Below are 121,896 nucleotides of genomic sequence, written 5' to 3'. Positions count from 1 at the left end.
CATAAAAATGACTTTAATGCAGAAGAGATCGACTCATTTTGACAAAAATAAAGATGGATAAATCAAACTAGGAAAAATGTTGGCAATGTGGCAATGAATACCTCACAAATTCAAATTTAAGACTATTATATGACTTTTAAGGTCTTATATTTATAAAATTGAATTTAAGACATTAAGACCTTTTAAAGGACCTGCAGACGTCCTGTGTGATTTATGTATCTGCAGACATGCACATGGGAAACTGCTGTACATAAACATTTTAAGGACTGCATTTTAATGTATTCTGACTTGTTTTTTTCCCTTACTTTAAGATTGTTGTTGATGCCATTTTTATTTCTCGATCTTTATCATTATAATTAATGCAACTCTGGACAAATGTATTCTGAATTTAATCATCTTCTGTAAAATATCTGCATGTGAAATATGTGATATACACACCTTCATCAAAACTCTCCAAAAAAAGATTTGAGGGATTACTGCCAAACATATTGGATTGTGTGGTGGTGAAGTGGTTGTGTAAATAAATGTATCTTCCAATATGATTTGAAGATTTTCCACAAATATCAACATCTGTATTGGCATCAAAAATCCCATCTCAATCTGCTTGTCCACACTCTACTCGCTGAGATAAAACCAAATCTTCCCTTTATATGTACACACCTGAAGAAACACATCACTGTAATGAAAAACACATGAATTCAGAGAATGGAAAATAACAGAAGCACTGCCAGAGCCTCTTCATGAATGCACCTTGCTGCATTATTTACAGCACTATTTTATTTGATCTTGATATGACGGGCAGACATCTTAAGCTGAAGACGCCAAACACTCTTTCTCTGGGGCATTGCGTTGCAGAAAAGACCAAGTGCTGTTGGTTGATCATGAGTCAAAAAAAAAAAGAAAAGCTAATTAGTTATGATTTTCTGGATTAGAAAAAATAAACATAAGAGACTAACATGTAAAAACATTTTCTATGACCAGAAAATACCTCAAGAATGACAACATATCAGCTATTTACAAAAACATCAATAATATATTTATATATATATATTTATATATTTTTTTTAATCTTCTATACCCACTAAAATATACCAAAGAAGCAGCTATTGGTCAATCTGAGGAACTCGTTCACCAACATGTTTTTGAAAAACGGTTTAAATATCCTTCAGCTGTAGATGTGAAAACTCAAAAAAAGGAAAAAAAAGAAAAAGAAAAAGAAAAGAAAAGACACGTAAATAACTTTAAAAAATATAACCCGACAGAAGTCATGTGTTCATCCTGTGTGCCATTTTGGAATACTGCAGAGTGTGAGGAGGTAAGCAACTTCAACCAGCTTCTCCAGTGGATCAGAGTTTGTTCGAGGATGGACTGTCTTTCACCGTCCATGACAAAGAGTTCCCAAAGTCTTTCATTTTCAGTTTGTCATCCACCTGCGTACAAAGATTCAGACATAGTTCCTTGACGACTGATGTAGGCCACAGACAAAATAGAAGGGCACTTTTTTTTCAAAACATAGCAACCTGGGGATGAACCCTTGTGTTGAATTAGAGGGAGGGGGACACAGTCTGGACTCGGGAGGGGACAGAGGGTTTAGCAGCCTTCTTGTTTGTCAAGAGTTTGTTTCACAGTTGAATCCATTTTCCACCCAGTCTAGCATAAACTTGGCAATAATATTTACAGTATATAAACTACAATCATGAACAAGAGAGACACGGGAGGTTCATCCTTAAATACAAAAAAGTGTCTTCTGGCGTCCATGTGTGGACGTACTGTAGTGTGTTTGTGGCATCTGAGGAGAAAAATAAGGTCCTGAGATATGCACTGATGGGCGTCTGAAGAGAGAGTGATAAAAGTGTGATCTATATAAAATGACAACGAAAAACAAAAATATATTTAAATCTATAGCAGACATATTTGCTGGGGATGTGTACAGTATGTTAGGAGGGGCTGGACCGCGGTAGGGCCAGTATTCGTCCGTTGGTCTTTCCCCCGTTCATGTGTGTGAAGGGGATGTGGTGCTCCTCGTAACTGCCCCTCAGGCCCATGGAGGAAGCCTCGTCCCTGTCCAAACACTGCTCCCTCTGGCAGTAGGACGACGGGTCCAACGGGATGCTCTCCATGTTCTCCATGTCCAGGTCAAAGTCTTCGCTCTCGGGTGGCTTGTTCTCCTCGCTGTAGAAGAAGGAGACCTCCTGGAAGGTGGGATGCAGGTCCTCGCGCAGCATCTCGATAATCTCCTGGAAGGTGGGACGCATCTTGGGGTTGTACTGCCAGCACATCTGCATCAGGTTGTGTCTGGGTGAGAAGAGAGGGACAGTGAGATCACTGTTCAAAGATACTGAATTCTAGTTGTTCAACATAGTTGTTCATTTCTCATAATGTACTTATGTCTTGTTAACATAGTTGTCTGTTCAGCGTGGATAAAAATAGGGCTGCAGATTATTTTTTAATGTTGATTATTTTCTTGATTGAACTATTAGTTGGTCTATAAAATGTCATAATTGGTGAAAAATACTGTTGTACTCACAGTCTGTCAGCGCAGTTGTCTGGCCGGTCCAGGAAGCCTCCGTCCATGACGAACTTGAGGACCTGCTCGTTGGACAGGCCCTGGTATGGCTGCTCCGCCAGCGTGCTGATCTCCCACAGAACAACCCCAAACGACCTGGCAAACAGGCAGACAAAGACAACAACAGTGAGACAGGGAGAATGAGGACAGGCCAATTAGACACCCGACAGAGTAAATCTGTCTGTAAACACTTGAAGCAGTGAACAGGACGACTGAGGGCAGAGGCTGGTAAACAGCGTTGGATGAAAACAGGTTAGCTCGATACACAGGTCCTGATCTCATATTTTAATATTTGTAATGTGTTTACTGTTTGTTATTCTGGTCTGGTTTTATGACCCCTGTTGCTCTAAAAATGAACGCGACAGGAGATGATTATTCTTTGGAGGACAGAGAAAACATTTTTAAAGAAGCATTACACAATTATGTAAAATGGTGTATTTGTAATGCAAAAAAAAAAATTTTATCCAGAGTAAAAGTTGATTTTGAATATGCTGTTTTATAAAACGTCCTCCACAAACCCTGATTTCTTAACAAATCGTTCTAAAGCAGCTCCATCCTCAATTTCTCCTCTTAAACATACTGTGTAACTGTCACTCAACATTGCATTATGCTGTAGACAGCACCAACACACAAAGAGGTGTCACTGACCAGCAATCTGAATGTGCAGTGAAGACTCCGTCCTTCAGAGACTCAGGAGCCATCCACCTGACGGGCAGCAGACCCTTCCCTCCCTTCCTGTAGTAGTCGGTCTCATAGATGTCTCTGGTCATACCAAAGTCTGTGGAAAAAAAGATGTTTTTTATTAGTCGAACTGAGTTTATTTTTTACAAAGTGTTTGTGTTATGTTAAAGGAGCTTATTAAATTCGAATGTGTCATTTAAGACCTCCTGATGATTTGTCTTGAGTTTTTTTTAACTCAGGTTGTAATCTATTGCAATATCGTTTATCCTTGTGTTATATATAAAGTGTTATATGATTAAGTTACTGATTAATGCACCTAGTTCTTTTGTTTGTTCTGTATAGAGTTATGTAATGTACTTACTTTTTTATGTAATGTACTTACTATTTACTTAGTAAATATATGGGTTATCATGGCTGTGTCCAAAATTAAAAGGCTATAGAGGGGCTGCAAAGACGGGATAGTAAATAATGCACTCAGCGTACCATACGTCTGGTGTAATACACAGTTCAAACTGAACTTCTTATTTACAAGCAACGTCAATTATTGATGCAGGAATCCATTACAGCCATCCACAGATTTCTACAAAAAGCCTTTTTGTTTGCAAACAAATACTCCTGTGTTTAGTGACAACACGGTCAAAAACAGTCTGCTCTTTTATCTTGCATCACCTGAGATTGACCAAGTGAACAAACTACAGTAACAATATCATTTTATTTTCTATGTTGAAGTTTTAAAACAAGCATAAAGGAAATCACTAACATCAGACATCTAAATACAGGACAACACCAAAATGTGCTTCAACGTACCTCCTATTTTGACGGTGAGATCGTGAGCTACCATGCAGTTCCTGGCTGCCAGGTCTCTGTGGACAAACTTCTTGGCGTTAAGGTAAGCCATGCCGTCTGCGATCTCAGCGGCCATTTGGATCATCTCCTTCAGAGTGGGTGGCGGACGCCCAGGATTGTTCTGTGGGACGTGAGACAGATTTTAATTTTCTGATCTGCTAACACAGAGATACACATTTATTTCATGTCAACAACTCATGATTTAGTGTTGATTTTGATACTTAAACATAGTTGTTTCCAACAATAAGAAAAATAATCATGTTTATTATTCACAAAAGTTGTTCATCACACTTCACTTGAACAGTTTAGCAACAACAGTTTTCCCAGTCAGTTTGGAGGCCTGGTGTTCATCTCCAAACACGACTGTTTTCAGCTGACTTTAGTGCTGACTGCTCAAGTCCTCTGTCAACATTCGTCCTCCTTTTCCAATCCATGCCCCATCTGTATATTTACACACTTCAGAGGATGACACACTAAAAGTGTACACGCAATGGTAACTGAAACACCACACAGAGAGATCCAGATAAGTCCTCACAGTCCCTCAAATAATTAAATCAGATTTGGTAAATGTGATTTAGTTCAGACTTCAATCTGGCTGGTGAGAAAACAGCAGAGGGAGTCGGAATTTGTCAGAAAAGTCACTCTGCTTAATGTGATAACTACTGGTTGGTTTAAACATTGAAGGATTCAAATTGTTGTGTATTTGTACATCTCATCATGGTCTTAGATAAAAATTAAGGAACCACTGTGCTTCATCATGAAAAGTAAAGTGTATTCATATAACACCTTTAAAGATGCCTAAGTAGATCCTAACTTTGTTAATAAGAGCAGTAGGAGGAATGAGTTTAAGACAGATTATGTCTCGAACCAAAAAAGACATTTCGACATTTTGTACGTTCCTTACAGATGAACCAAACGGATGACTAAACACAACAGATGTAAAGATGTGTGTCATGTTTACATTCTAAGCTAGGCTGCTACTTGAGGTTTGGCAAAGACAGTTGAGCATGAGCAAACATAATGCAAGGCTATGCTTTAAAAGTAACAAGTAGTCACACAGGGAGAGAAACAAATAATGTATAGAAATCAATTTTGATCGATTTTGATGCAGTAATTATCAGTTTATAATCACATCATAGCTCTAAGAATCAGAATCTGAATCAAGTTGTGAGAGATTTCTACCCGTTATAAAATATGTGTGCAAACTACTGATAGTTCTGCAGTTCTGCTTGTTATCTCCTTCATTGTCAGTATAATTTGCACGCAGAGGTAAAAAGAAACCAACACAAATTTGCATACTGAAAAACGCTACAAAGGATTACTGTACTGTATTTATCTAGATGAAATGCAGAAGTGGAAAGTTCACCAAACCTAAAATTCAGTCCAACTCAAAAGTATGAGCACTTCAAATACTCATATTCAGTGTTTGATTCTGAGGTCATTGTTGTGATCTCATTACCTCAGCATCAGGTCGCAGAGAGCGCAGGAAACTCTTCAGGTCTCCGTGGGTCATCAGCTCCATCACCACCAGGGTGGGCTGGCCTTTAGACACAACGCCCAGCAGACGCACCTGAGAGACAAATACGGAGGGGGATTTATTTCCATAAAGTCTGGACTGATGACATTATGACAACTGGTAACAGCAAGGTGATACTGCTGCCCTTCACACAGCTAAATGTAGGCGAGGTCTGGCATTAACACATGATGGGACATTTAATCCTTACTATTCTACATTAGGACTGTGTCTCATTATTGAGAGTTAAAACATACCAGTGCCGTCAATTGAGTCACACTCTACCTCACACTTACACACAATACTCCAATAACTTCTGTTTATGTACGAGTTTGTCTCTCTCCTTACCACATGGTGGCAGCTGAAGGCCTTCATGACAGACGCCTCATTCAGGAACTCGATTCTCTCTCTCAGGCTCGCCGACTCATTCACCGTCTTCACTGCTACGTGCGAGTCCCCTTCGCCCTTGATGATGTCCTTGGCAATGCCCTCGTAGACCATACCGAAGGAGCCCTGACCCAGTTCCCTCAAAATGTTGATCTTGTCTCTGGGCACCTCCCACTCGTCCTCCTCATACACTGCAGGAACATTTCCAGGAACATGTTACAAATGCAGCTGTATATGTTCAGATGTACACAAGACAGCAGGTTGGATGATCTGTATATGAAGTTTGTCAGTAGTCAGATTTCTCCAGTTTCTTTCTAAGACTGGTGTTATTTTTATTTTATTTAAGTCTTAAATTCTCAAAGAAACCTGGTAAGTGTTTTACAAAGCTGTAGCTTAAAGGGATTGTGGGCATGTGTCTTTGCTTTGGAGCATTTTAAGTAAATAAACAAGGAAAGACAGAGGTGAGCAAAGTTTTTCTGTTCTGTCCCAATATATTATATGTATATATATATTCGCAGAAATCCAATCAGACTTTATCATGTACACATGCACAAATCAAATAATAAGGCTTTTCCCAAGAAAAACCTACCTGTCTAAATAGGATTTCTTTGTGCCGAAACGTTGTTATTAGAATTAATTCTTGATTGCAAGTGAGGTGAACAGTGTGTGGGAGTTTTTGTCCTGATTGATAAAGTTTCAGAAGCCAGGTTTCTTCTGAAATCTGCAATAATCTGATTTTCAGCTGCCAATATTAATCGATTAGTTGTCAACTATTAAATTAATCGCCAGCTATTTTGATGATTGATTTAATGGTTTTTTTTAGGGTGAAACAAAGTGAAAATGTTCTGATTCCAGCATCTTAAATGTGAATATTTTCTGGTTTCTTTCCTCCTCTATGCCAGCAAACTGAATATCTTTGGGTTGTGGACAAAATAAGACATTTGAGGGCATTGGGGAACACTGATCGACATTTTTCGCCTTTTTCTTACAATTTTTTAACCAAACAACTAATTGATTGAGTAGAAAATCAACAGATTATTCAACAATGAAAACAATAGTATTAGTTGCAGCCCTGTTCGGAGTCCCTAAGTAAACGTCAAAACATTAAAAGCAGACATTTAAGAGCGGTAACAAGAAACCTATTATAATTACAAGTGTTAAAATGTAATTGTGTGAGATTCAAAACAATTTATAATCTTTGCATTTGTATGTAGTTTTAAAAAGAACTAATATGAAACAAATAAAAAATAATAAATTGAATTTAAATGTGACCTTTTTCCTCCTTAAAATCCAGAATCTATAAATATTTTCATTTAAAAAGTTTAACTCCTGGACCTGATGCCTAGTTGTTCCCCAAACTAGTGATGTCGCCTTGTCTTGTTATTGGAGACAACTGCTGTGAAAGCCATGTTTATGTAGATGTCTTTGCTCAGTGAATATCATTTAAAAAAGGGCAGATAACTGGGCTTTTCATAAACTGTCATCACTCTCAGAAATATCTACCGGCATCAGAAACATAAGCAGCCCAAGCATCTGAAGCTCCAATGTGTGGTTGCACTTTTGAGACGCCATAATCCCTTAAATCAAAACTACAAATCCAGCTCAAGGTTAAAACAAACCTCAGCTTCTGTATCGTTAAAACGGTTTAAACTGTTTGCTCACCGTCATTAGCGCTGAGATACTCTGGGTTTGAAGAGGCATAGATGGGACCACTGGGTCCTTGAGTTTGACTGAAAGGAAAAAGAGAAAAGCATTAAGTAATAACACAAACAAAATATGAAATACTAAGAAAATGAGTGACAGTTTTGAACGGGACGTACTTCTTCTTGAACATGACGAATCCGGCCACAGACACAAACAGCAGCAGGACAAAGCAGATGACTGGTCCAATGACGATCTTTACAATGTAGAGAGGGTCGCCTGTTGAAAACATCCGCTCAGACAGTGAGTCACATTTCAGGTGAAGAACAAAAACAAGCTCTTATTAAACCCACTCATTACACCGCAGCTAGGATCAATACACTGCTCAGTAAACATCATCTGCTACGAGTAGCATCTTTTGATCCTGTGATTATGGTGAGGAGGAATGAGTCATATGTGGCTCCTGCATGTTTTTTCATGATAATGTTCTGCTTTAGATAGATTAACATTCCTTTCTTGGGGGATTTAAAGGTTTTTGACGGCAGCTCATTGGATTAGATAGAAGATAAGAAGACATTAAGTATTACAGTATAAGGTTAAATGATAGCAGACCCACTCCTATTCAAGAGCTTTTAGTAATTCATAAACATGTCTCAACTAACACAGAGTTACAGATCCATATTACTGATTCTATGAAGGTCTTGAGTAGTTAATGGAGAAAGAAAAAAACACTTTAAATTCTTCATTTTCAAATTGACATATTAACTGATTAACTAAATAAACTTGATACAAGGTTTGACACTAGACCTATATTACTTCCAAATCAGATATTTTACTGAATTTAATAGCTGCAACTGCATTTGAGTTGCTTAACGCTAGTTAGATTTGAGAGTTTATACAACATTAAACATGGCTGTAACTTCTTCCATCATGCACTCAAATGATGGAATGACTCAAATCCAACCAACCAAAAACAGAATGAAGAGCAAATTTAAGCAAAAAAAACATTTATGGGATCAGGATTATCCCCACTTCTGCGTTACTTTTGCTCCTCGTCTTTCCTGGCACTACACTTTGCACTTTGCACAGGCTGAAAGGCCATCCAAGCATCATCCTACATCACTAACAGTCTGATTTACTGTCATACAAAACATTATTCAACATTCAATAATTGGCATAAACAAGCAAAAAAGTGTGAGTGGTTTGCGAATTAGAAAATAGTCAGTGGGCCAACTGACACCGTATATGGGCCAGATTTGGCCATCAGGCCATAAGTTGAGTATCAGTGTTGTAGTGTCTCCACACTAGAAAAGTGACAAAATAAAGTGCACTTAAATCTGGCAGTATACACATAAAGTACTTTCAACTTTTGAGTGTGCTGTTGATGGAAACCATTTAGACAAAACTGCAATGTTCAAAGGAAATGAAGGAGCTGCTCACAGCTGGAAAAAAGCCCTTTCATGCATGGTGTCCACTACAGCAGACAGAGAGGTGGAAGCCATGTTTAACCATTTAATTTCGAGTGCCATGTCCCAACAACCAAGTGGTGGACCCCGAAAGGCTTGTCCACAATTCCAATATACTTCATACTTGAATCATTTTTATAAAAACAGCAATTTTAAATAGCCTAGTTTTTAGTAGCTCCAAAGTTGCAGTGTGATACACATCTAAAGTCGCGTATCTCTTTCTTGTGTAAAATCTTGAAGTATGTTAATATCTTTGTGCACTATGAGAATTAGTATGTAGTAAATACTGTATAGATTAGTATGTTGTATGGATTTGGGACACAGCTTCAGTCTGGACTCTGTTTGTCTTCATGGCAGATGGACTTACTTGGGTCCTGGACATAGAAGTACGTGGGCTCGGTCCAGGATCCGTTGCCAGCCAGCGAGGTGGCCCGGATCCTCACTGTGTAGTTCCCAGGATGCATCACTTTCAGTTTGCAGCCACGGGTCACTTTGTACATGTTCCTCGACACACAGTAGTGCAGCTCCTGCAGAGGAACAACACTGAGGTTCAGGCAGGGGACAACAAACACCGTCGTATGACAAACAGCTGCATCATAATCTCCAAGTTTAAAATAATGACTCATCTATAGGATACACTGTTTCCTCCCCCACTGTTTCATGTTTTTATGTTTCCACTGCGGAAACATCTGAGTTATTTTTTATTGTTTTCCACCACAAATAATAGTCTGCAGATGTTTTGTAGATCCGTCTCCATAGTGACTAAAACATGGTGCGATGCTGAAATTACATCTCCATTAAGTTTATCAACCAAATGTCATTAGTGAAACCACAGGACCGAATTTCAACATACAAGTCAGAGTAATAAGTACTGCCTCTCTTATTTGTCTGTGCCGCATGGCTTGTTTTAAGATGGATACATTTAATTCGACTCTTAGTTAGATTTTCTTTCATTAGCAGCCTGAGCCATTATGTTTAATGAGCAAGGGGATTATAAAAAGTGCTTTCTGAATAAGTCCGTATTTACATGCTGTAGTGAACTTCCAGTGAACTCATGTACTCGGTGACCCAGCGGCTCAAATCAAACACTAAAGCAATAAAAGGCATGACAGCTGTGTGTGCAGATGTGTGTCTTTACCTCTGTGTCTCCCAGTCTCTTGTAGTTGACCTCGTACAGGATGATCATACCATTAGGGGCCACCGGTTCCTGCCATGTGATGTGCACTGTAGTTTCTGTCACCTCGTAAATGATGTGACCCACGATGTCATCAGCTTTATCTGCGGAAAACAAAATCATGTTGTTTCACTTGTATTAAAACTGGTTTGTTTGGAGTAAATAGAAGATAGAGATGCAGGGTGTCCTAATGTCTGTTTTTACACTGACCTCTGTCAAAAATGATGCAAAAATGTCAGAAAGCAACAGACATTATCATTCAAAGTCCCATGAAATCTCCATAATATAGTGCAATTCTTGTTGAAACAGGATAGGACACTGAGACATTTGCAATAAGGATGACGGTTAGGGATCAATTTTAAGGTTAAACCGTGATTCAAATCCCCAGTTTTGGGGAGTCTGTTGTTGCTTCAGAGGGAGCAGCACAGAGTCTGATACAACTGGAGCTCAAGAATTTCAAGAAGTTTGAAAGTGTGTGGAGCTAGAAAGAAATGAGTTTACCAGATCCTGTAGCTCACTTTTCATCTCTGCTCCAGGCTACACGAGAAACTACTATTGTTTATTCATTTATATATATATTATGTTTAGTATTATGTGTTTCATTTATTTATCTAATTTTGTTTCCTTTATTTTTTCTTTCTGCATTCTTCCTGTTGTGTTGCTGTGCCTTTTATTCTTTTCTCTTGGTTTGTTTGAGTCTGGTGTCCTTCTTGTCCTGCGCTGTGTCATATGTGTTTTCATGTTGGTCACTTGTATAGCACTGTCGCTGCATCCAGACAACTCAGAACTCAAAAATGAAAAAGTACTCTGGAACGCCTTTTTTTGTAGACGGCAGTATTTGTACAAAGCTAGTAAAAGTGTCGAAAAATAAGATGTATAATGCCGTCTGTTATTGTGTGTTGTTATTGTGTGTTGTTTTTCCTCTACTATTTAATTTTTTATATTCAAGGAGGCTTCACTACTGACGGTTCAACTGTATATAGACTTGCCAAAGAGATCTTATTTTGTTACAATGAGCCAAGTTTTTGTTTGGCATCGTGCACCTGGAACGCTTTGAGGTCTGGCTTTGGAAATTTGAACTCTGAAATTCCCACCTCTGACTTCAACTGGAACGCAGTGTTAAAACCAAACAACCAAACAAACAAAAGGACGCTACTAACATAACACACCCAAAACCTAACCTTTCTACCTAACTGTCAGTGGTTGAGCTGCTCTGTGGCTAATGTCGGTGCCAGGTTTTGACGAGGAAGGGGAGGAATATGTGGAAGAAAAAAAGATGATGTCTCTGCTTGTGCTGCGTCAGACCAGTATTATAATTTATATATTGGCGGACTACTCTTTTAAAAATGATTTTAAACTAATGGTCCCTTATTTATGGCAAGAAAGGTCATTTAATTTAATAGGATGAGTAGAAAGAAGAAATTGATCAAAAATTTGAAATGTCTTTATTAGTTGGACTTTTTGGTTCGGCCTACTAGTGAAATAAGCCATGGCCTCTAAGAAATGAACTGTTTTCAAGGAAATTCAAGTGCCCATTTCCATGATTTATTGTGACCTATTAAATGAAGTCACAGTACTCGCAGATAAATATGTAACACTTCTCATGATGCAAAATAGCAGAAAGAAACAGATACTTCAGCCGAGCCTTTCCTCAGTGTTACTGAGACATTTGTGGGTAGAATTTGCTTGAGGAGTAACAACCCACAGTAACAAAAACTTTGGTGAGAGGTGATGAGAAGCCAAAAAGTTTGAGAGCAACAGTAGCTTCCTTAGTAATAGTTATAAAAGACCTATCTGGCCTCCTCACCTTCAGGCATTGTGCGGGCACTGACATACGCTGCCATGCTGCAGCGGGCGGGGTCGTTCGGGTGGTTGCAGGCATGGACCTCGATCTGGTAGCTGGTGAAGTGGCGCAGGCTGGAGATGACAGTGGATTCCTTGGCGTGGACAGTGACGACAGTCTTTGTGCTTTCAAAAGTCTCCTCGTCTTCGTCCACTGGGATGTTTGTGCCCCGTGGCGGGCTCGGGGCAGTGGTGAGGAAGGGGTGCGTTCGGTTGGCGATTCCCATCACAGAGCGTCGCTGCCTCGAGCGTCTAGACAAGGAAAGTTTGAAGTGATAAAGTTTAAATTTTTGTGTTTTTCTGTCTGTTCTTGCACCTGTTAGGTGGATGGGCTTGAAATAAAGCTGAGTACTCCAGGAACATAAAAAAAAAACATGACTGGGCAGAATGTAAGACCATTTGATGGTGCATGAGACTTTAATTTGTCGTATGGGAACTGAAGCCATTTTAAACTGGATTGACTTTGACAACATGTAGACAAAGATTTAGTCCAACTTGACCCAAACTAACATTTAATTCTTGATAAGACAACTCTGTTGTCAGCTGTCTTACTTGATCTCAAAGACTTCATTGTGGAGGTAATTCTCAAAGGTTTTGCGGTACTCTGAGTCCTCTTTCTCCTTCTTGAGCTCCTTGTCTGTTTTGGGGCAGGCACAGCATCGCGTGCCCGGGCCCTGCTCCTCCGTCTGGTTCCACTTCTGCTCCTCGTCACTGTCCACCTGAGTGGGCACCCGTGACGGCAGCTTCATACCTGGTGAAATCCAACCAGAGAAAATAAAAACAATCAGACAGAGTGGGATGACAAGTGCATTAAACACAGACACACAACACAGTCTTATGCACAAATATTCACATACACACTCTCCCACACACATGCCTGACGGGCATGTCTGTCATTGTCATCCCCAGGTCCTCACCCTCTCTAGTGGAGATAAATTACCAGTGACATGACCTCCCTGCAGACTCCCATCTCGCTGGATGTGTGGGAGTTATGGGAGTTCAGAAGAGGAACGTTTGGGCTCAGATGTGTGCTAACATGGAAGGGCACTGATGGCACAGACGCAGGTCAGGCTGTGACGGGAATAATCCAACCAAGATAGATGCCTGAACTTTTCCTGAACCCCAGTCTGAGTAAGAGGAAGATCCAGACTGTCTCAGTGTCAGACCTCACATAGTTTCTGCAACATAACGCCACCCGGATAAAAGATTCATCTTTACTGGAATTGATTTTCTTGCTCAGTTGACCCAGAGTAGCATTTTCCCTGTAAGGGGCAACGGTTCAGTTTGCAAAGGGGTCACCATGCTTAAAATGCACTCAAAGATGAAACCGTTCTACAAATGGCTTTTCTGTTGCACTTTCTGTCCACAGTCTCATTCTACTGAGAGGTCATGAACACTGCGTCTTAGACATACTGCTGGTGACGTGCAAATTTTCTCCAGAATTCATGTAATGTTTTACATCATCAACTTCATTATTTTTTGGAAATATCTGCTTATACTGAATTTGATGGTGGCAACACGTTTCAAACGAGTTTGGACAGGGTCAACAAAAGGCTGGGAAAGTTGTGGGACGTTCAAAAACACCTGTTTGGAACATTACACAGGTAAAACAGGTTCATTGGTAACGGGTAATGGTATCATGATAGGGTATGAAAGAAGCATCCTGGAAAGACTTAGTCATTCACAAGCAAGGATGGGGCGAGGTTAACCACTATGTGAAACACATGATTGTATAAAGGATATTACTACCTACCCACATAAAACTATTATCCATAAACACGAAGGCAAGTGACTGCATTCTGTTTTTATTCACCTTTCAGTGTCCCCAATTTTTTTGAATCAGTGTTATATATATTTAAATTGTCTAAAAAAAAATGTAGCCATCAAGGAGAATCAGATCACAAAGTCACAGCAGAGCATCTTGGGAGCAGACTTGAACCAGTCAAGAGCCTCTGAGTGTGAAGAGCTCTTCTACTAATGGAAAGAAGTCAAGAGACATTCTTTCTCCCTCTCTCACTCTCAGACACAGTCAGACACACAAAACCACAAACACAGAAGCATAAACACGAACAGGACGACCACAAACAATGTGGCTCACCCTTCTGACAGTAGTCAAACTTGTAGAGCTCGCTGGCCTCGGGCTGGCGCTGGCAGAATACCAGGTAGTGAGTGATGTTGCCGTTAGGGTCATTGGGAGGTTTCCACTTGAGGATGATCTGGGAGGAAGAGTTGGACGAGGAAATGGGGTCCAGCGGGACTGAGGGTTCTGGGGAGACATCACAGAAAAACAGAAGAAGAGGGTTGATGTAGAGCCTCTTAAAGTACACTTGTTTGTTTATCCACCAAATTTCTGTCAATGAAGGTAGGACTGAAGAAGAAAAACTATAATGCAACACAATTTATTCTCCAAACTTCAATAAAACAGTGAACAAAAGCTGAACATAAGAACCTTTATGTAGGTCGAATTTACAGCAGGATTGTTGTATATGATGATTTTAGCTAGTTGTGTCTAATAAACTGGCAACTGAGTGTCATGTTCCAATATATGGAAAACAAACGATTCATAATCTTGTTAACAGTACCATGGTCTATGCTTAAAACAAATGGGGATCATGCTTTTATGGTTTTTACCTCGACGCTATGAAACAAACTCTCCATAAATATCAGATCAGCTGAGTCAGTTCCTTAATTTAAAAAACAGCTGTACGGACAAGCTGTAGAGTATTTTTTCAAGGTTTTCATGTTGCTTTTGTTATATTTTGTGCTATTTCTCTGTTTGGAATTTCTTGTTTATTGCTTGTTTATTCTAATTCATGATTTGATTGCATTTTATTTTGTTTTATTTCTCTTTGATTTACTAGCTTTGCACCTGTACTGTATGGCATTATATTTTGTGAAGCATCTTGTAACTTGTAAATAATTCTACTGATCATGATACTATGGTTTAATGACTCTCCATCACGTGTTTCTCTCATGTAACAGGGATTCTCATCATGATTTTACCAAAGAAAATTATTCTTGGAAACAAGTGTGTTTAAGGTCTAGTACTACTGCGTATCTGAAAAAGTAGTATAAAGTCTTTTGTGGCTCCAGAGGAAGCTGCATGTAATCTGACAAATTGCCTTCAGTGATGTAATTGACTGTGTAAGTTGCATTGTGGGTAATGCAGGCACCAGGTTTTGAAAAATTAATAACGTCTATAACGAGTCCAATAGTGTTATAGGAGTGAAATGCTCAAAACCTGGTGCCTACATTACCCAAAATGCAACACTGAGTGACATCACTAGAGGCAATTCGTCAGATTACATGCAGCTTCCTCTGGAGCCACAAAAGGCTTTATACTACTTTTTTCACATATGCAGTAGTACTCCTCAAGAACTGTAAACACACTTTAATGTGTGAAATTGTTGGAGTTACCCTTTAAGTACAACATATAATAAATGCATTCTAAATGGACGTGTTCGGTGAATTTCTACAAATGAATCATCAGACTTGATCAAAGATAACAGGAGAAGTGCTGTTTCAATCTCATTAGCATTTCCTGTTACAGTCTAACTAATACAAAACATTTACTGGCAGGGCGTCGCTCTGTGACCGATGGCTGACTGCTCTGAGTATTTGCATTTTTGGTTTTGGTTTATTACACAACTTCATGTATATGTTCCGCTCATATTGGAGCCACATGTAATATTCACACTGTCAATAACTTGTGCATCTGAGTTATAACAATGAGTGTAGTATGCTTCCCTTTACATCTAAATGTCCACATTTTGCAAGTTCATGACACCAATAAACAAAATATATATTTCAGTAGCACCTTCTTAAGTCTGGGCAGCACATGACAGAGCCTTGTATTCGTTGTAATTCGCACATTTTGGGAGCTATGTGAATCCCAGTTTTAATACTGATTGCACGTTTTAACAACGATGCTTCTTGGCTGTGTGTATCACAGTTCCCAGTGAGGCTTTGGTTCCTTTTCAAGTGTTAACCTGTGGTTTACATGTTCAGTTTCACTTCTAGTTTTCAGTAGTTTCAGCAGGTGTGGTGTTTTGTATATTTCAAAATTCCAAATTATTTACTTTCATTTTTTGAGACTTCTTCATTGCAAGTGTAGATTCTCACAGAAAATTGTCACTGAAAATAGCTACGCTTTATTTTCTCTACCCTTATCTTAGCTTGATCAATACTGAAATAAGGCATTCATTTATTTGCAAGGTAGTTATATTTCACCTCATTTGTAACTTGTCCACTATGTTGCAAAGTTTTGTGTTCTGGTTTACACACACTAATCAGTTTGTGTTGACAAACTACATGATGTGGTGCATGAGCGAAATTTCAGTATTAATTCACGTGAGATGTGACATGACTGTAGAGTTACGTGTGTTTTCGAGTTGCAAAACAAACTGCATTGTGACACACATTTTTCTATTCTTAATTTGATCCTACTTAGTGAAAACAGATTAACAGCACTAATGCAAGAGGTGTATTAAACATGAGTCAGTGTGTGATTTGCAAAAGCAGGACGGGGACTCCGGCAACAGCCACAAATTCCTGTTATTGAGAATTAAACACAGCTATAAATGTATTTGGCAACTACGTAATCATTGTTTCAGGACAGATTGTTTTTTATCTGATCTAAATGATCTAAATGTGATTTGTGAAGTTTTGTTTTGCATCAACTGTGGCCAGCTGATAACAAAGTGTCTTCTCTGCTACACGTGGCATAAATGCAATCTGATTGTCTGGTGAGTCGTATTTAGAGCAGATTTTAGAGTGGGAGACAGAATAAGAGATGAATAAGAATAAGCCAGAGCTCTGAGGAGACAGTGACATGAATATAATTGAACAAAAGGTTTACGTGTTGACATTAATACTTCATACGAAGAGTGTTTTTTGAGGAGGATAGATGAGAGGAAGGAGTGGTACGTGGGTAAGTCAGACTGAACCCTGAGGAGACAAAGACACCAGAGCTTCGTTGTCGCTGTGTAATTTTGTTGTCCCCGTTTCATGACGGTGCAACACACTGGTCCGACCGCATTGTCAGACTAAGTTTCATCAGCAAGAGCTCATTTGTAATGACAGCTTTGCCCTTCTGACGAGGTCTGCTGGTTAGACATGACACAGACCAGAAACCTGGAGCGGTTGCCAGACAGATAGAAAACAAGCCTGGCTGACTGAATGATGCGTCTCCGCTGGAAGCCTGTTTCGTGTGAGTGAGGGATGTCATTTTTGATGCGGTTTATCAGGAAGGAAAATGCACATTGTGTAAAAGGAAGCCAGTTAGACAGGCCATCATGACTACGGCAAACCCAAACTGCACATGACACACACTGTGGGTGGCAGAGTACAATTAAGTGCTGGGGAAGAGATTTATGATGCTGCGTGACCGATTGATGCAGACACCTTGCGCAACGTGGCGCCCTGTCGGTCGGAGGCCCCCCAGGCAAATTGTCCCATCTGTCTTCCTCTTCCCTGTTCTGGTGCCAAGGACATTTTGGCAGCAGCCAGACCGACACACACACACACTCAACACTGAATCCGCCAGTCAAGAATAGTAACACCACAAGAAATGTGGATTCAAGACAGCACTGAAAATATCTTAACTCTAGTACAGAAGAGGGAATTGGACTTTTCCACCACAGGAACTTAAAGACTCATAACCTGGAGCTTCAACAAAACCCGAACAGTTTTACTTTACCTTGTGTTTCCGCTGTGTTTTACATATGAGATGATTCTAGTTATACGTCTTGAAATAGAAAATGTAACATCACAGGAAGAATGGATGGGCAAGAGACTGGTTGTTGTGTAATACATTGCAGATAAAAATTCGGGCAGGTGCTCTTAAAAAATGGTAAAAAGAGTACTACAAAAACCAGAGGTAATTCAGGCGATCCAAATATAAGAAAATCTGTCAAACAACAAAAGAAATATTAAAAAACCTTTATTCTAGCGGCTAAATAATTAAAAAAAGGCAAATCAATAAAAAAGCCAACACGTTTCAACCACTAACTTTCCATGGGCACCCAACAAGTCAAACACTGCTGCGCTGATTTACTTTTCCATTACCAGTTTTACTGCACCGAGTGGAGCCGCGCCCAAGAAGGAGCATCTCTGTAGTCGGGCCAAGGCCCACCCACCTGCCCCGCCTCCAAGTGGGGCAGTGGTGGCGCCTTGCGACCACAGCCAACCTGTTGTTGAGCCACTGTCTAATGTCTGTGGTTTGAAGTTTAATTTCTCTCCTGAGTCCCTGCTTGAACTTTTAGACATTTGCTTCATTTTTTTACAGTTTTATTGTGTGCGCTTTCAGATGTTTTAGGACTTGTGTAAGTTACTGCTGGTGAAAACCCAACATTTCCTGATTTGGCTGATTCTTAATAAAAGCTTTTATATAATTAAATAACGGAGGACTTTTATTGTGAAGAATTTATAGGAAATTAAACTTGCTTGTCACCCAAATAGCGGAGATTTGTGCGGCTATTCCTTGACAGTACTGCAGTACGGACAAGTATTCACAGCCGCTCCACTAATGACTACTCAACACAAATGCATCAGTTAAAGACACACCTTCAAGCAGCAAGCCTTGTTGTAGTGAAAATTCAAAAAAGTGCCTTAAGAACCAGTGAACAACACAAATCTGAGTCAGTCTTACTGGTGGCATTGGTGCGGACATAGATGATCTCGCTCTTGGCTCCATGGACCTGGTGCTCGTCAGAGGCTGACAGCTGTGTCTTCACCATGACGGCGTACTGTGTCCAGGGCTTCAGTGGCAGGATGAGATGACCTGGTTCCACCTGCTCTTTGTCCCCTTCTGTGGCTCGACGTGGGGGGTCCACATCAGCTATCACCCAGCTGTTGGAGCCGCAGGCGTCCTGTCCATCAAACTCGGTTACGTTCTGAAAAGGTCTGTTAGAAAGAAAAGATTGTTATATGTAGACCTAAATTGTATTACAGTTGAGAAAAAGTGTCGAGTTTCAGTTTGACGTTTCACGGCAATTTATCATTGTATCTATCAGAAATGTCAGTAGAGGTGAAGAGCCTTATAAACACTCCTGAGGCTGAAAAGACCTTCAGAATGATGGAGGATATTCAGCGATTTATCCTGATTTGAGCAAATTGTAGGGCATCAGCAACATCACTGAACATGTGGCTGTATCGACTAATGAATAAGTACAAACATCAAACTTATCTGATAACTTTGATGACACACTGTTTTCCGATATCAAGAATTGTCTGTCAGTTTTTTAAATGAGTCATTGAGGAAGGAAGTAACATTACCACCACCCACAAGATCTAACTGATCTTTATGTTTCTATTCAGCTTTTTCTCACCTGTACTGTACTTAAGCAGCTGAAAACAATACTTGTCTGATAGATAAGTTAAATAAGATAAGATATGATAAGCCTGTGGCTGACTTACACCTGAAGACGAACTTACGCTTCTTTGTAGAGCACCATGAAGCCCAGCAAGTCTCTGAAGTCTGGCGGCCAGAAGGGTTCCCACTTGACCATTATTTTATCGCTCATGGTTCGAATCTGGGTGAACTTCAACACATGATTCTCACCTGAGGAAAGACAGTAATTAAAACCAATGAAGAACAGACAAAGTTCAAAGTACAGCTGGAAGTTGTGTAAATTAAAATCTCTGTTATAGTCAAACGTTAGTCAAGGAACATCTCCTTTTGTTGATTTAGTATGAAAACATCCCAATGTCCTGGGATTCACCTTCACCTTCTTAATAATTTAAAGTTGACTAAATACAGATAAGACCAGAGGGGCCCCACTCAGACAAAACTGAGACTAATGTGCTCCGCCTACACTGCAAAATGCTGGAGCACCATTTCATGTTCATATTTCATTGTTGTCTCTGTGTTTTCAGAGTTTCTTTCTTTTTTTAGATAAAGTATTTTGGGGGAATTTTTTATGCAAGAAATGAGGCTGAAAATAATCACCCCAGCTGGACCCGAACAGAGGACATTTCGGTTCCTGATCTGAGTCTTTACCCTAAAATGCAATGCCATGCCAATATTTTGAGTTTTTATGAAACCCTCTACCTGACAAATCCTTATTTTCCCACAGATCTGCCTTGCTTCTTGCATTTCAGTGACTCGATTTGTTCAGGTGCACACCATGTAGCTGCAACGTCCTGGAGGCTCATTTATAAAACGGACTCAAGTATGATTTAGGTAGAAAACCACGTATTAGAAGTTGTTTATACAACCTTACTTTGATGTGGAAATGATCATATCTCTAAGCAAAGTCTAGACTTGAAGTAAGCGAATTTCCTGCTGGTATTGCAGTTGGGGTGCATGTGCATCCCGGCCTATGATGAACTTTGCATGCGCTTTATGAACAATGTGCAGCAGCGACACAGTCCCAAGCTGCTTGTTTGGCTGTTTGTCAACCCACCGAAGTATATATGTTGCCTGGTTTCAATCTTCTCAATCCATCGCCATGATCTTGTCTTCCAAAAAGCTTGACTTTCTCTTTTGGTCCAAGGCTATTCCTGACTAAACCCTTTTGTGAGGCACCAAATTAGGGGAAATCACAGGGCAGGTGCCACCAATTTAACTTGATTTGAGATTTACAGATCACAGGCCCATAAGCTAAAAATATGATTCTTAGAATCTGCTTAAGCAAGGTTTTTATGCTCAGCGACTACCAAAAACATGAACCCATCCCGACCCAATAGGAACAAATACATTTGAAAAACTGACACATCCCATCCCCTTCCATCTTCCTCTCTTTACTGCCTCTCTCTTATGTCAAGCTTATAAAGGAATCACATCAAAAGCCAATATAAGAGAGATTGTACCTTTGTCTTCATGTTTGTAAAAGCACATTGAACTAATCCCTACGCCCTGTCTCTTAGGACACAGATAAAACAACACTGATATCACTGTGTTATTAGTGCTTTGCTCTGTTGGTTGTTCCTAGTCTATCTGTGACAGCAAAAGGTCTGCAGGAAGACATTTGCAAACAGAGAGAGACAGGAAATGACCATCATAACTATAACTGCGACTATGTTTGCGTCTGTACCAGGGCCGACTCTGTGTTTTCTGTTGCCATAGCAACCCCTGCAACAACTGTCATATCTTTTAAGCCGCGGTTTCTTACACGAGGCCTGGTCTCCGTTGGTCTTGGTGGCGATGTCAGTCTTGATCTGTCGCCCTCTGGTCCCCGTCACCTCCTCCATCTTGAGGATCTCAGACATGCAGAGTTTGGGGTTGTAGTGGAAAAACATGCGTCCCTGCAGGATGGCCAGCTTGTGTTTGGACCAGTCCCACAGCTGTCGCAGGTTCTGGTTGTCCAGAGCATAGAACGAGTAATTCCTGGAAAAGAGCACACAAGATCGCATGAACATATTTTTCATGATACACATTGACATTTAGCTGAGGAAAATATAGAAGAGCTTCTTGAGTAACGTGAGTAGATAAAGTATTTTAGCCTACAATTTTGCCATTTCTACTGTAAGTGTAGCCCATTGTGCTACAAGCGTCTTCCACCTCGTCTGAATGAAGCCTCATATATGATTTGGGAAAGTCTAACCAGAAACAGTTACCACAGAAAGACATTTTGAAAAGGTCAGTCCTTCTGCTTTTAACTCATAATTACAGGAGGAGGCTCTGACATGGAGAGAAAGAGATGGGCTCAAAAGACGGAGTCTCACCCGATTTCCTGCTCCTCTCCACGAATAACATGGAGTTTGCGGAAAAACGAGAGGGATACGAGGGCGTAGGAACGTCGCACTGTCAGGTAGCCAGTGATCTCCTCCAGCTGGCCAAGGCTGGCCTCCAGTTCAGCTGCTATGTTGTCTGCAGAAAACCAAAAGACACATGCTTTAGTGCGACTTCTGGTCCTAAATGAAGCTTTGTGCAAAAGCAAAACAAACTATTTTCTGCTGTCTGTGTTTTACATTTTGGTTTCATCTTTTTTCTTCTTATTATATTTTTGTTAAAGCTAAATACAATGATTTCCCTTTTTAGTTTTTTTCAGAAACCTGCAAACCTTTATATTTTCATGGCTAAATTTAAAATCCACATGAATAAAAGTTGTACTTTCAAAATTTTTATTATTAATTATTAAATCCAAGTGTAAATTCTGTAAATCTAAACCCAGTGTGCTAAGAAATTTCACCTCTCTTGCTTGAAGCTCCTTATCATCATCTCAGCACATAGAAAAACATTAATTTGCATTGTCTCAGTTAATTTTATTTTACCTATATTGATATTTTGTTGATGAAACTGTAAATCAGGATAAACCAGTTGAGATGTACCATCTCATTTGCATGTTAAACTTTTATCTTATTTAATTTAAAACTTATGTTGTCGTTTGTTCAAGTGTTTGTTTAATTAATGTAATTTCCCTTTGTTGCTCAGTTCTGCTGGTCTGTTATATATTGTTATCTGATCACATTTACTCACTTCCTCCACGCAGGTTGATGACCAGACTCCCGTTGAGAACAGTGCAGCCTCTCAACTCCTGGGCAGCCTTGACAGAGTCCACAGTTTGCAGACCCATGCATACCTTGGGGCAAAGCCCTGCACAGGGAGTGCAGTTGAGCCTGTAAAGCAAAGGAAACAAACATAGATTAGAAAGGTATTTCAAGAAAATGTGCGCATGATAACAAATGGCTTCGGTGTCATTTGCCAGCTTCCTTACGATTCTCCCAACAACAGAAAAACTTGAGCCTTAAACCTGCAGTGAGTTATTTTTTGGCCACTTGGGAGCAGTGAAAACAAGTTGTTAACACATCACAGACATATCATCACATTTTTAAGTTGATATGGTTTTTAGCAAACAGTTACTTATTTAGACATCCAGCAAATGTGGAGAAACATTAGTATTCATTTTGAGTCGTGTTGTGTCTACTTAATAAATGAAAGTCAAACATTCACCCTCTTTTAGCTCAGTTTTCCCTTCCACCATCAACTGTACATCATCTATAGCTGCTTAATGCTCCACTGCTATACATTCACTAGCTAGTCGCTAAGTAGAAAAAAACTAAGTAGAAATCACGAAAGGTCTGTTGGTCTTCTTATCACACCTCACAGATCTGATCTGCTGCTAATTTTTTATGACTTTTATAAGTCACATGCTTCATGTATGTCATAATTGGCAAAGTTTCCATTGCACTTTATCACAGTTTGCTTTTATTTATAAACTTTTCATAAGAGAAAAAACATTTATGCAATAGTTTGAGGATTGTTTTTCTGAATTTTTGCTGTTTCCAAGCAGGATTTTTATTCCCAAATTGAAAATGCACATTAAAAACACACTTTCTGTCTGTCTGCCTTGTGGGCAGGTCAGGTACAGTGAGTTTGGAGCTTTTTTGCTGAAAAACAGCTGCTTACTGTGAATGTATATGCTGATTGAATCAAAACATATTTTGCAGGCTGGACAGCTAAACAGTGAACTGAGCTGAGAGGAACTAGAGTTGGGTCTTTTTTTTTTTTTTTTTTTTACAAAATATTGATTAAAGCTGCTTTAAAAAAGTTCTTGGCTGCACTGTAGTAAAACAAAAATAGTTAAAATAAATGCTTCAACTCTGGTTTGAATTTACCTGAAAATGAAGTGACCCTTCATCTTGACAACTGAGTTTAACTACCTGGCTTATATAATGTTTTCATAACAAGTCTCTTCTCATAACAGGTATATGGTCAAGGCTTTGTGTGCCGACCATTTTAACCCATTTCCTGAAAAGGCATCTTTACAATCCCCACACTCATAAAGCAACAAGTGCAAACTTTGATGATGTAAAATCCAAAGTACACAGTAACCTCTGCAACCTCTCAAACTCACACAGCAGAGTGAACATCTTTCGGCGGAGACACGTGCTGCAGGGAACGTTTTTTTGAAGAGGATTAAGGCACCATTAGACAACGGTGAGCTGTTTGCTCGGGGCCATTGTCCTGAGTGTGTTGAAGTATTTTTGGCCGCTGGCTGGTTCAGGAGGTGAGAATGCCTTTGTTTAGCAACAGTTGAGTAAGCTGGCAGGACAATTAGAGAAGAATGTGGCATTTCTTTTGTCAATGCCAAATAATGGGAGCGGTTGGCAGCTAATGTGCTATGGATTTATGGCACTGCACGTCTACTCTGCAAAGTATAAATACATGACAAATATAAAACAAAGGGTGTGTATTGTCTGTAGTCATGCAGCACGTGTAAATGAGATTAATGACAGCTTTTGACAACCAAACAAGCAAGAAAAATGACACAAAGTGTGTCTATGCCTCACAAAGAAAAGGTTAAGGGCACTGTTTCTTTATCGGGCTCATAACTTTCCTGATCCAACCTGACCTTTTTCCCTCTCTCGTGCCACATTCACTCTTTCAGCCTAGACACTCATAACGCCTCTGAGTACACTGCTTATCCTCAGAGCACTTTCATTTCCACAGCTTAGACTGAAGCCAACGACGGGAGAGGGATGCCAAAGAGAAGAGATATGGGCAACAGACAGAGAGCTGGAGGAAAAAGGCTGAGGCAGGAGTAAAGCTGGGTTCACCGCAGGTCAACAGCAGCTTTAAGGTGGAGATGAGCATGATTGTTGTAACAAATAGCTGGCAAGAAGTAATCAAATCTGCACATTGAGAGGCTCCGTTTGACTAAATTTGTTCAAGCATTATTGTGGAGATGTGAGCTCTTTAGCTCTACATCAAACAATCCTAGGACTGCAATATCCAAATGCAATTTTCTGATAAAGGTCAAATGTGCGACAAACCAGCAAAACCAATATAATGAAGTACTGCAGTGCTGCAGAGATGCTCTGGCCTGCAAATCTTTTCTCCAGATGTAAAAACACATGTTTGTTTGGCAGAGACCCAAACAAATGTGACATCATCATGATTTTTAATAGTTTTTTCAGAGAAAATAAAAACTGTACAGCCAAAATGATAATTCCCTCTAATTATGGATCAAATTAACTATCTGCTATGGGTATCAGCCCCAAACATTCTGTGTACAGTGTGTTATGTCAGATTATTAATCAACATTTCTTATCAACCATAAATTATGCCAAGCGATTTATCAGCTGATCCCAGATGATGTGGAAACACTTTCTGCCATTTGTTTCTGTTCTCATTCTTCTGCTGAAGATCTCCAGATTTCACTGACATTACCAGATTAAAAAAGGTTATATTAAAATATAACACCAAATACAAACATCACAAACATAAGAAATATGGCAATAATTTGATGTTGTATGTTTTCAGTGTCTGATGAAGAGCTCTCCAGCAATTAAGTTAAAAGAGAGCATCTCTGTTCTCTGTTACTATTTTTGCTCAACGCCTGATTATATCTGGATGTGTATGTTTTCCTTTTCTGATTCTAAACTGTGGAACTACCTGGAAAATCTGAACAACGAAAGTGAATCAGTAGCACTCCTTTCTTTCTCAAAAATCCTGGTGTGTACTTGAGCAAGGCACGTCACCCTCATCTGCTCCAGTGGAGCTGGATCTGCACAGAGTGTCCTTGCAGAAAACCTCTTAGTTGTCAATGTACATAATGTTACTCCATGAATGCGAAGCTGCGTGATGTTTAAACTGAAATTAAGTGCTTGGCAAAACCTCTGTGGATAAATAAATACAAATGACAACACAAACACCATAGAGACTGTGCAGCTGCGATTGCGTGCCAGACAGACCCTCTATCTCTTTGCAGCCAGCCAGGGGAGTCGAGCCCCAGCACTCCGGGGCACTGACAGTCTGTCCCAATGCCTCTCTGACTCCCCTGGTGTTTAACTGCGGTCAACTGGCCATGTTGTAACAAAAGACAATAAGTCTTGAAAGGTCCAGCTGCTTTTTCAACCTCTGGAGCGCAGAATGATTATGGCTGTCTGGAGTGTCCACGCTTAGAGGCACGCCCAAACTAATCAGCAGCCCTGTCATGGTCAATGAAGGTGTCAAAGAGGGAGGTGATAAAGGTCACGGGCAGGTCAGCACAAGTACAACACCCTTCTTTAGAGAAGGAAGTCTGTACAATGATGCACGCACAACAGGCTGTAAATTACAGATGTAGAGAAAAGAGGAAAAAACACTTCACGTCTAACAGTCTGCATTTGCCTATAGCTCGCATACCGCAATGCAGACACTGACAGTTGGTAAACAACCATCAATTTTGTGCAGCGTGAGAGGCGCAAAAAAAAATGCAGTGGACGGATACTGACTCAAAAGCAGAAGCGAGGCTGTGCCAGCCTTCCAACTGTGCTGCAACACTTTGACCTAGCAGTCTGCAGTCTCACACAAATACACACAAAAAGAGAAGAGGTGTGTGTGCACATATACCGAGTGCAGTGTGAGCTCAGTGGGAGGACCTCGAGTTCCTGTTCATTCTCTGCGACAGAAACAGTGACAAGAGCTAAATCTGTGAAAGATCTCAGTATTTTTCAGATATGATCATTTTTAATTTGACATTTCATTAATTCTTTTTCTTTCTTTCCTTCTTTCTTTTGTTGTTGTTTTTTTGTCTGTTGTTTTTATTGTTGAGATTGTTGCATCATTTGTTCTTAGTGGAGCTGCTACATGACACCTTTTGTGTATGAATAACAGAAAGTGCCACATTTCCCCTTTTCATTTTCTGCATTTCTGTTTATTCTTCAGATCTTTTTTGTTACTGAACAGAAACCTGAAACAATTTGCTTTCCCCCATTTTGAGTCTGGATCAAAAACACCAATCAAATCTGATTATTTTCTTTGTTGAATAATCTGTCACCAATTTTCTTGATTAATTGATGAGTTGTTGGTCTACAAAATATCAGAAAATTGTTAATCAGTGTTTCTCAAAGTCCAAGATGACGTCAATAAATGTCTTATTGTGTCCACAACCCAAATATTTTCAGTTTACTGTCATAGGGGAGTAAAGAAACCAGAAAATATTCACATTAAAGTAGCTGGAATCAGAAAACTTTGACCTAACCAAAAACTCAAAACTCAAACCAATTAACAGATTACCAAAATTGTTGCCGATTAATTTAATAGTTGACGAATAACTGTTTAATCAATCAATTGTTGGAGCTCTACAAATGATTACTACACAAGTCTTTTTTTAATAATAATCCCTCCATAATAAGCAAGACATATGTAAATAAATGTGCAGCAGAGTGACAGAATTAGATATAGATTAGATTTCGGGATATAACATATGTAGGACACTTAACAAGTCTCCAGTGTAAAGGCCAGGGATTAAACCTTGATGTGTTTGCATGCATGTGAAATATAAAGCGAGCGTCCCTGATCACACAGTGTTCCATCAGACCATTAAGAGCCCATCAGACCAGCATGAGTGTCCACTTACGCGGAGGAGTTGACGGTGGTGTAGCCAGAGGGACACTCAGGGATGCAGGCACCGTTGTGGATGACGTACTCGTGGCAGTCGGGGCTCTTGCTGCGCTCCTTCTCCCGCTTGCATTTGTTGTGGAGATCCTGGCAGAAGGCAAAAGAGACGCAGCGCCAGCCCTTGAAGGTGAAGTGGTCGTCAGGGCAGCGCTCCACACAGCTGCCTTCATGTTGGAGGCCGCGGCAGGCCACGCAGTGACTGGCCGAGCTGGGTTTCAGGCAGCCGCCCAGGCACTGATCGTGGCAGCACTGGTCGTCCTTGGTGCAGGCTCGATGTTTACACTGAACGGGGCACACTGCGGGTGAGAGATCAACAAGAAGGTTAAGTTAGTGAAGCAAAGGTGACACAAGTGAAATGAAAGGTTACTTGGTTCATTTAAGGACCAAATGTGAGCTGCAGGAAGACAGACACAGGAAACAGGAGCTTATCATCATTTCAGTTTCCGTAGTGACACAGGTGATTTTAATCAGCCTCCAGTGACAGTATATCTTTATATCTCTGTCCTCACAGAAAACCTCATATGGTCAGATCAGCGGGAGTAAAATCCCTCTTCAGTGCACTCGCCAGCAGCCCAAGAGGACCATCTGCCATTGGCCTACAAGAATATTGAACATAAACAGCGGGGATCCAACACTAGTTGACAAAGAAAGACACTTTTCCAGAAGGCTTGGTGAAAGTGAGGCAGAGGGGAAAAAACTGGCATTCAGTGTTTTGCAAGCGTGACATGTGCAAGACGTCTAAGCTCTGTTCCTTTTTTTGTGCTTGTGGAACAACAATGCCCGTTTCTTGAGTGACTGAAACAGTAGACTGAATTCAACACGTGCTGGGAAATGCAAAAAAATAAAATATGATAATGAAAAGACCTGATGATCAGCGGTTTCCACAAGTTATGCAAAGGTGCATCCTGTATGCGTCTTCTTTGTGAGAGGCATTTCTTTAAGATCTATTAACAATGACAAATCTTTCAATGCTACAAGAAAACAGTTTAAAAAACCATAACATATAATGTCTTTAAGGCAGATATCATTTCCTTTCTTATGAGATGAAGGGATAATAAAAACATTTACATCCCTGTGTTTCTATATATATTCCACAACATCTGTTTCTATACAGCAAATCAGATTTAATTGTCTGGTTGATTAGTGCTAAAAACAACTATTCAATTAATTGATAGACAAAAAGCTAACACTTCATAAACACCATCACTCATAAATGGTACATTTCTAGTTATCAACAAACAAAAAAATGAAATGCTTTATAAACAATTTATCAAGCAATTTTAAAGGTTTTATAAAAAATCAATTGCACCTTTATTATGGCTATCCAAACAATGTTTAAAGACAACAAAAACAGCCTTATTGTGGTACATTCCAAATAAAATATTGCGGTTATATCGCACTTCATATCATATAGCCCCTCTTTATAAGGATGATTTTGAAAATGTAAATGACAGCTGTCAGGGTATGAAACCAACAGTCTGTCGAGCTTTACAAAACAAGACTCACCAGTCTAACAACAGCAGAGCCGCCAGTGACATTAAAATCGAAAGTCAAATCAAATATTAGATTTGAAGAATTCTGACACCCCTATTACAATGACATTTGATAAAGGACAATATCCACATACTGCTAGGCCTCTGGCTGCAATTGCCATATTAAAAGCAAGCTCTAAATCATCTGATGATGTTGAACTGGCCTTGTGAGCAAGTAGGAGAAATAAACACTGACAGAAAGATGCAGTGACAGTCACACAAACACACACAAACACACACAAACAGTGAAGTCCAGTCATTTTTCTGGGTCGTAAAAACTGAAGGACAGAGACAAAAATCTGTACAGTAGGTCGGCTGTTTCTGCACACGTCTGCACGTGTGTGTGTGTGTGTGTGTGTGTGTGTGTGTGTGTCAGCCCATTATGTAACATTAAACATCAGACTCTAAGGATTGGCAGGTTTGTGTGTGTGAGAGTGTGTTGTTGTTGTCCTCAACGATGGATGGGAGGGTTCTCAGAGGTAAATACAGCTGACCGACCTGCCCGCTGAGATTAGCTTCTCATACACGCGAGCCAGATTAAGATTGTTCAACAGCAGGGGAACTAATGAGTCTCTGAGGTTAGGGGCAGGTCACAGGTCACACCGTAAACTTCTGAGTTTGAGTCTGGAGTAATATTCAGACACATAATGCTGAGAGGGAAAGGATAATTAATCTCAATAATTTGTTCCCCTGTCTATTAGTTTTTGTTGTTAACTTTCTATTGTTGAACATGATTCGTTGAGCAAACTGCTCAGCTTCATTAGTGTCATGAGGTCAGCCCTTTAACAAACAAAACAACATGGATCCCCTGTCCTCTTACATTCAAAGAGGTAAGCTGTTAAAGTGCATGAAGAGCATGTGTTTGGGGCGGGCAGCGGCAATATGAGAATGGCAGCGTGAGGGGGAGGCAAATGGGGCACGGTGGTAGAAAAACAAATGATATAACCACCTTTTATCTACGTCAGCCTGTTAGTCTAAAAAATCTTCTCCACGGTGGACTTTACAAACAGCTCTGAGGATGATTTACACAATAAAAAACAAAAATGTCCTCTTGATATGATATTGTCATTCTGTTTATTTCAAAAGCTACCCTTCAACTTTTCCTCAGATGCACATAACACACACACACACACACACACACACACACACACACACACACACACACACACACACACACACACACACACACACAAGCTTTGCTGTCAGCTCACACTGACTCCTGATCCTCCGCTGGGGCTCCATGTCGGAGCACAGGCCCAGCAGCAGATCCACCCTCAGCCTTAGCCAATGTGTTGGCTAGCTGTAGAAGCTAGCCATTCAAATGGCCTCTCCCATCTCCAAGGAAGACAGGCGCACAGTTTAACCCTTTGTGTCCTGCTCTCTTCCCTCCCAGCCAGTCAGACAGCAGCAGCAATGGGAGGTACGCAAAAAAAAAAAAAACGACATGAGAGCCACACAGTAACAGTGCTTGAGCTGAAGAAAACAAGAGCTCCACTGCTCCACTATTTCTCTCTCCACACTACTTGAAATCAGCTGCTTTTAGTTCTCGTTAAGTACTAGATATTAATTTTGTCTTGCACATAATTCTGCAAGAGGAAAAAAACAGCGCTGCAGCAAAATCTTTTCATTCAAAAGTCCTTGTTGAGAGAAACGAGGTGTTTTCTGTAGTAAACTGGTTCAAAAAAAGAGACAATCATGTTCATGTTAATGTGGTGCTGAGCAGCTCGGTGCCTCGGGTGATGCATCAAGTCTCATCATGTCCACAACCAATTAAGAGATTTACAGACTTCAACTGCCCTGGAACAACTGAACAAATTTCCATCCAGATTTAAATTTCTGTTTGAACGACTGATGTCTCTTTGTACAAACTGATGGCAATCAGTATTTCAGACACTCCCTGTTATTATTTTTGTCTCTGAATAACGCCTGATGGAAAAACTTTCTTACTCGATTTTCATTATTGAGTGAGATTGATTTTAAAAAAAATTCTATTCAATATTGATGTTGTCCACATTTCCATTTAAACCACACAGTTTTGTTTTTAAAAAAACATTAAAAGGCGAAACAGTTAGTGACAAGTCGATCAGCATACAAATAAATATGCGACAATTTTAATAACTATTTATTTCAGGTGTATAATTCCTGAAATATTTGCAAGTTCGAACTTCACAAATTTCGGGATTTTCTTTTCTCTGTTTTGTATCATTTTAAATAAAATATTTTTGGGATTTGGACAAACCGATTGGACAATACAAGATATTTTGCGAGATACAGTGGTTCCTTTTATATAAACAAAATATCAAAAAGGACTTGAATAAAAATTAAATAAAATAAATAAAAATGGAAACGGAGACAGGCAAAAAAGATCCTCATCCCCCACCTACATATGAGATATTTTAAGATGTAATCTTTCTCAGTTTTTCAACATTTAATGATCTACACAAAAAGAAATATAAACAGGTCAATAGATAAAGAAAACGACTGCTAGTTGTAGCCCTTCGTTGCATCTTCTTTAGGTTTGAATTGGAGCAAAACACTCGGTTTATTTATCGATAAATCAATAAACAATAACAGATAATTAGTTGGCAACCATTTTGATAATTTATTGATCACTTCAGTCGGTTTTTTTTAAGCATAAAAAGCAATCATTATCTTGTTCTAGCCTCTGTTATTTTCTGCTTTTCTCTGTTTTATATGATTTAAAACTGAATCTCCTCAAAGGTTGACCTGCTAGTTGGACAAAACAAGACATTTCAAGATGAAACTTTGGGCTCTCAGAACTTGTGATTGGTTTTCTACTAAGGCTGAAATGTCAAAATAGTAGATAATAAAAATACTTGTCAGTTGCAGTCCTACATGTGCAATGCAGGTGTCACATGTCTGATGTTTTTTTAAACACAGACAGCAGTGAGTGCAAAAAACAAAGGTTAGTGTGGGTCAGTCAATTTCCGTGACTGATGTCGAGCTCCGGACGTGCACCGAGTGCCACCTGCGAGAGCAAGCAGGCGACCACTCATGAAGCACCAAAACAAACCACTCACTGTCCAAAAGATTTGTACAGTTCCCTTTGGCAGCGGCTTACTTGGACGTGTCTGCTGGAGAGGCTTTTATGATAACAACAACAGTGACCACACTGAAGGAAATAGACTTGTTTCTTGTGTGCTTGTCAAGAACGCTTTCAAGGTCGAGACCCTGAGGACCTTTGAGAGCAGGGGCCACCCCAAGCCGTCTTTGATCTCCAGAGAAAAGAGGACGCTGAGGAGACTGTTTGGGCAAGTTTGTCATTCTTTCCTTAAAACATGCAAATCTCTTAATACAGGCCCAGTTCCTTTATTATCATTATAAATCCTGCAGCGAGCACCGTTCACGAAGAACATAGGTCAATTAGTTATGCTCAGCTTGAGTTTGGTCTTGTCAGCATCTCCACTACTTATCTTCCATTTGGACAGAGTAAAATCACTTGACAACAATAAATCAATGGGGCTTTTGGGAGGCAAGTGCTGGGTAGGCAGTTGGACTTAAGTCTGTTTAAGACTGGCTTCAACATTTTTAAAAGTCTTGTGGCTTAATGTATCGTCTCCCGTCTCTGAACTCCTTATCTTTATTACGCTGGTTCCTCTGGCACGACGGTCAGGGCCTGTCTCATCTCTTGTCATGGTGTTTGTGCAAAGTGCAGCAGGATCACATGAAGGCTGGGGTTTAATGCTGCAGAATGCCTGGCTCTTTATCTCACTGGTAGAAGAGGAGGGGGGGGGTGCACAGCCACACAATGAGAAGCTCAATTCCCCGAAGCCCCAAATGGACATCAACAACAAACCAACACAACGCCAGGCCCCTGTGCGACACAGATGAATACACCCTGTCAGAGCGATGCAAACTTGGAAACGGGAGGTGAAGAAACAGATTTTCGCGGGCGGCCAGCCAACGGCAAGCTTCAACAGCGTGGGGTGTCAAAAAGGCAGAAAGAATCCAGATTGCTTGCAATAAATGACTCATACTGTTCATAACGGTTCCTTGTCTGCTGTCTGCAACCAATGCACAAACTCTGCACGGAGAGGTTCCTTTTTTTGTTCTTTCTAACAACATCAAAATACCGCACTCCTTCACCGTACCCTAAACTCTGGGATTGCTGCCCTAAATTAAGAGCCTCAGTACTTGTCATTAACCACAAACGTCCCTAAAATCATTCTGTGGTGAGTTTTTCCAAGTTTCTTTTTATAGCAATGATGAAACAGCAGCTTACTCAGCTTACTTTTTTACATTGAGATCATTGAGGACCCCAGAAAATGCCAAATGGGAATGTGGTGGTGCGCTGGTTGGTAATTAAAATTCCACATCCATGACGAGGGTAGTATTTAGTTTCTTATGAAAGAAAGGTTTTTGCTGAAGGCCCAGAAGAGAATAATCTAAAGAAGAGCAGATAAAGCGCTTCTCTTTAAATGTTTCCACACTTTTGACAATTCAAAATAAACTGACAGAGTAACAGCGCTGCAACTTGAGTACTGAATACACTGCCAAAGCTGAACTTTGAAGACTGATTCATATTTCATATATGACATGGATTGCTTGGCATTCACTGCTTATACAGCAAAACAGCTGACGAGATATGTAGGGAGAATGAGGCCACGCAAAAAATATGCAAAAGGCAAACAGGAGGACAAAAAGACAACTAATTTATTAGTTTTAAATACAGAAACAAAATGCTGATCACAAGTTTCCAGAGCTCATGCTGACGTCTTCGATTTCTTTTGTCCAGTCAACAGTCTAAAACTCAAAGATATTAAATTTGCAAAAAAATCTCATTCGAGAAACTAAACTTTCTGTCAAGCAAGTAAACGTTTTATCAACTCATTGTTTTGGCATGAAATATATACGTAACGTCCAAATATAACAGACTTGCTCACCACACTGTATTCAAGGACGAGTCTGTGCTTCATTCACTTTAACAATCTCTTTAATGCATTCAGTAAACCGACAGAAGTCAATGCTCAAAATTCCTTTATTCTATTTGCTACAATCCTAATTTCTGGTGAGTGATTTGGGAAATATAAAGTCCATTTTATCTGCTATTTTTTGCCAAGTGAATGTGTGTACTGTGAAGATAATAATTGAAGTCAACTTAAGGTGTATATATGTGTCGATGGTAATAGTACACTGAGCTTACAGTAACCTGACTGCATGGTAAGTGACACGAGGCCATCAACAGGCTGACATCTTTAAAGGATAAATTCACTTAAAGGTGAAAATTCAATTATTATCTACTCACCCTCATGCCAATGGAAAGTCTGGTGAAGTTTCATAGTCCACAAAGAAAATCTGGAGCTTCACAGCAAAACACGGTGCAGTATTCTCCTAAACAACTGAAGTAGATGGGGACAACCAGAAAAAACTAAACAATAAAATGGCTCCATACAGCTCCTCCAGCCTAATCCAAGTCTCCTGAGATCCTAAATTGGTTTGAAAATATGTTATTAACGCCCTTTTTGAAGATATAATCTTCACTGCAGCTGCTAAGCTAAAAGTGCACACCCTGTCTGAAAGGGATGCACTAGCTCAGCTGCACACTGAGGGTGTGAATAAATTATATTCAAGACAATTTCAATTCTCAGGGCGTCCAGAGACTTATATTATGCTGGATGAGCTGTATGGAGCCATTTTATGTTTTAAAACAAGTCCCCATCTAATTCAGTTGTTTAGGAGAATGCTGCAACTCTTTTGCTGTGAAGCTCCAGAAATGTTTAGTGGACTTCACCTTGAGTAAATAATGATTGAATTTAAATTTTTGGGTGAACTTTTCCTTCAGCTATCTTGCCTTCATCGGGCTGATATTGTTTATGATCATTTTATATGACAGAGGGCCTTCAGACTGGCTTGTACTGTCAGGTCCATAACCTCCATGTCTATTCATATACAGCAGCCTGACAGATCAGAACAACTGTCATAGAAAAAACAAGGCTAAACTTTATTGTGCCAGAAGAACAGATTCCAAGAACAAAAAATGCCCTTAAAGCAATGAATGCAAATCTGAGCCAGACATCTGAGCCCCTTTTCCTTTGTTGCTTTGTCTAAATTTAATATAATAAATGATATCAGTCTACGCCATCTTTGACGTTTCTAGTTGTATAACAGCATAAAATACCTGACTGTGCCCTTGGCACATTAAATTCATGAGTTCAGCTCGCCTAAGGCCATGATGACTGGCGTCTCTGCCATGATGCTCCAACGTCTGTCATTAATACAGAGCTGCCTGGTTTCCTCTCTAGAAGTGAGGAACAGATGTTATACAGTCCTCACTTCCATTTCCAAACATGTCTCTGCCTACTGCAGCTCCCTTTATACCTTTAATAAGCATGAGATGGCGGCGAATAAAGATGGATGGATGGTGGGACATAAAATCAACAATGAATCAATTCATCGAGTGCATGACATTTGAGGCGAGATGTTGACTTTGTAGAGTCCTGTACAGACAGGAACATTGGGAAAATCTAACAATGTTAAATTACCTGCAAAAGCAAATCATTGGCAGTGCCCAATGGCATTTAATAATACATTTAATGAATTACTTTGTTCAGAAAGCTGCAGGCTTTGTTGACTGAAGACAATTGAACTCAACCTTTCTGCATTTAGGCTTTTTAAGAGTTGAGGGTAATTATTTATGATCAAATATATGAGTAAAAACAACAACACTGTGCCGAGGAGGAGAGAAAAGCTGGCTTCAGACATAAAAGGACAGGCATTCATTTAGAGGTGAAACAAAAGATACCAAACGAATTAGAAGCGATTAGTCCATCAGGTTGATTGACAAAAAAGCCTGATGATAATTCTGATTGATAACTCATTAAGATAAGTCTTTAATCAACATAAACACCAACTATTTTGTCTCCAGCATTTCAAATGTTTTGGTCTGCTCCTTTTTTTTGTTTTAGATCAATGTAGAGTTGAAACAATTTGTTGTTTAATCCATAAATCAACCGACAGAATACTTCTAGGCAACTGTTTTATTAACTCTTCAATTGTTTAACTTACTTTCCAAGCAAAAAATACAAATTTCTTTGGATAATAAAAACAGTAAACATCTAGCGACTGTTGCTCGGACAAATCGAGACATTAAATATGTTCTTTTTTGCTCTGGGGAAATTTAAATGATGGTCATTTATTACCATTTTCGGACGCTATTCGAAAAAACATAGCTGGTTTTAGGGATTGTGACAATAAACAATGAATCTATAATTTAGATAACTGACAGATTTATTTATAATGAAAATAGCTGCTAGTTGAAGACGGAAATCAGTGAGGACCAATAAGAATTGTGACTTTTACGTATAACAATTAATTGGGCATCAAGCACAGATGAGAAAGATTACAACTCGGACACAACCTGCGATCAATCTAAATCAAATTAAAGCAACACTAAGTACGTCACAGAAAAAGATTAAAGTTGTTGCCTGAATGTGACTTTATAAAAAGCCATGGCTAATGGTTTATTTGTCTCATTTTTTTCTTGGTAACCACTTGTCAACTGCTCTGACTCAGCAGCAGCAGCGGGCTCGTTTGAGACGACTCTGGTAGCAACAGGAACCGTAAACAATTTCATTAACTGGCCCTGGCCTCCGTTAATAGAACAAAAACACACAAACAACATGAAAAAGCACTTTTTGTTTTTAATGTTGCCCTGCTGCCGTGGCCATCTGAAGGCAGGATATCCAGTTTGTCCGTGACTGGAATAGAAATGATAAACACTGTGCATTCATTGATGGGCAATTACACTGCTTGCTTGACAGGCAAATGACGCATGTCACGGCCTTGGATCTTCATTTCCTTCCAGGGTTCAGCGTCAGGCTGAAATAATGACTACCTCTGAGCTTGACTTTGACTACCTGTTATGACATCAAAAGCCTTTATGTCACATTTATGTCATGAATGCGGCATCACGCAACCCATTTTCTTTTTGAAAATTTTAATTTTAACAAACACAATTGATCTTGTGTACAGTGCAGCGGTCCACATAGGAATACATTAGAAATGTTATCAGGAAGAAAGTCATCACCGCACCAGAATTAAAATTCTCTGAATCAACTACTAAAGGTTAACTTTATTAACTATTAACTGTTAACTATTTATTAGGAGTCAGGGGGGCATAGTTGGTGATGGTCTTTCCTTATGACGCTGTGTCTTTTGACTGCTTGTAAAGTATTTTATGTTTTCTGCATTGGCAACAGCAGTCTGTGTCGATGAAATGACGATAATAGTTTAATAGTCTTCGGAATAAAACAGAAAAGAGCACAACTAGCTCCTCTTACAGAAACTAAGGGAAAAAAAGATATTAATGTAAAGTCAACGTTATTGAGATTAAATACTATAAAACTTTCACCAAGATGAGAAGGATATTGCCTGAATTGTGTTACAACATTAGAGATGTAACAGTCAATTAAAAAAAAGTTATTTTAAGCCATTTCAATAATCGATTCATTGTTTAATTCATTTTTTAATCAAACATGTTAAACAGGGTCTGATTCCAACTTGTCAAATATGAGGATTTTCTCAGTTTTGTATCATTGTAAACTTAAAATATTTGCCTTTTGACTGTTGATCAGTCAATTAATTGAGACAATAATGTGCAAATTCTGTGCTGCATGTACAATTCTGGCGCCATTTTCTAGTCGAATTAATTTTCTATTTTGCTTTTCTTGGACTGCAGTAAAACACTCACTTAAAATCTTTAAGGCACTCAGAAGCCAAAATCAATTACATCCAAGTCCCTGAACCAACTCTCTTCAAGGGCACCATCACATAATGTTATCCATTTCTTCATTTATTTGCAGCCTTGGGTCCACACAAAATAAAATATCACAGCCTGGCTCTGACAGTGTTTTCATATTAGATAACAGTGATAGTTTGCCACACTGCACTTATAAGAAAAACAATTTGGTAAAGGTGTAATAGATTGTGATGACAACACAAACATGTATTTTCCCTGAATAATACAAACCTTTGTGAGAAATGACAAAAGAAATCTGGATTGAGGTGGCATGTAACTTTGGAGAGTAGATAAAAAGAAACATTTTCCTGTGGGTCTTATTAAACCAGCAGTAAAACAGCGGTGAGCTGCTGTAAATCGAATGGCCGTTGTGAGTGTGAGTGTGTACAGCACTGAAGAAACGCCTGTCGGCCCAGCTTTAACAGATGCCTGAAATGTCTGGGATTCCATGGGAATGGCTCCAGTAGCTGAACGGCGAGGGTTCGCTGGGTGCAGCTCCACAAGACCGAGTGCCAGAGCAGTTAAGTCAGCTCAAAGGAAAGGACTCATGGTGTGCTGTGTGTGTGTCTGTGTGTGTATAGGGATGTCTCAGAGCATTCTGGATTAAGGCTAGTAGAGTAGCACTCAGCAGACTGAGCCGTGAAAAGAGTAGACTGTGGAAAAAAGGGAGTAGTTTTTATGACTTAAACACATCTGTCTGATCTTGTGTGAATCCTTTTGTTCTTTTCATGGCTGATTACAATCCAAGTTTTGCGATAGAAATCGGGTCAAACAATCCAGAATTCATACTACAAAGTAAATCCTCTTTCATGCATAGTTCCTGCTAAATTACCGGGGTAACCGTTCAGAAACCGCTAAAGATTTACACGATCACAGATGCAGCTTAATTTTACTCTTACGTTTTTTCACATATGCCACGCCAATGCTGAAAAAGGTTAGACAAGGGACTGACAAGCAGGTGGCGGTAATGCAACACTTGTGGTTGTCAGCCGCCGTAAAACGCAACACAAGATTAGGAAGCCAGGGCAAGGCAGGATGTACATGTACGCAACGAAAGACGTGTCTGAATATATTCAGGAACACAGTGGTGAGGAGTTTTTGTTGTCAGGCGCTCTGGTAATGTATTTAATATCCAACAAGTAATTTTTCATGATCTACTTGAATCAGCACATGCATTCGCAACATTAAAAAGGAACATTACAAGAGCGTTGAATGCTGAACTGCAGACAAGTATTAGAAGTACGGTGGATTCAAGTAGAGTGCTGCAGGGACAACGTATTTCTGTAGGCTAACCCCGGTAATACACATAGCTTATGTGGATATGTGGAAGTTTCGCAACAACCAAGTCAAACAAAAAGCAGCTTCAGCACAGCAGCTTTTTGTTTGTTTTTGGCTACAACGCGACTCGGTTGAGTGTTTTAAATCTCATCTCAAGCCGTTTTTAAATCAATGCTTTCTTGCTCGGATTTATTTTTTCTGTTAAACTTTTATTAAAATGTTCTTTATCGTTTTCTTTTTTGGAAATGTGGAACTCACCGAAAATAAAAGACAAACAGCTCACAGACAAGTTGAATATTGTTTTTAAAGCATTTGTACGGTGGAAACAAAGAAAGAAGGAAAGACATTCAAATATGTCGACGAGGTTGCAATGTTTCTTTTGGACAGGTAATTTACTAACTCGTGAGAAAATCTATGGCCTTTACACTGTAAACTCACTGGCCATATGTGCATGTACAGTATATATTGTATTTGGATGATGTTTGGTCTCATGCTATGTGAGGCTGCAGGCCTGTAATAAAATCACAGGGATCTGTATTGAGTAATTGTGACGGAAAATGTACTTTGCACATTGTGAACTAACATAAAGTACATCTGTCTTCAATTTTCTATCACCTTTGTTTAAGTTTGAACACAATTTAATTTACTTGAGGAAAAACAACTTGCAGAGAGCTACAGATTCTGGCTTTAAGGCTCAACATTATATAGAGGATACCGAATGAATGAGGGCCAGGTCAAAAATAGAAACAGAAGGAATGATTCATGTGATGGGAGGAGGACAAGGCTGGTTTGGCTTTCAAACACATGTTTTTAAGGCAGTGCTACAGTCACAGTTTTCAGTGCCAATAATGTACACAAGTCAAGACAATATAATAAAGTTCCTTCAGGTTTTGTCACACCAGGGGTCACTTCCATCTCAAAATAATAAAGCTTAGTAACAATATCCTCCCATTTCCCCACAGACAGCTTTACTAGCAGCTAAGTTTGTCCTCTTTCCTGCCTCGATGACCTCCACGGGTCACCCATCAGTATTTTGGTCTCATAAAAGTGTCCGCCGCTTCTGAGGCAGGACCTCAGGCCCCTGTGTCCATTCATAACCTCGGAGAGGAAGCAGACCAACAAAGACAGGAAACAATTGGGAAGAAGGCCCCGTGAACTTCTATGTCTGCCATTGTTCAGAGTGGAAAAGGATCATGGCGCCACCGCTGACCGTTGCGTGTGGGAGCTGCGACAAGGTCGGTGGAGAGGAGAGCTGAGGGTCAACGGTGAGGTGGGACCCATACCCCAAACCCGCTCACCCCCGTTGTGACCGGTGACCTCGCTTTTCCTTCAAATACAGGCTGGGTGAATGACAGATGTGTTCATATCCATGATTACACCACAGTGTTACTGTCCCGTTTCCTAGCAGCAAGACTAAACAATAGCCGTCCGCCCCGTCTGCACACATACGCACACAAACACACAGAGGTTACGTCCCTTTGTGATTTATAAGCCATGTTTGTGTTGCCATTACACACACAGTGACCCTGACAAATCTCCATCATGTGATTGGTGGACAGACATATGTGATGTGAGCCAAGATTAAATTTGGAACATCCATATCAAGAAAGGTCCGGCACCTTACCTGACCCGACTCACATGTGATTCATAGCAATACTCCAATTGTGACAGCCTGCCAAAACTGTCAGTGGTCTCCATCTGCCCGCAGGCTACAGAGGCACACGTGCTACAAGTGTGGAGAGTGCCAAACGAATCAGAGGTTGAGGCGTCTGTTACGAGCTGCTCTCCACCTTATGGGAGCTTATTAAATATGTAACAGATCTTGCAACCCAAACACTGGTGAAAGCTGTTGCAGCAGCTGAGGAGGCGGATGACCCCCGCCCCACTTGTCTCATCTCCGGCTGAGGGTAGATAATTAAGATCACTTAATAATGTGTGTAAAATATTAGCCACCAGGGAAATGGATTCATGCCCTTTTATATGTCTCTCTGGGCTTAGTGAAAGGCCTGCAACAGACTCTGCTCCACTAAAAGAACAAACATAAGCTGCATTTGATTACAACAAAGACCCTTTGTTTTGAAGATCACACTTTAGCAGATGCATTCTGGATTTAATTACTACAATAACAAATTGAATTATTATAATATAATAAAAAATCATAAAGACATAGAAAATGGATGGATGGATTAACCAATGAAAATAACTAAGTCATTTCAGTTTGACGCTTCCAATGATGACAATAAACTTCCTAGCTTCTGTAGTTGGCAGTAGTCTTTGCTACAGTCTTTGCTAAAGATATGATGGTTCAGTCTGAAACTCCGCAAAAAGCTTTAAAACAACATCCTGCATGCACAATCCACGATTAGTTTATAATGCCCCCCGGCAGCCCACTATAATCATTATAAGTAACAATGTGGTTGACAACAGCCAAGAGAAAAAATTAGAGCACCTTCGATATATCGGTCAGCTGATATTGGCCTATAGCAGATATATCAGTATCGGAGTTTATGTTGTCTGATATTTGCCAATGTGATTTCTTTCTTCAGAACATAATGCAGAAAAGACACTTGGGATAGGTTTTAATTATTAAATTTCCAGTGCAGTTTGCTCCAAATTTTATTTTGGACATTTAAGTTTATTGTTAAACTGCACAATGTCCTGCCTTTTGTGACGTTCGTATCTTTTTCACAAGTGTATGACACTGAGTGTGAAGGATAATTGTAAAAATGTGTTTATGCATATTTTACGTCTATATAAGAAAATCAGCTGATACATCAATATCGAATTTTCCTCCCTGATTTCGGCATTGGTCCCAAAAATCCAGTAACATGCTCACATCATGCTCTAGAAAATATTTAAGACTTTTGTAAATAAAAGACTTTTCAAGATGTGCAGATTTCCCAAGATAACCAGGACATTTTTCATGTTAAAAAGGTTTTTAACAAAATGCATGAATGTTATTAAGTTTTTAACGTCATTCAAGCAGTTTCATTTATCTGTTCATATAATCTCCATGACCTGAAGAGCTCTTCAATCCAAGTCAATGTGAGAAATTACTGTAAAAGCACAAGACAGATGTCGTTCATGTCAAAATTAGAAAGGAAACACCATTAGATTTCGTTTTCGTTTTACAGTCATTAGAACTTATGGGCACTGATATGACTCAGAAGGTACCTCATACTTCCACTGGCATTTTCCCCAAATTTGAATAAGACTATTAGATATACAAGATTAGGGGCACCCTGGGGTTTTCTCTGTGAAACCCTGGTTTGAATCTGGCCAGGCTCCGTCGTTGCTCATCATTCCACATCTCTAAACTGTCAACTCTCTAATGAAGAAATAAAATGCCTAAAAATACTTGGAAATTGAAAAATGTGATGGACAGATGGACAAACTGTCAGTGCAGTTTCACTGTGGAAAACAATAATGTCCCAATAGGAAGCTCCAGATTCCTTATTTGAGTCACAGCCAATATTTTCAGCTGCCAGCCCCTTTCACAGCTCAGACTAAGCTGACGTACTTACAGCCAAAAAACCTGTGCCACATAACGGCCAAACCACAATCAGATGCCCATTATCTTCAAATGAGTGTTGGCAAGAAATAGTAAGTCATCACAAGTAAATAGACTCAACTAATATTTCTCTCTACGCAAGCCCATCATTTCATTTCAATTTTTAAAACGAAAGAAAGGTCAGTTTTGTTTTGCAACAGATTTAATAAGCCTGCGTTTATAACAGACTTGATATTAAAAACTAGAGGGTTCGCAATTATTAATCATTGTCAGTAAAAATAGTTGTTTTTTTTCAAAATAAACTGCAATTCTTTTTTGAATAACATGTATAGCCCTGATATAACAAATACAGCCATGAACAACAGGATGGACAGTGTTGCGTCATAGTCATAGATTCTGGGCTGCATGTGGGTGCCTTAAAAAAAGGACATGGGCTGTTGGCCAAAACTACATTATGCAGACAACTACGTGGATGTATCTGAGCTTGATTTTGAAGAACAAGAGAATACTGAGATACTTTATGTTCTCCTGAAACATTTTGAGCTGAAGGTTCCCCGTCTTGTCTAACTTTTATGAAATATAATATTAAGCTTGTTAAGCCTCAAGAAAAGAGATGTGTCAGGATCCCATTTTGCAAGTGATAAATGGATCAATCACATTCACTTCTCAGTAATGTATCGGTCTGATGATGCTGTCAAAAGTGGCATTTAGATAGTCAATCGAAAGAAAATTAATCACCAAATTGATCATTTTCAAGTAGAACTGTCAAGAATTTGCTGGTTCCAGGTTCTTCAATATCCAGATTTGCTGCTTTCCTTTGTAATTTATTATATTAGATGAAGAGTCTTTAGGTTTCAGACTGTTGGTTGGACAGAAGAAGCAATCTGAAAATGTTACCTTGGGCTCCAGGAATGGTGATGAGCATTGTTTGCACTTTTTTTCACATGTTATGGACTAAACGATTGGTTGATTAATCATGAAAATAATGTGTTTCAATGTGTGCTTTGACCTTTAATAAAACTCCATAAAATATCAAACATAATTTCACCCAAAACAGTTTATTGCAAAGATGTGAAAGATGCTTGACAGGATGATGTCTTGTATTTGCCACCATTACAGCTGCTGACATGGTATGCGTTTGTGTGGGTGCCCGTAGACAAATCTAATCAGCTTCGGTAATGAGCATCTCCTGCAACCTTGTTTTGCCACTTTGCTGAAAGGGAGGGGGAAATTAACAGCGGCTGCTCTGGGAGAAGCTCAAATGATCCCTGTTATAGAAGCAGGGAAGGGAAATGGGTTGTGACTCCAAACATGGGAGCTAAGCCAAGCCTCGTGGTCCTGCAGCGTTGTTTTCTGTTTGTGTGCGGACTACATAAAGTGTGTGTGACCTGCAGTCACCTTTGGTACTTAGAGCACTGACTATGCTTTGCATTACAAAATGTTTAAAAACAGCAAAATCCTCAATTTAAAGTTGATCTTTTAATTAAGAAAGCTAAAAGACACTTCTCTATTTGAGTGAGATGAAAAAAAGTCATTTTTCTTTTATCTCTAAACTGCCTCTTTTTGTATTAGACTCAGCAATGAAATGCAACAAGTTTGGGAAAAGTAGCTCACTTTAAGAAATACAGTAAGCCTATAAAAAGCAGTAAAGGGTACATCTGAGGAGGACACAGAATTACTTGCACTCTGCCCTGTGGTTCCAGCTCAGGCTTAGCGGATCTTTTCATGCTTTAGTGAAAGTAGGCAAAAAACCACTGGGCCCAGACCACAGGACCACAAGCCCTGCCCCTGCAGAATGCAGACCCATGACCGGAGATCAGATCTTGCCAGTTGTCACCTGGTCTTGATTTATCGTCATTGCACACAATAAGGAAATCATCTCTGTTGTGAGACTTTTTATATAACACACATCTGCCAGGACTTTCACCACTTCACCACCATTTGACAAACTGCCTTCTGAGCCTGTTCTGCAAATTGTGATGAGCTTGATCAATTCAAGCACAAAGTAATAAGTCGGAAACCTATAAAAACTAGTGGCAAGGGGAATGAGTAGTATAATGGACCTCGCTCAGATAAACAGAAACTGCATGTAGCCACCACAACGAACAAACATTAATAAGAGCCTGTAAGAAAGGAATATGCAGATAAACCCGTTCAAAAGAGCTGTTAAACCAATGTACTCTGTGTTGCTTAATGGTGCGAGCCAAGGTGTTCAGACAGCACCCATATGCAAAATTCTTCTCAGCACTTGAACTTGAACTCTTTGGCAGTGTGAAATGGGGTGGGCTTGTCATTTTACAGTAAAAGCCAAGACACAGAGGGAAGGAGGAGCTCTGATTAAAGGGCACGGTGAGAAATGTGCCATGATGTCTGATACCTTCTCTACCTCCTCCACACAACATGAGCAATGACAACACTACAGTCTGTTGAGAGTAAACATTCAAAGACTAACTGGCGAGGTGTTGCGTCACGTCATAGTGCGGTCTGAGCTGCGTTGACACAGAACTTGGCCTACTTAACTAAACCTGATACATCTCTGATATTTCAACACTAAAAAAGGGACACAACTAACGTTTTCGCAAGTTTTAGGCTGCGATTCATAATTCTATTTTAAACATTAACTCTCATGTGCTATTATCTGATCAAAATGGAGAGTTGAATTCTGTAAGTGTTAGACTGGTTGGACGTGTGGCAAAAGCAAAGGGCAATGGAAATGGAAAATGATGTGTTGATGGAAAATAGCTGAGAAGAACTATGCAAACAGCTGCTGCTGCTCATGTGAAAAACTTTGAGTGCTTGATACAATTACTCATCTAAAATAAGTGTAGTGCTAATGTTTCCGGTGTAATAACTAGGGTGTAGCGGTACATGTATTCATAACAAACCATCACGGTACCTTGCCTTGACTCCTGTGTACCGTTACACCCCTACAAATGACTTTTTTAGCATTACAACCTATTGTAGAAACAAAACTGAGCACGCTTCATCAGCTGATTAAAACCATATGGTGTGGTTGAAATATCGACAGATGATGACATAATTTAAGAGGAAATTTAACTTTTAATAAGGTGAATTTTAAGGGGTTTATAATCTTACTTGGTACTGTTACACTGCAGCTAACAGCAGCTTCAATATGTTCAGTAGTTTACCCAAATTAATCCATAAACGATTTAATCAGTAAACAACAGAAATGTACCATCATAAACAAATAAAAAGCAGCAAATATTCACACAAAATAAGAAAAGTTTAGGCATAAACGATTGATCTTTTCTCTTCAAAGCTGTAAGCGATTAAGTTCTTTAGCACTTGGCAATATTAAGCCCTGGTCCAGGACCATTACGTTAGTAATTTGAAAAATTGAAGTCGCTGGAGGTGAGGCAATCTTCTTAGTAACTTATAAAAGACGCTAAAAACTTGTAAAGCAGTGGTAGAGTAAAGAAAACAAAGAAATTAAAAAAATATTTACTTCAAAAATTGAGTGACTTCTATTAAAACCTATAAAAAGCATGTTGATGAACGTTCTCAGTCATCCAGGTCATGGTAATTGTAAGTGCTGTATCGTAGGCAGCTGGATTTGTTTCAGTTTCTTGAATACTTTTCACCTCTCATCCAAGAGGCTTCTTCAGTTCTAACTAACTCCAACTCCCTTCCAGCACTGAGAACTATGAAAAGCATGTTAATCCATTGGGAGTGCATGATTTCTTACTTAACCCCAATTGAATTGCTGCTACTACCACCATTCTTTCTGTTTTAATGAATGCCGTCAACCAGGACCATGATATGTAACACGACGGATCAGGTCGAGGAAGTATTGCTGTTTCAGATTGCATGACCACAGTTTTACCATAAATAAAGAATCACAGAAATATAATAAATTACATCAGAGTATAACAGAGGACTGCTTACTTCTTTGGCAGTGGTTCTGAGTCCAGCAGCGCTCACTGAAGTGTCCGTTGATGGTGGTCGTCTGGCAGGTCGTCTTTCCGATGGCCGCCCCTGGGCACACGTCTCCACACTCTCGATCATTCTTGTTCGCCATGATGTAGTTGTCCTCCACTGAGTCGAGGATTTTAGACCAGTCCAGTGTGGAGAGATAGCAGAGATCCGGGTTCTTCTCAATTCTCACAGCTCCACGGGTGATGTTCATCAAGCTATGGAGGCCGATCTCTCGCAGCTGGAGCATCTCGAACATCACTAGAGCATAGTTGAAGAACAGGTTGTTGCCTCTGATCACAGTTAGGTTGGGGAAGAGGTCGTTGAGGCTCTCCAGGCCGTAAACTCTGAAGAGCAACAGGTAGTCGGTGACCACTAACAGTTTGGGGTAACTGAGGCCTCGGAAATCTTCGGGCTTGGTCCTGAACATGAGTAAGATCTTCAGGTGGCCTTCGATCACAGTGCAGTTCTCAAGTGTCTGCAGGTTGGTCACATTGTTCCGGATGTCCTTGCTTGGACAAACTGAGAAGACATAAAAGGGAAAGACATGGGTTCTTTAGAAACTAGATATCTTCATGTATGTTAAAGCGAGGCTCAAACAATGCTGCATGTAAAGACTGAGTTGTACAGTAAAGTCTTCTGGGTAACTGGACAGCATTGCTTAAATGAACAGGAAATGTTATGACTCCCGGAAGGATTACAACTGCTGAACGTGACTGATGCGTTAGGCAAGACGTCTGCTCTCTAAACTGGAAAAACAGGGTCGAGTAAGGCAGACATGGTCTCAAGGAGGAAAAGAAATTGCTCTCTTGGTAATTAGAGGGGATATTTTACAGAAAAATATGCGGTTATGTCTCTGGCTTTGATGAAGACCAGACCATCTTCAGTGACACTTTGTTTAGCAACCACATATCTGGCCATGAGCCACTGTCAAATATGGAGTGCTGTCATCAGACTGAGGCTGTGCTCATCCTTGGTTACGCTTAGTTGATTTATGAACTTGCTTCTGAAAGTCAAGACCATAAAAAACATTAGCTAATGCACTAAAAATATTTGTCTGAGAGGGGAACTGTGGCACTAATGGCAGTGTATTGCACCAGTAGTATATTTGTGGCTTTGTCAGTCCTTACCCAGACGCATGAGCCTGTTTGATGAAGGATTTCTTAACTCTGGGTAACATTTTTGTTGCCTCGATAATTTTAAATTCTACTGTATTACAATGACACAGTGCTAGAGATTAATGTAGGGCTGCGACCTACTACTATTTATCCGTCAAATATTTTCTCGAATAAATCATTTAGGTTACTTCATGACAAAATAGTGAAAAAAGCCTAGCACAATTTGTCAGATCCCAAGATGATTTGGCTCTGATGCAACATCCTCACACACAGTGTCCCACCAACAAGACTATCTGATTGGTGACACGTCACAATTAATAGCCTTTAAACACTGAATAATCAGAATCTACCAAGTAACAAGTTACGAAAGTTATCAAATAAATGTAGTGGAGTGGAAGTATAAAGTAGCAGAAAATCGAAGTACTCAAGTAAAGTACCTGGAAATTGTACCAAAGAAGAGTACTTGAGTAAACTGTACTTAGGTTTATTTCATCACTGGTTGTTCTCTTTGAAATCTAGACACAAATACGTTTTCTTTTTCCTGCTCCTCTTCTGCTCATGGAACGTGTATAAGTATAGTGGGTAAAAAAGTGTATATTATTTGTCTTGTACAATTGTTTTTGGAAATCATACAACGAAATTAGCAAAATAAACCAAATATGAATGACTGAATGACAAAAAACTTACAAGCAACTAATTGATGAATCAACCAATTGTTTCAGCTCTACTAGAATGTGAACTGTACTGAAACTCCAGATTAGGGCTGGGCAGCAGGCCTCAAAATAATATCACAATATTTTTAGCTTATATCACAATACACAATATATATCTTAATATTTTGAAATGGCCTCAATATTGTAGGGATGACTACTGGTACTGTCACAAAATATTAACACAAGACTAATAAAGACTAAGTGGGTAAAAGCAAGTATTAGAGCAAGTAGAACAGTCTGGTAAGTTATGAAAATTACACCACTTTACTGTAATGCAGCAGTGTTAACCAGTAAAAGACAACCCTTATCACGACATAACGTTATCCAAAATCTACGAAGGTACATAGTCTCATTTCACCATAATGATATATATATTGCGCAGCCCTACTCCAGATAATGCAGAACAGCGATCGGGAAACCACCTGTGAAATATATCAAACACTATAACACTCAGGGGGGTCTTTATGGAGAGTGCTTACAGTAATAAGGATTTCCTCAACTTTTCTTCGGGACAACAGCCAAGCTCTTGAATATATGCTTTGTGTGACATAACACAAGTAATGACAGCCATAAAGATGTTTCTCTTTGCAGGTGCAACGTGGGACATTCCAGGCCCGATTTTACAGTTCACAAAGTCATGAGTGCAGCTGGAGGTGTGCTGCCTGGTGAGAGGACTGTATTTGTTTACCAACCGACCCACCACTGAGCTGAGCACATCAGGCCAACTGGTCAGCCATGTGGGGAAGCGGTATAACAGCTAGGCGTGCACCTCTTTATGGCAGCAGCTCGTTTTACACCTTCTGTTGCATAACAGTACAAGACAACCGGCACACACACAGAGTGTCCAATTACTGAGTGTCCAAACAACAAGTTTTTCACTCCATGACCTTAACCAGCATGCTCGATCCACAGCACTTATCTAAAGTTCAGCCTACAACTTTGTTTAAAGTACACACACAATCTCCTAACATAGGTTTAAACTGCAAGCTATTAAAAGAAACTTGGCTTCTTATAAAGTACATTTCTCTTTTTAAACTACTTTTAGACATGCGTTTGTGGTCTTGGGAGGATAGCTGAACTGTAAGGATGGATGGCATGCCACAAGCCTGTAATTACAACACATCCACCTTCAAATGAAACATTTCCTATCAAACTGATGGCAACTGCCAGAGGAGGCTTACTGTAGATCCATCAAGAAACACATATAAAACTACAAAGAGCCTCCATCTTTCTCTTACAAGACCTCACACACACTCAAACAGAAGAGTTTAACAGGCAAAGACGTTGGCAGTGTACGATATGAGGGGATAGTGGCTCTGTAGTCGCAGTTAAGTCAGCCAGCAGAGTACTGAGTGACCCTGTGAGTAAGGCGAATCATCACAGGGCGGCGAGTCCAGGCTTCTATCAGTGTACACTTTCAGCCAGGCCAGTATTTTTAGCACCGCATTCCCAATAGAGAATCTAATACACTCCGGCCGTACCAATAGTGGCTCACATTGGAAACTGGAACATGGCAGCGCTGGTGTGTAAGTGAGGAATTTAAGAGCGGCAGCAGAGGAAGAACGGGCCGAGCTGACTTCTCCATGTGGGAACAAACAAAACTTTGGCAGAAGTGGGATTTTTGTGTTGTTGTTGTTTTAAAGTAGAGCACTAAAACTCAGTCCACGGCATAACTCAAGCAAAACAAACCAGGTGCATCTCAGAATTTAAATGCTCCTTGTATTGTCGGGAAAGAGAAATAAAGTGGGAGACATCACAAAGGTTGCTATGGTGACTAGGCTGGCTCAAGCTCTCAATACATCACCTACTCTGAGCCTGGAGACTGAAAAAAACGCCTCGGCACTCCAAATCATCAATTAGAGTCATTAGAGAGGCAGATTTTCATTGACCGATGCCGCCTCGCCGCCTGCACCTCTGAGACAGATGAACTTTTAAGGTTAATTAAAAAGGAGCAGCATGATGGTTTCCCCTTTCAGTAACACTGTGAGTGAGGAAAAACCTGTTCATAATTACATGGATTACTGAGTTATTGATTAAGGATTTGTCCTATGAACAAAACAAGGAAACAATGATTTATAATATAGAACTTTTCAAATGCAGAGGCTAATTAAAGTGAAGAAATGCATTAGGATGGCATTTAAAAACACAATGACAAGGAAAACATCAATGGCGTAAAGTGCAAAAGTTCAATTGAAAATAGTAGTTTGAAGGTTCACTTTCTAGCTTTCTGGAACTTTCAACTATATCACAAACTGTAGAAGAAACTGTCCTACAGGTGCTGTGGATAAAATCGTAGCAGCTACTGACAGAGCTTGCATGCCAGCAGATCCATCTCCAACTCATTAAACTGCAGATAAAGACACTGTGATAAAGTAAAGAAGTTCTGGAAAAAGCTAATAACTGGACCTTGAATTGGAATTGTTTTGTCAGGACCAATTTAAGCAGCAACAAAATAACAAAAGACAGAAGATATTGTTTATAAAAAATAAACAACACAAAGTAAATAAATCATATTGCTATTATTTTGACAGATATTAAGATTGCGATTTAATGCACAATTAGTGATAATTATCATTTTTTTCATTGCAATTTTCATTTTCACAGAAAACTTTCAAATTCATGATGATAGGACATTTGCTGCTGTCTGTACCAAACAAACATGTTTTCTTACATCTGGAGAACAATATATATAGGCCAGAACATCTCTGTACTCCACAGCACCCACAGTACTTCATTATAATGCTCTTTGTTGCACATTATGCCCTTATCAAAAGCTTCTGTGATTTGGATATTACACCTTGCCATATTGCAATTTCGATAATATTTTTGATTAAATGTGCAGCTCTAGATACAACGATGCAAATAATCTTTAGTTGCACATTTTTGCTAATTATAAGAATGTGTTCAGATCCAGCAGGCTACATCTCAAGGTGGTCTGGTTCAAGCTGTGATCAGACCAGAGTCAAGTCAGCCAGACATAAAGGAAATCCATATGCTTGATCAAGTTGGAGAGGAAAAAATATGCCCACAACGAGAACAAAATGCCAATTGGTTTCACACTAATGTAGACAAGTTGCAAACAGGACCAGATAATTCCAAGTGATTATGTAAGGTCAATGATGACATGCCATTGTCCTCGTAATAAATCCACATGGACAGCACTGCGAATACCTGACGTTAATTGTATCTAGGTCACAGGTCAGTCCTAAATTTAAGTCCAAAAATGTACTGAACTATAAATCTGTAGTGTGAACACAAATGCTGTACATAAACACTAAAGAAAGTCAGCTCTACACAGTCTGTCCACAATGTACAATCCCACAATCCTTTCACTACAGCTGCAAGCATCAACAGGCACTGGCGCTTCTGATCTTGGAAAGGAGGTGGATAGAGGGGGGAGGGGCAACAGGTTGTTAGACTGATGGCGTATATTATCGCTGGGCCTTGGAGAGAACTGAGGCCTCAGTAAGCATGCAGAAACACAAACACTCAGTGATTGCAACACTTCCCTTTTCAAGGTTTCGCTGTGCTCTTGTTTTCCAACCTAGCCTCAAACCAACCACAAAATGCCGAGGTCACCGAGATACACGTTCACTGTGTCCAAACTGACATGTGATGTAATCCACTTTGAGAAGGGTTGTAAACCTAATCATCTGTCAGTTTTAAGGTATACCGTAAACACAGAAAGCAACTTTCAATAACTTCTGCCTTCATTGATAAAATCTGTCCACAACAGACATAAATCCCTGTCGAAATACTAAAAGCTGCGTCTGTGGTGGCTCCCTTTACAAGAGAGTGCTGCAGGGGCAGGGACATACTGACACAAAAAGCCTTTTGAGATTTTCAGTTGGATTTTGGGTTATTGGAGAAAATAAGCTCCGTGGCGAAGTTTTTGATACTTACACATCTTGTTCAGTAAGATAATCTTCACAGATAAACACCACCTTAATTATTTTTGAAGCGTAAATATAATCACCAGAAGTAAAAAGCTAATGCTAAAAGAAACAGCTAATGCTATATACAAACTACACTGGGGTCACATGACTTCAAACTCACCACCATTAAGTGTCTTACTACACTGTACTATAAACACTTTACCATAAAAGTGATCAATCTACAAGTTGAAGAGTTACAGCAGTTTGCACGATGACGTATAATGTCCCTGACAACCTCTGCAGTCTCATTTAGCAAATTGCAACCGTATTTTTTAAGACACGTAAATGCGTTAAAGATTCAAACGTAAGGTATTGACTCACGTATTTAAGCTTGTGTAAAACACAGACCTTGTTACAGCCATCTAACTTAAGACCTATTCAAAAAAACAATAGACTTTGAGCCTGAGGTACCAGAAGTGCAAAAAAGCGAACCTATTTCCATGTTTTTAGGACTCATTCCTGCAGCAGCCTAAACAGAGCAGTCATATGTATAATTCATGGCACAATTCAAACAGGATCATATTTTTAAGAAATAATGTCCCATGTGGTCTACCAGAAGGGGCATGACCTTGGCTCTCTAAAGGTGTCTCCAGGACCACAAATGTGGGCCGGTGGTGTAAAGTAGGGGTAACTATGGCCCTGCTTCTGGCTCCCTTGCTCGCACCACACCCATTTTCCAACTCTGCCTTCATTTTGATCTCAGCTACACACCTTTAAAGTGTCATGACTGCGTTTTGCACGGTTGTGATGCTATCGCGCTGACAAAAAGCTGTCCAAACATACAGACAGACATATGAACACCTGCCAAAAAAAACTGTTTCTGTGGTATTTCCCACTTCAAAAGGTGTCTCCAGGACCACATTTTGCCTCGATGACAAACAAACGCAGACTCACAAGGTGAAAACTTTCAGCCAATGCTGTTTTGGATGATATCAAATCATACTCCTAATCATGTGACATCAAAGGCAAACAAGCATTAATCATCACAACTAGTTCAGCTCAAAGCAATGTTCAATAAATTTGCATACAACCACTTAACTGTAACGGCTGCAGTTACAGTTAATCGAGAGAGATTTGTCATCTCTTTAGCTGTGTAGGATTAGATATTACAGCAGTTAGAAAGTGCCGTTACTACAACTCAAAGAAATACTCCCTTCTTGTGAAAATGCTCAAGAGTCATCCTCAACAGTACAGGCTCTCCTATAAATGTCTTGTAAGCAGGGCCGGGAGTGGAGCGGGTTATCGAATGTGCCAGCTGTTTGGTAGGGGTGACATGGCAAGTGCAGCCGGCTGACAATACACTTCAGTCAGTCCAGGGAATAAAATGAAACCAAAGTTATTCAGGCCCTGGTCTTTAAATAGACTGAACTGGAGTGAGAGAGCAAGCCTATGAAACCACAAAGTTCCCTCTTGGGTTTGTTTGATGTGTATCCTGTAAAGAAATGGCTCCAGACCAAAGATCATTTGGTGATTCAGCTGCGTGCTGCCCGCTGCACTCTCTTACAAATGTATTGTATCTCTCTGCCAAAGTTGGCAATGAGGTAATTATTACCTCTAAAGTGTGAGAGCACAATAACAAGCACACTTACTTTTACCTGGGTCACGGTGTCAAGGGTAAAGAACTGACACAACAAGCCTTCCTTCTCAGACGCCTCTTTGGTCAAAGTGACAGATTGTAGGTGTGCCAGATTACTCCATTTTCAAGCTGTACATAATTTTCAAACGTGAACCTGTCAGCCAAGATTAGACGAACATTGTTGAGGTTGACAAGTGCAAAAATCATTCTATTGTCCATATGTCAAACAACTCATGACTTTGGTACTTGAGACAGCAGCAGCAGTTTGTGTGTAGTGTTTTTGTCTGAGTATTTTTGGAGAGGCGGTGGGTGGGGGACAGTTTCATCACCTTACAATTGCTCTCCTTGTCGGGAGGTGTAAATCAAGGGTGCCAGGTCATTGATTGCCACCCCCCTTTCAGGACCTGCTCTGCTCAACAACAGGCTGCCGGTGGCTTCATGGTGAGCCCTTGCTGTGACAAATGAGTGTGTATTTGACAGGGCTCCAGGGTGCGAATGTTTTGGTCGCACATGCGCCAAAAAATCTGTCAAGTATGACTAAACATTTTCATTGGTTGTACTGTGGCACCTGAAATTTAGCAGAAAGTAGCCTATACAAATCTCTTTTTTTTTAAGTGGGTGTGTAGACAGTAGTGCTGTCAAAAATATCTTAATATAGATACATATGAATTCTGAATATTTAAAACAGTTTCAATACTCATTTCTCACAGTATCGATACACCAGGACTAGCTACACGTTTTTGCTCTCCTCCCCGACATCAAGTTGAGGCCCACATCGCCCAACCTCCTCGAGAAGTAAATTAACTTAAATGCGGTTGTTCTTAACACAGAGTACACAGAAAAATCAAAAATGTTATGCCCTCAATGTTATGTTCCTTTCCCTGTAGTATCGAACATCTATATTTTTCAAGGTATTGTATCGAAATTCAAAATTCCGGTATTGTCCTGTCCCCAGTCCATAGATGACCCTGCCGCAGTGATCTCTCCGGTAACGCTTTGCCATGCCTCTTCATCTCCCCAAGTTCAGACCTTGTGTTACCATCCATCCTGAATGATTCTAGTGGACAGCTCCAAGTCTGTCAGTTCACACTTGGCATTAACATGCGTCTCGAGTGATTACTTGTGGTCCGATTTCACTTCCCCTTTCTATATGTACATTACCACGTACATCGCTGGGGGGAAAAGGACACTATGTTTTGTCCTCAAAGAAAGAGAGAACTTAATGTAGAACATTTGGCAAATTTACAAGAAAGCCCAAATAATTAACAGCATTTCACAACAATTTTCTCCTAACTTAACCTCTTACAAAATTGCAATTTTTAAAAAGGGACTTTAGGGACGTTTTCATCGTTTTCAAATTTTCACAAAAGATTTCACAAATAACTGACACAATTTACAATGAAAGAGGGAATATAATGTTTTGCTTTTAACGCCACAGTTTCATAAAGAAACAAATGATTCAGAATTAGCGGTAGCTGCTTTGCAAAGTTGACTACGTTTCTCCTCACTGAACAACTCAATCAGTCAGATCGGTTGAAAAAGACAGCATGTTCACGATCTACACAAGGCCCTATGAAGACAATCCAAAGACAATATACTTTTATATAATAAGTGCCAGAGGTTTAGCATTCAAGAGTCAGATAGCTGGAGGAAAAAGCGGCATATTTAGATAGTTGAAAACCTTTTTACATTTTGTTTCACAATGTTCTAATTGAACATGTTTGTTAACGTGTTTGTTAACATGTTTGTTAAGAAACAGTGACACAGCTTGAAAAACTGGTTAAAAATCTGTTTCATCATGCAACGGACAGAACATTTTGGCATTCAGGTTATTAGAAGACTGAATGTTTTGGAGAAACCTAATCAGAAAGTGTTGTTAAAGGTGCACTTTGTAGTTTTGGGGAAGAAATTCTAATAAGAAGAGGTAGATCTTGAGTGATTTTTTTTATGCCTAAACAAACTAAATAAACAAACTATCTTTGTTTTTATGACTGAATAAACAAACTGACCTTAAAAGACAACAAAATTTGTTTATATGTGGCAGACCCTGCCACCTTTCTAGCCTCAAACAGTGTTCTGGGGACCTTATTTTCCTCCAAGAACAGCTTGTTTATTTAGTTATGGAAAAACTAAATATTTCTGAGTTTGTATTATTACCTCAGTTTTTATTTCTTCTAAAAAACTACATAGCGCCGCTTTAAATAAACTACTGAGTTTCATTTTTCAGAAAAACAGCTTCTTCGCTCTGTGGCTTTAATCTAATGTTACTACATAAGAGGCCCAAACTGGGGCTGTAGCTGAAAGTATGAAATATAAGACATATTTGCACTTATATGGAGAAATTGGCACTCCAATTTTAACTGCCAGCCCCTGCTAAATAAATTGAATCAATTCACACTGCCACTTAATATAAGCTTTCATTATTAGGTGCATTTTTCCATCAAGCTGCGCTGGAAAGCAACCAACAAGTAGCTCAGAAGATTTCCTGACTTCGACACTGGTCAGTCCAGCTTATGAAATCGACCAGTGTGAGGCCCAGGTTCCACTCTTCCCTTGTGTGGTTCGCTCTCGAGTCTGAGAGGAGTGGGAGGATTGGGAGGTGGGAGGGTGACGAGGGGCGCAGTGCAATTACACAACTTGCTTTTGAATTATGTCTTACAATTCTTGCTCAAACTGGTTTGATGACATCGCTCCATTCACCCCTCGCTAAAATCTGATGAAAGGTGAGAGAGGCTGCACTTTTCTTAACTTTCAGCGTGCCTCTTGAAATCAAACTACAGCCATATACTGCAGTGGTGTGGGTTTCGTGTGTGTGCAGACTTCTTATACTGAACAAAGGAGGAGTGTTTGTTCCTGTTCCTGTGCTCATGACAAGATTACTGTAACAAACAAAAGCAACTAATGCAATATATCTGGAAATGTACTCCCTGTTTTTGTTAAAGACTTGAAGGAAATTACTGATTGACAGAGCATTGATTGATAGACGAATACATTTTAATTTACCATAAAAAGGAGAATTTAAGCATTACTTAGATTTTTAATGAATTAGCCACCTCCCATATATTTTAGCAATATTATGGAAGTTCATTACAAAACGAAGTAGCTACACATTGACTGAAAATGAGCCAATTATGCAAATCCAAATTAAAACAAAAGCTGTATTTCTTGTGATTTGAAGTGCAAAAGCCTGAACAGCGGAGAAACCACATGAAGAGCTGTTAACAGATTTATAAATCATCAGTGACCTCCATTGAATCATCTGCTTCGATTAAAAAAGTAGAACATTTCCTGGTATATGGGGCAACGAGTGAACTCTGTATCACGCTTACCAGCAGGTCTCTGATGCTGTCATCTCAAAAATGTACACTAAACTGTTTAAACAAGCAAGTAGTCCCACAGGTTTTCTATACGTTTTCTAATAAGTATAACCAATATTTGCTTTCCAGCAGGGTAAGACAGCGAGTGTATGCAGTCACTGTGGTGTTTGAGAAATGTGAAAATGTCTCCGGGGTGATTGCAAACGCGTTCATTCATTCTTATCACCCAGGCTTGCTGGCTGGTGAATATAAAAGGGATTGTCAGGAGCTGTAAAGAGGGCTTATTGTTACATTCCTGCACTGACCACAGCGGCAGACCAAGGCTTTTCATTTTACAACACTAATAACAACCCGATTATTTCTTCTAAATTCTCAGCCTACTTACTTATTTGGGACAAAACATTTTGTTTACAGATCCGGCAGAATCAAATAGCTGATAAGCGTTAACCTTTGTCCCTTCAATGCAGTGACTAACACTGTTGCTGCTGACCTGCCTTTATCAAATCACCATTACTAACAAAACAAACAGATCTGGAGGATAATAATTCAGGGTGTCTGCACTGATCATGTTGATTTGTATGTGTTAAGTATTTCTTAACATGTTTTCCTTCTCAAATTTAATTTGTCTTTTTAATTTAATTGCACTGACTATTATAGTTTATAATCTGTATGCAAAACCCTTTAAGAATCGGTATCACCAGTATTAAGGGTCATAATGGATCTCTAAAATGTGTGTTAAAAAAGTAAAATAATTAATTTAACACACAATAAAAGGATGGTGTAATCATTTTTAGATTTCAGTGTTAACCACCTCACTTGCAATAGACAGAAAATTGCACAACATTTGACAGATTTGCAGATTTCTTTTTGAACAGATGTGAGTTTGTATCTGCAGATGATCATCTCCAGTTCCTTAATACTTTGCATAATTTGCATTTTCTTCAATGAATACACGAGTTGTTCTTCAGAGCATGCAGCCACACATTCAGACAATTTCACACAATTAAAACACTTCATGTTAACAGTGATAAAGTGTGATAATTTAATGTAACTTACCCTCTCCGCTCGCTCGATGACAGCTCATCACTAAGCAGACAGCGGCCACAAGAAAACACAAACACAAAGTCCGGAGCCACATAACTGACTCGGGATAAGACACCATCCAGCACTGTTCAGGGTCAAATACAGAATAATCCTTGGCGAGGAGGGCAGTTCAAACTGGAGGAGGAATACCTTCAGGAAACTGGTTTTGTTTTGCGGCGTGGGCCAACAGGTAAACAAAAATAAATAAAAGACATCCCGGAAGATGGGCGGAGGAACGAGTCCAACGTGTTCAGTCAAACACAAGCTAGCGCTGCTGCTCCTGCTGCTGCTGCTGCTAAAGTTAGCCACCTCATGGAAAAGCACCGTCAACACACACCAGCAACGGACACGAGTGCTCCTTTTGTGTCTTTAATCGCATTGGTTAGCTAAACTGGCCCAGTTGAGTTTGCCCGAGAAAAAAGGAGAGCAAAAACAGACTTGTTGGCCGAGCAGAAGCTAACGCTAGCGCTAGTTCAGCTAACTAGCCAGCTGCTTTTTTTTTTTTTAGCTAGCTTGGCTCCACCACTCCAGTCCAGGCCACAAGTGAAGTTTGCGCTGCTTTTCAGCAACCCTCTCAATCAATTTTCAACTTGAAAGAAATCTCACCACATACCCACACAGCTGCACTGCATTTTCCCTATATGAATACACAAGCTGCATGCACGAACATCTCAGCAAAAGCGACCTTTAAGTTCATTTAGAGAGGGTTTTTTTGGAGCCGTTTGCTGCTGACTCGATGGTTGTGGCATGCGTGGCGTACGTGTCTTTCGCAAAGAAAAAAGAAAAAATCCTCAAGTCCTCCAGCGAGCCCAGAACATTACAGGTGACTTATTTAGCTTGAGAAATAGGGTGTTTCATCGGTTGGCTGTCCGGCTCCACAGCGACAGCTCCTCTCCAGCACAGTGCAGAGATTTGAGTGCTTCAGACCTCGGCTCTCTGAGGGGCTGACAGTCGGACCCCTTCGTGGCTCCGCAGCGCTCCGCTTCTTTTTTTGTTTGGAAATAAAAAGAAGAAACGCTGCAAGTTTTTAAAGCCCCGCACAGCTGACTGCTCCATCAACTAAGCGTGTATCCGAATGAAAGAAAAAAAAAGTGGGTGAGATAAAGTTTAGCGACTTATTGTTGTCTTTTTTTCTTTCTTCCACGCACAGAGGTAGATTGTACAGTCTCCCAGGTCCTGCAGGATCCCCCCTTCTCTCCCCAGCCTCTCCGCCAGTAAACAAACCCTGCCAGTGAGCCAGATGGGCTTGAGGGGAAATACGGACTGGAGCTTATTGGATTACACAACAAACTGATCCCACTGTCAGCTGGTAAAAAAGTAATGCGGTTACTTCTCTGCCTACTTTGTAGGGTAATCAGTCGCGCAAGAAATACTCTGGTGCCAGATGTATGGAGGACTGAGACGGACAAAATCAAAAATAAAGAAATTATTGTCTCAGTGAATAAATTAATATGCCATCAGACGCACCAAACAAATGGAAAATAATGAATGAATGACAATAAACAGATATGTGACATAAATGCATATTTCTGCTTTTATTTGCTGCTGTATGTATTTACCTTGGTATTAATTCAACAATTTATTTACTTTACCCCATTTTACCTTTCATTGTACAATTCATTTGAAATTTGGGATTTCATATGTGTTTTTTCTTTTCTTTCTTCTTTTCCCCTGCAAGAAATTGGCAATACAGTAATTTGTAATTTATATATATATATATGTGTGTGTATATATACATATATACATATATGTATGTATGTATATATATATATGTATGTATGTATATATATGTATATATATATGTATGTATATATATATATATGTATATATATATATATACATACATATATATATATATATATATACACACACACATATATATATATATATATATACACACATATATATATATATATATATATTTACACATATATATATATATATATATATATATATACATATATATATACACATATAGATATATACATACATACACACACACACATATATATACATGTGTATATATATATATATGTGAGATGGGCCAGATATTATCTTGACACAGAAATAAGAATTAACTAACCAACTAATTTATTTATTCTTTTTCCTCCTATTTACATTTCTGCTTCATTATGCTAACGAGGGGGCTGTCATTTAAAGCCAATCACAGCAAAGTAGGATATGTAACCTTTAATAAATAAATTAATGCCTACATTTGTTTTCAATTTTATTTTTGGTGCATTTACTGGCATATTGATTTATTTTTAATTTGTACTTGTGTTTTACTTGAGTATTTTCATTTTCTGCTACTATTACCTACTTTTTACTACTTTTATTTGATAACTTTAGTTACTAGTTACTTTGCAGACTATGCTACATACTTGGAGGGCTGAAACTACCAAAATTAAAAAGAAAGAAAGAGCAGAAAATTTTAAAAGAATAATTACAGGAATCGGAAATGAATAGGGGGAAATTGCAAAGGGAAAAAAACTAAATACATTCAAAATTAATACATTGATAAACAAAGTGGAAAATTAAATGGGAAAGTAAACAAATAGTTGAATTACCACAAAGACAAATAAATAGAGGCAAATAAAATTATTTATGTCACATTTTATAAATTAATCAATGCCTACATTTATTTTTGGTGCATTTAAAGGCTTATCAATTCATTTATTAAGCCATTTATTTTTTATGTTTGATTTTGTCAGTGTCAGTCGTCTGTATACATCAGAGCCAAAGTAGCAGATTTTTAAATTAATTTATGTAATCAATTAAAAAACAAATGTTGAAAGTCAGCTCTGATAACCGACTAGGTCTAGTGACAATGATATACATGGACTATATACATACATACATGTAAATATGCTGTATGTATAATTTACTTGTACAAAACAAATGTGAAACACTGTAACACAAGTTATATTTCGGACGTGCCTGATTAAGAGAAGGTAACTGAGGGTAAAAACTGTGAGGAAGTTCTGACTTTTTGTCACTTATAAACTATTTGTCTGTTACAAAGATCACATGGCACTAAGTTTTGAAAGAACCCAAACTTAAAATGGATTCTTAATTTTAATCCTTGTAAACATCGACTGTATGCAGTCGGATTTGGTCCTTCTGCTCATGTTTGAAACAGAAGAAGATCCTCAGTTATTTTAGGACTCAGAGGAAGGAAAATCCTCGTGTGATTCAGCCATTGTTTAAAAACAGAACTTGATTCTGCTTTTTGATCATGTAATGTTCTCACACTCAGACAGACCAGTGGAAAAAAAACACATATTTCACACTTTGCTCACAACTCAGAGTCGGAAAATATCTGGGATTGTTCTTCCTGCCGTGTTTGTGCGAGCTGTAATTGAGCCACGATGCCATCTCCACATCGCTGCTAATTCACTACCTGTTTACATCCTCCATCAGGGCAGCAGCATGTTTGGTGCAAGATGATTGTTTCCTGTTGTTTATTGTTCTGAAATGGGTTTTTACTGGAATTCTACACTTACGGGATTTCTGTGGCAGCTGTGACACTTTTGATCAGCAGTTCATTGTGAGGTTTTCTCTGGCTGAGATTTGTCTGTAAAGCATGCAGGTGGTGTGAAAGAACACCAAATACTCTGCTGACGCACGCATTGACTCAATGGGAAGTGACCACTTGAGAGTTACGTGAAACAGGAGAGCAGCTCATTAGTAGTATTAGCACTTGTTAATCAGAGTTATTTACAAAAAGAAGAGAAAGCAGAGGCTCGTACGTGTTCACAACATCACGTCTGAAATGGTGGAAGGAAAAGAAAAGAAGCGGGGGTCAAGAGGTGATGCTCGAGAAATGTCACCAAAGGCTCAGAAGTAGTTACTGAGTGGATTGGACCTTCATGAAATGCAGCAACATCTTGCGTTATAAAGAAAGCAGAGCAGAATTGCATCGCTGTGAATTCTTTATCTTAAACATAATCCCATATTTAGTGTGCAGTCTGTAGGAGTGAGATGCCTTAATGAGATTAAAGCTGAGTGAGCGACTGGATATAGCCACGTCCCACTTCTCATTCATGAGCTCCCCTCTACAAAATATTTTATTTTTGACTCTCACAACAGAATATCAACAGTGACATGTTCAGGTTTTGTCTGATTTCTTAGGTTTTTCGTGCTTGTAACATATATAAGATGTGTGTTTTGTATTTGGTGCCATGGTAGATCAAGGGACATGCTATCACACAAAATGATTCATTATAAACTTTATTTACTTTAAGTAACTTTACAGGCAAAAAAAATTAAACATTTAAGCGCAATGTTTAAAGACACAATCTGCAACATTTCTGCATTAACCCATTCATGACTAACAGCTATTTTTATTATAGGGATTCATATTCAGCATGCCTTAATTGATAGACAAAAACATTAAATTGAAAAAATAAATATCAGATTTACACTGAATCAAAGCAAATAAATGAAATTTAAGTTTTTCTGAATCCAATGAAATGAAACATTTGATATAACTCTTTGTCATTTTTTGAGATTTAGCCATTTCTGTTGCATTTAGTCATTAGTCACAAGGGGTTACAATGTCTAAAAGTGACCAGACCTTTGTTATATATTTTGTTGAGTTTTGCACTTACATCATCCGAAATGTTTCCAACAAGGTTCAAACCCAGAGAAATCCTCATTTTATTCAAGGAAACAGTGAGTTTAATTTGGAAGCCGTCGCCGTTACGTGCGTGGAAACACTAGATGATACTTCAGAGTGAGAAAGAAAGTTGGTGAACATGACTGAACAAAACATGAATTAAACTAGGGCTGTACGTATTGTGTGTTTAAATACAATGAAATTAAATAAAATATCCATAATACAGTAAATTGGATTTTTTTTTTTTTTAAAAACGGCTAAATAAAAAAACACAACATATCAGAACTGTTTTCGATATGTGTTTACGTCCTTATGTCCTTTAAAACTCTTTTTTATCGTCACATGTTTAAAACATTCATGTTGAAGTGAGCGTCCCATAACAAGTCAAGTCAGTTTTGTTTATATCGCCCAAAATCACAATCATGACGCCTCAGTGGGCTTAACAAACTGTACAGTGTCCTCTGACCCTCAATTCAAGGAAAGGAAAACTCCTTGTAGCAGGGGAAACCTCAGGAAGGCCCACAGAGGACATGCAATAGATGTCACATGTACAGAAAAGACCAACATATACAGATTACGATGACAAAATATCTGATACAAGAAGATTATATGACATATATATGTGAAGACTGTGGATCCAGGAGGATGACAGTGCAGGCACCTCCTCTTCATTGTGGTGACAGAAAATATCAGAATTGTGTTTTCAGATTTTGGTTAAAAAGCACAGATACAAGGAGAAAACAGATGTTAGAAATGATCCATGATTAACCATCTTTCAAACATTTAAAAATGTTACAGAAAAATTAGAAAAACACTTTTTATTCTTTTGCTAATGCAGTCATTTCCTGGGTCCATTATTTAGTTCCAACCAGAGTGGCCAAAGCAGAGCACGTACCCTTCTGTGCTATTTTGACCAGATTAGGGTCATTATGGCTCAGAACTATTGATGTGTTATTGAGGCTAAGATGAACAAAAAAAACCAAATGACTCATAAACACATGATGTGAACACTGACCGCCTGCTGCCTGTTACGGGGGACTAATTAGGGTTGTTGTTTTTGGAGCTGTGACTCTTAATCCTGACCTCTGCTGGGGTCGTGTCAGACCGTGGAGGGTGGAGCAGCAGTCAGACTGAACTGCTGCACAACACGACCTCTATTAGTGTGATTCAGGTGAAAGGTGGGGGTGGGGGGCAAGGTGGCAGGCAGGTGGAGCCACACACACACGAAGAAGCGATTAGATCTTGTTTGTGGTTCCTCAGAGGATATAGACAATGGTTTTGCTTGTTGGAATTACAATAAGACAATAAATTAGCAGGTTTATTAAAGTTAATTCGATCTAAGGAAGGATAATATACACTGTAATTATGATTTAATTTACATTTAACCTACATTTAGTTCTCCTTTTTGGGGGGTGGGGTTGCAGTTGTTTGAATAGAAAAGTTAAATAATATAGTTTTTATCTACATTTTTTAAATTTTATTTATCTATTTATCTATTACATTACATGAAAAAAATGTAACCTTGTTCTAAGGCATCTTAAAGGCGCTCAGTGTAGTTTTGGAGAGGAAATTCAAACTCATAATTTAAATATTTAATGAGGTAATAATACAAACTCAGAAATATTCATCTTTTCCATAACTGAATAAAGAAGCTGTTCTCAGAGGAAAATAAGGTCCCAGAACACAGTTTGAAGCTAGAAAGGTGGCAGGGTCCGCCACATATAAACAAAGTAAAACAGTATGAAATTGTGTTTGCTTATTCAGTTTATTCAGTCATGAAAATGAAGAGAGTTTGTTTATTTACTTTGTTGACCCTAACCCATAAAAAATCAGTCAATGAAGATCTTTCTCTTCTGATTAAAACGTCTTCCCCAAAACTACGTAGTGCACCTTTAAGTTCGTGGTAAAATGATTACTAGAAGTGAACCATAAAGTCTGTTTTATTTTTGACAGTCACGTTTTTGTTAACTGTTAACGCAGTAAAGACTTTTGAAAACAATCTGCATTGAAACGGCATCGCCGCTCAGCAACAATGTGACTCAGACAAAAATGACAGACTTGCTGTTCAGTACGATGGATTACAGAGCTCAAGCAAGTGTCAGCAATCTTTTAATAGATTCATTCTGCACATGAATCAATAGAAACAGTGGCCGCCATAGAAAGAAGGGAAAACACATCGAAAAAAAAAAGAAAAAAGATCTACAAGGGCTCGTTTATCCCAAATGCAATTAATGTGGTCAAACAATTACAGTAAACTGAACACTATGGGTATGAATGCACTGACAGATGTAAAGTTGAGAGATCTTTGATTGGTTGGTGTCATGCGTGGACATTAAAATTATTCTATTCTATTCTATAAAAAAAAAACCCGACATCAACGCATTAGAAAATCTGCAAGGTACACATGATTTGCAGATAAGGAGCCAAAACTTGCAAACACACAGGTATGGTCATCAGTCCAAATGACATACTGAATAGTTTAAATCATTGGTAGTCATCTCCAAAAATATAATATAGTTTTCCAGTAAAGCAACATTATGTAGAAATTGGCATTTTGTGCTATTTGAAAACCTCCACAGTTACTGAGTACAACATTTTCTAAGTTTTTAAAGTACTTTTAAGGTTAAAAAAAAGTTACATAATATTGCTTTAATTGTTTACTAAAGTATGAAAATCATTTTAGTAAGAGTTGAAACCTGCTTGAACTGTTCTCCACCGTTTGGTTTCCTGTCAAAGGCACGTGTCCTCGAAATGTTGTGTGGTAATGCTTAGAGCAGGAACTCTTCCTCTGTGGTGCCTTCAAGGAAGCTTCAACTTCCAATATTTACATGTTGGCTGTCAAAAAGTTGCTTTCACAGGCTATGTTGTCGTGAAAATCAGACCCGGAAGATGAACAATAAGCAAACATGGATGTCCTGGAAGGGACTGTGGAGTTGGCACATGCTTCAAAGGTTACAGTTTGGCAGACGATTCTTAAGTGGTTTACAGGACTAAAGCAGTGTGAAAGAAGCGGACACAGAAAGACACAGAAACGTGCCACAATAAAAATGCATTCAACTGAAAATAAGGATTAAAATAATAAAAACAATTAAAATGGTTTATTATTTGCTGTAAAGTGAGCAAAGTTACACTACACCTGAGTAAGTTATTTAGTGAAGTAAAGCTGAGGGAGATGGTTCAAAGTTTTGGATGAAGATAATAAATTAACCTTAATGTTTATTATGTTAAATCATAATGCTTCACTATATGTTTAATTAGAATTTAAATAAAAGAATAAAAACACCATCGGGGTCTGGATTAGCTCCCTATAAACATTGCTTTAACAACACTGTTTTGTCTGCCATCTTGAAAATGAAGGCCGACTGGTGTTCCAGATCAGACCAGTATTTCCATCTTCTTTCACATCTCCAATATAGACTAATTAAATGAATAAACTCTGGTTGTCTTGTCTTGTTTGTTGTTACGCTGAGGAAAAACAGAAAGCGATCCTGTTTTCTTTGCAACAGTGTCGCCAACAGTAATACCACTTGGAAACGTTGTGGGGTGAATTGAAGCTGTTTATTTTTTTATTTATTTTTCGGCCACTCGGGGAAGAAGAACCCGGGGAAAAAAAAGAAAAAAATGCTGGGTGACATCCGCAAATGTTATTGAGTTGACATACCAAACATGTCAGCTTCTTATACATCCAGCAAACACAGAACAAGATCATTATCTCAACAAAGTAATGTTTCTGGTCACCTGACAAATGTTTACCCAGTATCCCCCCATGTTCCAGCTCTGGGTTGTCAGTGTTTTAAGGTGCTAGATGCTCTAGTTTCTACAGATAGTAGGCGTTTTTATCTGCCACTATTGGTTTACTAGTTTTTTTCTTTTTTGGCTAAAAAAAAGCAGTCTACAGCTGCTTCAGGTGTTTAGGAGAATGCTGCAGCGCTGTTCTGCTGTGAATATCCACACGACTTTCTATCTGCATGTTGGTGAGTGGATAATGACTGATTATTCATTTTTGCGTGAACTTACCCTTTAAGAAAATCCTTTTCGTGAAGATATAAGTCTGATCTCAAAAGGGAGATCTCTCAAGAGTTTGGGGGCTTTTTAACACAGGTATGTAAACCCTGAGGTCTCAAATTTGACTTGGGTACAGCTGAAGGTCAGCTAGAAGGATATGATGAGGGTTTAATATAGCTTATTGCTCATGGTACATGGTGGAAAGCGACATAAACGTGGACCAGATTTGTGGTAAATAGCCTCCAACATTTTAACTGTCACTCACAGCACAGGTGCATTAGTTGATGGTGTGTCTCTCTCAGTAATGACAGAAATCTGCTTGAAATGATCAGCTCACAGCAGGGAGGGATTAAAGTGCTCTTACATTTAAGCTGGAAGCTGCACTTTTCTGATACCCTTTAGGTGTACCTTACCGTGTAACCTTTACCTTCTTCCAACATATATCTATGTAGGTAGCACGCTGTTTGAATGTGACAGCAAAAACAACAGGGTCAGGGTTCACAGTGATAAGGCTGACTCACTGTTATTATGAACATACTGTGACATTCTTGGGTTATTTCTGTCAGTCTGCAGTATCTACTTGAGGTGCAGGAGATATCTGTGAGGTAAATACAAGGAGTTTTTTTTCAATCTGCGGCCTTGGAGGAAAAAAAAAAGTTGTGCATCCAGAGGTGTGAAGGTCTTGTGTGTGAAACAGCATGTACCCAGAAGCCCACACCTATCCCCGAGTTAATCGTCAAGCACAAGTGCTAGGAAGTCATATGAGGAAACGTTGGCGGTCTGCATATAGAACATGGGAAAGCAGACGCCGTGGCAGAGGTTGGTGACAAACCCAGGTTCACACAGACCTGCTTGACTGGAAGAACAATGAGGTTCACACATGATTCATCCCGGGGCTCTTCCTAGACGCCAGTGCGCTTCACTCCTCCACCGCAGGAAAGGATGCTGCCGCGTGTCAGGGCCGAGTGGGACATCCACCGTTGGGCCCACTTCCCCTTCCCAGTGCGTCTGAGGTGTACAGCTCTGAAGACGGATTTCTTCCTGCTGACATTTACAGTGTATGCAAAGACAATACTTTAAGTTTCGAGGCAGAGCTTGATGGATGCGCCGCCTCTCTGAGGTTAATGGACACTCACATTTATAGTAACGGTGCTGCGGACTGTGCATGGCCTCCAGCCAAGTCCAGGAGGCCAGTTTTCAAACATGTAAGCACTCTTCCACTCTCATGCACCTAATTGAAGCCTGGAAAGTAAATGTGCTACGACAGCGACTCTGCATCACAATACATTCCAGCAGCTCCCCCAAATAGTCACATGGCCTCTTTTCATCCCCAACATGAGCACAAATAAACGACAGGGGCAAACACAAGTGGGGCCCTTGAACTCACTCTTACGCCTCGGAAGTGATCTGATCAGCTACCTTCTCTAAAGCGCTCCGTAAAGTTGCTCTTGTTAAAACATGCCCAATCCTTTCCCTGCCAGAGAGCTGTTAATCCTGACAAGGCTGTGTGCCCCTAATTCCCCTGAAAGCTGGAACCTGCCATTTGTTGATGTGTTGTGTAGCTATAAGCGCCGGAGGCCGCATGTTAAAGCATATCCCTTTCTTTCTACATCAAGCATGTGTCTGCAAGTCTTCATGTGTGGAGGAAAGTAAAATCAAAGTTAGATGTGAAAAAGGAGCAGTCTCTTTCTTACACTATCCCCTGGATTTCTGTAGCCCACATGCTTCAGTATGTACAGTTGTTGGTGATGAAGGATGCTCATTAAAAAACCCCATTGTGCTGATGAGTCCATCGTAACTAAACCCACCTCAGCGCCCTGGTGCCGTTAGAGGGCTCGTAAGGAAACAATGGGCATGGATTACAGTTAAGAGTCTTATTATTATCTCCTCTATCCGAGGTTAAGACCACAGGACACCTGCTACTCCACGTGGACACTTCGCCTGCATCATCATATTCTGGCAGACAGAAGGAAACCCCAGTGAGGCCGTCTGCTCAGGCATGTGGAGATTAATCTGTAAATGTAGAGGGAAATGTCCCTTTATAGAGACGGTGGCTGACAAGCCTTCTCTTCTTTTAGTCTTTAGACAGAATCATCTCTGAAATGCGAGAGTGACAGTGATGTTGAACTACCTTTAAAAAGGTGCACTATGTAGATTTAGGGAAGACATTTTAACCAAATCTTCATTGACTGGACCTTATTTTCCTCTGAGAACAGCTTGTTTATTCAGTTATGGACAAAAACAAATTATATTACTACCTCATCAATATTGTAAATAACAATTCTGAGTTTAAATAACCTCTCCAAAACTACATAGTGCCTCTTTAATGTATATGTGTATGTAAACGTATATGATTTTGGCACTGGAATTACTCCATCGTCCACACGTCATACACACTTCTTCAAAGCCTTATTGAGGATTTCTGCTCGACTTTACTACGACCACCTTCATGTGGCTTTAATAAAGAAAGGCTCAGACCACAGAAAGTAAATGAGCTTAGGTCTGTGCATTAATAACTGTTGCATATATACAGTGTGTAGCTGGAGGAAAGCATTAGAGCTGCAATAAAACTCTGAACAGCAGGATCACTGAACAAATAAAACACAAAGTTAGAGCATTAAACAAAAGGTCTGGCTGTTTGTAATGGGATTTAGCTGCCATTTACTTTAGGATCCACGTTTTAAAACATGACATTAAAAGAATTACAAGTTGGTTACCTTCAGAGTCACACCCTGATCACTCAAATAGCTTTGGCTTAGTAGTGAAATAAAACATTATGGTTAACACCCAAAACTCCACAGAAGCAAACTCAAACATTTCATTGTACAATAAACCTTTAATAAATAGTTTGTCATTAGTTTCCCATATTTACATAATAACCACCATTTACTTATGTTGCCATACTCATTTCTTGGCTAATTTTAGGCACACAGAGAGGGGGTTCAGGCCACAAACCACATCGCACTAAAAACAGGAGTGGCTAGCAGGTAAGTCTTGAGAAATATATAATAATAATTGCACCATACAACCAAATAGACCAAGAGGTGGCCGTCTCCTTGAGCAATAAATATATACATTTGCTGTACGTACAGGTGATTTTTGTACATTTACAGTCGTCTGCTTGGGAGCTGTACGAGTGCACATGGGGCTGGTGCAGAATCTTACCAATTGAAGTAGGATCTGAAGTTATGGGTTTACCAATGTGTTCATCCAATAGATGATACAATAAAAAATGATATTCAGAGATTAAATCAACACCAATGGCCTCCTGCCTGTAACACCCCCTCTGAAATAATAAAAATTATGACAGGTTAAGTCGAAACCTTGAGGGTAAAGCGTGGTCAACGTGTACAGCTTGGCTTGGAACATTCAGTGACTCTTGTTACGATCTATCGATAAATCTGGGAAAAATAAACGTATCAAATGTAACTCATAGTGATGAAATGCTTGTTATCAAATAAAGACCGAGACTGAAAACAGACAGATGGACATTCGGATATTTACCATCTAGCCACAATGTCAAAAAGACTCCTAAAAATGTCCGGATGAAGTTTTAAAAAGCTATAGAAAATAGCATTAAAACTTAAATTTTCAGTCAAAGAAATTAAGACAAGAGAAAACAAAACGAAAAAAATCCAAATCACTCAAGTGCACAAGCACACATACACACACAGTATGAAAAAGCAAACCAAAAAAAAAATTTGGCACAAAATATACAACAAACATTTCTCTTCAGATAGATGTTAAACAGCATGAATCCCCCCCGTTAGTGACTATTCCTTATCAGGTTGTAATTTCTCTGGTTAAATGCACTTGAGGCATTTATAAATTAACTGTTAAAAATTAGAACAAGGATGATTTACCAGTTTCAGACACAAAGGGAACACAGTGTCACTGATGGGAAGCTGCAAAAAAAATAAAAAGCCTAAATTAACCAATCATGGAACTGCAGCAGATTCAAACCTGCAGTTCAACCTGCGCCACCTACTGGCAAAAAAGGGAACAGCATCGCTTACACCTGCAGACAGACTTGCACCTTCTACCGGCAAGAAAAATAACACGTGCTGTTGTTAACGTTCAGGCTCTGTCTTATAAGTGTGCACATTTGTTCCAAGTTTTACATTTAGTTTACAATTTGTTGACTGGATTATATTTACTAATTAATTCTGGGACAACTACAGAGTTCACAATGTTCACAAGGTCATCTTGTAACCGATGACCTCAAGCACTGTCTTGGCTACTTTGCAGATTACGGTTTTAAAAATGTAATATTCAGTGGAGGCTAGATTGTTTTGATGGTTTTAAAAATGTTTCAATTATCTACAGCTGTTTTTATCTACTGGTTTTATTTTACAGGCATTTTTTTCATGTTTTGGTAATCAGGATTGGTTCATTGGGATTGGATCACTATTATTTAAACGTTTTTATGAATGAATACATCTAATTTTAAAGCTTGATTTCCCTTAAATATGCTATATGTTAGCATTCATAGCCAACAGGTGTTTGTGGGAAATGTCAAACTTTAAAACACTAAAAACAGCTTTTTTTTACTTTACTTGCCTGCACTGGGCAACAGATATTGTGTTCATTTACAAGTCTGAACTACAGTGTAACTTCCTTTTTTTCTGTAAGTGGTGCAGGTAAGCAATACAGAACTGATCTGACAATAACCAAGCAGCTCCCCCTTGTGGAAATGGGAAGCCTGTTTAAAAGCCAGTTCCAGAGGTGCTTCACATCTAAAATTGTAATCATCTGTTGTTGTTGTTTGAGAAATGTGCAGTGCCTGTTATCAAATGTTTGTATGGAAGCTTAAAGAAACCGTTTCATAATTCAAATCCAGTTACCACTGTAGAAATCTTCATCCACCACATTACATCACACTCACTTTGAATGATCTACTGCAGCAGCACGAGTGATATTCAGTTTAACCTAATGATATTAATTCAAGACTCTGTAGTAACAGTCAGTGCCAACACTGACATGCCGATAGCAACGCTCTAGCTCCTAATGGTCCAGATGCTTTCAAAACAAAAACATGGTTCTGTAAGCCTTAACCCTGATGGTGATAAATGTCAGGAAACAAAGCAACAGGAAGGGCATGAAAACAAAAGGAATAAAAAGTGCAACGGCTCCGATGGGAGCGATAGCGTAAGATTACAGAGCCTTCTCAGACCTCGGTCTTCATACAGGTTACGTAATTAATATATATATACATATATATATTAAGTCACTTCGAGGCAACATTTGTTTGTTGAATAAGAACTTGAAGCACAACTAGCCTTCAGTTTGAACAGAGAAAAATATACAACCCAAACTGTACTACTTATCTAGAGAATGGCAAGTAAACATTGAAAAACGGTTTCAGCTAATAAAGTGGTCTCTCTTGCACACTTCACTCTGTAAGAAGTGTGTTGTTTAGACAAAGTGTGGTCTTCCGAAGCATTTATATCTGAACTGATTGACCCATCCTAACCTAGTTTAGGCAGCGTCCCCTCCAACACTGGTCTGCAGAGACTTCACTCACAGGTTTACAGTTGCCGTGCTTCCCTGCTGAGCATGCAGAGGAAGAACTGTGTTCCCTTCTTGGATGCTTTAACAGAGCTGGAGTCGCAATGACAAGCATCTGAGCAGATCTTAGCTCATAAAAGACTGTTAGACAAGTGCTCATCTAACTGTTTGTTACACTTTTGTTGGACAAACAGTTGCCACTTCACCAGCTACAGGAGTATGAAGAATCACACAGGGATTTAGTAACATTTGAGATATACGTCACTCACACTTTAAACCAAATCACTTCTGTTCTGTTTTGCAACAGGAAAGGGGGGAAAGCTGTTGTATACTCCACTCTGTTACTGGTTCATAGAAACCAAGGATTAGAGTCCAGCTCAGCCAAGTTACACACACCTTTCCACTGCAGCCCGAAAATACTCAGCACACTCTCTTTATGCAGAGTCCTCACAATACCCTGCTTTAAAAAAGAAAAGGGCTGCGAAGGAAGGAGTGCCCACTTTTGTGCTGTGGACACAAACACCTCTTCGTGGCACTTGAGTCTGATGTGTGCCTGAGGTGAGACTGTGTCCATGTGGTAAAATGAATGTGTATCAGTCCATGTGTGCGGGGGGGTTGTTGGGTCGGAGCGAGGGTGTCTGCCCCCCTCAGCTGAGGCTATACGCTGCTGTCCTCTAGCAGCGGCTCTTTGCCCTCGGCCCCGCTGCCTTGAGGGCTGTGGGAGTGGCTCTGTGCCCCGTTGCTGTGCTTCTTATAGGCGCCGGGCCTCATGCCGGGCCCTGTGTGCTCTGGGATAAACAGGGCCACCAGCAGAGACAGCAGCACTGAGCATGCACCAAACAGGAAGGGAGGACCTGGGATGATGGCACTCTAAAGACAGGACAAAGGAAATGTTTAGTTGAAGTACAGCCTTCATATTGTGTTTGATTTGCATGTAATTTATCGTTCATGCTCACCTCATCAGTGGGGTTGGCCATGTTGGATTTGGCACCTTTCTCAGAGCCATCTGTGTCAGTCAGCTCCACGTGGAACAAGTAGAAGACAAAACCGTAGAGAGCAGGGCCCAAACCATTACAGAGGCCCCGAATTCCAGTAATCATACCCTGGACAACACCTATATAGGCAAACAGATATAAATGGAATACTGTCAGCAAGCAATTATCTCCACCACTGTTCTGAAACATCCAAATGTTGTTTCTTTACTATCTTATTACTGTACATCAAACACTGATTCTCGCTTGTTTCATGAAATAGATAGATGTCCCTTACCTTGTTGGTCAGGGTCTGCATTACGGGACACGATGGCGCTGATGGCAGGGAAAGTGATGCTGGACATCGCTGCAACAGCTCCAGCAGCCCACATCATCCTACAACCAACAACAAACATATGTTAAGGATACAAAGAGAATTATGTTTAACCTTTCAAAAATGGGATTCATACATTTATTTCAAGGAAGTGAAAGGGCGTACTTGGGCTTAAATCTAATAACGATCTGTGACTAAACTACAGCTATATAACCAGCAGTGATTGAGCCTTTAATGTCCAAAATGTCAACTTTAATTTGAGATGAAAAAGAACATCATATTCCAATTATGAATAACTAAAAATCATGAGAATAATGACCACTTCTATATTTCCTATCATCAACTGACTGCTTTAGAATTCTGGTCATTTTTAGGCAGAGACAGCAGATGGAAAAGTTTCTGCTTATTTTTTGTAAACACTGAAAGGACTCTCCTCTTAATACATAATAAGGCCAACTTGACCTTTATTTAACTTAATTTCTTGGGTATTGACCAAAGCAGAGAGGAGCAACAAGGAGACCTGTTGTGAATGTTTTCTTTCAGAATCAATAGATATCATGGTCGCTCAACCTTCCCCCTTCAGGCCAAAACAACAACAGAAACTGGAGAAGTCGTTATGATCCCTCTCATGAGAAATGAATCTGATAGTGTTACCTGTGTATGTGGGTGGTGGCTGTTTGGTAAAAACACCATTTTTTATGTTTACAGGTTTCCAGTGAATGGACAAACAAAAACACGAGTTGTACTACTGCTACTGCCAATTTAAAAAATATCTGTTCATCCATTGTAACCGTTTCATTGCATTTACAATGATCAAACAAAACGTTCAACATTACGCCACTTCATTGACGCTTTTGAAAGAGTCCCAGTTACAGGATTACAGTGTTACCACCTAGCTGGTGAAAAGCTTTTGAGTGAGACTATGCTACCCTCTGGTGGTTTGTCAAGGCATTACAATACAGACAGTGACGATTACAAGGAGCTCTTCTCATTTCTGTATTTTGTGCCTCTGTCTCAATTCCTAAAATGCATCTCGAGGGGATAGGAGGCTTGTTGGTGGAGCTGTGGGCGAGTTTCACTTTACTTGAAAGGTTAAACAAAACATATGATTATTCTCTATCCAGCAGTGCAAGTTAAATATTTGCCATTTTATAGAGGTTGAATGAGCCACCATTAACTGATTCAGAGGTATTATTGTATAAGACTGTAACGACTGTGGTTTTGCACTATGCTGCAGGAAATGCTTAGTCATCTTCCTTCCTCGCCTGAATTATCTTCGCTGTGTGATTACTTTCTACTGTATCACTAATATCTTCTTTTGAAGCCTGCTCGCTGACCGCCATGGTTACACACATTACAAGTGATGCGGATGGAAGAACTGATGGTCCAAACTCTTCTTTCAAGAATCAACAAAGCAGATTTCTAAATGAATCTTTGGTTCTTTGTGTGTGGAGTCTCTGTCCCTTTGAATGAATGTGGTGGAACGGGGACGTGTATGTTAGAAATAAGGTGTGAAGGTTACTGACCAGGGCTGAGAGCCGAAGCCGTACCACGCCAGCTGGAGGATCTGGAAGCCGAGGCCGAGCAGGATTGTGTTCTTATTCCCTATGGAACGCATCAGGATCCCCAACACCACCGTCTGCAAAAACACAACGCATGACAAGGGGCATTAAGTCATGTAGCAAATGGGTGTAATAATTCTAATATCACCCAAGGTTTGACTCTGACAGAGTTGGAACAATTAGTTTCTTAATCAATGAGCAGAAAATGTATCTGCAGCAATATCTTCAGTAATTGTTCAAATATCCAGCGTTTTCTTTGTCTTCTCTGAGAGTGAACTGAATAAAATCTGTGTTTTGGGCCATTTTTTTGGGACAAAACAAGCAATGTGAAGACCCAATTGTTATTTTTGTCTACTCTGTACACACTCCATCCTCTTAGAAGAGCCTTTCCTTAAGCTTCTTCCTTTTTTCCCTGTTCAAGTTTTTTTTTTTTTGTGGAGACTTTTTCCAAAACATGGATCTAAGGACAGAGGGTGTGGTATGCTGTACAGATGGAAAAATTCTTTGATACAAATTTGGGATATACAAATAAAATTTGACTTGACTCTAAGTTGTTACCTTGGGCTCCAGGAAATTAAGAAGGGCATTTTTAAATATAAAAACCTTCTAAACCGTCAAACAAAAAGGAGAATATGGCTCAATATTACATGTATTCCAACAGCAAACGTGTACTTTTTCAGTACCTGAGCTAGTATTGAGAGGATCCCCACCACAGCGATAAAGGCAGCCACTGTCTCTGATGAGAAGCCTATGACCTGAGGGTGAGAGAGCGTTCAGATAACACAGGTTAGGACATGCCAGGAAAAGCACAGAAACAAGCACACATTTCAAACACAAACCATCCATCTGTCTTTCACCAAACACAATGTAAGACTTGGGTTTGTTTGTGGCTTTTTGTGAACACATGCTGTTTACTACTGCACAACACAAAGTGTTTCTCCTTTAACTCCTCTTGTTTTCTCTGGTGTATTTAGGTCAAATATGCAGCATCAGGAATAGGGCAGCTGGAGCGAGGCGTGTATAATTTATGACAATGAATGTGGAAAGATATACGAGAAGCAACTTCTGCATGAAAGGAAACAGGAAGGTGTGTAGAGTATTGTTCGCCCCAATGCTGCAGACCTACTTTGCCTCCGTTTTCAAGATGGTCGCAGAGGAGAGAACTACTGTATGGGGGAGTGTGTGTCAGACCTGCCCGACTGGTTCCTCTGACACTGTTTACACATTATAAGCAGTCCTTACTTCAAGCAGTTTGGAAAAGGAGCTCACACCTTGTCAGTTTGTCTCAAAGCTGCCAGCTGCTTCAAGCTGTTACTGTACCATTACATAAAGACTGCAGCTGTCCATTTCTGTCTACCTGTGTTTAAAATACATTAGTTTTCCTGGATTAGCATTTTGCGGAGACACACTGAGACAGGCCGCTCAGCAAACCTGCTGATACGATCTTAAAGCAATGTAGGTTAAAGTGTGTGCTGAGATTATTCCCTGAGCTTCGCAGTTGCAATTTCAGCCCTTTATTACGAACATAATGGAGAAAGTACGATGCTGTCACAAACAATATGCACATATTATTCATAATTGTACTTCTCCAGTAAAAAAGCATAAAGTTTTCTTTTTAAATCCATTTTACTCTCTAAAAATATCTGTCTGATACCACAGAGACATGTGACAGGTGAGTGTACATGATGTTTCAAAACAATGTTTGTGTGTATAATATCTTGATGTTTTCCTGTGTAAGCAGGGAGAGCAGAGTTTTACCTGTCTGAGATATAGGAAGAAACTGGAGTACTGGCCGGCCTCTGGGAGGTAGGAGAGAAACACTGTGATACAGATGAGGAGCACCGTAGAGTCCTGGCCCACCTTACGGAGAGACTGGCCAAGAGAACAGCAAGAAACCATTTAATTTGTTGCATAGCTAAAGCATTAATATGATGTCAGTGGTGTTCCTGACATGCTCTGCACCAAGGTCAGCCAATTTAATAAGCCTTCAGTATTAAAAGACACCTCTACTGCCCAAAAGTCCATTTCTCGCACCAATATGCACATATGCACCCCTACACAGCAAATAGGGCCAAAATGGGACCAGATCTACATATAGAAAGACTGACAGAAAAACAATGCTACCGTGACGAGCATTGTCATTTACATTTACTTAATTTACTAAAATAAGGGATTCTGGCTATACATCAGAGTGTTGCTACGCAGGAATTAATGACAGAATTGAAAAAAGTTGAATTTGAAAAAAATTTGACTGAGAGCAACCGGCACTTGCATATAAATTGCAGCCTAATCAAGTGCTTTCCCAGCATGAATTGCTTTGCTATGACGGAAAACATTCAGTTCATTCACTCCAAGATCTGTTACTGTGAAGTAAAAGCTTAATGATTATCGAGGCAAACATGTCTTTATTTCAATAAAACACACTTAGTGTTATGTTGTTACTCACAGCGAAGGGGTCTGCTTGTTCCCAGGAGATAGGTGCTCCCCATGATGCCGGCCTCATCTTCTCTGGCAGTGACTCTGGTACGGCCACCAGGATGAAGCAAATGTCAAGCAGAGCAATAGCTGTGGCAAGAATCACCACTAATGTGTCACCGTAGGCCACAGACAGGTAAGCTCCAATGGCTGGGCTGGTAACCAGGCTGGCGGCAAAGGTAGCTGATACCTGGAGGGAGGTAGGAGCATAACTGAGGTTAGCAAAACAGGAAGTGACTGACCTCTCCTTTCATGCAGTTCTCTTTAAAAAAAAAAAAAAAAAATCAATTTTGGCTCTTTGTCAGTTTTAAAACAGTGGTAGACAAATACAAGCGTGATCCTTTACATCTCCTTACCAAACCATATGCTGTGCTCCTCTCATGCTCCTGCGTGATATCTGCCACATATGCAAAAATCACAGAGAAGGTGACGGCAAAGACGCCAGACATGGAGATGACTGCAAAGTACCACCTGAAATAAGGAAAGCGTTTGGGCTCGTCAGCACAGACAAACTAAAATGGTTAAACTAAACAACTCTACATTGCAAATCCTACCTTCATTAAGTCTATACCATGTCAAGACCAGGGCTGCACAATTAATTGTAAAATGATCTAAGTGGCAGTATGACTAAGTGCAATATCCACATGACAGGAAGCTGCAATTGTTCAATAAAAAGGTAAAATGTGTGACAAAACAGAACTATAATGAAATACTGTAGCCATAACAAATCTTGTTCTTCAGATGTACCAAACAAACTTCACATCATGATGATTTTATTTTTTGTGTGTGAAGGACTTAACAAGACTAAATAATTGTATAGAGTTCTCTGTGTTTTGGCTCACCATGGGCTGATCTTCATCAGTGGAATTGGTGCACACGTGAAGAAGACCGTAAGCAGCAAGAAGGACTTCCGCCCCCATACGTCTGACAACGCTCCAATCAGAGGAGCACTCAGAAATGATAATAGGCCCTGGAAAGGGTGGGGAGACAAGGGGGAGGACATAAGAGAGAAAGGGTAGATGCATCAGAAAACTTCTGTAAACGGATAACTTGAGTGAAGTTACCCCTCATAGACTGACAGAGTCTGTGATCTGAGTAAATGCACACACTGTCACAGTTTAACAACTTGCAGGTTTGGTAGAGGTCAATGTACAAAACGTAATCTATGCATGAAACTGCACTTAGAGCTGACTCAAGTGGAAAATTAACACCAGGCACATCTTAAGTTTGCCCTCTATAGCCCTACTGACGTAAAAGCAAACAACCTCTTTACAATTATTTCTATTGTTTGGGCAATTTAAAGTCTTGTATAGGGAACTTTAAAGTCTTGTATCACCAAGCTCTTATAGCTGGCAGACTGGAAAGAAAAGATTTATCATACTCTAAATAAAGAAATGAAGCCAGAGGAACAAGACAAGCACCTCAGGCCTGCTGGTGTGAAGTCTGGAGGACATAGCTTACTGACTGACACATGGTAAAGAGACACAAAATTATCTTACTTTGATAATAAAAGTATCTAAAATAATGGTTCTTTTTTTTGTCTCAAGAAAACAATCAATTTTAACATACAAACAACAGATTGTCATATGTGGTTTATGGTGGTCAATAATAGATTTGTCAAATGAATTTAGCTTCAAAACATCCTCTCTCATTTGCAGACTGATTATTTCTTGATTAGAGAATAATATTTTTTGTCAACATCAAAACAGCCGGAATGACAAGAAATAGAAAATCTGTCCTCTCCAACTATCATTAGACGCACTTTCCTTTCACCTGAATAAAGACTGTCATGGTGCATTTGAGGCACTTCACCCTCAAAGGTGCTTCAATGAGCTATTCTATGGCCAGCAGGGGAACCTGCTGTGGTTACGGGACAGCTTGCAGGTGTTAACATGTCAGTGAATTAGTGTCATGCTCCTGCATGAACAAGAACACACACACTCGGCAATTCTTCCAAAAGCACGACAAACTTGCAGTGCTGAAGGAGGATGTTATTTAACAGCAGCTAAAAACACAAAAAGCACACGTCTGGTGGCATGCTTTACAGTATGGCTTTATGTAACCAGAAAGAGAAATATATTTAGTATTTGATGAATCTACAACTGTTACAAATTGCAAAAAAAGATAAGAAAAGGCAAAGCATACAAGTCATTACAGTTCAAACAACACAACAACACTCAAAACTTGTAAGGGTAGCAGCGCTTCCTGAACTCAAAGTTTGTTAGAGCGCTCTTTGGATAAAGATACAAGTAAACATACAAATGACAAGAAAACATGGTATTTTAGTTGTTTAAAAGAGAGTTCCTTGGAGTTTTTGTTGGGATTTTTATGAACACAATGATAATTCTTGCTAATGAGATATTGTCAATTAAATACTTAAGATAACTCGCTCACATGCAAGCAGGAGTGCGTTTTATCAACTTGCACGCCTCACTGTTATATTTCTGTTATGAGAGATGGAACATCCAGTAGTAACTCTGTTTGTGTGTACTGATGTCTTACCTTGACACCATGGATAAGCCCATTCATCAGGAATGTGTGTTGGGGGAATGTCTGGTGTAATACCTGGAGAACAAACACAGATAACGTCAGATGAAACCACTTAATCCACATAGTCTGCGTCACATTTCATACAATGATCTGCAGAGTTCAACGAAGGCTAGGGAGTGAAACAGGTGTGACGCCACTGAACAAAAATCTAACAGCTGATGGAGGGTTGAAATATAAACCATGAAATCAATCACTGAGGCCCATGGAAAAAAATGGATGTTCAACGTAATAAATTTAATATAGTATATTGTACACATGTGCATTAAACATACATATTTAATATTTTATGTTTGTTGACACCTTTTTACTAGTCTCTGGCCCACATGTAGAGAATGATTCAACTGGTTTGGATTCATTAGTGTTTTCTGTCATAAAACAACCTACACATAATACACTTTCACCTATTCACCAGGAAAACACAAACAAAAGCTCACTGATACAAACCCACTGTTTTGTAACAGATTCTCACTTTATCTGTTAAGCCTTTCCAAATTTTAGCCCCCACAGATTCAAAAGATCCAAAAGTATCACATCTTTGATTATTTTTCCCATCATTCCTCAACAGAGGGTCTGGATGAATGGAGAGATGAGAGCATAGTCCCGACTACATGAGGCACAGTATACCGATTTCTAGTTCGGTCAAACACCTGTAAATTCTCTGGAACTGGAGTGACATGCTATGATCACTCTGCAGATACACATGGTTGCGATTCCTCACGCAACACCAAATCATCCACACTCAAACACACACAAACACATTAAAAGAGAGAAATTCATCCAAGGAAAGACTGTAAAAGTTGGTGCTGTTTTGTTTACCCCTGAGAGATGCACTCACACACTCAGACATCCAAGCAGTCAAGTGACCTAAATAGTTTCCAAACTTCTGATTTTCCAGTTTTCGTCTGTACTTATTGTTGTCATGGTTACACACTTCATTCATGGTTATTGCTAGGCTGGAGTATTTTAACCTGTTACAAGCTGTTCATTTCATTATTCTCTTGGTGAATATGATCATCAGTCTGAGTGTAGGTAGCTTTAAGGCCCAGTTCAAACCTGATATCCTGTACGCACTTGACAGTAAGAGCTGTGTAATGTCAGGGAGCAAAATCTCTCTAACATCATGTTACAACATTTGACTTTCAGTGTCATCTGATGTTTTTAGATGATTAACTGTTTTGATCGGAAACTGCTTCGTTGTCAAACTTTCAGTGCAGACTCGGAAGTACTAAGAGAGTGCATACATTTATTTTAATTGCAGAAAATGTTAAACATTTTCTTAATTTGGCAGTTGGATCTTGTTTTACAGTCAAAAAAATAATGAAATAATAAAAGTTAACTTTGTGTATCACAGTCTTAAAAAGCCATTAAAGCTTTTATTATAGCCCTTCTTAACAGAAAATATAGAGTACAACTTTTCTGTTTTTGACCATGCTTGGTTTACAGCTGCTGTCCAACAGAGAACAGTAGTTAAGTATTTCAGGATATTTACAACTCAACAATGTGCTTATAAATACCCTATTTTTATGAGAATGTAGGTGAAAGGGGCGTTCACATAGTCAAAATCAATGGGATGTTGCGTTCAAAGTCCATAACAACAGTGTTCAAGTGTCATTGACACTGGTGTGGGAACATGAAACCTTGGTTTAATTTGAAGCATGTGAAGCTTCATAGAGGCTGAACAACAGGATCTGGTTATTGTTTAGGGGTACAGAGGGAAAAGCTTGTGGCATGGTTAAGAATCCCCTCTCTTCCTCTGGGAGTCAGTTACCCAACACACACAGACTGTGAATGCTCAGTGAAGGCTGTTGCTGCAGGATACTAATGAAGCAGTGCGCTCATTGGGGGCAGTGAAGCAGTCCCTCTCATCTTCAGTCGCCCTCTGATTAGTCCAAAATGCAAATCCTGCCACCGCCCAGGGATCTTGAGGGCAACAAACCCCCAGTAATTAATGCTCAACAGTTACAACCACCTCTTCAAACAAGAGACAGCTGAAAAGCATGCATTGCATAAGCCTGTCTGGTTCGCATCATGTGGCTCACAGATGTTTGCTCATCATTTGTTTTTAGATAGCAGTCTCTACCTAAAGTCATTCACACTGGTGGAGAAAAACATAGGTACAAAAAACTGGAATGAAGTCAATAAATATAGAGCTTGTCAGAAAAAGGACGACTATTAATACACACTCCCTGCTGGTATGAAATAAAGCACATCATCATTATGAGTCATCTTAGCACTTTTCTTACAAATCAGATCTGTTTTTGAGGAGAGTATCATCTGTGTTTTTTAATTATTGACCACTGATTTTCTGGTGCCAATATTTTACATTTTGGAATGCAAATCATCTAAGTGATGCTGTTCGAGCTGCTTGTAGCAAATACTTGAAACCACACTACTCTGTAGTAGTAGCACTGAGGTGAATGTGTGCCGTTTCGCTGGCAGGCATCTGTGCCGTGGCCTAACAACACAAACCAGTGACCCCCTGATAAGCCTTTTCAACAAAGAACTGGTGCTTAGACAATATGACTGTTTGATGCCCTTTTCATATTTCTCAGCCCATTAGCGCTTGGCAAAACATCTGCTAACACATACGCACAGAAAAAAATAAAACTGCGTCACACAGAGCCTCACTCATTTGATTAGAAATTCAATCATTCATAGACACTGATGGGCCTTGTGTAGTTCCAGTCAATGGGAAATGCCACTCTTTGGCAAGGTTTGCAGAGAAGAGAGGTGTAGGCGTATGAATACATTACAAATTGTTACTGTATGTCAGTTTACATAATAGTGTCTCTATGTGAGGCTTACCGTAAGCATCGGGGTGGTAAGGAGACCCCATGCAAAAAACTCCAGGAAGATGACCACCACAGCATGGTAAACACTGGGCTCACCGATTCCCTGAGGCTGGATGGAGACACATGCAAATAGAAAGGCATTAGCTGAGAAGCAACAAACAGTTTAGCATGCATCAAAGTGCATTTTAGTGGTAACACATTAACAGATCGAACTGTAAAGTGGAAATCTATTCAGAGGCAGTATTTGTGTGATGATACTAATCACATGATCCAGTTGGACAGCCCGCATTTAGGAAATTTCTCTTACCTAACTGCGGGCTGTCCAACATGAGATATATTGTCTTAGCCTATAAAGTGCTGGGTGTTGAATTAAAAAAGCCACCAATCATATTAGAATTGCTGTGCCTGTTTATTCTTCCTTTACTTTAAAATTTAAATGTATATTTTTCATATTTCAAACAATTATTAGATCATCACCCACATAAATAATTTGATTACTATAGGAAGGAATTTCGAGATTCAGAGTAACTCCATGAAATGCACAGTTTGTATTTTTGCTAAAGGTCTCATAGAGCGCATACTTCAGTCAAGGCCCAACAGTACCCTTTCGCACTCACTCATAGATACCAGCCACCTAAGCAGGCCTGATTTTTTTTATCTAGATCCATTCAAAATGTTTGTATCTGTCCCTTCATCCAGATCCGCAACAAAAAGTTAATGGGGTCACAAAGAAAAAACAAACAAGGATGAAAACATAACCTTTCTTCCTCACTCTCTGACAAATCATCTGACTTTTACCTGGAAGTTAGAGCGATAGGTGACCAGACGAGTTTGAACATTGTTGGAGACATTTTGGGATAATGTCAGTAAACAACTCAACTAAATATATAACAAAGGTCTGGTTGTTTTTAGACAATTTTAATGCGGAAATATCATACATTATATCTTTAAGGTGATTTCACAAGTTGCTTGATAATATTTGCTGCATCCCTCAGACAAGTGGGAAATTAGAATATAACAGAAAAGGTAGTTTTCTACACCGATGAATCTTCAGAGAGCCTTGTGACAAACCGCAGCTGAATATAATGTTAGAGCTGTATATCTGCTGCCAAACTGAAGTGGTTTTAATTTTTCACTGCCACGAGCCATCCTGTTTTTTCATCAACGAATTGCTTTGTTTCTGTTCTATAACATGAGTTTTATGGTGCCTGCGCAGCACACACACCAAGACTTATCTAAAAGTGGGTGAGATCTGTGGCTCTAATAATCCAGCCATACTTACTCTAATTACAACATGAATGTGAGCGAGACAACGCAGTTAAGCTGTTTACATGACATCTGCAGTATTAGTTATATTGCCGTACTCAGATTACAAATGAATTTCGTTGAGTAGAAACAAATACACAAATTTAAACTAGAGAAAAGGATTCATTGAATTTCACATTCAGTGCCATCGTTTATTTTGTTGACCATTTACTGACATACCTCTTTATACTATATAAAATAATACTTCAGTATTTAAGTAAAGCGCTTCTTCATTTAAATTTCACAATCAAGAACCAGCGGTTTAATATAACAGGTTTATATTCTGTGTGATAGTTTACTGAGACACTCTTAATACAGATCTATATCTGTAATGAGTAAAACACAAATATACACTCTTTTAATATGCATAAATCCCACTCTGTGGAGAAGAAGTCACTTTACTGCAACACTGTAAAATCTATACAAATCTGCAAGGTGAAGAGACAGTACAGTAGCATGAGTTTAGATGCTGAGGTTTGGCAGGAAACAAAGCGAGGTGTGATAATTACGGAGACTGTAAAGTAGGCCAGGGCCAACTTAAAGATGCTTGATGCAAGTTTACTCTTGTGGGTTGTCATTTCCCCACGTGGAAGGAGTGAAAACTTCTCAGGAACCAAATCTACAAGTATGGGTATGACCGACTGGGGAGCAAGTGACAAACCAGAGGAAACCCACACCCTTTCTCGTTCTATGACTGGTCTATCACAGATCACACCACCTGCTTAACTGCGAAAATAAGGAACGATGTTTAACCGTCTCATTATATTGATGTTGCAACTTCCTCTCCATTGAACAGACGACCAGAGCTCATATTTTGCTATTGACTTGTGAGTCTGTAAGCCGATTTGATGGTCTGGCTGGATCGAGGGCTGCATGTGGAAAGTGAAATCTTAATGGCTGAGTGGTCAGACCTAGCTGCGGTCATACAGTAAGGCAATAACAATAATCTGACTTCGTTGGAGAAGAGCAACATCATGTCAGGTGTTTAAAATATTTCCAGACCAGACTGTCATTGGGACGACAGGAGCATTAGTGAAGGAAAACAACAGTTTCTGGTTTTCTTCATTATGATTACAACTCTGTGTGTCGTTTTATGAATATCCAGCATGTTTGGTATAGCCGTCCAACTGATTACATAACCAGCACCGATGCTTCACTGTATTTATAACAATCCTTCCATTCTCACGCTTTGCCAAACGCCTAATTTGTCACAAGCATTACTTACACTATCTAAATGATCCAAATAACTACAATCACTGATATGATACTAAGCCGACTATCTGAGCTGTTCTGAGGAAGTCTGAAGCACCCAGGTAAGAGCATCTCATCACATTACATGACGGTATCATCATACCCGGACTACAGGAGTCAGTGTACCAGAAAAATAATTATAATTGTTTCAGAAACAACAAGTCCTGAGTGATAATTAACCAATCATTAGCACCATATCCCGAATAGCCATGTAGTTAAAAAGCTATGCTGTGTACACAGCTGGTGTTAGCTTCAGTAGTAATCAATGTTTGTGCTTTCCTGCAATGCTGACTTAAACGTTTTGTTTGCTTGTTTTCAACCAACGTTACCAAACCAAGTGCTAAAATGTCCTGCCTTCGCCCATTTATAAACCACATTATCGTCTAAAAATCTCTTACGCCGTCTGACAAGTTACCTTAATTTGTCCCTTAGATTATTAGCTAGGTAGAACAAAGGGTAGCTAGTGGGTCGCTAAGGACATTATCTGTATGTTGCAACAGGGTAAAAATAACCCCAATTAAACACATATGCTAGTGAGCTAACGTTAACCGAGCCCCAGGTTTTTGCTTCTAAGTGATGCACTGTCACGCAAGATTTCCCGAGTTTGAACAAACTTAAGGTAACGTTAACGTTAAGTGCCGGTGTAAGTTAGATAAGCTAGTACTCCAGTGTACCTGAATTATTGTGGGGAGCTAAGGAATAACACAGCTAGCGTTTACATTAGCCTGCTAGCGTTACCTGAGCTGACGTGTAAACGACTGGCAAACGGAGGCCGCTAACGTTAGCTAGCTAATGCTAGTTCACAGCTAGCTGTGTTAGCTAGTTAGCGAGGCGGACCCAGCTAACGGTTAATGTACGCCGGGGCAAACTAACAAATACAGAAAACCATAAACAAATGCCGCTTCGACTGTCGCGTTTTCATGAAATAAACAAGACTGCTAACTAACTTCAGCGGCTGAGAGCCAGCTTGTCTCAGCGGCAAGCTAAGTTAACGAAGATAAATAAATATTTAACTCACACTTCCTCCATCTTTTATTATAATTTTCTTTGCAAGAAGAATGCTGCGGTTCAGCCGCTTTTTCTTCTTTTTCTCCCCCGTCATTGTTAACTTATGTCCATTCTTGGTGTCAGAGGGTCATCGTTGCACCTATCGAAAGAAAAACAATCCGCTGATTTCGGCTACTACACGCATAACACCTCGGTAGTCGGCTCCAGGCAGCTAGCAGCGAGCTAACTAAATGATGATTTCTCATCCCCACCTCACTTCCACCCGTCTTCCTGAACGAAGCATTGACCCGCCCTTCCAAAGCAACACCGCTCAACCATTGGCTGCTTGATAAAACATAAACTCCAAACTCTGCCTCTGATTGGTTTAGAAAAACGTTGGTGCTATTGATCCTCAAATGGTCATTTGAGAACGCCACACCGCGGGTTCAGTGTACAAAGAGGAAGTCCCTTATATGGCGAGTCTCTGTGTTTACAAAGAAAGTGTACAAGATGTTCAGCCACTTCCCAGACCAGAACCCAACAACACAGCTCGATCACAGACCACTTCTCCAAAATTCACTTAAAAATTCATGCTTTTACATATGTGCTTTGTTTCATACTATTTTCTCTGTATTACTTTATTTTAAAAGCCTTGCCAGTCACTATTTTTGCCTTTTTAATGTTTTCTATTTGAGTATTTTAATTGATAATTCAATAAGATAGGCTACAATTCAGGAACACAAAAGATAATTTGTTTTGTTTGTGTTCTTAGTGTATTAAGAGATTCAAAATATATATTTTTTTATGAACACAAACATCTGGCAGAAGTTGGAGGGAAATGATTCAAAATGAAATGGGCTGGAAATCTGCCACAGGGTGTGTGCAGCTGCAAGAAATTAACAGTGAGTCACTACAAAGAACGGGATGTTTGGATTCCTGAAACACATGCTTAGTAAAGATCAAACTAACCAGGGATGTACTATCACAAAGAACGAAAGCCTAATTTAAAATGCTCTGATGAAGAGAGAATAGGGTCACGGTCAGCCAGCAGACTGAAATGTATTACTTTGATTTTGGAGCTCATAAGTAATTATGCTCCATAACTCGGGGGGAACATTGAAATATAATTCAACTTTGTGAAATACTGGTCTGCTATAGATATTGTCATTCATCTCACTGACAAAAAGGGCATCTTTATTTTCTATAAAACTTCCACCTGACATACAATTTTACAATTTCCTCTCATTTTACATTGTAGAAGTTCATATGGTGATCCCAGAATTGATATATCATCTAATTAGTTATTCACAATGTTGTTTAGTATCAACATGTAGTAACAAATCATGGAACCAATGTGGTAGTTTCAAAATACTATTATAAAATGTGGCGTTTTGTATATTTTCTCAAATATCTTTTCTCTGTTCAGTTATTCATAAGCTTTCTCTAACATGCAGGAATTTATTTTGTTTATGTTTAATTGTTCACCATAATATACTGTATACTGTTAAAGTAGTTCACCAAAAATGAAAATTCAGCCATTATCTACTCAACTATGGGAAAAACATGAAATGGCTCCATACAGCTTGTCCGGCATAATCCAAGTCTTTGGAAGCCCCAAGATCCCAAATAATTTGAAAAGACAACATTTACACCTTCAGTGCATGGTCAAGCTCCTGCACCCACTTCAGGCAGGATGCGTGCTAACACTTTTAGCTTAACAGTGAAGATTTCCGCTTAAAAACGGCAGAATACAAATGTCTTCTCAAATCGATTTGGGATCACTTTCCAGATGGCGAGAGTAAATAATGACAACATTTTGGTCTTCCCCTTTAAGAAACTTCTTGATGTGAAAGCTGCATTATTGGTTATAATCATTATATAAGTAGAGTCATTTGTTTTAGAACAGGAGACAAAATGGTCAGTTTATTTTAGTTGGTGAAAAAAGTCAAACTTGGAGGATGGTCATCCCATTATGCATTATTCCTACCCCTTATTAAATGTACAGACATGCTTTTTTTTTGTTTGACAAACATATATACAAATTGTTAACTTGGTTAAATGGCACAGCCTCGTAATACTAAGAAGAAAGGCAGAGGGAAGTGTTTTCAGTCAGTCTTAAAGGCAGCAATGTGACCATTTCCTTAACAGGTAACCTGAATCAGTGGTAAGTCACCGCAGTTTATACACCAGAGGAAAATGAAAAGCAGAAAAACACAATTGAAACAATTTAGATACACAATAATGCACTCAATGAGAGCCAAAAATGCAATGTCACTCTGTACAATAGAGAATCTGGTACCATTACAAGACATTTTTTCCACAAAACGTGGCAATCTGCAAGTAGTACCACAGTGGATGAGCTCAAAAAAATGTCCATCAGTGAAGTATCTTGAGTCAGTTGCTCCTCGTCACGTTATCCTGAGACACAGCTTGTCACACAACTTTACAGAATTGATTAAAAATACCTACTTTTAATAAAATGTATACTGTACAATTCTGAAATATGTTTAAAATCACACACAGTGTACTGGTACAAGGAGTCTCAGTAGTCCTTGATGTTGGGTCATTCTCCAGATCTGTTTTAAAACCCCTGAAGGGACCGTTCATATACATATAAATTCGACCTCCCATTAAATACATATAAATTCTCAAAGCTCTTTGTTTCCATAGCAGCACTGACACATGGAAATGTCTATAAAACAAAGTGTACAGTTCCTCTTTGGCATCACAAAAGTCTTCTATTAACAAACTCCGGAGAAGATTCCAATTAGTACAACTTGTGGCGTTATGCTGCTGTAAGATCTTCATCATCCTCGTCGATGTAAGGGATGTCCAGGTCGTCAAAGCTCCCATTTAAACTCTTGCTCGTGATCTGGGGCTTGTCGGTGAGGGAGGAGTTGTCTTGGCTGGGCAGGAAGCACATGGATTGGGTAACATCTGTCTTTTGTCCTGGTGCGAACTCTCTCCGTTCATCATCTGTCTGAGCCATCAGACTCCTGACTCTCTGCGCCAGGTCAGGAGGTTTAGGTGGGCAGTTGGGCTTCTGGGTTTTCAATCGCATGGTTACTTTTCCTGGAATCAGAATCAGAATCATCAGAACAGTAAAAATATTTTCTGTGAGCACACACACACTGTCAACCCCAAGTTCCTGTGTTGGTGAACAATAAACAACACTTGATATAAAGAGAACTGGTTATTTTCAAGAGGACACATGGTCTATAGGGTTAAAGAGGATATAGAGTTGGAGTAGTTTCAGTGCCTAACTTCTAATCAGATCATCTACTGTGCTGTGTCTTCTTTCTCTGAGCCTCATTTTTAACTTTATCAGTGAGTTGCTGCTTGCTTAAACCCCAGAGGAAGGTAAAGGTACCTTACCTCCCTACTGACCTTCCGAATCCATGCTCCCCAGGCGGTCATCTAAGCTATCTGAGCTCATCGACGACGATGAGTCCAGGTTGTCGTCGTCAGACTGCTCCTGCTCCAGGTCAGGTAACCGGCAGGCCAAGTTCACCCTGAAAATAACAAAACAAGATATTTTTTCAACTAATTTTATCAGTGCATTTCGCTCCAATAAATTAAGAAAAAAAAATCTCAGCTCACTTTTCTTGCTTGATAGACTTGATCCTATCGATGAGTGTCCTCTCCATTTCATCTGGACTTAATTGCTCTGGAGCGTTCACCTCTGAGGGCTTTTCAACAACCTGCACAGAAATCAGAGTAGGGGTTGGCTGTCAGCAGATGAATGAAGACTCTGGCTTCAGATCGTTTGAATTTTATTTAGAAAAATGAGCAAGGATGTTAATATCCCAAATGTTACTTTTCTCAGAAACAATATCCACTGGCAGACGTAGATGATCAGAAAAACGCTTAACAATGAATTTAATACCGTATTTTGTCTCCTTAGTCTGAGCTGATTGACAGCCAGGGCCTCTGCATATTCCAGCTCCTGGATATTCTGCATCTTCTCATTGTAGCGCCTCAACTGCTCAGTGATCAGGATCTCCACACACCTGCAGACAACACGGTCAAAGATGAATACACCCACAGAAAAATGCTGCTCATCTATAGGAATAAATACAATATTTTGACTTTTTTTAGTGACTATGATAAATAAGTAAGTAAGTAAATAAAAAAATCTTCCCACCAGAAGATGGTGGAGAGTTACAGGAGTGTGCAGTATGACTTACTGTGTAGTCTTGGACACATCCTTCATACCAAGGAAGGGGTCATCAACATCAGGTGAACGCAGGATGCAGGGGGCAAATACAATAGCAAGAGAACTTGGTGACATCTTATTGTGCTCTTCCTCCTTTGTGACCCTAAAAACATACACAGATCAAGATCTCAGAGGACTTTCATCACATACAAATAACCAACAGGATCAAATAATCACTATGAGGAGGGAGGATTCTTTGCAAACTATATATTAGAATAGAATAATTTTGTTTTAGCAGTACACAAGTAGAAGCAGGACAATAGACTAATAGAGACGCTCCTACCTGACAAGATGAAAGATGAGCCGCTCTAACGTGTTGTAATTGGCAGGAGGAAGTTCATCAACCTTTTGGTAAACGGCCCTTATTTTCTCAGCTCTCTCTGGCAGCTCTGAGGACAAACAAACATGGAGATCAATAAACTTCAAAAACTTGTCATAGTAAACATCCATATCTGTATTTTTTTTATAATTTAAATAGGATGACAAGAAGAAATGATTATAATTTTATTGATTAGTTGATTGGTTCATTGACTGAGTATTTTGATAACTGATAAAAAAAATCCCACTAGTGTCAGCTTCTCCAATGAGGGGATTTTGTTTGTTTTATTTTATATAATTGTAAAATGTTTTATATATTATTTTGTAAAAAGTCAGATTTTATCATCTCATTCTATAAATTATATTATTGTGAACCTGATATCGTTGACATTTGGACTGTTGGTTGGGCAAAACCCTTAAAATGCTCCAGAGCTCCATTAAGTTTACAATCTAAGATAACAAATTAAATCTACTGATTCTGTTTGTGCGTATTACAGGGACAAAAAAAATGCATATGTGCTAATCAGACCTTTCTGGTTTAAACTTAAATATTGTAATACTTCTAATATTTACTCACCGACGGCATGCAGAAAGTCACTGTAGAGGGAAAAGGTCATGAGGGGGTCCGGCAGCTCTCTGAGCCAACGTTTAACCAGACCTGAGATGGTGTGGATGGGGTAGTTGTCCAAAGATGTCCCCTCAGGATCTGATGCCACAAGACAGAACACAATGCACCAAAAACATTTAAAATATAAGATGTCATATAAGAATCATCATAACAATAGAAATAAAGAATTTATAGTTTAATGTGTAAGCATACACATTATCAAATGTTCTTGTTGTCTAGTTGTTATTTTCCTCAATTTAAACTATTAATAAAAAGACAATTTCAAAAACTGAAAATTAACAACAGAGATTAGACTAAGACAGACAAATGAAGAAAAAATAGAGAGAATCAAAATGGGAAATTAAGAGAAGGAAAACAATTCAGTTGCATAATTTCAAGTGTCTCTCTCTCAGATAATGAAAAAAGTTCTTGTTAACTTAGAGTTTGTGAAAATTACATCAACTTTGGCTGTTCTTGCTCCACACCAATGATGCCAATTGATAACACAAGAAAAATAATTTCATGTGGAACTCTAATCTGTCAAGCAGATTGTAGTTGAGTGGATTTAATGGGTCTCTGAGACAAAAGTTTGTGCAGTTAAAGTTTCAGCTGGTGTGCGAGGAATTTCTTACCAGTCTCCAGAATCTGATGGAGCTCCCTCGCTCGACAGGCCGAGCCTGACTTGCGGTAAATACCCTCCGTGTAAAGGCCATTCAGCTCCACATGCATCAGCAACAACTCCACCACTTTGGGCACAGGGTTGGCTTTACTGGTGAGGACACACACCTGGACCCCAAAGTGAAGGGAGCCTGGTACACTGTCATCCTATAAATGAGAAATGTATGCAAATGGTGTCTTGAGAAACTGACATACATGTTTTTAGACTTATTAAATCATACTGCAGTATTTAAAATGTCAGTTCCTACCTGCCTGGCACACCGTGTCGAGCAGTCTGTGATGATGTTGTTCAGACATTTCTTGTGACATATTAACTTGCAAGCTAAAATTAAAAACACAATTTAAAAAAGGTTTCATGTAATGGTTTCCATCTTGTTTTTTTTGTTGTTTTTTTAAATGTGGTTACAGTTTGTGGACTGGCAGGTCTTTGAACTCACCGCTGCACATGTAGGCTTTCTCCATTCCCCAGATGTAGGAGCCACACAAGTCACATGACTGCATAATGTTCACCTGGTATGTACTGAACAGGTGATCCAGAGGACTTTTAGGCTGTAGAGAGAAGATGTGCAGACAAGGCGTTAGAAAGATCTGTCTGCATATAAAATGGAAAAAAATCACAATGCATGTAAAGATTAAAAACGTACACATTTGTCCTTTTTCCTCCTTCTCTTCTTCCCCGTCTTGGTGGCCTGAAAGAAGCCAGAAGTGAGATATGAGTAAGTCAACTGAAAGTAATTTGGAGACTGATGATTGAAATTAAATTCTCAAACTTACCTTGGTAGGCTCAGACTCCACTCGTTTAATCTCCCCCCTAATAAAGCCGTCCAGCACAGACTGAAACAAGTTGACCACCAGAGAGACTTCTGTCTTCTGCTTGGACCCTGCTAGTGTGCTCACTTTGTTGCGGTAGCCCTTCATCAGATCTTTGTAGCCGATTTGGGGCTTCTGTTGGTCACACAGTTTGTGTTCACATGTATAAAAAATGCTCTTATAATAATCCTGAATTGTAGAGATTTGTTGAAGAAGATTGTTCCCCCTAACTTCTTCCTACTACATGAAACGTTATATTGTACAGAGAAGGATGTTCAACTGACCTGCAATGAGTACATGCCTTTGATGGTCTCTCTGAACTGCATGGTGGCTGTCAGGAAGATGCTCTCTGTTGGTGACAGCTCTTTTATTCTACTTTGCAGCTCATTAACCTGAGGAGAAAGATGGAAAAAGAAGAAATCGTGAAAATGCAGAACACAGGATTTATCAACTTTTTTGTGTGCATTTAAAATATAAATAAAATCATCAATAAAATTTTATACGTAATTGAGGCCTTACAAAACACATAGATAGAATAATCGATCTAGGACCTGTAAATGGTTATATAAGACAGTCAATAATCATAACTCCGCTCCAAAACTATTTTACTGGAATTAATATTTATTTTATTTAAAGGAATAATTATGATGATGTTTTTAAGATTATGCAAAAAACAACAACAACAAAAAAAATGCACCAGTATCAAATCAGTATCACCAAATTTGTGTCAAGATTTCCAAGTGTGAGAAATAAAACCTGTTCGAAACCTGCTGTGCTACTTATTCCTCTCCTCGGCTGATGATCTCACCTGATTGCCGAGGAACTCATCCAGGTTTCGCAGCTCTTTGGGGTCGGTGATCTCACGGTCCAGAGATACGTTCCACTGCATCACCCGCGTGGCCCGGCTGATTCGAATGGTCGGGTTTCGGGTGGCCCTCCCGCTGTTCTGGCTTGGCATGTGGTAAGGATCTGGATTGTATCTGGGCAAGGTGACTGCAGTCAGACAAAGGAGATGCTTCATTATTAGTCTAACATGATAATTCAAAGTTTATACATTATATCTACTACTGTTGATGTATAGGTTGATTTCATTAACAATGAATCTTAATAATATTTCTATATTCAGCGTACTATTGTACATATTCAATCCACATTGTTTTAATTAATACATTTTATTTAAGGTTGCTGCTTTGGGGAATATGTCTTTGAAAACTTTTGTTTACCTGCTTTATCTGACAGAGTCGGAGAATCATTGTTCGGGGAATAAGGCTTCCGCTTTCTCAAAAACTTTGTGAGAAACCAAGCCCTGTAGAAAAGACAGTCTGTATCATCAACATGCAGCAACATATCACATACATCAAGTATTGTTAAAAACATTAAGCTTGGTCCTAAAAAGTCAAACCTTGAGCAATTTCCCTCTAACTGAGAGAAGGGTCTTACTTTTCAGGGGTTGTGAGTTGTGATTGGTTCGATCCCTGCTGTCCAGAGTCCTCATTGCTGCTCCTGACTGGAAGACTGAACCTCGACCCATCAGGTTCTGCTGCTATCTGCAACAGTATCGAAACATGCACATGCTCTTAGTCAAAGTATAAAACGTGCAAACAAACAGTTCAGTAAACAGAGTAAGACCTTCTTCCCCACCACGTCCCCCTGCAGCAACTTCACCACAGCTCCACCACCAAACCAGACCACATTAACACAATATAATATTAGCATGGCAGTGGTAGTCCTTCACCATTTTTTCTCATCATGCAAAGCTTCACTGTCTCCAGCCATCAACTGAACTTTGACCTTTTTAAATAATATTAGCATGGCAGAGGTAGTCCTTCACCATTTTTTCTCATCATGCAAAGCTTCACTGTCTCCAGCCACCAACTGAACTTTGACCTTTTTTCTTTGGTAAGTATGAGCAAAGTTAGTTTTGTATATAACATTGTGTCAGTGAGTTATAGGGCTGCACAATATGATTTAAAAAATCATATTGGGAATATTTTGACTGATTGTGATATGATTCATGTGGTGATTAGTGGGAAAGATTATTATATTGTAGCTTCTGCGATTTGGATTTTGTAATTTCACTTAACATCTGTGCAGCCCTAATGTGTTAGGAACATTTATTATTTACACACAGTGAGATTTTAAATAATATTTCCATGTTTCCACAGTCATTATTAGATGTGATTGGTACTGTGTTTGATTTTATTCACATCAATAATGAGTTTCATGAGTAATCAATGATGTCCCAGTGATGTTTACATTATTTAAATATGGGTTCATTTAATGTTTGGTTCACACATTCCATATAGTTTAGGTTCAGCAAAAGTTGCCATGTACAGTTAAAAAAATGATTAATATGACTTTCAGGACACAAATCTATCTAGTCTTGCATATGATAAGTATCTGAATCTGAATTAATTTCATAACTGTATTTAGCATACTTGCACTACAAAACAGAAAAAAATCAGAAAATGAAGCAATAAGCTAAAATAGTTGAGATCAAACTCTCTTTAATTTTTATAGTGACCAAAAAACACTTGAATAAAAACAAGTCATCAGACTGTGGTGAGTCTGAACCGTACCCGATGACCTAAGGCCCATTTGGGTGAAGAAAAGAACAAAATGATCAGGAATGAGCTTTGGAAATTCAGAAGCAAAAGCTCATTCTTTATTGTTCTGGGCTGCAGGGCAGAAATAAGAAGTCCCAGTGCAATGCAACTTTCAGTAAATTTGGGGCATACACATGCAAGGCCTGCATGCAGAGGAGAGCCACAGTCGGTTGAGACGCCTCTTCGGTCAGTACCTTGACCTGGGAGTTGAAGGCCCGGACATCCACGCTACTAGCTGAGCTCTTCAGGCTGCGCACTTGGGGGCTGAGGGGAGGCAGCGGAAAGCTCCAGTACTCGCTCTCCTTCGAGCCCCCAAAGTTAATCATCAAACCGCTGCGGGCGTAGGCTAAGCGCCGCTTGCGTTTGGGCTGCTTGCGTAAACGTACCCTCTCCTAATTGGGCCAGGAAAGGTGATGAGGCACAAACTGGGAGGCCTTCTTTGATTCATGTGTAAAGAGCCTCCATTCACGTGTAACTTGTCATGTTACAATACACATTACTACAGTACAATGCCAATGCCTACATTTATTCTTTTGCAGGACACTAAATACAACTATAGAAGACGCAGAAAGAAGAATGGATTGAATGACAACAATGTTTTTGATTATGCAATAACATAAAAAAAGTTTACCTCATTAGTCGATGGTGAGCTATCAGAACCTGATGAGCTGATCTTCAACAGTTCATCAACAGATATGGACTTCCCTTTCTTCCTGTATTGCAGAAGGAAACATAATACATAATAATTTCAGAAATTATTGCCATATAAACATGTGGTCATGAGATAGACATGACGAGTAGAAAAACAGAAACACAAAAGGATGTTTATGACGTTATTAAAGGAGCTTGTTGGGACCAAGGGAAGCTTACTGAAAATCATCTGTCCTGTCTGGTCGCCGCCGCATTTCTGGACTTGAATCATCGCTCTGTCTTTCCTTCCACCTCTCAGCCTTCTGCTTGATGCCCCCCATATCTTTGTAGCGCTGAAGCGGGCTCTTTGAGGGGCTGGTGGCTCGATCATCTATGGCAACTTTAGGGTCCAGTGGGAGGGAGAGGGGTCTGTTGAGAGGAGGAGGGGACCCTCTGCCCTCTCGCTTCTCCCTGCTCCTGGCCCTCTGTGCAGACTGGCCGTCGATTGGCTCAGCCTCCGGGATCCTGCCAGGGCTGTGCTCCACTTTCTGCTGCCTCTTTAACTCTTTCTTCAAGCTGTTATGTGAGAACCACTAAATCAGACTGGCATCACATCAACTATTTCCATCATATATGTACTAATAGTTTATCATCTGTTTTGATTAAAATTTTACCTGACATGCACACACAGTAAACTGAAAGATTTACCTCATCGTTTAGTTAAGACTACTTAACACAAACTGGGCTAAAATTAACCTATTATAGCTCATCACAGATATGTTTTATTGGCTTCTAAGTAACATGAAATGTTAATGCTATATAACATTTGGCCAGCAGAGAGCACTGACAAGTACATTTCTCGCTTGTAAAATGTCCTGCTTTGCACATATCTTTGTCCCAATTCCTTTATAATCAGTCAAATGATCCTTATTAAAACATTTTTGACATGATGTGTCAACATTTATTATCAAAACATTGTCTCTAAATTATATTCTAGCCGTTGCACACATGTCATTGAACACAACATTCACTGCCAGATAGACACGCCTAATGCAAAATGAGCCATTGACAGTGTAAAACATCATTCTGAGAGTCTTTTCAAGTGACACTTTATCCCTACATTGTGAACAGTGAAGGTGGATTAGTACTGTATGTATACCTGTCCCGTCCAGGCCGGGTATTGGACGTCTTCTTGTCATCCTCCGTCTCGTGCTGTGGCCTCTTCAGTGAACTCTTCCACGCTGTCTGGATCACTGTGGCAGCTCGGTTTTGCTTCTCATAAAACTCACGCCAGCACCTCTAAAAAAAATAAAATAAGAAGTCCTGTCAGATTTACTCTGCTGTCATGTTCTTTATTTGTACTTAAGTCTTTGCTAATATTTGTTATGTTTGCTGGGACCCTAAGAAGGCACTCCAAGAGGGCTATCTATAAAATCTAACTTAAATGATACCTGTATAAGCATAGTGGCATCTTTCTTTTGCAGGTAGTGCAACCTTAGCAGACAGGCCCGGAACCAGCGCTGCAGGATGATGATGTGACGCATCACTTCTTTGTTGAGAGTGTCTTGGAGCAGCTGCCTCTCCTTCTCCTTGAGGAACACCTGAGTAGATGAAAGAGAGGCTTACAGATGAGAAACCACCAGGAACATTTGTACTATATCATCTGTGGAACATTTCAGACCATGCGTTACTTCTTATGTGACTTTTATGTGTTTTTATGACTTCATGTTAAGCATGAAATCTGCAATGCCTTTTTAGTAAGTGACAGTGTTCTCTGATTCATGACAGTGTTCTCCCAAGAGTGATAATAAAGCAGTTCATCTCAGGAGACATTTTGATGCTCACAAAATTCCAGCACGTTATGTCATTTGTTGGATGTTTGAATTTAAAATAGATTGCAGGAAATGGTTACCTTTATCCTCTGGCTATCGTGATACACATGAGAATGGTGGATGGTGGGATAGGAATATATTATAGATCCGACAAAGAATAATTACCTGGGTTTTCCCTATTTGATAGGTGGTCTTATCCAGCTCCATCCTTTCAAACAGTGCTGTTATGTGCTCTGGCGTTCCCGTAGCTCCTTTTGGAAGCAACATTCTGAACTTCTCCACAAATTCCTGTCACCAAGAGAAAGATATCAGTGCAAATTAACTTTGCACTCATTAACAGATACAGAAATTAGTTAGTTTTCCTTTTCTTTGTAAATTCCCTGAATAAACTGTTAAGTGGGATACCCATGTACATGCAATTGCCCACCTTAAATGTATATTTGGCACTGTAGCCGGACTTCTGGATGTGAACCATCTGCAGTATGCCTGTGTACTTGATTTGCTGTCGTACAAGTTCGTCATCAAAGTGCAGCTCTTTCTGTAGGAAACAAAACAATTCCCAAAGTGATGAACTGTGCTACACAGTCCAAACTGTGGTTCTCATCTAAAGATGTTGTTACCTTTTCAGCATTGGAGCGAACACAGAAAATAAAGAAAGGTTCGGCTTTTTCCATTGTCTCCATCAGCTTTCTTAGTGAGGCCTGTGACATGCAAAAGTGTAATTAGTGATGGTTAATGTTGAATTACTATAATAGCACACAGTCAGTTAAAAGTCCACAAGTATGTAGCCTAAACACTTTCTAGTAAACACTCAAAATAAAAGTATGAAAGTATGAAAATTAGCCTCATATGGGACCTTTAACAAGGCAAACATGCACTAGTAATCTACAATATTGTACAAAAATTACAGTATATGGAGTTTGTAATGTACTGAACAAAAATGTGGATACCTACAGTTACGGCTATAGCTCAAGTATGTTTTTATGGACCTTGTTGTTAAATAGCTGTCTAATTCAATCCCGTCACACTCTAGGACACATGAGTCTGAAACCCACTTAAATACTACATTGGCAGTTAGTATAAAGAGAGGGTCAGGCTTCATCAATCTTTCAGTCAATCACAGAGACAACAGGTTCTATCATAGATATGACAAAAATATATTGGTAAAGATTTCACTCCAAAATGTTTCACTGTATATCCAGTATTGAAAAAAACAGAAAATGCTGTCTGAAATTTGGATAAAATATAGAATGACTTTAACAGCAACCCATAGTGCCTTACGCTTATCCAAGTAAAAAGCTGAAAAAAGTGAGTATGACTTTAAAATAATGGATATTTGAGATAACACAATCATTTCCACATACATGTATGTCACATGATGTCACAATTTAAGTTGAACTTTATGAGACAGAAGTAAGGAGAGGACAAACCTGAAACTGAGCGCTAATCGTAGGGGGCTTTGCCTTCCGCTGAGGGTGGAAGATAAATTTGCTGGTTCGGTCATGCGCGGTGAGACCAACAGTGTGTTGGAGGGATTGAAAATCCATGAGGTTCTGTTAAGTAAAACATTAAAACTTATGTGAGTTTTCTGACTCCCAAAATAAGAGGAGCTTGGACAGATGAATGGAACAAACAGAATTAATGGTATTTCACTTTAAAGATTTAAACACATCTATGCTGCAGTCCTGCTTTTGAAATGACATAAAAAGCTTCATCAACCCTGCACCCAGTAGTGACACTTTACCTTTGGAATCAGCTGCTTCTGTCGACCACTTCTAGTTTTCCTGAAGAAAATACAGACACCATGAGGCTCCATACAACATACAGCTCTGGAAATACAATGTGTGGAGGAATAACGTCATGTTATGTTTAAACTAAAGCCTTATAGCCCACTTACTTTCTTTTTTCATAATTGACAAAGATGTCTTCGAATACATCGAAAGGCAGCTCGTCAGAGCGATCAAAGGAGAAATCCAGAGTCAGGCTGTTGCTGTGAATGTCAGAGAGGGACTTCATCAACATAGAGTATTTTATTTATTTTAATAGTATATTGTCTTTTAACAAGCATGTCTACAGATGATTATTTATAGTGTGTCAAAATTGCGTCTACAGAGCTGATTCAAGACAAACTAGAAATGCACCAATGTAGAAAATGTACCTGGAAAGTCTGTCCACAGCACTGCTACGCTGTTTCATGTCTTTGAGGGACTTTCGGGAGCCTTTTCTGGAAGCAACTGTTACAAGTCCATAATCAATGACAATACTTCTTAAAAAAATATATATGTTAAAGAGATGGAGGATGACAGACATTCAGAAATGTGAGTTAAACATATGAATCCCTGATAAGCTTTGACTATTTTGTCCTGCAAAGACACATCCACAGTTTTTTTTGCTGTATGCAGCTGAAAATGCAGCTTGATTAGTAACTTAGGTGACCTACTCAGTTCTGCCCGCTGCCGTCCCAGGTTCTTGAAGACTGTGAGGATGCGAATGGTGGCTCGGAGGACTCCCCATCTGAACAGTGCCTCTGGACTCGATGCGACCAAGTGATGCAGGAACGCCCGCTCACTGCTCCGCATAAGTGATACGACTTCAGGACGCATATGCTCTGTGTTTTTCTCCCGGAAATCCTGAGGTAGAAGAAAAATAATGATTGGCATGTTGCATACCTTTATTGTTGCTGTAATCCCACAGAAGGGGAATCTGTGGAGCTCCACATTCATTACATGTATTCACAACTTTTAACTTCAGAGTGCAACAACAGTCTTCTCAGGGGAGGGAGCAGCATTAATCATTCACTTAGTTCACCAAGATATTCAAGGCTTTTCCCACAGTGGCTTATCTAACAAGGCCACTGCAGACCATTGCTATGTTACAGCAGTCCAGCCGAATGATGGAAAGTACATTTACTGAACTTGAAAGGTACAATTATTTTTACTTTGTAGAATAAAAATGGTTGAAAATATATGTAGTACACCCCACCTTGATGTGATAAGTAACCCTCCCAGCAAAGTGTTGAATGACAAAAGTCAGCTCAGTGTCTGAAGAGGGCACAAAGAATGGGTTGTCCTGATGCTGCTGCTTCAACTTGTCCAACAGGGTTTCATCTGTGGCCTGAGAGAGGCTGAAGATACACAAAGAGAAGGACAGAATATCAATATCAGCATGTGATATCTGGGACAGAAAATAGGACTGACTCGGGTAAAGCCACTCATTGATGTACTAGAAAAGGTAAAAAAACAAAACAATACACACATAATTTAATATCAATTGCTGATATGATGATATTATAATACACAAAACAGCTGTCTAACTAGAACATTTTTTAACTGAAAATGAAAGTTTGGTTTGATATCAAATATGGAATGATCATGTATGCAGTTTTGCATAATAAGCCACATCAACATCACAAAAAATCAAGTATCCTAACTATGATTTGGACTGTATCATCAATCTTTAAGCTAGCCGCTCTTAGTTGCAATTTGCCTGCAAAGCTAGCTGAAATTACATTTATTTGATCAGTATTTTCCTGAAGAAAATATCTTCTTGAATACAAAAGACGAAATCTTTTTTGGCATTTATTGTTCTCCTTTGCCCTGAGACCTTTTATAAAAAAGATTACGACTAAGTCTGCCACTATATCGTATTTAAATTGCTTTTGAAATGCCTTGTTTTCCATATCATCATCACATGTTTAGTGTGAGATATCACAGCATGGGATTCACCTACCTGCTCTCCATATCCAGCAGATCAAAGAGTCCGGTCGACTTCTCATTGATCAGCTGAATGCAGCCACTGTTGTCAGAGCAGTCGATGTTTTGCCAGGTGATGCCCTCTGACACATAATCTTCCTGAAATGTAATTAGATAGCCAGAATAGTAACCAGAGTGCCTGCATGTTTTAAGACTCCTTAATACCAAAAATAATCCAGAAATTGGAAAATAAAACCAAATGAAAGCACCAGGAAACACTATAATATATCTGTCTGTAAGACCATGTGAGCCTTGAGCTTTGCGCTACAAAGGCAATAGGAAATGAAAAACACCTACTTGCTTAAGCTTGAAGATGTGCTGGTTGATGTAATACTGCAGTTTCTCGTTGGTGTAGTTGATACACAGCTGCTCAAAGCTGTTTGTCTGGAGGTTCTCAAATCCAAACATATCCAGGACGCCGATGGACAAACACTAAAAATAAAAACAACAAATAGGTAAATTCATAAGCAACATGTAAGAGTCTGCAAACATGATGAGGAAATTAATTAGCTACATTAAGACTGCACATTTACTGCTGAACATACAGAGAATTTTTGATGAAAATTGAGCTATAATATGACTTTAGATACGCATCTACAGACATTTATAATCCCCTTTTCAGCACTTTATCTCCTAACTGACTTGTAGTTGGAAAATGACAAATTAATGCAACTGATATTCATTTGTTATATTTGCATAAAATTCAACTTTATATCTAAATCAACGTAGAAGTAAAAATCAAGGAAGAGTTTCGAAGAGTACCACTGAAAACATTTTATTCTTTTGACTAATGTAGACCTCTCAACATTGCAGTTTTTTGTTGTTGTAGTGCAGCCTTTAGTGCATCACATGACTTACAGAGACAGACTCCTCCATGTCTCGTCTATTGAGCATTGCATGGTTGATGTGAAGGACGATCCAGTCAAACAGAGCGCCGTATAAAGACTTGGCCATGGAGTCTCGTGCTGCGGAGGCCTTAATGCACAGAAATACAAACAGAGCCAATTACTACTTTATCTCAAATGAAAAAAAGGTGACAACACTTTAGATTTCATGCAGACCACAATATCAGACACAGCTGAGGGTTATGCAACTTGATGATTCAACAGACTCATTATATTTAATGATTTAATCATTTCTCTTAACTCTTTACCTCTTGTAGTGTGTACTGTGAATCCACGGTCACGTCGGCGGTCACTACTCTCCTCTTGGTCAAAGTCTTCACTAGTAGCTCCTTTTTTACCTAACAAAAAACAAAGTGTGAGGACAGTTCTACAATAATGTCACACATTATTAATTCCTTGCATTTGACAAACAGAGCAGGTTAAAACATGTATGTTATCAAACAAAACAGAGAGCTATTTTAGGCATAGCAATGACGCACTTCATCTTTATGAGTTGCTCTGAGTCAGAATATTTTCTAGTTAATGTGATTTCATCAGGAGTGTAGGGTTTGTTTAACTGGCACCACCTTAGAAATGAACTTGGGACAAATCCAGATGGTGATTTAACAGTGTGCAGAGGTAAGGTAAGGTCACTGGGTAGCTTTTATAATCAACCGCTTCCTTTTATGAATTTACCTTGAGCAGGTCAGACAGTGTGGACAAAACTTCATCAGGTCCAACTTCCAGGACTTCAGTGTCCTCTGACAGCGTGTATGTCACATTGCCCAGGAGCAGGATGGCAGAGAGGATAGAAAATACACTGCGAAGTGGAAATACACACACACACACAAACATACGTTTTTTCAGTGGGATTAACACACATAGTAGCGATGATGGAGGTCCTCAATTTGATAATAACAGGTGATGAACAACTAACTGCAAGGCTAAATGTCTAACTTGACCATACAGCCAGAATTTAATAAAACATGGTTATTTGACACAGTGAATTAAACATTTCATCAGTGATTAACACTCGAGTAGAAACATTTATTTCCATCTGAAACCTGTATACTACACTGATTTTTTTGTAAGATTTCAGTCAGAATATCTGTTTCAACAACAAATCTGACTTGTTTCACACAGTGTTGACAGTCTTCACTGGCTTCACTTTAACATGCTTCAACATTTAACATTATTTTTCTCACATTCTCATACGGAATATACCGAAAACTGACATTTTTATCTTTTGGTATCTTCTGACATCTCTTTTTTTCTGTATCTCTCAACCTTGCTACTAGTTCATCAGCATGTCAGAAATAACTCAAAGCTATAGCCAACTAACAACAGTAGCTTCCTTCTAGCTGATCACTAACTGGGCGACCTAACCCTTTTGTGTTATGTGACTATCCAGGAAGATGTCAGCAGCAGAAAACAGATCCTTTTTCTTCTTCCTCAAGCTCTCACAGCAGAAACAGCTGATGAGTCATGTGAGTTAAAATGCATCAAAACATGTTCAGAAAAAGTGCTTCTCTCATAAAATAAATAATAGATAAATAATAAACTATTTTTCAAAAAGGCAAAAACCACCTCAAGCATGCATAAAAATATTTTGTTGTTCCCATCAAACCTTTCTGATAGGATATTTCCAAATGCACATAAAATATATTGAGGGAGACAACGCTGGTAGGCTAAACATTGCTGTATTTATGTAAACATATCAGTGCTGCATCTAATCGTGTAGATGCTAAAAGTAGTTGATATTAACATTACCAGTGGCAAAAACAAGCTATACAAGAGTGACTGAGTAAGTCCAACCTACTGCAAATGTAAAATAAAATATTCCTCAACAGACTATTCATATTTATTCTTTATTATGATGCACTTAACTTTGTGCACAACTAAATTTCCACTGAAACTTTGTGACATTAGATGTTTGCAGAGGAATGTATGAAGCACTTTATCAAAGAAAAAACAACTTTACTTTACGCCTGTTGCATATGCGGTGCGGTTACACTGTACATTGCTCTGTAGATTTATTCACTTTAACAGTTACTGTGTCTTTAGTGCGGTTATTCACCAGGCAACAATCCTGAATAGGTTATAAACTAAGCTTCTAGTGCCTTTATGTGTACACTGTGTCCCGAGGCTGTCAGGCGCTTGTCGTCATGCTTGCTGCATTTCTTCTCCTGCTCGACTTGACAAGCTCTGACCTGTTACTGACACCAGTACAGAGAGCAGAAACTCCTCGACAGTGAACTGTTGAAGTACAAATTACTTTGCCTACCTACATAGCTTTTAGGCTGGTAAAGCCAACTGAGAGCTGTGCAGCTTCACTGTTAACACTGTAAACACAGTCTGAAAGTGGTGAAATGCTTCTTGGCCATGTACAGCAAATATTTCTTAAATTCCTTTAAGTCCTTCACTGTAAAAATAAACATTCCTTCCCACGTCTGACAGAAGGAGAAACAAACTAATCATTATTTACAAACATTGTTGGACACACCTAACCCTTCTTAGACACATTTAACACTGGTCCATTAACTGTTTACCACCGCGACCCGACCCCAGATAAGCGGAAGAAGATGAATGAATGAATGAATGAATGAATGAATGAATGAATGAATTCACTGTTTTGTTTACTGTCCCTAAAGGTTAGGTACAGGTACACTGGCTACTTTCACATACTGTTTCTTGGTGGAGGCCAGGAAGCCGACCATCTCCATAGCTTGATGGAGCCTCTTGTACTCCTGCCCAAGTTTCTCCTCATCATCAAAATGAAGGTCTTCCTGCAGAACAAAGATATGACAAACACATACACTGGTTATATATAAGAATTAGTTGAGAGTGCAGCTGAAATGCCATCATGAATCAAAAATCAAGAGCAACTAAAAACAAATAAAGGGGCAATAGTCTCTAAACCAGAAGCTGATGGCAGAATTGCATGTAGTAGGTCCATGTTGCATTGTCAACACAGAAAAACGCGCTGGGTTGCTTAAAACTAGACAGAGACCAACCTTTTCAAGGGGTGTCAGTATGTTTTATGTCCACACCAGGGTTCAATCAAACAACAGCATTTTCTAAAGACATACGTAAACAGGACTAAATATACAAAGGAATCTGTGAGTCAACATGGTCTTAAATTCTCACTATAATAAAATGATTGAGGGAAAGCAGATCCACTGTAAGCCTAGTTAATGTGCAGTGTTTATTCACTACACAGGAGACACTCATACACGCTACAATTTACTGTTGAGAAGTTTCTAGATATTGCTGGTCTGTTTCTATACACATCTACCACTGGTTTTCCCCATTTGATAACATCAAATGACACATCATGCCTCCCCTCTCTCCATGACTGCTGCTGAGTGTGCAGATCAAAGGTACCTGCTTGAGGTAGAGATAATCCTGCGGCTTTAATAGATGAAACTCCTCCTGCTCGTCTTTGGACGCACCCATCAACAGATAGTAGAACACGTGGTAGTTCCTGTAGGTCACAGAGCGCCGATACAGTCAATCAGGAGTCAGGCTGGTTTCATTTCAACTCTGTTATGTAGCAAACATTTCACAGCACATAGTGCTTTAAATGTGATTATGTTTCATTGAGTTGTCTGCTTATATTAGAGATCAGGGGGTCAGGTACAAATTGGTGAAACTGTGAGCAAAGTTTGCATCAGTGACATATTAATTTCCATGCCCAGATTTAAATATAAAATCTGAGCTAGGAGTGCTTCTGCGAGGATTTAAAATGTCTTCATTATACCTCTCATTCTTATCTCTGGACACCAGGCGGGACTTTTCTAGCAGATACTTCTCAATAACTGCCCTGCAAGAAACACATGAGAGAAGAAAGTTAAAAAAATGTGTGAAACTTTGGCATGGTTGAAAAATGAACTGTTAGGTGAAACAAACATATCAAATAAAACAATCTGTGAAGCCTTGAAGATTCACTAAGTGACTGCAGATGGTTGGTGAGAAAAATAGAACATGATGTCTTACCCTCTGATGACACCACTCTCCAGATAGTTGAGCTGGATGAACTTCCCAAAGCGGCTGGAGTTATTATTCTCTGAAGTCCTAGCGTTGCCAAAGGCCTGTTTGAAAGATGGGGAACATACGTTTTCAGTAAAGTAAACAGACAAATTTGTGGGCATGTTTCTCACGGACACTGGCATCCAGACCTAAACACTTAAAATGCTTCTAGAGCAGCTACCAAATAAATCCCTTTGGTTTGGGGATGGCAGGGGACTGTTTTCGTTAGCAACCGTTATGTAACATTGACGTTGATCTAACTCTGAACTAGGGCTGCAACTAAAGGTTCTCTTCATTATCAATGAATTTGTCTTGACTTTTGTAACTGTTTACCTTAAAATAACAGCTTCATAATATAACAGTGTCTTGTAATAGGGTGAATGGTGTCTCTGTCTCAGCAACTCTGCCCTCCTATCACTTGTTTCTGCACTATGTAACTTCAGTGAGAGGGTAGGATCACAGCGTTACATACATGTTTACTTCAAGATACAAGTTACTATCTAATCTAGGTATCTAGGTACTATCTAACTGTTTTAAGTACATTGAACATAAAATGATGTAAAGAAATTGTATAAAACTAAATGGCACAATTGCTTTTCTAAGTATATAGCTGTGTTTTGAATTGCAATGCATTCTCAGGATTTTTATCAATAATGCAGTTAAACCAGGAGACTCATATCTATTATGCACACGGTTAAGTGGTCACAAAAGCGTCATCAAGCAGCCTTTTGTTAAGATATCAATGAGGCTTCTGAGTCAACAGAGTGGCATTTCCCTCACACTTAAAACATGTTGTTTTTTTAGTGGTTGGTGTTTTCTGCTCTGCTCTTTTATTTTTCTGAGTTGTAAATTTTTATTTCTGATAATTTATTTCCCTCCTGCAGGGCTGATAAACTGAAAAACCTCTACTGCCACCCTGATATTATCATCTGGTAGGCAATGAATTAATAAGCTGATGGAAAGGAAATATTTGTTGTTTGATTTATTAGTTTACAACCACAAAAATATTATCTTCGCAATTGATTCATTTCTCTCAACTGATTAATTTACTTAATAAGTAAAATGACCAACATCAGCTGGTTCCTGCAACTCAAATGTGAGCTTTTTTTTGGGTTTCATATCATGAAATCAAATACCTTTGTTTTCATCTGTCGTTCAGACAAAGTAACAAGTGATTTAAAGACACTTTGGGGTCTGGAAAACTTGATGAGCATTTGTTATCATCTTCTAGACAAAACAATTAATCAAAAAACAAATTATTAAAATAATTGATGGCATAGATTATCATCGGTTGCAGCCCAAGAGGCAACTTAATGACTGATCTAATAGTTGCCTGGAGTGTTATTCTGTGACTGGAGACAGTAACTAAGGCTCACAATCAATAACACACAAGACTCCACCCAGGCAAAGTCACTGGGAAAATGATGCTCAGTAGCTGCAGCTGACTCTGGATCAGCTTTTACTTCCTTTTAATACAGGAAAAGAGAAATCCAAACAGAGCCCACGTAAGCATCTAAAGTTCTCCGTCATTCCAGTTTGAGCTATGCTGAGGGTCGTGTCTTAACAGGCCACAGTCATGCAGACAGGGAAATAGACCTGCACACTGTACTGATCGCATGCTGGCAGGTAAAGGAATGTTCCTCCCCAGCGCACCTCTGTACATACAGACAGGAATCTTTTCAAACATGCGTGGCTTTCATTAAAAAAACAGATCAATCAAACTTATATAAAGAGCTTAAATGCAGCATGGAAAGAAAGAAAGGCATATGGAGAGAGGAGGGAAGTAGGTATGTGAAAGACGGGGAGAAACAGGTGTTTGCAAATGCCACAGTTTTGGGTCTGGATAGCTGAAGGACGCTATCATTAGGAGGGCTTCCAGCAGAGACAACTGATGCATTCATTTAAACTCAGTCTGGTAGTAAAGTCAGCAAAATTCCAGGTTTATCACCAGGAATTTGTCCTCACAATAACAGCCAACAAAGTAGGACCAGTGGTAAAACTGGACAAGTATGATAATGACTTGAATTAAGAGAATGAGCTGTGACATTTCACTGTCAGATGATAGACACCTGACAAAATTAGCAATTGGAGGATGTCAACTTGTAATCTTGGTAATTTTTTGTTTGATTTGTCTCGTTGGTTGTTTTTAAAGATTTCTCTCGGTGCATTTTCCACCTGAGGTAAAGAGGCAGACAGGAAATCAGGGGAAAGAGAAGGACAGGACATGCAACAAAGGTGTTCGCTGAAGTTGAACCAGCGACCCTGCAGTTGTATGGCATGTGCTGTAACCATTTGGTAATTGTAACAGGCATTAATCAAACAGATAATCTATAGATTCAATGATATAGACAAGAACTATAATCAGAATAAGCGCTTATCCATATAACGCTGCTTTGTTTCTAATGCCATCTGATTATAACAAACAGTACAATTAATGCTCCGGATCCTGCAGTGGCTCTTTTTCATTCATCTAGTTTGAATGTTGCCAAACTTGTTTTGCTTTCAACTCTTCAGCAAGGTCAACTAATGAATTCAGAGGCTTTTCGGTTTAAAAATTTGGGATGACCTACAATTTTTAGTGCATATGTATGTCGGCTCAAAATATCAGTTATAATTCTTCTTGATGACTAATATTGGTATTGTCCCTAAAAATAAAAAATATCAGTTCATCTTTCTTCAAAATATCCAACAATTTACGAGAAAACTAACAGTTAAAGGAGGGTCTGAACATATAATTTCATTTCAACAACTAATGCAAACAAAGCAAAATGGATTGTGGGATACTGAAGGCTGCAAAAGATATGAACCAGTTGTGTCCTAAAAATTCAAACCAAAGAAGGGGACTAGAGTGAGCTAGACCTATGAGAATCCATGATCCCTAACTCGACAGGCAGCTGAATAATGGTGGAAGAAAGAGAGAAAGAGTGCATTTCTGGGAACAGGTTTTAAGAACAGAGGGAGAAAGAGAAAGAAAAGAGGTGATTTATACTTTGCTGAGTAGGTTTGCCAGCAGACCTGGCTCAGCCTGTTCTGACACGTTCCTGCTTCTCTTCTCTCTCTGGAGTTCCCTCAAAGACAACGCCCTGCACATTCCCACTGTGGAGCTCAGCTCTCGGCTTCCTGATCACCAACACCTCATGCTACAACCACTCAGTCAGTCAGGTAACTGCCGTGAAAGCGAGGTGCCATCCCCTGAAGACCTTTTCCTGATTTTAAAATTAACAACATACTTCTGTATCTTCATTTCTTACAACATCTTAAAAAGTGGCAATGCATACATGATCTAGCGGCTGTTATCTTGCACCAGGGAGATTAAAACCACATGCAGTTTCTGTTGCATTGATGTGAAGCAAGATAACATTGAATTGAAAGTTAGAAGGAAATAAAGAGAAGTCTCAATTTTTTGAGTGTGACTCTTGTACTCATGAAGGAAATCCCAAGATGGCAAAGCAGCTGAACTACGGATGCAAAAAAACCCCAGACAGGAAGTTAACAAATCAACTAATTCTCATTGCTACATTTGGAATCTTGTCAATAGGTCTTGGCTTGGCCTGTGTTGATATTCAGCTTTGGTGTGAACATTTGTCATTGCTTAACCGAAGCTTACACCAACTATTGTGGTATGACCTCTGTATTCAGTGAGCTTCTTCCTACTTAAAAAAAATCAAATCGCAACAAGCCGCTCTCTCTGCTCAAGCTAAATCGCTGCCTATTTGAAATCCTATGAGGACAGTAGCATAAAACAACTAAATGCCAGTAAGATCAGTTTACAGGAAAACCACTTCAACTGTCGCTTTTTTGAGGAACTAGTTGGACCTGTTCAGAGAGGAAGAATCCATATTTAGACGCCGTCTAAAGAAAACCTGGCCCCTTGGGATTGTGTATGTGTGTGTGGGGGTGTGATCATTAACAACGTGGGCCAGGAGCCTTTGTGTGAAAGGGTTAGTTGGTCTATTGATGGATAGATAAACATGCACTTGTGAACTGATCTGAAATATCCACACAAACTTTTTCCACAGAATCTCCAAGCTCTGGTAGTCTAGAGCAGATCTGAATGGTGCCAACAGCACTTTGGAAAACAACAACATGAATAATGATACACAATAGTGAACTGAAACCAACTACGATCTGATTTCAACTTGCTGATTTGTTCTCAGGCGTTGAGCACTGAAAACAGGCTCCTCGAAAAACAATTAATTCTTTTACAGGGAAAAACACTTAAGTTTGTAAAGTCCCAAGGAGGCGGGTATTTCCCTGAATTTTGTCCTAGCTTCTTGCCAGTTATCATTCAAACATGATGTGTAAGCTAACAAACAACTGAAACAGAAAGCAGATGTCACAGGCAAATGTGTAGTTGTGTAACTCATTGACACGGTTAGTGTAGAACCACGCTGGTGTGAAGGCCGACAAATAAACCTTTTAACCTAAATGAGTGAGAGTGAAACTGCTTATAGTTGATAAAACAAAGAGGGAATTCCCAGTTGACTAACACTGTTTTCCTCGTTGTCCTTTCTTATTTGGTGCGAGAGGAATATTGCAAAACCAAATGACACTTAGAAATATTACTGATGATAAAAATCAGCACAGATGTTCTGCCTTCTTATTCAAACTGGTAAGTGTTTTGGTTCCCTTTTCTGTTTTGTCTTATAAATAAATGATCACAGAGTCTCTCATGGTTTAGATCACGCAGCTGTTTTGTGGTTATTGTTGATTACACTGATGTTTTTATTGCAGGAAGTGCAATGTGCAGCAAAACACAAGAGGCTCTGATACATACTCTCTGTTTGAAGGGAGTGTTTCTTTTTTTGAACGGGAGTGATTGACATGTCTTTAAAAAAGGATATGAGACTGAAGTGGGCGCTATGTATTGCGTAAATACAGTTTCATTTAGACTCACAAACATCCATATTTAACTGGTAATTAGCAAAGTCCTACCAATGTGATCTTTGAGGTCAGGATGACAGGGTCTAAGTTCATGACTCATCACTCTCTGCAGACTGCAGCAAAGGCAGATGATCAACTGGTTAAGTGACTGGTTTTATCGACTAAACTGAAAACATCAGCAACATTTGGGGGTTCTTAAACCATGCATGCACGAAGTTGCTGGTGGGATGAAAGATTTGAGGTAGTTACAGCTGGAAATGTTTTTTCCTTTTTTCAAAAAAAAAGACCAGACCGCTGTGGCCCAGAGTGGAAATTTGAAATTGTTTGATTTGTTCAACCAACAGTCCTGAAAAAAAGCAGCAATTTACAATAATATTAAACAATAAATACTCAAATATGAGAAGAACCAGGAAACGTTTTCATGATGAAGTGCCATTTTTCAGTCTATAATTAATGTTTTTCTGTGTTATATCGCTGTAAATTAAATATCTTTTAGTTTTGGACTAAAAAAAAGACATGAAGATGTTGTGTTGGGCTCTGCGAAACTATGATGGGCATTTTTCCACAACTTTGTGAATTTTATATAGTACATGAGTACACTGATTCTGATATTCAGAAAAATGCTACTTATCAGATGTGGTAATCGGTCTGTCCCTGAATGAATATGAACCAGTTGTAGGGGTTTACAGCTAAAGACTGCCCAAAAGACGTTCTTCATAAAAAAACAAACAAAAAAAAGGGACAGCTTGACCTCTCTAAGGAGTAAAAACCTACAGTGAGGCTTCAGACTTCTGCCTGCCATCAGGCTGGATTTTTCCTGCAAAAATGACGGCAGCATTACGACACAAAAGAAGCGCATCTGCCATTGCGCAACCAAAACAGGAAGAGGCATTGTTTTCCCTGGAGGGTATTCCCAGGTAACGATGGAAGAACCGGAACTGCAAAAGAAACAGAACCCCGCTGATTGTGAAGGCAAAGAAGTGGAAGAGGGAGAGCGATAGAAACTGAAGTAAAACAAGAGTGAACGGACGGGCATTCACTCGATGGAGAGTGCCGGTGTTGTGTCAAAGGTTGTTTCCCCTTATCACTGGGACTTGAGACGGTTCAAACTGGCATTCTTTCTACTAGATCAGTAAGCAACTAAACCTGTCTTTTTATTATTACGACTAAGTGTTATTTTTGCTTTTCATAGCACTGAGATCAGGGTTTCTCGGTCAAAGTGGGATTCTAATGGCTATTTTTTGCTTTGGACATCAGCAAGGCCATTAGCGGTAGTCATGTTGTTAACGCCGTGTTTGCAACAGCCATGCCAAAAGTAATACCACAGGGAAACGCTGTTAGGGGGAAAAGTTGAAAAGTTGTCTGTTTCCACTTTGTGGTAAATCTCAAGCTGGAGAACCTGGACCAGAAAATGTTTGACAGTTTGATCTTATAATTTTTCGAAAGTATGATGACGCACACAGGTTACAATCTTTTAAGTCTTATTTCTTTCACATAAAAAAATACTGTGGACTGCTAGAACAGATGAGGGTGTCAGTAGGTTTCACACATAGACGGCTTCATGTCACAGTGACCTACCTCTAGCACTGGGCCACCCCCGAGGATGGTCCGTTTGAGCCCACTGGAGTATGTCTTCTGACTGAGCGCAGTCAGGCAGTGGATGAGATAACTGCTGCTCTCAGTCTTCCCTGAGCCACTCTCACCAGATATCACAATACACTGGTTCACCTGCCGGTTCAGCATGGCGCGAAAGGCCACATCTGCTATGGCAAATATATGAGGGCTCAGTTTGCCCAGGGGCTGGTTCTCGTACATCTTGACAAACTTGGGATTGTAGTACAGAGGTAGGAACTTATTAGGGTTGATGGCGATGAGGATGTTGCTGGCGTAGGTGTAGATTTTGTGCTTGTAGAAGCGCTGGCGTAAAGCCTCCAGGATATTCTCCTCAGTCACAGTTTGGAGGTTACAGAGGTCATCGTAGTCCTCTTTGCTGCTTCCTACTTGGTTACCTCCACTGGTGGCTTGCTTCTGCTGCAGGACGAAGTAGTACCCTTGGGACTGAGGGTGCCACCTCTGCGTCTCAGGTGGCCACAACAGGACTCGCTCCAAAATATACTCCCCAGCCTCCAGCAACCTCTCCTCTCCGCCGCTCTTCCTGACCTCCAGTAGGTTGTACGTCTGGGTGGCATCCAGGCCCAGGCTGATCACCGTGTTGTGGACGACCGTCCTCGCCGTGTCCCCGCTGCTGATCTGCAGGGGACAGTAGGCAGTTTTCTCCTGGGGCTGCCTGGGGTAGATCTGCACAACACAGGTCTCCTCATTCTGTTCAGGGGCCTCGGCTCCATCTGTAGTGCTCATCCTGATGTAGAGATATACAGGCAGCTTTCAGCATAACTCACTGCCCCAACTCTCTGCCAACATCCACTGTAGAAACACACAATGTGACCAAATGTGAGTTTAAAATGAAAAATAGAAAGTAGGAATTCAAGTAAAAATATATGTACATGTTTAACATAATCTTTCCAGCTAAATGCATTATTTCTTGTATTAAAAACAACTTTTCAACCCATAGTATCAACATGTAAAATCCCTACTTTAACATTAATCGACATTTCCTCTTCTCCCTATCAAAATGCCCACAGATACATCCGCCCAGGTGATGAATGCCAATCTGCATCAAGTGTCAAACGCGATCAAAATGTCAAAACAAGTCTCACCTTTCGAGGACAACAACTCATTTCATCTTTACAAGCCGAAACACTCCTAAACGAGAGGAGAACAAGAAGATCCCACCACCTCCAGTCAGCGGTGACGAACTCCAGTCACACAACTTGAGAAAAAAAAACAGACGTTTCTTCACCTGAGCTTCCCAGAAAAGGTGAACAAACAAACTGCTTACTGACAGTTTCAAATGATGAAACAATTATTTCCCGGCAGTTCGGCGATGTTATTTCTCGTTTAAATCACAGTTTCTCACGGAAATAGGGATTAACGTGTCCTCGTCGTCCTGGTTGAAAAGTTAGGCTAACGTTACTTCCTAGATTCCTACACACACACACAAACACACACACACACACACACACACACACACACACACACACACACACACACACACACACACACACCCACTCAACCGTCGACGAGGTGGAAATAAATGGATAGTTTTCCTTCCACTGACCTGAAAGGTGTCAGCCTTTAGCCGACAGGGAATAAACCCGCTGAGAGACAGACACCGCAGGACTTCACGACCGAGAGAGAGAAGGTGACACTTTCACGTGAAGTTAATAGACTGAGCAGTTTAATTGTCCTCATGTGTTACTGCGGCCGAGCTGTGGGGCTTCAGCACCGCCCAGTGGACGTTTGGTGTATTACAACCAGCTTACAGCACATTCACTACGAACTCATCTGCAAAACTATTAAAAGCATAATTAACCCTCGTGCAACTGACACAAAATAATGGTGAAACAATTTACATTTATGTTCCATGTCAAAAAATGTCACTGAAAAAAAATGTCAACACTTAAGTCCTGATAATAACCAAATATTCATTCATTTTCAGGATTTCAACTCTTTAAATACTAATTTGTTTACATGATGCCACTGTTTTTATAAATGAAAAAAATATAAACTTAAAACTTATAAAATATACTTAATATTAAATATTTTCATGGCAGTTTTTGACGTTTTGTTGTACTAAATGTGATCTTTTATCAGTTACATGAGGGTTAAGTTTTATTACGAGGCAAAGCCCCCTATAGGTCACAAGGGTAATAGTGCTTCAGTAAATACAGTGGTGCAAAGTACATTTACACAAGTACTATAGTTAAGTACAATTTTGAGGTACTTCTACTCCACCACATTTCAAAGGGAAAATTGTAACTTTTTATTCTGCTACATTTATTTGATAACTTTAGTTACTAATAAAATTGCAGATTCTATATAATCAATAAATATGTTACGATAAAACTTTATTTATCCCTCACAAGCACAAACGGATATCTCTGTTTTGATTTATTATCCTAAATTCCATTTTTTTTCTTTGTGTACTCCAGCGACAATCAGTAAAACTGTTGGATTGTATCGATAAAATAAATATATTTTACTTATTTATATATATATTAAAGTTTTACCATAATATATTTATTGAGTATATATAGAATCTGCTAAGTTATCATTGACTAAAGTTATCAAATAAATGTAGTGGAGTAATAAGTTAAGATTTTTCCTTTTGAAATGTGGTGGAGTAGAAGTACAAAGAAACAGAGAATGGTAATACCTCAAAATTGCACTTAAGTATAGTACTTATGTAAATGTACTTTGCACCACTACTTTGCACAACTTAAGTACTGTACTTTGGTACAATTTTAAGATACTTGTACTGTACTTCAGTATTTATATTTTTTCTAGTACTTCAACACCACTAAAATTCAGAAAAGAATATTGCTCTTTGTGTCAGCTATATATATATCAATTATTTACATTAATATTAAACACATTATAGCCTCATACAACACAGTGTGTTGTTCAAGACTGAATCAATGGTTTAGGCTAGTGACAAACAAGTAGTGTCTTTTTGGGGTCAGATATCTATGATCAGCTTGCTATGAGACACAGTTCCCCTCCAAACTTCTCAAATTATGTCAATTAAGTAATCTGTCAATGCTTAAAGACGTACAATTATCAGTTATTTCACAAAAAACGAAAAAGTAAACTTGTTCTTTCTCACCAAATTAATCATCTCACAACCCCCTAAATTTATCCTGTAGTCCTTTGAGGGGCCTGACTCCTAGTCTGACAATCATTGAACTGAACTATCAAACTGTATGAGGTAACACGCTGCTTACACACTGACGCATCTGTGACAATCTATTAATGTCACATAGATACTCTTAAAGTAAATAATATTTGTGTAACAGAACAAAGCTTTTTTTTTTACTGCTGTTTGTTCATTAAACTGATTGCTCATGAGACAAAAGGCCTCTTATTTTTCTTCATGTTTACCTTAAGTGTTCCTTAGTGTTGTCCAAAAGGTATCAGATTCAGAGGAGAGAATCTGGTCAGTAAGTGTTATTAACAGTAGGCAGAGCTTTCAGTGGTATCGGGTGTATTGACCTGTCTGACGCTCCTGGGCTCTAAAAGAAGAAGAACTGGTCAGCCCTCTTGAAGCTACAAATCCTTTCAACACTTTTAATTAACATTTTGGCCTCAAACCGTCTCGTGAAAGCAGCAACTGAAAGTTCAGGGATTGTTTCCTCTTGAATAACAGTGAAGCATTTATTCACTTATAAGAGCCTATGTAAGGTTATTTTAAGGTTATCTTTAACAATATGTGGCTTGTAGAGCTGCGTCCAGTGACGACAAATCACAACAACGTATTTTAAAAATATGTAAATAATCCTGTTTGACTGTGATCAGCATTTCAATGCTCAACAGGAACTGAAACTGTGCATGTGGCTGCGTATTGTGACCTTATCATACTTGGTTATCATTTGGCCTTTTCTCACAGGATACTATATTTAGTATATGCAGGTAATGCATACAATAAACTCAACACCTGTACAATGTGATGCAAATCAATGAAAATCTGCGGTGAACCTTCATGCTGTTGAGACTGTGTCTGAGAGGTTTTCATGCAGTTTGCCTGTGATGTGCAGCAGTTGCCGCATTACACAAACAAATGCCTTCACAGAGGTCAGTTTTATCAGTTTAGCTTTAGGTGAAAAAACAAGTTCATTTTGAATCGCTTTCTGCTGTAATTGGATGTTCTTATCTCACCTTCACAAGTTATTTCCTCTTCTTGTCACAGAGTTTATAAAAAATAACCTCTGCTGTTTCAAAAACACACACAAATCAAGGCAAGGGAAGTCTTTACTATATCACATTTCATACAAAATTTAAGCTGCTTAACAAAAGCATGAAAGATCCTGCCCACACGTGAGTTAAGGCATACACACAATTTCTCGAATATGTTTTTTTTTTTCCAGAAAAAAAGTATAATTACCATGTTAAAATCCTTAAAATGGCACCTGCTCCATCTACCTCATTATAAATTCCAGGATATATAAAATTGCAAATATTTGTCATTTCACAAGTTTAACTGCTGGTCTCCAACTAGACTGCAAAAACATTATCCAAAAGACGTCTTTTCAATGTCTTTGCAGACGTTGAAAAGGAGTCCGACGGAGAGCCAGAATTAGAGTTAATTAGAGAGAATTGGAGGTTTTTTATGCCTATTTTAGACGTCTTTTCAACGTTCACTAGTGATGTCCAAATGACATCCTTACAGGGTTCCATATTAAAGTTTTTACAATGTAATTTTAGACATCTTTTCAACTTCAGTCACAGACGTCTAAAGAACTTCTTGAAAGTTTTTATGACGGCCAAATTTTACACCATGCAGCAAAAGCTACAGGGAGGATTTGCACCCCTGGTCTCAACCTCTGTAGTCTAAATGTGGCTATTTATCAGCTTTACCAGCTTTATTATATACCATGTTTTGATCATCCAACCTTCATTAAGTAGGCTAATACTGGACTGGGATTGGCTTCCAAACTATTTATGATGTCACACATAATGCCTTTAGGCTGGCCTCTTAAAATTCAAACATTCAACAGAAGGAACGAGAAGAATAACACGTTTTTGGACTGGAGGGGGACTTTAAAGAGGAAATGCAGCATAACATTTGAATGCAAATTAAAGTAATCGAAATAATTACATTAAAAGGACAAAAACACAGAAATAAAGATGTAAGCACCAGGCGGATACCAGAAATAATTGAGCTTAGGTGAAATTCACAAAACAACACAAAATAAGCCTGTAAGAGCTGGAGAAATGGCTGCTGATACTTTGAGGATTTTATCACGAGTGCAGGCACTTCAATCTTCTTGATGGCTCAGTTTTTGACATATTCACACAAGAAAGAAAGAACAGACAGAGAAAGTAGAATCTGTGCACGTTTGAGATGGACTCTGCATCTTCACGTGAGAAAAGATAATGATGAAATCAGCACAGTCTGGTCTGTATATAATGCTTCCTCAGCATGGATTTAGTTTGGTGGCACAGATACAGTCTGTAACAGCAGTGAATTCAACAATGTATTTTTTCTTTTTGAGAGCAAGGCTATATTAAGATTTTCACACATCTGCAGAATTTTAAAACTGATGAGACCACCAGGAAAATGGCCCAAGGTGAAAAGTAATTGTTCATGCGGCACCCCGACAACTGAGGACATCCAAAATCAATAACATGTCTTAGGATGATCAGTTTTGCTTATGCTAATGCAGTGCCTGTCCATTCAGCTATATAATGGCCGCAGAGGCGTTGAGCCGGTGTATCCCAATTTAGTGAGGAGGCTCGCAGACACTCTGACAGCTTATTACGGTGTGAGGAATGAAGAGAGTAAAGTGTTACTCAGCACAAATCAGCTGCTGTTGATAACGACTACCTGCAGAGGCAGCCAGACTCACCCACACAGGGAGACAAATTAGGACACACACAGGTACACACAGACACACACATCATTTCTTTGTGTCCAAATCGCAAATTCATCACTCCTGACTCCAAAATTACATGCTGCTGAGTGCCGTGATGAACATGTTTTTGGTCATTTTACGATGAGTTCCTTATGATTATTTTAAAGGAGGGTGTGATGATGTTCTCGTTGGCGCTGTTGGCGTCATTTTAAGTGTCACTCTTGTTCCTGCTGGACTGAGCCAGTTCTGCAAAATCACACTGAATCCAGTTCAGTAGGCACAGGAGTATACAACTGGGAAAAGTCCACATTAACACATATTCCCAAAAGTGATTGAGAGCACAAGATTTAACAAGCTGTGGTTCTATTTTAAACTCTGTGAGGCAAAGTGAGGCCACAGTTGACACATTGATATGGTTTTTATTGACTGAAATCATCTTTGTCCTGGAAAATCTGTAGCTTTATATAACAATCTTTTCCAAAATTAGAAATATAGAGTCTTGTGTCCTTGTGTCCTCCATTGTTGCCCTCGCTTCTTCCTCTTCCTCTTAATAAAACCCTCATAAATCAGGAGAGGCTGACTACTGTACAGGCTGTCTGGACATGCAAAGATTTTTAAAGCATTCCTCTTTTTTTACAGTACAGGTGGTCTGTTTTTTTTTTCTCACCCATGCATCCTTCTTCCCTCCCCTCTCCATTTGGGGACGGCCGGGAGCTCTCAGGTATGCAGGAGCTCATTCTTTCATGTCAGACACTGAACTTAGCCACTGTGAACAATTCCTGTTTGGTTCAATGCTCACTAATGAGCTAAGTTCTGCACCTTCAGAAAAGTCATCCCAGAGTGACGTTCACAGCAGGGAATGTGAGGTTTGTGTGTCTCATTCTGCAAGACAGAAAATCTTTACACAACTCATAAAAATACACAGATTTTGAATGGACGTAATGGATTTAAGTGATGCTGCAATCATGCTCGGTCCTGCAAAAGTAACAGTGTCTGCTGCTGCTGCTTTCTTGCTGTGACTTATTCAAATGAGAAGTCCAGGATAACTGCGGGGAAAGAAATCATTACATATACAAGAAAACACAGGAAATGTGCTCATAAAGACAAACTGTATACGTCTTATATGTTACACTGACCACTAATATAATTGTAGGAGGTGTGGAGACATAGGATGAGTGGTTGGCCAAAGAGGTGGACTGCACTTTGTTCATTTCAATGCAGTAACAGAAAAGTCTTTTCATGACATGCATGTTAATAAAGTAAACCGGGTCACATCAGTTCCCAAATCAACTGCTGAGATCATTTACTTAAGTCAAAGTAAAAATACTCCAATACAAGTAAGAGTCCTCCATTCAAAATGTTGTGTTGATGTTGAAGTTCACCCAAAAAGTGAAATTCAGTCATTATCTACTCACCTTCATGCCGAAGGAAAGTCTGGTGAAGTTTTGCCATCCATAAAACATTTCTGGAGCTTCCCAGCAAAACAGCGTTACAGCATTCTCCTAAACAACTGAAGAAGATGGAGAAAAACATAAAATATCTCCATACAGCTCGTCGAGGATAATCCACGTCTCCAGAATCCCCGACATCCCAAACTGATTTGAAAAGACATCATTTACACCCTCGACAAGCAGCAGAGCTTATGCCGCACTTTAGACAGGGTGCACTCTACCGCTTTAGTGCAGGAGCTACAGTGAAGATTTCTGCTTGAGAAAAAGGGTGTAAATAACATCATTTCAAATCGATTAGGGATCTCTGGGCTTCCAGAGTCTTGTATTATGGAGCCATTTTAGGTTCTTTTGTTTTTTTCATTTAAAACAAGTCCTCATCTTCTTCAGTTGTTAAGGCGAACGCTGCAATGCTGTTTTGCTGTGAAGCTCCAGAGTACATAATGACTGAATTTGAAATTTCTTTGGTGAACTTTTCCTTTGAGTATATGATACATCATATTTTCTTGGCTTTATCTAAATATAGTGGAGCAAAAAGTGGAATATTAACCTCTGAAACGGGGTGGAGTAGATATAGAAAGTGAAAGAAAATGGAAGTACTTAAGTAAAGTACCACTATTTTGTACTTAAGCACAGTATTTGAGCTTGGATGTAAATACTAAAGAAGAAAACAGTGTTAGGTCAAATCAGGCCCAGTCGCAGACCCCAGCTCTGTGCAGTCCATTACATGAAAGATGTAAACTGTATGCATTTTACATGATCCTTTGGTGTTTTATAAACATTTAAATGCAGATATTGACTTTCTCATTTCACACGGTGGGTATATTCCTCCCCTCTGCAGCTGTGAGGAGTCTCTACCTTCATCGTTTGTACTCAGATAGTTTGTCTGAGCCTCAGGACACACGGGCTCAGTTTTCAGGATAAACTGTTAGTCCGCCCAAAGAGTGGTGTCATGACATCACCGCTCGTAGGAAAACAACTCGCTCTCACGTTCACGCCGCCTCGACCTGGAGCCTCATGCTGCACTCACAAGTTTGCATGAATTGTGGTTTTTTTTGTGTTCTACAATTTACTCCTCTTTCCATGGCAAAATTTGCCTGCAAGCGTCATGTGATCATGTTTAGATTATTCTCTCCTCTAAGTGGATAAATCTTAGTAAACAACACTACAAGAT

The 121,896-nt window shown here is 39.3% G+C and overlaps 3 protein-coding genes across 6 annotated transcripts; all 3 read right to left on the bottom strand.

The window, feature by feature from the left end:
• Window positions 1-737: 737 nt before the first annotated feature.
• Window positions 738-59,376, bottom strand: insra (insulin receptor a). The gene is made up of 21 exons (XM_073490550.1): window positions 58,172-59,376; window positions 46,430-46,978; window positions 27,404-27,740; window positions 22,537-22,676; window positions 21,783-21,927; window positions 21,230-21,444; window positions 19,551-19,677; window positions 18,766-19,019; window positions 14,215-14,382; window positions 12,669-12,867; window positions 12,082-12,368; window positions 10,239-10,378; window positions 9,468-9,627; window positions 7,814-7,913; window positions 7,656-7,723; window positions 5,955-6,184; window positions 5,553-5,663; window positions 4,055-4,214; window positions 3,215-3,344; window positions 2,528-2,662; window positions 738-2,295 (listed from the first exon to the last, which is right to left on the bottom strand). Exons 1-21 carry the CDS (start codon window positions 58,275-58,277, stop codon window positions 1,938-1,940), a joined length of 4,119 nt encoding a protein of 1,372 aa, XP_073346651.1. The 5' UTR covers window positions 58,278-59,376; the 3' UTR covers window positions 738-1,937.
• A 10,261-nt stretch (window positions 59,377-69,637) lies between these two features.
• On the bottom strand, window positions 69,638-86,784 carry mfsd14a2 (major facilitator superfamily domain containing 14A2). Its single transcript, XM_073490646.1, has 12 exons — window positions 86,588-86,784; window positions 83,027-83,122; window positions 80,174-80,236; window positions 78,514-78,641; window positions 78,028-78,142; window positions 77,643-77,861; window positions 76,955-77,068; window positions 75,880-75,951; window positions 75,161-75,273; window positions 73,599-73,696; window positions 73,286-73,443; window positions 69,638-73,199 (listed from the first exon to the last, which is right to left on the bottom strand). The coding sequence occupies exons 1-12, from the start codon at window positions 86,669-86,671 to the stop codon at window positions 72,987-72,989; spliced, it is 1,473 nt and encodes a 490-aa protein (XP_073346747.1). The 5' UTR covers window positions 86,672-86,784; the 3' UTR covers window positions 69,638-72,986.
• A 945-nt stretch (window positions 86,785-87,729) lies between these two features.
• LOC141016378 (myosin IXb) lies at window positions 87,730-115,064 on the bottom strand. 4 transcript variants are annotated; one of them, XM_073490691.1, is made up of 41 exons: window positions 114,981-115,064; window positions 114,520-114,632; window positions 113,381-114,226; window positions 106,886-106,980; window positions 106,650-106,712; window positions 106,274-106,373; window positions 105,575-105,675; window positions 103,586-103,709; window positions 103,159-103,248; window positions 102,864-102,980; window positions 102,303-102,437; window positions 101,983-102,104; window positions 101,236-101,377; window positions 100,694-100,883; window positions 100,412-100,487; window positions 100,151-100,243; window positions 99,998-100,037; window positions 99,684-99,806; window positions 98,874-98,954; window positions 98,681-98,791; window positions 98,419-98,541; window positions 97,873-98,022; window positions 97,581-97,720; window positions 96,662-96,997; window positions 96,423-96,504; window positions 94,626-94,732; window positions 94,409-94,491; window positions 93,994-94,178; window positions 93,470-93,577; window positions 93,150-93,320; window positions 93,020-93,064; window positions 92,813-92,924; window positions 92,624-92,697; window positions 92,330-92,522; window positions 91,668-91,796; window positions 91,056-91,161; window positions 90,744-90,875; window positions 90,443-90,566; window positions 90,157-90,257; window positions 89,932-90,068; window positions 87,730-89,628 (listed from the first exon to the last, which is right to left on the bottom strand). In XM_073490691.1, exons 3-40 carry the CDS (start codon window positions 114,158-114,160, stop codon window positions 89,936-89,938), a joined length of 5,217 nt encoding a protein of 1,738 aa, XP_073346792.1. In that variant the 5' UTR covers window positions 114,161-114,226; window positions 114,520-114,632; window positions 114,981-115,064; the 3' UTR covers window positions 87,730-89,628; window positions 89,932-89,935. The 4 variants fall into 4 exon arrangements, with proteins under 4 accessions (XP_073346792.1, XP_073346789.1, XP_073346791.1 ...); XM_073490688.1 differs by having other exon boundaries at window positions 89,944-90,068; XM_073490690.1 differs by lacking the exon at window positions 114,520-114,632 and having other exon boundaries at window positions 89,944-90,068; window positions 114,981-115,019.
• Window positions 115,065-121,896: the final 6,832 nt, after the last annotated feature.

Source organism: Pagrus major, chromosome 21 (assembly GCF_040436345.1).
Source record: "Pagrus major chromosome 21, Pma_NU_1.0".
In the NCBI taxonomy this organism is placed as follows: Eukaryota; Metazoa; Chordata; class Actinopteri; order Spariformes; family Sparidae; genus Pagrus; species Pagrus major.
Note: the sequence above shows the minus strand (reverse complement) of the source record. Positions and strands in the feature narration are given on the sequence as shown.

What these genes read in the sequence shown, in the direction of transcription:
- mfsd14a2 (XM_073490646.1), bottom strand. Translation starts at nt 86,671, where the DNA reads ATGACGGGGGAGAAAAAGAAGAAAAAGCGGCTGAACCGCAGCATTCTT. An exon ending in GGAGCACAGCATATGGTTTG is followed by an intron (nt 77,862 to 78,027) that starts GTAAGGAGATGT and finishes ACCTCCCTCCAG; the next exon opens with GTATCAGCTACCTTTGCCGC. An exon ending in GGCTTCGGCTCTCAGCCCTG is followed by an intron (nt 73,697 to 75,160) that starts GTCAGTAACCTT and finishes TGTTGGTTGTAG; the next exon opens with GATGATGTGGGCTGCTGGAG.
- LOC141016378 (XM_073490688.1), bottom strand. Translation starts at nt 114,160, where the DNA reads ATGAGCACTACAGATGGAGCCGAGGCCCCTGAACAGAATGAGGAGACC. An exon ending in TCCAGAGATAAGAATGAGAG is followed by an intron (nt 106,374 to 106,649) that starts GTATAATGAAGA and finishes TGTGACCTACAG; the next exon opens with GAACTACCACGTGTTCTACT. An exon ending in GACTCTGTCAGATAAAGCAG is followed by an intron (nt 94,179 to 94,408) that starts GTAAACAAAAGT and finishes GTCTGACTGCAG; the next exon opens with TCACCTTGCCCAGATACAAT.
- insra (XM_073490550.1), bottom strand. Translation starts at nt 58,277, where the DNA reads ATGGTGTCTTATCCCGAGTCAGTTATGTGGCTCCGGACTTTGTGTTTG. An exon ending in AATGAAGTCTTTGAGATCAA is followed by an intron (nt 12,369 to 12,668) that starts GTAAGACAGCTG and finishes TTCCTTGTCTAG; the next exon opens with ACGCTCGAGGCAGCGACGCT. An exon ending in CTTCTATGTCCAGGACCCAA is followed by an intron (nt 7,914 to 9,467) that starts GTAAGTCCATCT and finishes TGTTTTCAACAG; the next exon opens with GCGACCCTCTCTACATTGTA.